The sequence below is a fragment of the Sciurus vulgaris genome (genome assembly GCF_902686455.1).
Source record: "Sciurus vulgaris genome assembly, chromosome: 11".
In the NCBI taxonomy this organism is placed as follows: domain Eukaryota; kingdom Metazoa; phylum Chordata; class Mammalia; order Rodentia; family Sciuridae; genus Sciurus; species Sciurus vulgaris.
In genome coordinates this window covers 86,876,715-87,020,893 of record NC_136472.1, presented here as the reverse complement: position 1 = coordinate 87,020,893, position 144,179 = coordinate 86,876,715, and the positions used below count along the sequence as shown (strand labels likewise).

General features: G+C 35.5%; 3 protein-coding genes and 1 long non-coding RNA gene across 6 annotated transcripts; 2 read left to right on the top strand and 2 right to left on the bottom strand.

Moving 5' to 3' along the window:
• The first annotated feature begins 45,306 nt into the window (after positions 1-45,306).
• CHORDC1 (cysteine and histidine rich domain containing 1) lies at positions 45,307-74,659 on the top strand. 2 transcript variants are annotated; one of them, XM_079105619.1, is made up of 11 exons: positions 45,307-45,511; positions 48,864-48,913; positions 51,064-51,120; positions 51,802-51,959; positions 54,095-54,198; positions 54,694-54,752; positions 57,704-57,774; positions 58,680-58,785; positions 60,893-61,012; positions 61,716-61,778; positions 74,509-74,659. In XM_079105619.1, exons 1-11 carry the CDS (start codon positions 45,448-45,450, stop codon positions 74,515-74,517), a joined length of 861 nt encoding a protein of 286 aa, XP_078961745.1. In that variant the 5' UTR covers positions 45,307-45,447; the 3' UTR covers positions 74,518-74,659. The 2 variants fall into 2 exon arrangements, with proteins under 2 accessions (XP_078961745.1, XP_078961744.1); XM_079105618.1 differs by lacking the exon at positions 74,509-74,659 and adding an exon at positions 61,981-65,753.
• On the bottom strand, positions 74,660-118,273 carry NAALAD2 (N-acetylated alpha-linked acidic dipeptidase 2; the record flags this gene model as incomplete). Of its 2 annotated transcripts, XM_079105572.1 has the most annotated exons (19): positions 118,026-118,273; positions 117,060-117,171; positions 111,955-112,141; positions 110,132-110,233; positions 108,963-109,088; positions 100,938-101,124; positions 95,976-96,069; positions 94,903-95,001; positions 92,110-92,195; positions 91,729-91,848; positions 91,540-91,622; positions 89,321-89,384; positions 88,361-88,428; positions 87,404-87,495; positions 84,678-84,768; positions 81,748-82,012; positions 78,453-78,534; positions 77,105-77,197; positions 74,660-74,849 (listed from the first exon to the last, which is right to left on the bottom strand). In XM_079105572.1, the coding sequence occupies exons 1-19, from the start codon at positions 118,105-118,107 to the stop codon at positions 74,660-74,662; spliced, it is 2,223 nt and encodes a 740-aa protein (XP_078961698.1). In that variant the 5' UTR covers positions 118,108-118,273. The 2 variants fall into 2 exon arrangements, 1 of the variants encoding a protein (XP_078961698.1); XR_013757935.1 differs by lacking the exon at positions 78,453-78,534 and having other exon boundaries at positions 74,715-74,849.
• On the top strand, positions 97,489-100,920 carry LOC306640913. The gene is made up of 3 exons (XR_013757958.1): positions 97,489-98,043; positions 98,181-100,192; positions 100,305-100,920. It is a non-coding gene; the product is annotated as an uncharacterized lncRNA (long non-coding RNA).
• A 6,754-nt stretch (positions 118,274-125,027) lies between the features above and the next one.
• Positions 125,028-132,973, bottom strand: LOC306639895 (tripartite motif-containing protein 64-like; the record flags this gene model as incomplete). Its single annotated transcript, XM_079103574.1, has 8 exons — positions 125,028-125,506; positions 126,557-126,654; positions 128,050-128,072; positions 128,782-129,012; positions 129,685-129,780; positions 130,565-130,979; positions 131,307-131,361; positions 132,883-132,973. 8 exons carry the CDS (start codon positions 132,971-132,973, stop codon positions 125,028-125,030), a joined length of 1,488 nt encoding a protein of 495 aa, XP_078959700.1.
• Between the last annotated feature and the right edge of the window lie 11,206 nt (positions 132,974-144,179).

Genomic DNA, 144,179 nt, shown 5'->3' with positions numbered 1-144,179 from the left:
TCTGCTGTCCAAGAACATAGGAGGCCTTTCCATATTCTAAGGTTTTTTTCCTTTTCTTTCCTCAGTGGTCTATAATTTTCATTGTAGAGGTCCTTCATCTCCAAAAGGATTTTTTTTTTTTGAGGTTTTTGTGAATGGGATAGTTTTTCTAATTTCTTTTTCAGCAGATTTATTATTGGAGTATAGGAAAGCAATTGATTATGTATATTGATTTTGTACTACTTTACTAAATTTGTGTGTCAGCTATAGAGTTCTTCTGGTGCATTTTTTTGCATTTTCTAAATATACAATCATGTCATGAGCAAATAGAGAAAATTTCACCTTTTCATTTCCAATTTGTACCCCTTTAATTTTCTTTTCTTGCCTGATTGCTCTGGCTAGTGTTTCAAGTATTAAGTGAAATATGAATGGTGAGAATAGCCATCCTTGTCTTCTTCCTGTTTTTAAAGGGAATGGTTTTCATTTTTCTCTGTTCACTATGATTTGACCTTGGGTTTGGCATGCATAGTTTTTACAATGTTGAAGTAAGTTCCTTCTATCCCTAGTTTCCCTAGTGTTTTAAACATGAATGGATGCTATACATTGTCAAATGTTTTTCTGCATCTATTGATATAATCAAGAAATTCTTGCCCTTAATTCTATTTATGTGGTGAATTACATTTATTGATTTGCATATGCTGAACCAGACTTGCATCCTGAGAAAAAACTCACTTGATCATGGTCCACTATCTTCTCATTTTGTTTTTGAATGTAGTTTATCAATAATTCATTAAGAATTTTTGCCTCTATATTTATTAGGACTATTGGTCTGAAGCTTCCTTTCTTTGAGTTTATTTGTCTGATTTTGGTAGCTGGGTGATACTAGCTTCATAGAATGAATTTGGCAATGTTCCCTCCATTCTTATTTCACAGAATGATTTGAGGGAATTGGCATGAGTTCTTCTTTAAAGGACTGGCAGAACTCAACTGAAAAATCCATCTGGCACTGAACTTTTTGTTAGAAGACTTTTAATTGCTGCTTCATCTTGTTGCTTGATATTGGTGTGTTTAGGTTTTCTGTATTCTTATGATTCAATTTTGGTAGGTCATATGTCTCTAGGAGTTTGTCAATATCTTCAAAATTTTTTGTATTTGAATATAAATTAGTGCATAAATTTTTGAAATAATTTCTAATGAGCCTCTGAATTTCAGTAGTGTCTGCAGTAATATCTCCCTTCTCAACTCTAATTTTGCTAATTTGAATCTTCTCTTTCTTTTAGTTTGGCTAACGATTTATCAATCATGTTTATCTTTTCAAGGAACCAACTGTTTCATTGTTCCTTGTATGTTTTTTAATTATCAATTTCATTAGTTTCAATGTGGATTTTAATTATTTTCTTTCTTCTACTGATTTTGGCATTAGTTCTTTTTTTCTAGAGCCTTGAGATAGAGCATTAATTTATTTATTTGGTATATTTCTATTTTTTTAATCTAGAAATTTAGTTCCAGATATATCGACAAATTTTCGAGTGCAGATTGCTCACTGACTGGTGCTTATCATCCACCATTTGCTTACATCTTGCCTGCCCATCACCTACCTATCTCCTACCCATCACCCACCACCTGAGGTCCACCTGCTGATCGTCCACCAGTAGCCAGCAAATCGAATACAGACCGCCAGTAGATTACCAGCTGCCGGCTGTTGCCTGAAAGTCCACTGTCACAATACCTGCAGGTTTGCTTACACATGGCTACTGCCATTTTGGGATAATATCCAGGACCTGTAGGACCCCCAGCCAGACTGAACAAGCCATTTCTCCAGGACCCCTCAACCAAATCGACTACACCTTGCCTCCAGGACTGCCACCCAACTATGTCCACACCCAGTGCTGCAGCTCCCTATTTGCCAACACATTTGGAAGTCAGAGTGGCCATTTTGGATTATCCTGGAAATGGTAGCTCCCATCTTTCAGTGGGACAAATACCATCCTGAGATACCTTCTGGAGACTGGAAGCTCACTGTCAGGTAGCTCTCATATATCAGGCTACTGAAGACTGGAAGATTTGAATACTATATGACTGTAATAGTGTACATTTTTTTATCCTTTTTGAAAAGTTTTAAGTTTTTATTTCTTTACTTTCTTTGCTTTCTTTTACTTTTGTTTAACTTTTTCCTCAGTCTCTTTCTCCCTTTTCTCATGATAATGATCAATTTCTTTTGATTACACTTTCACACTTTCTATGATCTAGAACTTCTACACACTCTTTTCTTATCCCAATAACAGCTACATCCTACACCCCTCCCAATCCTCTTTGTCCTGCATTAGAAACTGCAGACCTTATTGCAATTCTATTTGCTATACTACAGATAATAATTGGACTCATCCTCTCTATTATGACAATATTATTAACATCTTCATAGGGGCTCTTTGGTTTAGGGCTGCATATTGTCTGTACTGGGCACTGCTAATATTGATCTCCCCCTTAATAAAAAAGGTTTTGGAAACCTACAGGGTCACGATAAGCTTATAGGGGGAAAAACTACAATACTCAGATCTGCACTGCTAGAGTGGAAGATATGAACAACATGAAAAACCAAGGGAAGAAAATGTTCCAAACAAACCTAGATTCTATATTAATAGAATCCAATGACAGCGTGGTAGAAGAAATATCAGAAAATGAGTTCAGAATATACATAAGTAAAATGATTCATGAAGCAAAGGATGAGATAAGAGAGCAAAAGCAGGCAATGAATGAACACTCCAATAATCAGTTGAAAGAGCAAATGCAGGAAGAAAAAGATCATTTCAACAAAGAGATAGAGATTCTCTAAAAAATGAAATGGAAATCCTTGAAATGAAGAAAACAATAAACCAAACAAGAAATTCAATGGAAAGCATCACCCATAGACTAGATCACTTGGAAGACAGAACCTAAGACAATGAAGATAAAATATTTAATCTTGAAAATAAAGTTGACCAAACAGAGAAGACGGTAAGAAATCATGAACAGAAATTCCAAGAACTATGGGATATCATGAAAAGACCAAATTGAAGAATTGTTGGGATTGAGGAAGGCACAGAGATACAAACCAAAGGAATGAACAACCTATTCAATAAAATAATATCAGAAAATTTCCCAAAACTGAAGAGTGAAATGGAAATCAAATAAAGAGGCTTAAAGAACACCAAATGCACAAAATCAAAACACAACCACACCAAGATACATTATAATGAAAATGCCTAACATACAAAATAAAGATAGGATATTGAAGGCTGCTAGAGAAAAGCATCAGATTACATGTAGGGGAAAACCAATATGGATATCAGCATATTTCTCAGCCCAGACCCTAAAAGCAAGAAGGACCTAGAACAACATATTTAAAGCTCTGAAAAAAACATGGTTGCCAACCAAGAATCTTATGCCCAGAAAAACTAACCTTCGGATTTGAAGATGAAATAAAATTCTTCTATGACAAACAAAATTTGAAAGAATTTACAAATAGAAAATCTGTGCTACAGAACATTCTCAGCAAAATATTCCATGAGGAGGAAATGAAAAACAAAATGTAGATTAGCAAGGGGAAGAACTACCTTAAAGGAAAAACCAATGAAGGAGAAACAAAGTCAAGTTAAAAAGCAAAAATAAGCCAAAATGACTGGGAATACAAAGCATATCTCAATAATAACCCTGAATATTAATGGCCTAAACTCATCAATCAAAAGACATATACTGGCAGATTGGATGAAACAGAAAGACCCAAGAATATGCTGCCTTCAAGAAACTCATTTCACAGATTAGGACATCAACAGATTAAAGGTGAAAGGAAGAGAAAAAAACCTACCACCCACACAGACTCAGTAAAAAAGTGGGTTTTTTTTTTTTTCCTTATTTCAGGTAAAGTTGCCTTCAAGCAAAAGTTTGTCAGAAGGGATAAAGAAGGACATTTCATACTGCTTAAGGGAACCATAAATCAGGAAGACATAACAATCATAAATATGTATTCCAAAACAACAGTGCATTCATGTACATCAAACAAATCCTTCTCAATTCCAGGAATCGAATAGACCACAACACAATAATTCTCAGTGACTTTAACACACCTCTCTCACCACTGGATACATCTTCCAAGCAAAAACTAAACAAAGAAACCATAGAACTCAATAGCACAATCAATAACTTATTTAACAGACATATATAGAATATTCCATCCAACAGTGAGAGAATACACTTTCTTCTCAGCAGCACATGGAACCTTCTCTAAAATAGACCACGTGTTATGCCACAAAGCAGCCCTTAGTAAATGCAAAAAAAAGTAGAGACACTACCTTTATGATCTGTTCTATCAGATCATAATGGAATGAAATTAGAAATCAATGACAAAATAAAAAGCAGAAATTACTCCAACGCCTGGAAACTAAATAATATGCTATTGAATGAAGCATGGATAACAAAAAACATCAGGGAGGAGATTAAAAAATTCTTAGAGGGAAAGAAGAATGATGATATATCATATCAAAATCTCTGAGACACTATGAAAGCAGTACTAAGAGGAAAATTCATTGCATGGAGCACGTTCAAGAAAAGAATAGAAATTCAACAACTAAATGACCTAAGATTACAGCTCAAATCCCTAGAAAAGAAAGAACACCAAAATAATAGAAGACAGAAAATAATTAAAATCAGAACTCAAATCAATGAAATTGAAACAAAAGAAATAATTCAAAAAATTGACAAAACAAAAGATGGTTTTTTAAAAAAAGTGAACAAAATAGACAAACCCTTAGCCAGACTAACAAAGAGAATGAGAGGGAAAACAGGTGATCACAAATATATTAAAAGTGCTCATCATCACTAGTAATTAGAGAAATGCAAATGAAAACCACCTTAAGTTTCCACATCACCCCAATTAGAATGGCTATTATCAAGAATTCAAGCAATAAGTGTTGGCCTGGATGTGGGGAAAAAGGCACTATCATACACTGCTGGTGGAGCTGCAAATTGGTGCAGCCACTCTGGAAAGCAGTATGGAGATTTCTCAGAAAAGTTGGAATGGACCCACCATTTGACCCAGTTATCCCACTCCTTGGTTTACACCCAAAGGACTTAAAATTAGCATACTACAGTGATGCAGCCACATCAATGTTCATAGCAGCTCAATTCACAATAGCTAGATTGTGGAACCAACTGAGATGCCCTTCAATTGATGAATGGATAAACAAACTGTGAGATAGATAGATAAGTAGATAGATAGATAGATAGATAGATAGATAGATAGATAGATAGATAGATAGATAGATACACAATGGAATATTACTCGGCCATAACGAAGAATAAAATTATGGCATTTGCTGGTAAATGGATGGGGTTGGAAAATATCATGCTAAGTTAAATAGGCCAAACTCAAAAAACCGAAGGCCGATTTTTTCTCTGGTAAGTGCATGATAATATATAATGAGGGGGATGGCGGGGGGAAGAGAAGACTGAAGAAACTTTGGATGGTGTAGAGGAAAATGGAGTGGGAGTGGGTGGGGGATAGGAAGATAGTAGAATGAAACAGATGGTTATTACCCTATGTATATTTATGATTATATGAATGGTGTGAATCTTCATTGTGTACAAACATAGAAATGAAAAGTTGTACCCAATTTGTGTACAATGAATCAAAATGAAGTTCATAAAAATAAAAAAGATTTTTATTTAAAAAAAAAAGAAAGAAATTTAGTTCTATAAAATTTCCTCTTAGATATACATGTATACTATTCCAGGGAGTTTTTCTACATTCATCTACTTAGAGTTAAAAGGAATCAACCATTGCAATATGTTCAAAATTCAAAGTATACCAAAGATGTATAAAAGTTGCTTTAAAATCTCATCATTTTATATACTCAGTGAATTTGTTTTTCAGAAGGAGTGAAAATACTGATTTTGCTGTGTGGATTGCAATAATTGTTTTCTTAATACTGAGGTTGTATATTTTGCTAGATAATAAATATTTATGTGTTAATAGTATTAATGTCTTCTGTTGTGAGGTTTATTTAATTATTTACATGTTGTTTGGGGGTCAAATCCTGGACTTTGTGCATGCTAGGCAAACACCCTACCACTCAGCTACATCCCTAGCCCTATTGTGTGTTTGAATGCTATATTGACATCATTGTATCTTAAAGTTGGTTGCAAAGTGGGGCAAAGTCTAGATAAATTATAAACTTCCAAGACACTGTGAAATGTCTATTTGTTTTCTCATTCACTTCTAAAAGTATTTTATTTCTTCCCTGATTTATTCTGTGATCCATTCATCATTCAAAAGCATATTATTTAATTTCTAGGTATTAGAATGGTTTCTCTTTTTTTATCTTGTCAATTTCTAGTTTCATTCCATTATGATCTGATAGAATGAAAGGAATTGTCTTTTTCTTTTTGTATATGCTAAAATTTGCTTTGTGCACTAAAATATGGTCTAATTTATAGAAAGTTCCACATGCCACTGAGAAGTGAATTCAGTTGTCAATGGATGAAATACTCAACAGACATCTGTTAGGTCCATTTGATTAATAGTATTTTTTAGTTCTGATGGGTCTTAGTTTTTCTCAATGATCTATCTGTTGATGAGAGAGGTATGTTGAAATTACCTAGTTTTATCGTATTATGATCAGTCTGATTCTTCATATTGAAAAGGGTGTGCTTCATACACAATATAGATGCACAATTGTTTGGGGAATAAATATTTACAATCATTATATCTTGTTGGATGATTCATTTAACGAGTATGAAATGACCTTTTTTGGTCTCTTCTGGTTAACTTTGACTTGACTCTAGTTTATCTTATATGAGAAGAGATACTTCTGCTTCCTTTCAGTTTCCACCAGCTTTCTTTCAGTTTCCATTTGCATGGTATATCTGTTTTCATCCTTCACCTTCATCTTTTAATCTCTTTGTGAGTCTGTTTTAAGCAACATGTGGTTAGATCTTGTATTATAATTAGATCTCATAAATCCATGACTTTTGATTAAAGAGTTTAGACCATTTACATTCAATGTTATTAAAGATGATTTTATTATAGAGATGATTTTTATTTCTTGCTATTTTGATTTATTTCTAATGCTTAGTTCGAATTTAATTTTCCTTTGATTATTGTTCTAATGCAATTCATTGCTTTGCTGGTTTTCACACTTATTTTTTATTTTTTCTGCATGAAATATTTTATTGAGTATGTTCTGTGGTGTAAGTTTGATGATTATAAATTCTTTTAGTTTCTTCTATCATGGGAGGGTCTTATTTCATTAATTTGAGGTTTTATTTCATCTTCAATTCTGAAGGATAATTTTGTTTGATATAATAATCTTGGATTGCTTGCAATTTCTTTCCAATCTTTTAGGGTGTGGTTTGAGAAATCAGTTGAAATCTAAATTTATTTACCTCTAAAACTTGCTGCTTTTCTCTTGCAACTTTTAAACTCCTGACTTTATTCTGTATACTAGGCATTTTCATTATAATGTATCTGGAAAGGATCTTTTTAAATTAGTCTATTTGGAGTTCTACATGACACTTTTATTTGGATTTTAGTCTAATTCTTAAGTTTGGAAAATTTTCTAATATTATTTCATTGAAGAAATTGTGCATTTCTTTAGTTTGTATTTAAACCCTTTATCTACCCCAGTGATTCTTAGATTTGGTCTCTGAATGTCATCCCTGATTATTTAAATATTCTCATCATGATCTCTTGACATCTTTTCTTTTTTTTTTTTTTAATTTTCTGATTCATTGTACACATATGGGGTAAAACTTTTCATTTCTCTGGTTGTACCCAAAGTAGAGTCACACCATTTGTGTAATCATACATGTACATAGGGAAATGATGTTTGTCTCATTCCATTATCATTCCTTCCCTCCACTCCTCATTTCCCTCTATACAATCCATCTTTCCTCCATTTTTCCCTTACCCTGTCACCCCTGTTATGTATCATCATCCACTTATCAGAGAAAACATTCCATCTTTGGTTTTGAAGTATTGGCTTATTTCATTTAGCATAATATTCTCCAACTCCATCCATTTACCTGTAAATGCCATAATTTTATTATTCTTTATAGACAAATAATATTCCATTGTGTAGGTCCAAATCTTCATCATGTCGGCTTAGGACCGATCAGACTTCCTTAACAAGACTCCCAAAGCACAAGAAATAAAAGCAGGAATCAATAAATGAGATAGATTCAAACTAAAAAGTTTTTCTCAGCAAAGGAAACAATCAACAACATGAAGACAGAGCCTAAACAGTGGAAGAAAATCTTTACCACAGGCACTTCGAATAGAGCACTAAGCTTCAGAATTTATAATGAACTCAAAAAACTTTACGCCAATAATACAAATAACCCAATCAATAAATGGGCTAAGGAAATGAGCAGATACTTCACAGAAGATTTACAAGCAAATCAAGAGATATATGAAAAAAAATGTTCAACATCTCTAGTAATAAGATACATGCAAATCAAAACTACCCTAAGATTTCATCTCACCCCAATTAGAATGGCTACTATCAAGAACACAAGCAACAATAGGTGTTGGTGAGGATATGGGGTAAAGGTACACTCATACATTGCTGGTGGGGTTGCAAATCAGTGCAGTCACTCTGGAAAGCAGTGTGGAGATTCCTTTAAAAACTTGGAATGGAACCACAATTTGACCCAGCTCTCCCACTCCTTGGCCTACACCCAAAGGACTTAAAATCAGCATACTATAGTGACACAGCCATATAAATATTTATAGTAACTCAATTCACAGTAGTTAGATTGTAGAAACAACCTATATGCCCTTTAATAGATGAATGGACAAAGAAGCTATGGTATATATAAACATCTTTTCTCTTATTTTCAACTTTATTTTCAGAATTATTTACTTTGTCTTCAAGACCTGAAAATCTATCTTAAAAGTAATCTAATCTTGTAATTCTATCCACTGAAATTTTAATTTATTTTATTGAGTCTTTCATTTCCAGATTTGTTTAGTTCCTTTGCAGATTTTTCTTTATTCAAGTGATCTTTCACTTCCTGTATTTTCTTAGTTAATTCCTTACATCTTCTTTTAGCTCATTGACATTCTAACTATAAATTTCCAAATTTTTCCAGTATTTCATCTCACTGTGGTTTTAATAGGTTCAGTCATTAAAGTGTTGTGGTCTGTTTGGGATGGTTTTATCCCTTGCTTTTTTGTATTGTTTATATGTCCATACATCTATTGGGATTATTATCACTTTTTCTTTTATGCAAAGGACTATTTAGTGAGCTTTTTTGTATTAAGAGCTCCAGTCTGGGCAAGTATCCAGGTTTTGATTCTTTCACTCAGTGTGTGGTCTTTCTTGTTCCCAGTTCAGCACTACTTTGAAAGAAGACACTGAACCCAATTCACTACAACCACTTCATATATAAATAAAGTCATATATTATTATTATCTTATTATTAAAAGTGAAAAACTTCCTGATACTGTCCTTCATAGTTCTTCTAATTCAGGTGTAAACTTATAATAAAGTTGTGGAGTAGCTTTAAAATTTAGTTACTAAATATCACACAATTGTTATAGCATTATATAGGAGCTGAAAAAGGAGGAAGAAAAATTGTTCAAAAGAAGAAAAAAAAGAAAGAAAAAATAGAAAAGAGTAATATACATCAAGGTAAAATGAAGAAAAAGATGGATGGAGGATGGATGTGAGGTGGTAGCAGGTAATGTAAAGGGGAAAAGAATGGGTTAGAAGAGCAAGTGCCAACTCAAGCTAAGAAGACAAAGATAGAATGACTCCAAATAATTAATAATTAGAAGAAATTAATTAAAATGGTTGAGGTACAAGGTCAAACAGTAGAATAACAACTATCAAATCAAAATGATGTGTAATATATATATATGATCAAAGTTGACATTAGAGCTATTTTTATCAAAACACACTTAGGTAGGCTGGGGAGATAGCTCAGCTCATAAAGTGCTTGCCTTGTAAGCACAGGGCCCTGGGTTCGATTCCCCAGCACCACAAAGAAAAGAAAAAAAAACACACTTAGGTGAAGAAAATTCTTATTGAGATTTATTTTGTATTTCATCAGAATTTTGGAATTGTAGATGTCCTTAACCCTTCTTTGAATCCCCCCAGAGGCAATAGGGCATGGGAGTTACTCCATTAGTTGCAATGGATATTCCACCAGCTGGTTCTCCTTTGTCTGCCAAGGGACCTGAGGCTGGATTCTCAGAGAGTGCTGAATATTGTCTGTTGACTATTTCTTTTGTGTGCAGGTGCTCAGGATTCAGGTCTTTGTTCTGTCACTCTGACTGCTGTGAGTCACGATGCACTCATTCTACTCCACAGGGTCCTCTTCAAAGTGGCACAGAGCTTGATGACTGTCTGCAAGTATGGGACCTGTAGCTGTGAGTTCTTCATGGATGATCTGTGGTGCAAAAGCATTTCTCTTGACCGCATCTCTAGGTCACTGTCCATGCTACTGGGTAGGGACTCAGCTGGATCACCTGGGTTCTATTTACCACTGCACAAGATTGTGAACCATGGGTGCCATGCCCATCTGCCGACTGGGAAATAGACAACTTCATGCCTGTGTCCAAGCTCCAACTGGCTGCTGCCATGAATCACAGGCAATGTCCGCCTCTGGGACCAATAGAGCCATCCTACCCATGTATAATCTCCTGCTGGCTATATACATGAATCCAGCCACCATCTATCTTTGTTTCCCCAGAGATTACCTTCCTGCTTGGTTCTGAACTCTTGCTTCCTGTGGCCATGAATCACGGAATTCTTCTCCATCTCTGTTTGGACTCCTGTAAATGTTGTGTGAAGTGCTAGGTTTGGCTAGCACTTCCAAAGACAGGTCTGCTCCACCCCCCTACCCTCGTTCATGGTGAAGGCAAGAGGATTTTAGCAAATTCTGGCCAGTAGCAATCCTTCTACAAGTTCCTTCTAAAGGGACTATTGTGACATTCCACTACAGGGGTATTTCGTCTGGTTTAATTTGTTGCTATCTGGAGGCAGAGAGATGCTGTGTTGATTTAATTTCTTCTACAGCATCTGACCAACTATGGACTCTACAAAATGGTTCCATACACAGCATGGCTTTCTATCCAAATTTGGGCTAAACTGTTTGATCTTCAAAGACCCTACTGCTCCTGTCACATTTTAATTTGTTCTGCTTTTCTTTCTAGCTGTTAAGGGATGAGCTTATGTGCTTTCCTTTTCTTCTCTGTTGTGTATCTCCCTTTACCACAACCTGTTCTGCGTTTGGGGTTAAGGAATTCTGTCTTTATTTTCTGCTCCAGTAACCAAACTTCAAGTCTCTCCAGGTCTCAGACTGTCTAATATTAGAACATTTATTCTGTTATACACCTCTCTGGTGAGCTGTTCCTTCACTGCCTCCTTTTTGTGCTGTGAAGGGGTCAGGAATCATCACCTAGTTCTGCTCTGCCATCTTCTCAGTTTTTTAAATTTTATTTTAAATTCCTAAGTTCTTCTTCTTTAAGTATTGATTCTGATTTTGTTGTATTTTGTGTCTTGAATTACTTTGTTATTTTTTAGCCCATTTTAAGTATTAAGGTTTTATCTGTTTCTTTTTTTCCCCCCATTTCTTGAGTATATTTTATTCCCATTTCTCTATAGGCATTTTTTTTTTCTTACTCAAGTTGTATTTTCTTCATGGGATTTGATGTTAATAGTTTGAATGTCTCATTTTAATATAGAATTAGTATTCCTGAACTGTGAGCACTGACTTAGAAAATGTTTACAACTTTTTTGTTTAGTTTCTTCCATTTTTTTTTTTCTATTACTAAAAACTTGACAGTTTAGAATTTAGAATTCTCCACCTCTAACACTTTTATCTGGACCATCTTCTTCCCTCTGCTCTGTCATTCTGGTATTCACTTTTGATTCCACTCCAAACAGTTTTTCCTCAGATTTGTGCCATGACCTGGAAGGGAGATCTCTTGGTTCCATTTTGAAAATTAATAGAGAAAAAACAGCTTTAATTCCTTAAGGCCTTTCTATGTAGGTCCCTTGCACTCAGTCACCCATAAGTTGTAGTTCTACATTAGAATACCAGGTTTTACAACAAATTTATGCTGTCATTCTTGGGGTTCTCCCACTGCCTTATTTCAATGGGATGATTTGAAAAGACCTAAAATCCATCCGGACACTGATGCTACCATATTCTGCTAATCCCTATATTCTTCATTTTTGAGAGGTTTCCCCTTTCCTTTGACCACTTTAAAGATATCATTGTATTATTTTCTGAAAACTACACTGAATATCATATTGCAAAGAGTTAACTAGTGTAATGCAATCATGCATTTAGCAGGTTTAGGTATATATGTAGACAACTGACAAATGTTTCAAGAATAAATCTTGTTTTGTCTTTTTAGTTTGTTTTCATGACCTTTCTAGTAATAGGACTTTGAATCACAAGCATTGTGAGATTAAGGGAGCTCCTCCTTTCTAGGATAGTTCCAAGATTCGTATGTCTCCCTACCTTATGTGCCTCAGGAAAAACTGAATGTTTGTCTTTGTCTTCTCTCCATTCCAATTGTCATGTCAGACCATGCAGAAGCTTTTAAAAATTCTGCTTATTTATTGATTTTTTTATACCTAGTAAAGTCTCTCTGCTGTACCCAAAGAGAAAAGATTAATAGTTCAACAAGAAAGAGTTCTTCTGTCTTGAAATATCAATTTATACTGGCTCATTTGCTTCCACACTTTCCAATGTTTTTAAAAATATAATAATATTACTTGTTCCTTTTTATAGTTGTTGAAATAGAAGAAATGTCTTGCCACTATTATATCCTACTACAAAATAAGCAATTTTATGATTATCTTTTTGGAAGTGTTATATTTTTCTTATAAGTTTGTATTAATTGTACATACTAATGGGGCTCAATGTAACATTTCAAAGCATGCATATAAGATTCACTGATCAGCTTGCCTTTATTCAACATTTAACCACCCCACCCAGTCTGTAGTAGTCAGCATCCTACTATTTATTTATTTAACAGTACTGGAAATTGAACCCAGGGATTTTCTACCACTGACCTATATCCAGCACTTTTTATTTTGAGATATGGTCTTGCTAAGTTGCCCAGGATGGATTCAAACTTTAAATTCTCCTCTATCAGCCCTCCAGGGAGTTGGACTTTCAAGCATGTGCCACTACCTGAGGCACCATTCTACCTGCCCAGCAATGACACTTCCCACCAATGAGACACACACTCCAACCACAGCACTGATCTACAAAATAAACTTTGTATCCAAGTAACTTATGTAAATTTCTTTCCTTTTTCATTTTTTCTTTTTTTTTGGGGGGGGGGGGTGGGCCTTTGCCTAAACCTCCTTGAATACATTCATGGTTTACAATGACACATATCTTTCCACTGAAATGCTCTGTTATTCCTGAATAAATTTATTAATCACAGGAGATTCTCTCTGAATGTTATTTAGATTGACACATGGTTCTTATAGTCTTAATGTGGAATTAGGAGGGAAGCAAAGGAAGGGCAATGTACGTACTTATTTTTACTGCATATGGATTTCCAGTTTTCTCAGCACCATTTGTTGAAGAGGCTATCTTTTCTCCATGTTTTTGGCACCATTGTCTAGTATGAGATAACTGTATTTATATAGTTAACTGTATTTATATATATTTGTCTCTGGGTACCATTTGTTTTCCTGCCTATTTTGTTGCCAATACCACACCATTTTTGTTACTATTACTCTATAGTATAGTTGAAGGTCTGGTATTGTGATATCACATGCTTCACTCTTTCTGCTCAGGATTGCTTTGGCTATTCTGGGTCTCTTCTTCTTCCAGACGAATTTCATGATGTCTTCCATTCTTACAGTAAAAAAGTAAAGGCTTTTCATTTTCCTGTTTAACAAAGGAAGGGAGAAAAAACTGTCTCAAGAATCCCACCTTGGCAGACCCTAGAATTTTTCATTTTTTTCCTGCTCACTGTGAAAATTGAAGCTCTGGATCATCTCAACCAAAGATCATTCCCAGCTTGGGAGATGGGACTTTGTATTTTCACATAGTATTTGTCTTCTTGGTATTTCTGATCATCTTGTACTTAGGCATTTATAATGAGTTTTAAAGAATTTTATCTGGATTCCGCCTTTGGGTCCCTTTCTTCCACCTGGGAGAAGTCTGCTTTTACTTTTCTTTAATAAAGCTTACTTTCTACTCTACACTTGCTTCGGCATGTGTCCAGAGCCGGCAGGTCACGCCCCCTGCCTCACCTCATGTTGAGCTAAGATGGCACCTGCCAGATGCTGGCGGGGCGTGCCTCTCCCTGCACACATAACTGTCAGACAATACCAGGTGCATCAGACTAGATTGTGTGGTGCTTCACGACTGGCCAAGTACACTTCCTTATTCGAGTTCTGGTGCGCAGACTAGTCTTGCCTTCGCCCGCTTTCCCCTGATTGGTTTTTGTACTTTATATTAACTGGGTTTATTCCCCTAATAAACGAGACTTGATCAGGCTTTTGTCTTGTCTCCATTTCTCGTGTCTCTTGTCTCTCCCAATCCCCGCTCCCCCCTCCAGGTTCCCATTGAAGTCCTGTGGGTCGGGACAGGCGTGCTTCTCTGGCATTATACTTCAACACCTGAGGAAGCAGGACTCACCACTGGTAAACGGGTTTCAGATTTGGAGGTCCTATTGAGATCTACCCCAAGGTAAGTAAGCTTCTCTCTCCATGAATGCCACATCTCTCTAAGGTGCATCTTTCTGTCTCTTTTTTTCTGGATGGTAAAATGGGCACCTGTCAACTACTTAAATGCAGTTAGTGCAGCTGCCATCCTTCAAGACTTGGGTGAGAGGTTTCCTGGCCCAGACAAGTTTCCAATCACCTGCTCTTTGCAGACCAGGCATATTGGACTCTGCCAAAGCTGTTTCCTACTTTTCTGTCCAGACCTAGAGCGCAATTGCCATCAGTACACAGTGTCCCTAGTCCTGATCTACCCAGGATGCGTGGAGGTGGAAGAAAGGTTGGAACAACTGCAGGGTTCTCTGGCCTGGGCTACTCTTGGGTGGACCCCAAAGGTTCCTTCTCCAGACTCCCCCTCACAACCACCCTAAGGGGTATCCAAGGTGATCAGTTGATGAATGGCACTGAGGGAAAGTGCCAACTACTTTTGTCTTCATATGGGCCATACAGTCCTCCCCCCACATCCCTCCCTCCTGGATGTGTCCCCTTCCCTCGCCAATCAGACATTAAGCATTCAGATGGTAGGATCAGGAGAAAGACATGAGACAATAAGTAAGAAAATGCCCAGGTTACCTTTGTTTGCATATTTAGCCTTTGCTAGTTTGTTTAAAGTTTTCCTGTGCTTAAATGTGCTCAGTGTGTTCTAAGCTGCAAGGAGGATATATTTTAAATCAATTCCTCCCTTGAATCCCTCAGAGAACAGGGTATTGTATGTCTAACAATCAATAGGTGTTCGCTCGCCCTCTGGAGATTCCTTTAGTCTACAAAATAGGCAAAAAGATGTGCAATTTTTCTTTTGTTGTGGGTCTCTCTTAATTAGGAATTTATAATGGCAAGGAGAAAAGCAGTAATGCCCTTAAGTCTGAATCCTCCAGGGGTCTCTAGCACAGGGCAAACTGGGACCCTAGCACTTTGCCAAAGAAGCCAAAAATAACTTTGGCAAAACCAGGTGGTGAGAGATGGGTTTTCTGGACTGGATTGAAGCTCAAACTTAGGGAGACATCCCTAAAAATGATCTCTGGTGTGGGTGCCTGAGGTCTATTTTCCTTTTCTTCCACTCAGATGGGAGCTTCACTTGCAACAGTATTGCCAGGTTCACCACTAGCCTGCATACTGAAAAACTGGGACAAATTTGACCCACAGACACTCAAGAAAAAGTGCCTCATTTTCTTCTGCCTCCAGGCCTGGCCTCAATACAAACTCTCTGATGGAGAATTCTGGCCACCAGAAGGAAGTATAAATTTTGATACCATTCTACAACTTGTTAGATTTTGCAAAAGGGAAGGAAAATGGTGTGAGGTACCTTATGTTCAAACCTTCCTTACCCTAAGGGAAAACCCCAAATTATGCCAACAATGTAGACTTGGCCATAACCACAGCCATAAGGGAAGAAAACTTTAAAGAACCACCTATTGAGGGAAACGAATCATGGCCCACCCCCCAAGCTCCATTTTTCTGCTAATGCTCAACAGCAGGCCTCCTGTCCTCCATACTCTGGCCTTTCTCCATCTGCCCCAATGGACAGATCAAATATACTACCTCTCCAGGAGGTGCCAGGAGGAGAATTTGGACCAATCAAAGTATACAACCCTTTCTCCCTCTAAGACCTAGGACAGATAAAAACAGACCCAGGGAAGTTTTCAGAAGATCCAGATAAATATATTGAGGTATTTCAAAACCTATGCCAGATGTTTGACCTCACCTGGAAAGATATTATACTGTTACTTAACCAGACTTTAACCTCCAATGAAAAGGAAGCCACCCTAAAAGCAGTTGAACAATTTGGGAATGACCTACACCTTGCTCATGCCCCAGGAGCCCAAACTAGATCTAAACCCAATTATCCATCAGGAGGACAGGCAATTCCAGAAATGATCCTAACTGGGATTCAAATGATGAACAGGATGCTTGGAAGATCAGACATTTCCAAATGTTAGTCCTTGAGGCCCTTAAAAGAATCAAACAGTTCCAAGGTTTCTGAAATTATATAAGGTCCCCAGGAAAGCCCTGCTATTTTCATGGAGAAACTCAGGGAGGCAATGAGGAAACACACCACCGTGGATCCTGAATCCACAGAGGGTCACTTACTTTTAAAGGACAAATTTATCATTCAGTTGGCCCCAGATACTCAGAGGATATTACAGAAATTGGCATATGGCCCTGATCCATCCTTAGATGATATCCTCCAACTTGCAACTTCCATTTTTTATAATCAAGATGAAGAGGAAAAGAAGGAAAGAGTGTAGAGACAAAAAAAAAAAAAAAAAAAAAAAAAAAAAAAAAAAAAAAAAAAACAAGGCTAAAGCGCTGGTCTTAGCCCTAAGAGGAATTTGCTTTCCAGGTGAAAAAGGAGGAAAGTCTCAGGCCACAAAAGGGATTTGTTTCCATTGTAGAGAGGAGGGAAATTTCAAATGGGAATGTGCCCAAGCCAAACAGCCACCTCTTTAGCCCTGCCCTAAATGTCAAGGCAATCGCAGTAAAAGTAACTGTTCTCGGGGGCATAGGTCCTCAAGGCCAGACTCTTTCACACAGGCCTGATGGGGCCCAGGGGTGATTCTAGTGGCTCCTGTGACTCCTATCACTAAGCATGAGCCCTGGGTATGCTTTTCCATAGGGAGCCAAGAGGTCAACTTCCTCTTAGATACTGGCACCAGTTTTTCAGCGCTCACTTCTTATCCTGGACCTCTTTCCTCTAATACTATAACGGTGCAAGGGGTGTCTGGATGGCCTATTACCAGAAAGTTTACCCCATAGAGTTGTGAGTGTGAATTGTGAGTTGTGAGTTTTCTTATGCATTCCTGTTAGTCCAAGAATGCCCTACCCCTTTATTGGGAAGGGACTTACTTTCAAAACTTCAGACTTCCATTACAATAAATTTGGGACCATAAGGATCATTATGTTTACCTTTATTAGAATGTGATAAAAACCTTGAAGTATGAACCACTGAAGGCAAGATTGGTTGGGCAAAAAGTGCAATCCCAATTAAAATAGTGTTAAAGGATCCCTCTGTCTTTTAACATCAGAGACAATAGCTGCTACGCTCAGAAACAAAAAAGGGCTTATTAAAGATCATCCAGAACTTCAAACAGCAGAAACTTTTAGTACCTTGTAACAGCCCATGCAATACAATGATTTTGGGAGTTCAAAAATAATGGAGAATATCATTTAGTCCAAGACCTCAGAATAATTAATGAAGCAGTTGTTCTCCTCCACCCAGTAGTTCTTAATCCATATACTCTTGTTATCTGAGATTCCAGCAACTGCTGCTTGGTTTACTGTGTTAGATTTAAAGGATGCCTTCTTTTGCATACCTCTGGACTCTCAGTCTCAGTATCTGTTTGCCTTCAAGGAAGCAGATAGTGGATCTCAATTAACCTGGACAGGACTTCCCCAAGGATTTAGAGATAGCCCCCCACCTATTCGGACAAACTCTGGCTAAGGACTTAACAAAATTCAGAGATAAGACATCTGCAATTGTTCTCCAATTTGTGGATGATATCCACCCAGGAGGAATGTCAAAGGGCTACTACAGAACTCTTAAACTCCTTAGCCAACCAGGGTTATAAAGCCTCAAAAAAGAAAGCTCAATTATATCAACAACAGGTCCAATATTTAGGATTACAACTATCTCAAGGAATCCGCAAACTAGGACAGGAAAGAATAACTCCCATAGGATAATATCTTCTGCCTTAGACCATAAGGCAACTCAGAGGCTTCCTAGGAATAACTGGATACTGCAGACTTTGGATTCCTGGGCATGGGGAATTAGCTAAGCCTCTTTACAGCTTTCTGAAAGAAACTTTACACCAAGGAGCAACCACCCTAATATGGGAACCAGAACACATTAAAACCTTTAAGACATTAAAAGGGGCCCTACTCCAAGCCCCTGCCCTTAGTTTACCTACTGAAGAAAAATTTAATCTGTTTGTCACTGAAAGAGGAGGAATAGCCCCAGGAGTGGTAACACAAAATAATAGATCTATTCAACAGCCAGAAGCCTATCTCAGCAAGGAACTTGACATGGTGTCTCGGGGATGGCCCCACTGTGAGTAATTGCAGCTGTAGCCCTACTAGTCCCTGAGGCAATAAAAATCACCCTGGGAAGAGACCTTATTGTCTACACTTCCCATGAACTCTCAGGAATTTTAAACACGAAAGGAGGACTATGGCTTTCAGACAATCGCCTTCTAAAATATCAGGCTTTACTTTTGGAAGGACCCATAACTCAGATAGAGGCCATGTCCTCCCCAGACTTATCATGGGAAAAAAATTCTTAGCTCCTGGTTCTCTGGTACCTCCTGGTGGAAAACATTATTAGTTTGTGTCATCACCATCATATTCGTTGGGGTGTTCCTATGCTGTGGCATTTCCTGTTGCATTAATCTTATCCCAGTACTCCTAACTTCTTGTTTCTCTTATAGACCGCCCATCTCTCAAATGACCCTCCAGCCTATTATTTCTTAACCAGACTTTTACCGTGGATCCCTCGATCAACCCAATTTCTAAAAGGGTACTCCAAACTGCTTGCCCCATGCTGCCCCCTTCCAGTTCGAAGCAGCCAGAGCGGTCATTGCCCCCTTTTCTTACAGCAGTAAGGAGTTCCTAAAACTAGAGGAGGGAATGAAGCCAGGATTGGGGACAGGCAGTTAGTGTAGAATAGGGGATTGGTCAGATGGAGGAAATGGAGGCTATGAAAGCCATCTGCCTCTGGAAGTTGGAAACCGCCTGGGAGAATGGAATGTCAAGGACCTGCAGAGACCATTGATAACCAAATTTACCTGCCCTTGTCAGGGACTACAGACAAGGAGATGCTAATTAATGCCCCCTGGGCCCTTACCTGCCTGAATCACCTTGGCCCTCCCCCTGCCCCATCTCTTCTCACTTTATGCAAAACCAGTAGGCAGGAAGAAAAGAGATAAGGGGGAAAGAATGGGAGAATAAAACCTATAAAAGGACAAGATTTGCTCAATTCAATGGATTCCGCCTTTGTGTCCCTTCTTCCACCTGGGAGAAGTCTGTTTTTACTTTTCTTTAATAAAGCTTACTTTCTACTAAAAGGAAAATAATAATAATAATTTTATCCTATGTTTGTATTTGTTTTCCATGAGAAGTTTGTCAGCATACCTAATCCAAAAATGCTTAATCTAGGCAAGTTATTAACATCTCTAACATAATTATTTAGAAAAACTCTACATGCATTCAGAGAAGAAAAACAAACAAAAAAAATCAATAGAGAAACAAAAATTATTCTAGCTTCTTCTTCTCTTTTATAATAGCAAATACCAGAAAATAGTGGAGTTATAACTATGATAAAAACTTGGAAAAGGGTGTTTGACACTTAATACAGGTACACGCCTGTAATCTCAGTGATTTGGGTGAGGCGGGAGTTTGCAAGTTCAAAGCCAGCCTCATCATCTAAGCAAGGACCTCTGCAACTTAGTGAGACCCTGTCTCAAAATGAAAAGTAAAAATGGCTGGAGATGTAGCTCAGTGGTACAGTGCCCCTGGGTTCAATCCCTAATACCAAGAAAAAACAAAAAGAATTCAGAAAATACATTACTCTAAATAAAATTAAGAAGCTAAAATGAATAAAAGTCTGGTAAGATTATCAAAGTAAAGCATTCAAAATATTATATAGAAATAATGCAAATATGGTCACAAACTGAAAATAAATTTCACAAAATATAACTGCAAGAGATATATGACATGAAAAATAAAGGCTTTTAATTCTCTTATATTATTAATATCTGAGAAATAAAGAGATATCAGAGGAAATATGAATTTCTATTTATTAAGCTGTCACTGGCTGAAAATATCACATATATAAATCTAATTAATTCTTCATAACATTCCATTAAGTAGGTGAATTTTTTTTTCCTTACTCTAAGAAAGTACCTCAATCAAAGTGGTTTGAAACCACACAAATTTATTACCTTACTAGAGCTCCATGTTAGAATACTTGTCTAACACTCACCAATATTGATCTCAATGGGCTCAATTCAGTGTGTCAGAGGGACGAACTGTGAACACATTGTGTTCTTTTATAAAGTGTCTAGAGGAAAATGTGTCCCTTCCTTCTTAACTTACAGAACCTGCCCACAGTTCTCAGATTATAGACTCCTTCCTCCCTACTCAAAGTCAGCAATAGCAAGTCAAATTCTTCTCACATCACATCATTCTAATTTCTGATTCTTCTCGTTTTCATGAAATTTGGGATTACATTTAAGCTATCTTGATATCCCATGTAATCTCTATATTTATTTTTTATGCTTTTATTAGTGCATTAGTTATACATAATAGTTGAATACATTATGACATAATCGTACATTCATAGAATTTTACTCTATTTCAGTCCCCAGTGTCCCACTTTTACCTTTCCTCTCTGAGCTTCCTTTACCCTTACTCTACCCTACTGGTCTTCCTTTCACTCATTTATTTTTTACTTGTTCTTTATATATATACATAAAGGTAGAATTCATTGTGGTGTATTTATACACACACATAGTATAACTTCACCAAATTCATTCTGCATTTTCTTCCCTTACTTGTCCTCCCCCTTCCCTCTGAATTTTCTTCTAATATTTCACTGTTCTTCCCTATATCTTTATGGGCAATCTCTATTTTAGGGTCAGCTTATTAAATATTTGAAGTCCAGACAGCTCACAGAATGGGAAAAAAATCTTTGCCACATGCACCTCAGAGAGAGCATTAATCTCCAAGATATATAAAAAGCTCAAAATACTTAACACCAAAATAAAAATTGAAAAAAAAAAAAAAAACAAATAGCTCAATCAATAAAGGGGTAAAGGAACTGAATGGACACTTCACAAAAGAAGAATTATGAATGATCAACAAATATATGGAAAAAATATTCAACATCACCAGCAATTAGAGTAATACAAATTAAAACTACATTGAGATTTCATATCACTCTAGTCAGAATGGCAGTTAGCAAAAATACAAGTAACAATATATGTTTGTGAGGATGTGGGGGAAAAGGTACCTCATACATTGCTGGTGGAACTGCAAATTAGTGCAACTACTCTGGAAAGCAGAACAGAGATTCCTCAGAAAACTTGGAAGGAAATCACCATTTGCCAAGGAGTGATTCTGCTCCTTGACATATACCCATAGGATTTAAAATTGGCATACTATAGTGATGCAGCCACATCAATTCACAAGAATTAAGCTATGGAACCAACATAGGTGCCCTTCTATAAATGAATGGATAGAGAAAATGTGGTACATATACACAAAGATTATTGCTCAATCATAAAGAATAGTCAAATTAAGGAATTTGCCAGTAAATGGAAGGAACTGGGGAGCTATCATGCTAAGTGAAACTAAGCCAATCCCAAAAAACCAAAGGCCAAATATTCTCTCTAATATGCAGATGCTGACTCACAATAGGCAGGAGAGGGGAGTGGAAGTTCACCAGATTGGACAGTGGGGAATGGAGGGAAGGAAGGGGGATGGAAATACAAATGATAGTAGGATGAATTGAACATAACTTTCTTATGTTCATATATAAATATATAACCAGTATAACTCCATATCATGCATGACAAAAATGGGCAGTAATATTCCATGTATGAATGATATGTCAAAATCAATCTACTGTCATGTATAACAAAAAAGAATAAAAAAGAAAAAAGAGATTTTTAAGTTCACCTGCAAACTTAGCTCCAATTTACCATGTAACAAACATATTCATAGTTCTAGGAATTAAGATGTGAAAAACTTTGAGGGATGATTATTCTATCACAGACTATCCTCCATTCCCCTAAAATTCATGTCACTCAGTGTTCACCCCAACTCAAGGTCCTCAAAATTCAGAACCTGTTACAACATTAACTTAAAGTTCCAACTCTCATCTCAATCCTATCAGCTCAAAAGTTCCAAATCTCATATCTAAATCAACTAAATAAATATGGGTAAATTTCTGGATATGATTACTCAGTGGTACAATTTTCCCCATGTATGAACCCGTGAAACTTAAGATGACAATATTGTATCCATTTGACAAATGAAACCTACTAAGTTAAAGTAACTTTCCTAAATCCACAGTTATTAAGATTCATCACCAAAGTTCATGATATTCTTAACTAGTTAGCAAGCATGAATTTCCTCATTTTACAATTGAAAAGTTCAAAAGTACGTATTTCATAGGGAAATAAATATATTAGATAGAAAGAGGTGTTAAATATTTTTATTTACCTGATCCAGAGATAGAAGCCAAGAACAAATCTGGGTAAAAACATTCTGATGAGACACCATTTTCAACTGCATCAGACAAACATAACAATGACATTATAGTATGCTAAACAATGCTCTGCCTTTCCAAGATGCCCACATACTTAAATCTGTGAAGAATGTTTTCTTATTTGTTGAAGAATTTTGTTGATAGTGGTTTTCATTCATTACTTTGAAAGTGTTAAACTTTTGACTATTGGCCTCCATAGTTAAGTGTTACTCTTAAAGACTTCTTTGTACATGATGATTCATTTCACTCTTGGCTGTTTTCAAGATTTGATTTTTGCTTTTGACACTTTTATTTTGTATATCTGTTAATAACTAGAGTTCAATGAGTTTCTCAGATGTATAATATTTTCACCAGATCTGAGAAATTTTCAGACATGTATTTTCAAATATCCTTCCCCTTTTTGTCCTCTCTCCTCTTCCTCTGGAACTCTTGTTATATGTATGCTGGTGTAAGGAAAAATGCAGCTCAGCTTGGGACCCGCGGCAGTTCCAGCCCCTCCCGTGGAACTGCTGCTCCGCACACCCATCTCAGGTGCGGCTCCACAATAGCTCCCAGAAAAATCCACGGTGGACACAGGGCCTCATGCAAGAGACTTTATTATGCAAATGACTAGCGCGTCTGCTCCAGGGTGAAAAGAAAGGAAAAGAGAAAGATGGCCTGGATGCTTCTCCCAGATATTGGAATCTCCCGGGCTGGAAGGAACCAATAGCGGAGGAGAATACTTGCAAGCTGGCTGATGAACCAATAGCTAGCTAACATGTTAGGACATAACGTGGGAAGCAGGAAATGGCTGTAGCTTAGGCCAGAAACTCCTGTAATGTAAGAGGCGGGCAGACTGACAAGTGGTTGAGAAGCGGGGAGAAATGGCTGCACCTGAAAGGGAGGAGTATCGGTTTTGTATTACAGCTGGTATGTGTGAAAATGTTCTACACATTTGAGACTCTGGTTATTTTTCTTCATTTTTATTTCTTTTCCTATTCCACAGACTGGATACTGTCAACTGACCTATATTAAAATTAACTTATTCTTTTTGTACAAGGCCTACTCTGTTGTTAAACTTCTGTAGTAAATCTTTCACTTGTCATTGTTCTTCTCAATTCCATAAGTTTCACTTGGTTAAATGTCTTTTCAATGATAATGTATGTTGATATATTCGTCTCATATTTTCTTTTCTTTCTTTTTCTTTTTCTTTCTTTCTTTCTTTCTTTTCTTTTCTTTTTTTTTTTTTTTTTTTTCCTGTGGTATCAGGGATTGAACTCAGGGGCACTCAACCACTTAGCCACAACCCCAGCCCTGTTTTTATTCTATTAAGAGACAGGATCTAACTGAGTTGGTTAGCAACTTGCCATTGCTGAGGCTGGCTTTGAACTCAATCCTTCTGCTTTAGTCTCCAGAGCCAGTGGGACTACAGGTGTGTACCACCATGCCTGGCCCAGTCTCGAATTTTGTATTTATTGTTTAGACATAGTGTTATGGTTTGAATCTGTAATGTCCCCCAATGGATCATGTGTTGATTATGTGGTCCCCAACACAGCAAACTTCAGAGTTGGGCTCTTGGGAAGCGATTGAATCATGAAGTCTCTGACCTCATCAATGGATTAAACCACTAATAGGTTCATAACTTTTATGATTTGGATCTGGAATGTCCCCTCAAAAGTTCGTGTGTTGGAAGTAAGATTCCCAAAACACAAGGTTCAGAGGTGGAGCTTTTAGGAAATGATTGAATCATGAGGACTCTCATCTCATCAGTGGATTAATCCATTTGGTCGATTAATAATTTGAATAGATTTACTGGAAGATGATGAAAACTATGTGCAGGTAGGGAATGACTAAAGTAAGTAGATTACTGGAGGTATAGCCTTAGGGGCTACATCTGTTCCTTGGCCATCTCTCTTTATCCCCAGTATAAGCTGAACAGCTTTCCTCTACCACATCCTTCTACCATGGTGTTCTGCCTTACCTCAGGCCTGGAGAAATAAAGTCAGTTGACCACTAACTGAGACCTCTGCAACTCAGTCAAAATAAATATTTCCACTTCTAATTTGTCCTTGTCAGGTATTTTGGTCACAGTGATGAGGTAATGGTGATGAAAAGCTAACTAACACAATGGCTGATAGCATGATTGGGAAATGGTGGCAACTGTATGAAAGAGGGCCTTGTAGGCAGATTACTGAATACATGTCCTGGAACAGTATTCCTTATATCAGGAATTTTGTTGCAGTCACAAAAAATGATATGCGTAATACCCTTTTTATATTTGAAATACATTTATCATCATCAGTGTCTTTGTTGAATAAGTCCTAAGTCTTCCAAAGGGTCATTTTCTAACATACTACCCTCTGCCCAAATATGAGCCATTCTTCCTATATTGATCTCATAATTTTTGTACTGAAAACTGGGTATTTTATATTATATAATGTGTGAACTCTAAAAGTAAGAGTTTCCCCCCTTCCTAGGATTTCTTTTGTTGGTCATTTATGCTATTGTTTAATTTTTTTCCTAGACTAATTCTGCAGAGTTTTCTATCCCTATTATATGTGTCTCCTGCTCTGTCAGCTTTGTGATTAGCTACTGACAGAAGATTTTCATATATGCTTAAATGAATAAGGCTTGTATTCTCTCTTGAGATTCTCTGTCCTCCATACATTAATCTTCTCTTTCTACTTGCATCAGTTCTCAAGGTTGGGCAGTAGTGACAAATTGGAATCTTCTCTGCTTATTCTTCACATGCACACAATCCTGTCCATGCATGTAGCTTTTTTAGAGTTCTTCAGGAATTTCATGTTTTTGACTTTTAAGTAATCTCACAGTTCAAATCCTCTGTTAAAGTTTTTATTCTTATTTGCTTCAAATGGTAAAGCCTCCTCAGACAGCTGCCATATAACACCATCATTTCTATTTTCAGCAACCATTCTGAAGACAAGATTTTTCCCAACAAGCAACTTATGAGTAGGTCACATGATATGAAAATGGAGATTTTCAAGTTGTTTTCAGAAAGATCAGTGGTGCCATCAAACTGAGGATGGGGATTTTGAAGAATCTAAAATAATTCTATCCCCTGCAGTTTTAGACTGCTAGATTTCACAGCAACCATTTAGCCAGTGAGAATGAAAATAGAGTAAAAATGCCATATAGCTTGATGTTCTAGGCAACATTTAGCTCTTTAATAGAAAAACTTGTTATGGGGCGCAACTTAAGAACAGACCTATCACCACTGATAAGTTCAAATTTGAGAGTCTTTATTAAGCCAGCCAGCTTAATTTATTTATTATTAATTATTTATTAATTTGTCTCACAAAATGCCCCAAAAAAATGGCTATTGGGAGAACAGCCCTGACCATAGGGTTATAGGGGTTCGTATACCAAAAATCACATCAATCATAAGTGTCTGATGCTATGATTCAAAATTACAAACTTAAATCATGAGATCATCAACAGAAGGGGAAGTGGGTCAAAATGACCCTTACCTAGGTACAAACTAAAGAATGGTTACTAACGTCCAGACAATCACTGTTCACATAGTACATTGTTTAGGAGCAACAGGAATCAAGAGAGAGCAATTTCTCATTACATATGAATTGTTATTTTGTATTGCTTAACATGTCACGCTAAGTAACTGATGATGGGTACAGAAGCAGGGTGTTCCCACAGGAGAAGTTTATTTCCTATATAACATGGAATCTCAGAGCAAAATGGAGTCTGGAGTCTGTTTAGTCATTTCCCTTATAGTTTGGCCTATAACATTCTCATGGAGCCAGATCTGTCAGCCCATCACAAACTGCTTTCTGATTATCGCAAGGCTGGCTAATTTCAAGTGTATTTAAAAAGTTTTCTGGGTAAATTTTGCCATTGCTTTTATGGATGTGTAATGGTTAATTTGAATTGTCAACTTGATTGAATTAAGAGATGACTATGATTAAGAGGCTTCTAGGTGTGTCAATGAGGGCACGTCTAGGAATGATTGGGATGCGGGAGAGTGAACTGAGGTGAAGACTCTCCCTAAGTGTGGGTGGTACAGTCCAATAGGATGGTGGCTTGGATGAAATAAAAGTTGGAAGAATAAGCAAACAGATGTAGATGCAAGCTCGATTCTTCTTGAATGGATTCTTGATTGCTGCTTTGATCACCTGAAGATATGGGACTCTTGCATCTTCACTCTTCCAAAGCAGACTCTGCCAGTGATTCTCCAGGGAGTTTCCAGAAGCCTTGATCTCAGACTAGGGTAGCACTGTTGATCCTTCTTTTTCTGGGGCTTCCACCTCTTGGACTGTGCATGGATGTGTAATGGCTAATTTGAATTGTCAACTTGATTGAATTAAGAGATTAAGACCATCTGGTTCTTCCAGCTCTTTAGCCTGCAGACAGTCATTGTGGACTATTCAGCTTCTGATCATATAAACCAAACTAATAAATTCCCTTTTTATAATCATACTTCCTGTTGAGTCTGTTCCTCTAGAGAACCCTGACAAAGAAATTGGTAGCTTGAGTGGCTCTGGAGAAACAGAATTGTAAGGATGAATTTCCTTAGTTGGTTTTGTGGGTTTTGGAGTTGACGGTCTAAATTGGTTAGACCTAAAGTTACTAAAGTCTCTCCTATTTGTACTATGGAGAGCACTGATAATCCATGGTGTGGACTGTTCAAAGAGATTCACAAAGGAAATGTGTTGATGCTCCCATTTCACCATACAAAAATTAAGGCATTTAGTGACAGTTCTGGAAAATTAAGAAATATGATAATGTTGGTTGGTTGCTTCTGGCTTCACTGGACAAAGTAACAAACGAAAATGATGAGTTCAGAAATTCAGTTTCTCAGTTGCACATGTGCATAACTGATCTGAAAGCTGCTAAGTGTGTTATGAAGGAGACTCTTCTCTCTTGGAGTCACAGTGCTGAAGTTGCTGAAAACCAAACACAAACCCTTATGCTGCAGTTGACTGAATTAAGACAAAAGTTTAACTCTCAGCCTTGGAAAGTGTCTGCAGATAAAGTGACAGCACTGCTTGGAAAAAAATGGAATCTTGCAGGTTGGGATGGCAATATATGGGAGAAGTCTGAAGGGGCTGGGGACGTTGAACTCCCATAATTCTGATGAGTTTATTTTTCCAGAATTTGTTCAGTTCCCACCCTTAGCCAAGATTGAGACATCCCTACCCCCACCCTGTGGCATTGGCTTCTGTACCCTCCCTGGAGGAAACTAACTCTGCTTTGTTTATGGAAACAGTAAAAACCTTCTGTGATTCAGTTACTCAGTATGAAAATGTTGATACTTCTCAGGACCCTCACTACCCACTTTTGCCTCCAGGCCGATAACCAGATCCAAATCTAAGCAGGTCTCTACAGGTGAGGTACAGTGTGACCCATGGGGAGGCACACTACATTTTGAAGAACTTCTTGAGTTTTCTAATTCATACAAGCAGAGGTCTGGGGAACACATGTGGGAATGGATTTTAAAGGTGTGGGATAGTGATGGAAGGAACATAAACTTAGATCAGGCTGAATTTATTGATATTAGTCCACTAAGCAAAGATTCTAGATTTAATGTAATAGTTTGCAGTGTTAAAAAAGGTACTAATAATTTGTTTGCCTGATTGACTGAGGTATGGGTCCAGAGATGGCCCACTATGAGCTGGAAATGCCTGATATCACTCGATTTACTGTTGATAAGGGAATTCAGAGGCTCAGAGAGATTGGAATACTGGAGTGGATCTGTCATGTATGACCTTCTCCTCCATACATGGGAAGTCCAGAAGATGTGCACTTCACCAAAAGTATAAGAAACAAATTTGTGAGGGGAGCACCAGCATCCTTGAAGAGCTCTATCAACGCTCTTCTTCGTATGCCAGACCTTACAGTGGGAACTGTGGCAAATCAATTTGAAGACTTAAATGTGATGGAAATGATTGGATCTTGGGGAGAAAGAGGCTAAGTGGGAGTTGTCAATCACCAAAGACAGGGTGGTTGTGGTTACCATAATGGACAGCAACAGTGAAGAAATGGGCCCAATGTTCTGACTATGTAGATCTCTGGCATTGGCTAATTAATCATGGTGTTTCTAGAAGCCAAATAAATGGGAAACCCACACAATTCTGACTTGACTTATATAAGCTGAAACATTCCAGGGTCTTTTATCAGGGTAACTCTGCATTGGAGAAAAGGCAATGATCAGACCTTTCAGGGACTACTAGACAAAGACTCTGAACTGATATTGATTCTGGGAGACTCAAAACATCATTGTGGCCTTCCTGTAAAAGTAGGAGCTTATGGAGATCAGGTGATCAATGGAGTTTTGTCCAAAGTCTGACTTACAGTGGATCCAGTGTGCCCCCCCAAATCATTCTTTGGTTATTTGCCCAGTCCCGAAAAGCATAATCAGGATAGATATACTCAGCACTTGGCAAAACACCCAAATTAGTTCCCTAACCTGTGGAGTGAGGGCTATTACAATGGGAAAGGCCAAATGGAAGCCTCTGGAGTTGCCTATACCTAGGAAAATAGTGAATCAAAACCAATACTGCATTCCTGAAGGGATTTCAGAGACTAGTGCCACCATCAAGGACTTGAATGATGTGAGGGTGGTGATTCCCAAAACATCTCCATTTAACTCACCTGTTTGGCTTGTGCAGAAGACAGATGGGTCTTGGAGAATGAAAGTTGATTATCGTAAACTTAATCAGGTGGTGACTTCAATTGCAGCTGCTGTACCAGATGTGGTTTCTTTGCTTGAACAGATTAATACATCTCCTGGTACCTGGTATGCAGTTATTGATTTGGCAAATGCATTTTTCTCCATTCTGGTGCCTAATGACCACCAGAAACAATTTGCTTTCAGTGGGCAAGTTCAGCAATATACCTTCACCATCCTCCCTCAGGGGTATGTCATCTCTCCAGCACTGTGTCACAGCTTAATTTGCAGAGATCTTGTTCATCTTTCTCTTCCACAAGCTATTACACTGGTCCATTACATTGATGACATTATGTTAAATGGACAAACGGAGCAGGAGGTTGCAAGCACTTTGAACTTACTAGTGGAGCATCTGCATATTAGACGATGGGAAATCCCACTAATATTCAGGGACCTTCGACTTTAGTAAAGTTTCTATGCGTCCAGTGGTATAGGGCCTGCAGATATTCCTTCCAAGGTAAAGGATAAGTTGTTGCATCTGGTCCCTCCTACAAATAAGAAGCACAACACCTGCTGGGCCTATTTGGACTTTGGAGGTAGCACATTCTTCACTTGGGTGTGCTACTTCAGTCCATCTCCCAAGTGACTAGAAGAGCTTCTTATTTTGAGTAGGGTCCAGAACAGAAGAGTCTGCAACAGATCCAGGCTCTGCTCTGCTACTTGAGCCATATGACCTGGCAGACACAATGGTATTTGAAATGTCAGTGGTAGATAGCGACACTGTCTGGATCTTAGGCAGGTCCCCATAGTTGAATCACAGAAGAGGTCATTGGGTCATTGGGATGGAGTAAGGCCCTGCCATCATTCTCAGACAACTACTCTGTCTTTGAGAAACAGCTCTTGGCCTGTTAATGGGCCTTAGTGGAAACTGAACACTTGACCATGGGTTACTAGGTTACTATGACACCTGAGCTGCCCATCATGAACTGGTTATCTGACCCACCAAGCCATAAAGTTGGGCATGCACAACAGAACTCCATCACCAAGTGGAAGTGGTATACATGTGATCAGGCACAGGCAGGACCTGAAGGCACAAATAGGTTGCATGAAGAAGTAGCCCAAATGTCCATGATTACTACTCTAGCTATAGTACCTTCTATCCCTCAGCATGAACCTATGGCTTCATGGGGTGAACATTATGTCAATTGACAGAGGAAAATAAGACTAGGGCTTCACCGAAGGTTCTTCACGATACATAGGTACCACCCAGAAGAGGACAGCTGCAGCACTGCTGTCCCTTTCAACTCCAGACAGTGGTGAAGGGAAATCTTCACAATGGGCTGAACTTTGGGCAATACATTTGGTTGTGCATTTTGCCTGGAAGGAAAAATGGCCATATGACTGACTGTACGCTAACTCATGAGCTGTAGCCAATGGTTTGGCTAGATGGTCAGGGAACTGGTAAGGACATCATTGGAAAATTGGTGACAAGGACAACTGGGGAAGAGGTATGTGGATAGACCTCTCTGAATGGGAAAAGGATGTGAAGATATTTGTCTCATGTAAATGCCCACCAAAAGGAGAGCACAGCAGAGGATTTTAATAATCAGGTAGATAGGATGACCCAATCTGTGGATAGTAGTCAACCTCTTTCCCAGCCACCCCTTGTCATTACCAAATGGGCTCATGAACAAAGTGGTCATGGTGGCAGGGATGGTTGTTATGCATGGGCTCAGCAGCATGGATTTCCACTCACCAAGGCTGATTTGGTTACAGCTACTGCTCAGTGCCCAATTTGCCAGCAGCAGAGATCAACACTAAGCCCCTGATATGTCATCATTCCTTTAGGAGATAAACCAGCAACCTGGTGGCAGATTGATTATATAGGACCACTTCCTTCATGGAAGGGGCAGTCATTTGTCCTTACTGGAATAGACACTTATTCTGGGTATTGATTTGGCTCTGGTTCATGTAGTGCTTCAGCCAAAATGACCATCTGTGGGCTGATGAAATGACTTCTCCACCATCATGGTATTCTCCACAGCATTGCTTTGGACCAAGGAACTCACTTCACAGCCAAAGAAGTGAGGTAGTGGGCTCATGCTCATAGGATTCACTGATCTTACCATGTTCCCCACCATCCTGCAGCAGCTGGTTTGACAGAATGATGAAATGGGCTTTTGAAGATGTTATTACAACACCAGCTAGGTGGCAAAACCTTGCAGGACTAGGGCAAGGTTCTTCAGAAGGCTGTCTATTCTCTGAGTCAGTGTCCACTATATGGTACTGTCTCTCTTATTGCTAGAATTCATGGGTCCAGGAATCAAGGGGTGGAAACAGGAATGGTGCCACTGACCATTACCCCCAGTAACCCACTAGGAAAGTTTTTGCTTCTTGTCCCTGCAACCTTATGCTCAGGAGGCCCAGAAGTCTTAGTTTCAGAAAGAGGAATGCTTTGGTTGGGAGATACAATGATTTCATTAAACTGGAAGTTACGACTTTCCCCTGGCCATCATGGGCTCCTTATGCCTCTGAGTCAAGAGTTGATGAAGGAAGTTACAGTGCTGGCAGAGGTGACTGAACCAGATTACCAAGGGGACACTGGACTATTATTCCATAGTGAAAGTAAGGAAGTGTACTCCTGGAGTGCAGGAGATCCCTTAGGGCATCTGTTGGTATTACCCTGCTATTAAGGTTGATGGGAAACTACAATAACCCTATCCAGGCAGGACAACAAATTTCTCAGACCCTTCAGGAATGAAGGTGTGGGTCACACCTCCAGGTAAAGAGCCAAGACCTGCTGAGGTACTTGCTGAAGGTAGAGGGAATACAGAATGAGTAGTAGAAGAAGGCAGTCATAAATACCAACTACGGCCAAGTGACCAGTTATAGAAATGAGGATTGTAACTACCACGGATATTTCTTCCCTGTTCCACTATGAATATGTTTGTGCATACTTACACATGTATTAAGAGGAAATGTTTGGAGATCCAAGATGGCGGTCTAGAGGGAGGCTGCATTCCTTGTCACTCCGCAATGCCCGATTCAAGCAGAGGATATCTGTTTCTCGATGAGGCAGTTTTTGCTGCTTATCAATCCCCTGTTCTTTACCCCATTTGTCTGCTGTGATCACCTACAATCTGCCAGCTTATCGACGCCTTCTTTGAGAGCAGATTGCTCACTGTCAGGCGTCTATCATCCACCATTTGCCTGCCTCTCGCCTGTCCATCGCCTGCCTTACCCCTATCCATCACCCAACGCTGAGGTTCACCTCCTGATCGTCCGACAGCTGCCAGCAGACTGACCACAGACCGCCAGTGGAGAATCAGCTGCCTGCTGCTGCCTGGAAGTTCACTGTTACAGTACCTGCAGGTTTGAGTACACGTGGCTGCCACCATTTTGAGACACCAGCCAGGCCCTGTAGGACCCCTGGCCGGACTGAGTCCCGTCTCCAGGATCCCTCAGCCCGACCAATCACTCCCTGTCTCTGGGGCCCTCACATCAACTGACTGCTCCCTGCCGCCAAGACCCCCAGACCAACTGTGCACTATCACTGGGAACCCAGACCAACTGATTGCACCCGGCCTCCTGGATCCCACAACCACACCAAACACACCCGACCTCCAGGACCACTGCCGGACCAACCGCACAGGACCTCTAGCTGACCACGTCCACCACTGAGCTGCAGTTCCCCATTTGCCAACACATTTGGAAGCCAGAGCAGCCACCTTGGATAATCCTGGAAGCCGTAGCTCCGATCTCCCGATGGGGCAAATCCCATCCTGAGACGCCTGCTGGAGGCTTGAAGCTCATTGTCAGGTACCTCTCATACATCAGGCTACTGAACACTGGGAGGTTTCATTAGAATATGACTGTTATACAGATTTTCTTTTTTCTCCTTTTTACAAAAAAAAAAATTAGGTTTTTATTTCTTTACTTTTCTTGCTTTTTTTTCCTTCTGTTTACCTGTTCCCTCAGAGTTGCTTTCTCCTATATTTACATGTTAACATCTGATTTCTTTTGATTACACTCTCACCCTATTTTCTAGAACCTCTTTATATTCTTTTATTATCCCATTAACAGCCATATTCTTCATCCCTCTGCATCCTCTTTGTCCTCCATTAGAAACTGCAGACATTATTGTAAACCTGTTTGTTTTACCAAAGATAACATTTGAACACATTTTGTTTATTATGACAATTTTGTTATTGTCCCCATAGGTGCTATTTGGTCTAGGATTGCATAGTGTCTGATTTGGGCACTGCTAATATTGATCTCCCCTTAAAAAAAAGGATGTTGGAAACCTATAGGGCCACTATAAGCCAATAGGGGGAAATCTGCAATACCCCAGATCTGCAGCGCTAGAGGGGAAGATACATGAACAACATGAAAAAACAAGGGAAGAAAATGATTCAAACAAATCTAGATTCTATAGTAATAGAATGACAGTATGTTAGAAGAAATGTCAGAAAAGGACTTCGGATTATACATGATTAAGATGATTCATGAAGCAAAGGATGAGATAAGAGAGCAAATGCAGGCAATGAACAATAATACCAATAAGCTGAAAGAGCACCTGCAGGAAGCAAAAGATCATTTCAACAAAGAGATAGAGATTCTCAAAAAAAAAAAAAAAAAAAATCTTTGAAATGAAGGAGACAATAAACCAAATAAAAAACTCAATGGAAAGCATCACCAAAGACTAGACCACTTGGAAGACAGAACCTCAGACAATGAAGACAAAATATTTAATCTTGAAAATAAAGTCACCCAAACAGAGAAGATGGTAAGAAATCATGAACAGAATCTCCAAGAACTATGGGACATCATGAAAAGACCAAATTGAAGAATTATTGGGATTGAGGAAGGCACAGAGATACAAACCAAAGGAATGAACAACCTATTCAATGAAATAATATCAGAAAATTTCCCAAACCTGAAGAATGAAATGGAAAATCAAATACAAGAGGCTTACAGAACACCAAATGCACAAAATCACAACAGATCCACACCAAGGCACATTATAATGAAAATGCCTAACATTCAAAATAAAGATAGGATTTTGAAGGACGCGAGAGAAAAGCATCAGATTACATATAGGGGGAGACCAATACGGATAGCAGCCGACTTCTCAACCCAGACTCTAAAAGCTAGAAGGGCCTGGACCAACATAGTTCAAGCTCTGAAAGAACATGGTTGCCAACCAAGAATCCTATACCCAGCAAAACTAACCTTCAGATTTGAAGATGAAATAAAATCCTTCCATGATAAACAAAAGTTAAAAGAATTTACAAATAGAAAGCCTGCACTACAGAATGTTCTCAACAAAATATTCCATGAGGAGGAAATGAAAAACAACAATGGAGGTCAGCAAAGGGAGGAACTACCTTAGAGAAAAAGCACTCAAAGGAGAAACCAAGCCAACCTAAAAATAAAAAATAAGCCAAATGACTGGGAATACAAATCATTTCTCAATAATAACCCTGAACGTTAATGGCCTAAACTCATCAAGCAAAAGACATAGACTCGCAGAATGGATTAAAAAGAAAGACTCAACAATATGCTGCCTGCAAGAGGCTCATCTCATAAAAAAAGACATCCACAGACTAAAGGTGAAAGGATGGGAAAAAACCTACCACGCACATGGACTCAATAAACAAGCAGGGGTTTCCATCCTTATATCAGATAAAGTGGACATCAAGCCAAAGTTAGTCAGAAGGGATAAAGAAGGACATTTCATACTGCTTATGGGAACCATAAATCAGGAAGACATAATGATAGTAAATATTTATGCCCCAAACAATGATGCATCCCTGTACATCAAACAAATCCTTCTCAATTTCAAGAATCACATAGACCACAACACAATAATTCTGGGCGACTTTAACGCACTGCTGTCACCACTAGATAGATCTTCCAAACAAAATCCAACCAAAGAAACCATAGAACTCAATAACACAATCAATAACCTAGACTTAATAGACATATATAGAATATTCCATCCATCAACGAGTGGATACACTTTCTTCTCAGCAGCACATGGAACCTTTTCAAAAATAGACCATATGTTATGCCACAAAGCAGCCCTTAGGAAATGCAGAAAAATAGAGATACTGCCTTGTGTTCTATCAGATCATAATGGACTGAGAGTAGAAATCAATGACAAAGTAAAAAAAGGAAATTAGTCCAACACTTGGAGACTAAATAATATGCTATTGAATGAAACATGGATAACAAAAAACATCAGGGAGGAGATTAAAAAATTCTTAGAGGTCAATGAGAATGATGATACAACATATCAAAATCTCTGGGACACTATGAAAGCGGTACTAAGAGGAAAATTCATTGCATGGAGCACATTCCAGAAAAAAATGAAAGTCAAAAATTAAATGACATAGCGGAACTTCTGTGGACTGGCAGTTGGTGTCACCTCCTTCTTTCAGTGGTGCTGAAACCTGGGAGAGACGAGTGCCTCTCTGGCTCGGTCTCTCTTCTTTGCGACACTGCTGCCGCTCTGCCTTCGTCCATCTTTGCCGGCGCTGACTCTCTTCACTCACCACCAGCTCATCCTTTCGTGTTGGGGATTGAGCCCAGGGCCTTGTGCATGTGAGGCAAGCACTCTACCAACTGAGCTTTATCCCTAGTCCCAACATTCTTGCTTTTAAAAATGGAACCCGAGTCTAATCCTTGTAGACAGCACAAGAAAGACAAACTGGGAAACTGTACAACAAAGAAAACACCACAGCTCGGTATGTGTGACCGTCTACCCAGAAAATGAGTTTTTCAACAAATCAATGGCAAAGAAAACAACAAAGGAAGGACAGAAATAAAGACAGAAATAAGGAATAAAGAAGGACAGAGATAAGAGACACAACAAGCAATGAAATCTGTGACACTTGGGTCCCAACTGTAACAAACCAAATGCAGGATGGCACTGCTGAGACAAAAGTCTGGAAAACTAAATATGAACTAAGTATTAGATATTGTGTATAAACTATGATTAAAAGTTTTAGGTTTTATGAAGTAATGACTTCATGAGAAAAGCATCATTTCCAGAGATACATAAAGATATACTTCTAGAATAAATATGATGGTTGGTAGGAATTTGATTTTAAATAATTCCAGAAAAAGAAAAGCAGAGATATAAATTAAACAGAATTGGCAAATATGTCAGTAATTTTTGAAGCTGGTTGATAGGCACAAGGGGATTCTCCCTCCTTTTCTGTTTTGTTGTTGTTGTTGTTCTTAATCTTATATAATACAAATTAAAAAAAAAATTAAATTACCTAACATTACAGCTCAAAGCCCTAGAAAAAGAACAGAATAACAGCAAAAGTAGTAGAAGACAGGAAATCATTAAAATCAGAGCTGAAATCAATGAAATTGAACAAAAGAAACTATTCAAAAAATTGACATAACAAAAAGTTGGTTCTTTGAGAAAGTAAACAAAATTGATAAACCCTTAGCCACACTAACAAAGAGAAGGAGAGAGAAGACTCAAATTACTAAAATACATGACGCAAAAGGAAATATCACAACAGACACCACTGAGATACAGAACATAATGAGAAGCTACTTTGAAAATCTGTATTCTAACAAAATAGAAACTACCAAAGACATTGACAAATTTCTAGAGACATATGCTCCTCCCAAACTGAACCAGGAGGACATACACGATTTAAACAGATCAATATCAAGCAATGAAATAGAAGAAGCCATTAAAAATCTACCATCCAAGAAAAGCCCAGGACCAGACGGATTCTCAGCCAAGTTTTACAAGACCTTCAAAGAACTCATTCCAATACTTCTCAAAGTATTACAGGAAATAAAAAGGAGGGTACCCTACCAAACTCATTCTATGAAGCTAATATCACCCTCATACCCAAACCAGGAAAAGACACATCAAAGAAAGAAAATTTTAGACCAATATCCCTGATGAATATAGATGCTAAGATCCTTAACAAAATATTGGCAAAACGTATCCAAAAACATATTAAGAAAATTGTGCACCACGATCAAGTGGGATTCATTCCTGGAATGCAAGGATGGTTCAACATTCGTAAATCAATAAACGTAATCCATCATATCAATAGACTTAAGGATAAGAATCATATGGTTATTTCAATTGACGCAGAAAAAGCATTTGACAAAATACAACACCCCTTCATGCTGAAAACACTAGAAAAAATAGAGATAGTGGGAACATACCTGAACATTGTAAAGGCTATTTATGCTATTTATGCTAAGCCCATGGCCAACATCATTCTTAATGGAGAAAAACTTGTTCCCTTTAAAAACAGGAACAAGACAGAGATGTCCTCTTTCACCACTTCTATTCAACATTGTCCTCGAAACTCTAGCCAGAGCAATTAGGCAGACTAAAGAAATTAAAGGGATACAAATAGGAAAAGAGGAACTTAAGCTGTCACTATTTGTGGATGACATGATTCTATATTTAGAGGATCCAAAACCTCCTCCAGAAAACTTCTAGACCTCATCAATGAAGTAAGCAAAATAGCAGGCTATAAAATCAACACGCATAAATCTAGAGCATTTTTATATGCAAGCGATGAAACAGCTGAAAGGGAAATGAGGAAAACAATTCCATTTGCAATAGCCTCAAAAAAAATAAAGTACTTGGGTATCAATCTAACCAAAGAGGTAAAAGATCTCTACAATGAAAACTACAAAACACTGAAGAAAGAAATTGAGGAAGACCTTAGAAGATGGAAAGATCTCCCATGTTCTTGGATAGGCAGAATTAATATTGTCAAAATGGCCATACTACCAAAAGTGCTATACAGATTCAATGCAAATCCAATTAAAATCCCAATGACGTACCTCACAGAAATAGAGCAAGCAATCATGAAATTCATCTGGAAGAATAAGAAACCCAGAATAGCCAAAGCAATCCTTAGCAGGAAGAATGAAACAGGGGGTATCGCAATACCAGAACTTCAACTATACTACAAAGCAATAGTAACAAAGACAGCATGGTATTGGCACCAAAATAGACAGGTAGATCAATGGTACACAATAGAGGACACAGACACAAACCCAAATAAATACAATTTTCTCATACTAGACAAAGGTGCCAAAAATATGCAATGGAGAAAAGATAGCCTCTTCAACAAATGGTTCTGGGAAAACTGGAAATCCATATGCAACAGGATGAAATTAAACCCCTATCTCTCATCTGCACAAAAATCAACTCACAATGGATTAAGGACCTTGAAATCAGACCAGAGACCCTGCATCTTATAGAAGAAAAAGTAGGTCCAAATCTTCACCTTGTTGGCTTAGGATCAGACTTCCTTAACAGGACTCCCATAGAACAAGAAATAAAAGCAAGAATCAATAACTGGGATAGATTCAAACTAAAAAGCTTTCTCTCAGCAAAGGAAACTATCAGTAATGTGAAGAGAGAGCCTATAGAGTGGGAGAATATCTTTGCCACTCATACTTCAGATAGAGCACTAATTTCCAGAATATATAAAGAACTCAAAAAACTCTACACCAAGATTATAAATAACCCAATCAACAAATGGGCTAAGGAAATGAACAGACACTTCACAGAAGAAGCTGTTCAAGCAATCAACAGATATATGAAAAAATGTTCACCATCTTTAGTAATAAGAGAAATGCAAATCAAAACTACACTAAAATTCCATCTCACCCCAATCAGAATGGCAATTATCAAGAATACAAGCAACAATAGGTGTTGGAGAGGATGTGGGGAAAAAGGTACACTCATACATTGCTGGTGGGCCTGCAAATTAGTGCAGTCACTCTGGAAAGCAGTGTGGAGATTCCTTAGAAAACTTGGAATGGACCTACCATTTGACCCAGCTATCCCACTCCTCAGCCTATACCCAAAGGACTTACAATCAGCACACTACAGAGATACAGCCACATCAATGTTCATAGCGGCTCAATTCACAATAGCCAGACTATGGAACCAACCTAGATGCTCTTCAAATGATGAATGGATAAAGATACTGTGGTATATATATATATATATAATGGAATTACTCAGCTATAAAGAATAGTAAAATTATGGCATTTGCAGGCAAATGGATGAAATTGGAGAATATCATGTTAAGTGAGATAAGCCAATCTCAAAAATCCAAAAGAGGAATGATCTCACTGATAAGCGGATGATGATACTTAATGGGGGGTGGGAGGGGGACAAGAATGGAGGAAGGAGGGACTGTATAGAGGGAAAAGAGAGGTGGGAGGGGTGGGGGGGAAGGAAAAAAATAACAGAATGAATTCAAACATCATTACTCTATGTAAATATATGAATATGCAAATGGATGCTGTTACTCCATGTACAAACTGAAACAACATGTATCCCATTTGTTTAAAATAAACATAAATTTAAAAAAAAATAAATAAAATTAAAAAAAAAAAAGAGGAAATGTTTGTTAGTGTCCTGTTATTCATCATGTAGTATAGTATTGATTGACTTAACATCAATAATGTTTCTTTTTTTTCTTCTACTCTGGGGAGATAACTAGTATGTTTTCAGTTGTATGAAGGATAGTTAGGTGGAATTATGTGTTGATTTGGAAATTAAGTATGATGTAAAGAGTCATGTTTGGATATCAAGTTGACAAGGGGTGGACTTGTAATGGTTAATTTGAATTGTCAACTTGATTGGATTAAAAGATGCCTAAGATTAAGAGGCTTCTGGGTGTGTCAACAAGGAAGTGACTATGAATGATTTGAATGGCGGATAGTGAACTAAAGTGGAGACCCTCCCTAAGTGTGGGCAGCACCGTCCAACAGATGGTGACTTGGATGGAATGAAAGTTGGAAGAATAAGCAAGCAAATGCAAGCTCAATTGTTCTTCAACAGATTCTTCATTGCCGCTTCAATCATCTGAGGATATTCATTCAACCCCTGTGTTTTCCCTCTTCCAAAGCAGACTCTGTCAGTGATTCTCCTGGGAGTTTCCAGAAGCCTTGATCTCAGACTAGGGTAGCACTGTTGATCCTTCTTGTTCTGGTTCTTCCAGCTCTCCAACCTGCAAAAGGCCATTGTGGATTAACCAGCTTCTGGTCCTGTAGGTGATCTAATAAATCCCCTTTTTATAATCATACTTTCTGTTGAGTCTGTTCCTCTAGAGAACCCTAATACATGATGAGATCATCGTTTTTTTTTGTTTTTTTTTTTTTTTTTTTTTTGAGGTCCTTACTATACCCATTCTGGAGTCCTAACATACAGGGTAAAACATTTTGTTATTCCTCAATACTCTAAAGGTTGGGTTAAGGTTAAGGTTAAAATCTTTATTGGTCTCTAATGCTTCCTACATGGTTTGGCACAACTATACCTTACTTAGAAAACAATAAAAATAAGGAAGCAGTCACACAACCATACACATAAAAGGAAAGCATAACTGAGATAAAAGAGACTAAAAATCTTGATCATTTTTATTGCTAAACTTTCACATACTTATTACTCAGTGCTTACCCTATCCTGTTTTATGTGTGTTGTTTCAGTTAATCTTCACATTATAAATAATCAATATTTTATAGATAAGAAAACTGAGGACTATAGATGTTAAATAACTTATAAAGTAATATGTTCTGGGCCACTGTAAGTACTGAATTTTTTTCAATTACTAATCGGAAGGGAAAAGGTTAAACTTGTCTGCAAAATAAAAGATTCTTCGAGTGAAGAAAACAATCAAAAGAAGCAATCTATCTGCTGCTTACTAAAGACACAACCAAAACAAAATGACTAAGGTTAAATATGAACAGATGACCTGAGGTTTATTAGGCAAAAATGAAGAAAAGAGAATAACTGAAATCTACATCAAGGTAGATTTTAAGACAAAAATACTAAATGATACAAAGAAGCATTTCTTATATTAAAAGCATAAAATGAACTAGGTAACTATAAAAGACATGTACCTTTACAGGATAAATAAGGTGAAATGTACAAAATCCTCAAAATATAATCATAACAAGTGAAATTACACATCTTCCAGAGTATTAGATAGATCAAATAAAACGTCAAAGTTTTTGTTCTTCACAATGTTAGTTATTTCAAAGATAAACACATATACCATACTTTAAAAAACATTATCTATGACAAGTAAAAAGCAAAATATTATAAATCTGTCATCATAGCCACTGTTATCAAAGATCAATGTATACTATTTTTTTTAAAAGAAGTGTTTTAAATAATTATCCTCAATGAAAAATGAAAAAGCACCCTAACTTGAATAATCCTAAATGAAGGTATTATCTGTGTGGTACTTCCTGACAAGGTACAAGAAGGCAAACTCATGAAAAGGTTCATTTCAGGGCCTGCCTTTCTGTGATTTTTAATGTGTACTAAGTGCCACATTCAACAATGAAAAATGTAACCCTCTGGATTGTATTTGGCTAACATCAGATCAGTATTCAGCTAAGTTAATATTCTCATTAAAGGGAGGAAAAGGGGAAAAATGGGTTAATTGTGATGCTTTTATACTTCTTCCTTGATGAAACTGAAAGGACTATTAAGTAGGTGTGTGTGTGTATGTGTGTGTGAAAATTTCAGATTTCTTTTCTTAAAACAATGGTTTGCTCTATGAGCCATTTAACACTAAGCCTCCCGGACCCATTCCTTGTGGGATTTTCTCTGGGCCTGGCTAAGGTGAGTGGCCCAGGTAGGAGGTTGCTCAGTTAATCAAATATTCATTGTCTTTTCTACCTTCTGAGGCACTGTCTGCCCCTTTCATCTTCCAGTTGTGAACACAATGGGAGAGATGTTGATGGTGATGCTGTGCTGTCTGAAGGTTTCAAGAAAAAGCAATGCCAAACAAACAAGCAAACAGTTTCTACTTCCCAACTCTGCAGGATTAGGGGAGATCCCAAAGCTGTTCTGAATCAGACACATGCTGACATCGCTGTCACTATTTTGGGTGTAAGACTGGCAATGGGTGACTCAATTTTTGAGTATATGTTGAAATTATAATATTTTAGATATATTGGGATAAACATACTTGAAATTAATTTCAACTTTTTACTTTCTTTAGTGTGGCTATTAGAAAATGTAAAATTACATTATTAGAAAATGTAAAATAGCCTCACATTTGTGGCTATATTCTATTTCTATCGAGCAGTGCTGTTCTAGGGATAAACACACAAACATGAACAAGCATTTTATACTTCAAGGTGATTTTTAGTCTGGTTAATTAAAACAACAAACATAAAATCATATACATACACATACAGACACACATGAATATAATAACACATGAATATTGAATATAAACCCAGGGAAGAAAACTAGCATACATCATCACTCCAAAGTGATTATTTCCATACTGATGAAAACTTTGTTATAAAACAATGCCACAAAATTTAAATAATAAGGTTGAATTCATTTTTACAGATATATACAACTTTGCCCCTTACAAAAATTATTTGAGAAATATTTTAAAATGCAGAAAAGTAATCGAGTACTATAATAAACACCAATTTTCCACCAAAAAGAACTGATAGTAGTTTTATATTAACATATTTAAGTCTTTTGTTCATAATAAAATAGTCAAAGTAAAGGCATCTTTGGTTGTTTGAGACTGCGGAGAGAGGAAAGATGGATGGATATAAGAAGGGCTGTATAAATCATACATATAACTAACAGAAAGTTTCTTAGTTTGTGGTTAGCACTAGACTAGAAAAGGAGTTGAAAGGTGAAATAGAATGGAATGCACTGTTTATGGATTTTTTTTTTAATCGCAAGAAAAATTAAATTTTATCACATTAAAATACCCAGAGTAGAAGCACAAACTTTCCACATACTATGACTCCATTCCTTCTTTTATTCTTTTTTAAAACATCTATATTTATAAACGCCAGGGAGGCATAAATTTAACATAAATTGAACATAAATTTATGAAAGTTACTTTAGTAATTCAATATTGCTGAATGATGGAATTATTGTTGACTTAGTTATTTTATTCTTAATATGCTTCTGCATTGTCAAATTTTCTATTATAAGCAATCATTTTCTGATTATAAAATGCTGTAAGTAAAAAAAACATTAAAATTATTTAAGATGGAATATAGTAACAATCCTAGTAATGTGGCCATGCTATAGGATACTCAGACAATGACGGGTCAAGATGGAAAATTTTTTGAGTGTTTGATCTTTCCATTCCTAATTATGTATGATTCATTTCTATGGTCTATCATATCCATGGCTGGTGAAATTTAAAAAATGGTACTGACTTTGGAAACCAATTGAATATATATATTATCTTTAAAAATCTCAAAATTACTTAAAAGAGTTTTGCCCTTTACCCCAGTATTGCCACTTCTCAAAAATTATTCCAAGAGGGAAACTTTAAATAAAATATACATATAAAATAAATATATACAATTATAGGTATATAAAATTAATATAAATATATAATTTTGTATATGTAAAAAAATGTATAAATTCATCTTTGAATCTTGGGTACAATTGAGAAAGTTGGTGAGATCAAAGAAGAAAAAGTTAAATTACAGTGTATTATAAAAAGTACAGTAAGCCATTAATAGGTGCACACAAACAACACTAATTCCAACTTAAATATTTCCCAAACTTGGGATATTATTCAATACAACACCTCATCTTTGTAAACGGAACTTATGAAATAAAATAGAAAAGCATTCATGCTAGGTTAAGTGAAGGATAAATTTCGGGAGTTTCAGCCAGGATTATTACATAAAAGTTGTATATTGGTAGGTATAAGGAAAGGAAGAAAATATGTGAAAATGAATAGCCTTTTTAAACTGCGATGAGAGGATTGAACAGATTTCTCAGGAACTAACGTGGGATCCACGGAAGCATTACACAACTTTCTACTTTTACTTACTAGGTACTACCATTTTAAGATTATCTGGTGTTATCTGTCATCAAACGCATTTTCCTTCCAAACGTCCCATCTGGGAAATACAAATTACAAGTATTTGTAAGCACATATTACTGTCCTTTATACTTAAAAAAGCACTTTGCTATTTTTCCAGAATTTCCAGAATTGGAGAACTGAGTACTGGCAAAGAGGTAACCAGGGGCTAATTTGAAATACCAACCACTACCTTAGGGTCTCGGAGCAATCGTGGCTATTTCTAGCATTGTATTTAATCCCTAATTTTATGTTAATCTTAAATGCTTTCTATATGCAAAGTGATCTGACCGCATTGTTATTAATATTGCCCTAGATGCCTGCCCTTCCTCAGTGCTGCCGACAGCAGGTCAGTAGACGCGCACGGACGTGGACACCGACACGCACCCACATGGAGGGATTCGTCCTCTACTCCTCTTTCTCTCAGCTCCGCAGTCTGCGCGGGGGCGGCGGGGGTGGAAATACCCTAGGATTCTGCACGCACTTTGAAGCAGACCAGGGGTAAAGGGCGACACTGAGGTACAGCCCAAATGAAGGACGCGGGGACGTGGAGGAACGCAGAGGGGAGGCCAGCTCGGGGCAGCGGGGACCACAGCCAACGAGGCGCCACTCCTTCGCAGGCAGCCGCTCAGCCCCCGGACACTTTCAATTTCTGCTCCGTGAGCGTCTGTCTACACGTGCCCAGGCTCCACCTCCGACCCCCGCTGTCACCCACCGGAGCCCAACCTACCCCGGGCGCGCCAGCCACAAGGAACCCAGCCGCCTCCTCCGCCTCTTTCTTCTCTTCTGCGCCTGCGCGACCGGAAAATTCGCGAAGGTTCCTGAAGCGGAACCGGCGGGTTTCCGGAAGCCGACAGCCGCCTTAGGAGTCAGGCCGGTGGTTGGTAGAGCAGAGTGGGTCGCGCCGTGTTGCCGTTCCGGGTGTCTGGGCCTTGCCCGTAACGGTGGGAAGAGACAATGGCCCTGCTGTGCTACAATCGGGGCTGCGGCCAGCGCTTCGACCCCGAGAACAATTCCGATGGTAAGGAACCGCGCCGCCGGCGCGCCAGCCCTCTCGCCGCTCAGTCCTCTCTCGGGAGGCCTTGCGATCCTCCGCGAGCTGCGGTGGCGCCGCGCGGGCCGGCGCCCCTCCTGGGCCTGCGCAGCCGCCTGTGTTCCCCCGGCGCGGCGCCTAGCGAGCGCAGACACCGGGCAGCCTTCGGCGTCCGTGGGAGCCCCGCGCCCGAGCCCCGCGCCGGACCCACGTGCCTGCCGGGTCGACCCTCACTCTCCCTTTTCGCCTCCAGTTTTGAATAATCACCCTGAGCCTGCGTCCCCGCGGTCTCCTCGGGGGGTTAAAAGTCGAGGAGCCCTACCAGCTCGCCTCGCATTTCCCCAGCATTACCGGCTGCGATTTCTGCGGGGGCGTGCGGCATGGAGGGGAGGGATGGGCGTCCGGTCAGCCCCGCACTTTTTTGCCTCGTTTGGGTGTAGAAGTTTGTCTTGGAAGTCTGCGCCACCCGTTGTTACAGATTACTTTTAAAGAAGTTTTTCTTCGGCTAGAGAAATGGCTCGATCTTTTTCCGCTGAGTTTTCACACATCCGACCTGGTGGTACGTTTCATTACCCGTTGCAAAAGAATTTGAATATTCTTGGCGATGACCTCCGCATTTTAATAGCGTGGCATTTTCACAGTGCGCAAACGAATGAGCGCTGCAGCACCTAGGTGTAGATTTCCAAATGTGAAGTGAAAGCGATTACACTAGGTTAACGCTGGAAAGTGACCCCCCGATTTTGATTTTAGTTCTTAAAGGGGAGAAGGTAATAAGCTGTTTCTGTAAATGTCATAGGAAATGATCGCTCTTTTTAAAATTCAGTGTGTTTTTTAAATCCCATTCGTTGGTCTATCTCTTTACCACAGCAGCCCTGGTAAGTATGTAGTCATAGAACCATTTAATAGATCAACAGAGTTCAACATGGCAATAACGTGGTTCAGCCTTGTGAAAGAGATTAAGACGTTTGAAATATTTATCTCGGCGGACAGGTAAATTGGTGACGTCATTTAAAATAAGGTCGTTGGTGCAAGATTTTAAGGAAAAGATAAATTTATTTTATGTATATGCAAGTTACTGTCTTTGACATTTTCATGATATAAATGTGATATTACCCAAAGGGAATGTTAAGATGTTTCAGTCGGTAACAAAATTGAGAAAAGAGGGATTTTAAGATCATATGTTTGGTTATGTTTATCATGTGTAAAAAATGAATGGTGTATGCTTTGTTGCAGGGGACAGTGTTTTTAGGGAGTTACATTTGGGTCTACAGTTCAGGGGAGTTAAAGCTATTTGTTGAAAGTCAGTGTGTCCAGCTGAGTAATCATGCTATGCCTGGAAAAGAGAAGAGAGGCCAGGAAAGCCAACAGTGTTAACAGCCTCGAGGATTGGTGGTCAACAGTACCAGATGCAGTAGGAAATTCCAATAATATTGCTGAAAGTTTATTCACTTAAAGTGAGAATTATTTTTAGAGTCTTTGGATTAATTGATTAAGTGAATAGAAGGTCAAGGAAATGTTAATAAGGATTTAGAAGACAACTAAAAGCAAACTGTAGACTTGACTAGAAGTAAAGTTTTATAGAATATTAGAGGATTGACTTTGTACAGTAACTAAAATGGCATGTTAAAGGGGTAAAGCAAGTTCCAAGGTCTGTCTTGCATGGAGCTAGATGGCAGTTTCCATCATTCTTAAAAAAAAGTTAATCTACACTCAGTACTCTTTTTTTCTTGGTTGTGTGGCATAATTACCATGCTTATTAATTTCTTTTAATATTTTTTCCCTGTGAACAAAAATCAGACACTTTAGTTTGTAATACAAGTTAAACAGGTGTTCAAAATAGATATGATTGGTGGCTTGAATATGTTAAAATACTTAAGGGAAAAGCAAAACTTTACAAATAGTATTTTATTTAATCCTCATATATGAGGAAACTGAAGCAGCAATAAAATGAGAATTTCAGTCAGGGTTAGACCCAGTGTGAAAAGCCCTTGATACTAAACCACTACAGTGTTGTAGTTTCTTAACCTATAAAATGTTGATTTGAACAAAACTGGCAAGCCTGATAAAAGCTGGAGAAGAACATGTTCATCTGCTTGTTACTAGTTTTTGGAAACAGTGATTTTCTAATTTTGTCCATACTAGTTATAGGATTAAGATCTGAGTCATTTCTGCTGCCATTCTGCCAGAACTGACCACTGTTAAGAGTACTTTATGCCTCAGACTGTTTATATTATACATTGTAGACTTTATGTCTCTGTACATTAAATGTAATATTGGACAATACCATACCCCTTCTCTGCTTCTATTCCCCCTCAGCTTCCTGTCCTGCATATACATTTCAACTTCCAATCTCCTTTTTCAGTTCTTATTTTTTCTATTACATAGTCTCTTCCTAATCCATGGGCTTATTTGCTGTGCTAGGAAAATATCTAACACTTTCTTACCACATTAGTATAGTATTTACTTAACCCATGGTTACTGTTTAAGGAAGTAATATTTCTCTGGACACAAGGAATTAATCATTTTAAGGTAACACAGGAATCAAAAGTAGAGAAAGGGAAGAGAAACAGACTAAAGAGGTTGAGTGAGGTAGCCTTATAAGAAAATTAGAGGTGTGGAGTTGACCTGTTTTCTGTAAGTTCATTATACTATCTAGCCAGAGAATAAGTTTGTCTTTATTATCTAATTTTTTAACAAAATCCTCTACATTGCTAATTTTAATAAATTCATTTTCTTAAGAGAGTTAAGTAAAGATTGATGGTATAATGGGACTGAGAAACTGAAGCACTTAATAATGATCAGTGACAACCCCAGTGAATGTAGGATTTAAATCCACTTCTTTTTAATGAGGTTAAATTAGCAGCTAGATATTACAAGTTGTTTAAAATGTGAATCCTATTCTTCTAAAGTATGTTTTGAGGAAATCTCTTGAGCAACCTTTATGGATCTGTGCATATAGGTACATTTAAGGTCAATAGTATTTTTGTTAAAACAGAATAGACATGTTCAAAATCTTAAGTCTTTAAGTTTGATGCTAAACAACTTTCACTACAAAGATGAGAGGAATATAGAGTATATAATCTGTTGTTCTTAAACTGTTCTGTGTCCACCCCCCCCCCCCCGCATTTTTATCTATAAGCATCATGACTTTGAATTTAATCTTAACAGTTAACTATTGTACTTTGGTGTGCATTAACCACAAGCATTAGTGGATTTTTAAAAATCCACTAATACATACATTTGGACAAGGAATTAAATCTTAGCAACTGAAGGGAATAGTGACGTGTACATTTTTCTACATTGTAAAGAATGCCTTTTTTTCCTTTTCCTTTTTGACCAGATGCTTGCACGTATCACCCAGGTGTTCCAGTCTTTCATGATGCTTTAAAGGTAGGAACTAGATATGTTTTCAGTTTGTTCCTATTTGTGTAATAAATTTAGAAATGTAATATTAAATCTTTGGTCGTCTTTTTTGCTTGGCATATGAATTTCTGCTTTTTTAGTAACTACTGTGGGAGGCTTTATGCATGCATTACACTAAAAGCAAAGAAGACAGTGGATGGTGATGTTTTCCAGTTATAAAAATATTTATTTGTAGTCAAAATCATTTTCCTAATGATTTCTCTACTTTCTAATTTTGAAGGGAAATAGAAGCAGTTATAATGAATCTCAGTCTTTCTGTCTTATCACTGTTGCCCAATAAGAAAAGCTTTGAAGCTTTGAATTTTAGGAATGATTATTATAAACATGCTAAGTTTAGAACATGTTTACTGAAGAGAGACAGTACCCGTTTTTCAACTGTATTTCCTTAGTGTTCCGGAGAATTAGAGAAATAATAGAACGTTTTTTGACCAGATTTTTTATGATTTAAAAAAAAAAAAAAAAAAAAAAAAAACTCAAGATACATTAGAGGAGTTTCCTTTGTATATCTAAAAGAAAATGCTGCCATGTGGCTACCATGGTTTTAGATACTACTACTTATATGCTCAGGAATATAAACGGTCTTACATGTTTAAATGTTGTTGATTCCTTTTGAATTTTCGAATTATTCTTCTAAAGAGCCGTTGAACTCTTGGCATTTAATTGACACAGTCAAATTCAAAGTTGTGTAGTAAATAACAATTTTATGTTAGCTTAGTTCTGAGTGAGAATAACAGAACTTCATAGGGGCACTTTGAGATCTGACTCTTAAAAACTTTAGAAGATTGGAAACTGTGGTTCTCTGGGGATATTTATTTTGCCTGGGGATGGGGGGTTTCTCTTTCCTGGATTGCCATTTATTGTTCATTTTTCTTTCTTTTTTCTCCCCCTATACAATTTCCTCCTGTTTACTGACAATAGAAATACTTGACTTTGCAGTCTATAGCTTCCTATTTTCTCTCATTCAGTGCATTTGTTTGTTCTCCAGTGTCACCTCTGTGCCAATGATTTTTGCAGCATATCACCATGTATGTGTCTTTTTGCGAGTTTTCTAAAGTATTTTTTTGTTTCTCTCACTTCTTCAGGTATACTGTTTATTATTTCCGTTATATTAACACTTTTTCTAGACTTAGACTTTCCAAGACAATTGGATTTCACAACCCAGACTATTTGGATGAAATTTGTTTATCAGTATAAACTCACTAGTTTTCTATTTAAAAATTAAACAATTAAGCAATTTAACTTGTATTAGCAAAAGAAAGGACATCTTTTTTTTAATTCTTTTTATAAATTGTTCTGTTTAGTTATATATGACAGCAGAATGGCAAGAGTACATTTTAATTCATTTTATTCAAATGGAGTGTAACTTTTCATTTCTTTAGATGTGTACGATGTAGAGTCAGACCATTCGTGTAATCGTGTGTACATTAGGGTAATGATGTTTGTCTCATTTTATTGTCTAAAAAATGATGTCTTCATTCTAGAAGAATATAATACTCGAAGTCCTTCTCAAGAAAAGACAGTTAACAACTTTATACCCACATACTTAATATTGATTTTTTTCTTATTTTACTGAGGACTAGCATAAGACCCAGATAGGAATTTAAAGCAGCTAGCTTGTGTCATGTGTGCATCACAGTTTCTGATTTAATTCTGCATGTATGATAAAACAGTGACTCTAACTGGTTAATTGTTTCGAGATAACTATTATCAATGCTGTTAAGCCTTCCAATTAAGGTGGTGAGGATTGGTTTTCTGCATTTCAATTCAGAGTAAAAGAGAAAATGAAATTTTAAAGGAAAAAATGAATTATAGATACTTTTATACTTTCTTTTGCTTGTATTAAACATACTGTAGTATAGCATAAAATGTTTTTCTTCTGAAAATTAGGGACTATTCTTAAAAATAAGCAGTTTGTTTTACTATTTTAAGGTGCTGCTTTCTTTCATGATAGGCCATAATACAAATCATTTTTTTTATTTAATCAGACTGTAAAACACTTTAAAGCTATGAAATATGGAAGTTATTTCAGAATTCACAGAGATGAGTACAAGAAGAGAGTTTCAGTGAGTTGTGGTTTCTGTAGGAATAGTTTTCAAGGTTTTTCTTATGTTTCCTAGGGTTGGTCTTGCTGTAAGAGAAGAACAACTGATTTTTCTGATTTCTTAAGCATTGTGGTAAGTACTTTTTTCCCCCTAGATTATCTCCCTAAAAGTATATTTTATAGGAAGCTGCAGATTTGAGGACAGTGATTTCTGTTATCTATTAACTCTGAATCATCATCAACCATCAGATAGCAGTTTACTTTTAAAATGGAGTTCGCCTCTCTTCCACAGCCTCTATAATTATTTATCTGTCTGCTCAGGAGATTAAGATTTTAAGATATTAATTATTCATTGATCATATTGTGTTCTTGATGTTAGCAGTATTAAAAGAACATCACAGAAGAAAATAGTGGGCTACCATTTCAAGTATTTTGAATTAGGAAAAGTAAACTTATGAAATATTAAGGAACCATTGAGATATACCATTAATTTATATTCCAGTAAGAAAAAAACTCAGCATTATAGCCTGTATTTTACAAATAAGGAAAAAGATTTCAAAAGATTATCTTGCTCGAGGTCATATAGCTATTAAATAGAACTGGTACACAAATTGAGATCTTGAGTATGAGAACTTTGCCTATAAATGATTTGTAAAGTCTTTCTTAAAATGTTTTATTTAGAGGTACAAACTCATTTTCAAAGTTAACAAATGTAGCACATTTATTTCATTAAAATAAACTAATAAAAGTATTTCTATTGTGTCATATAAAGTAGATGACAAGATAACTCTTAATGAATGCCTTTTACTAACAGGGCTGTACAAAAGGTAGACATAATAGTGAGAAGCCACCTGAACCAGTCAAGCCTGAAGTCAAGACTACTGAAAAGAAAGAACTATCTGAATTGAAACCCAAATTTCAAGAGCACATAATTCAAGCCCCTAAACCAGTAGAAGCGATAAAAAGACCAAGGTATACTTTCTACAGTTGCTTATTTAGTGACATGAATAATAGCATTTGTTCATGGTATTTTCTTTTATCATTTTGCATGATAACATTTTTCTCTTAAATGAGCCTTTAATTTTATTCCCACTCAACATGAGGCATATACACAGTGAAACTTCATTGCAGATTTGTTTATCATACCATCATAATTACAGATTTATGTATATCAGGATAAGGAATTTACACTTTTTTTTTTTTCCCTTTCACTTGGTATGTGTCTTTATTGTGGCCTGGTGAAGTTCTGTGAGGTAGTTGTTTTTGTATGAAATCAGTTTGAATTGAAATGGAGCATAGAGACCTAAACGTTGATCTTTACTTTCAGATGCCTGAAAACTACTGTTATTAATACTGAGGAATATTTAATGCATTTGATTTAGAAGGCATATTTCTTGAAGTATCTTAAAATAGCTTTTGCTCATTTTTAACTAGTCAATTCTCAGGAATCATTTTCTGATCAAACAGACCCTGTATTGGGTTAACTTCTGTTAAGTTGGGTCTTCATAAGTACTGAATTTTTATTTTTTACAGACTGCATTTTGATTTATTGTACACAAATGGGGTGCATAATTTCTTTTCTATGATTGTACATGATGTAGATTCATACCATTCATGTAATCATACATGTAAATAGGGTTATGATCTCAGTCTCAGTTCACCATTTTTCATATCCCCCCTCCCTCTCATTTCCTTCTACGTAATCTAAAGTTCCTCCATTCTTTCACTCCCCATCCTCCCACCCCCATTATATATCATCTTTCATTTATCAGGGAAAACATTTGGCCTTTGGTTTGGGGATTGGCTTATTTCACTTAGCATGATATTCTCTAATTCCGTCCAGTTATTTGCAAACGCCAAAATATTCTTCTTTATGACTGAATATGTGGATGATCCTCAGAAAACTTGGAATGGATCCACCTTTTGACCCAGTTATCCCACTTCTCGGTTTATAACCAAAGGACTTGAAAGTAACATATTACAGTAACGCAGCCACATCAATGTTTATAGCAGCTCAATTCACAAAAGCTAGCTTGTGGAACCAACCTAGATGCCCATCGACAGATGAATGGATAAAGTACTGAATGTTTTAGAAGCAAACTACAGAACTTTGAGTAGATGGTAACTTAAAAAAAAAAAAAAAAACTGAGAAATAATTGACATCATCTATTGAAATTTGTGTTCATACCGTTGAACTTACAGTGTTCTCAATTTTTTCTCTATTGATCTTACTTGAATACACAAGAGTATTGAATAATATGGGACCAAGATAAGAACTCCAAGAGACTTTCAGTATGTTTGCTCATTAGTGTTCTTGAGTACAGATTATTATAAAGAAACTACTCAAATAATCTTACTCAATCTCCATTTATCCATAATTCTGGGAGACATCAAATTCCTTGCTAACCAATTTGAAAAATTATTGGAAAATGATAAGAAAACATCCTAATTCATTTGATGATACTATTTAGAGATGATGAGGAAAAAGATTTTTATATGCTTGTTAATGTCTCAGTCTTTTTCAAATTATAAATGTAGCATGAATAACCTAGAATTTCTATTTTTATTACTGTATTAATATTCTTGATATTTTTGAATAGACAAAGTGGAAATATGAAACTTATCCATTATGAAATGTTCAGAGGATTTTTTTTAACCTCTTGCCATACAATTGTATCTGAATTTACAGATCCCCAGTGTCCATATACAGTAAACATGTCCACTGGTAGAAATGAGTATGGATTCACAGCCTTTTACTTGGGCATAGAGTGTGCAAGTATTCCATAGCTCCTTCCTCAGTTACTCATCTTGACAAACGTGGATTCCTAGTCTTTACTCCTTTCCCATTAGCCCTAATGATTAATAATTGAATATGCCTTACAATAGCATAATTACTTGAGACTTAATACTTTAACATAAGAAGGACCTTTTCTGCTAAAATCTATAATTGTAAAATATAGCAACTATTTGTAGGATACTTCTTATTAACAATAACTGGATTACAAAGCATTTAACATCTCAAAAGGGGTTTTAAGGTTTTTCTTTAGTTTTATTACAAGGACATATTTGGTACATTAATAAGGTAACAAAGTTTCAAATTTCTCCAGCCCAGATGAACCAATGACAAATTTGGAATTAAAAATATCTGCCTCCCTAAAACAAGCACTTGATAAACTTAAACTATCATCTGGAAATGAAGAAGAAAAGAAAGGTAAAGTTTTGTTTTATTATAATTTTATTCTATCTAATAAGCTGTCAACCAGAGCTCACTAAATAATGATCATTTAGCACATTCTAGTAAAAAAACTTATTTTTTCCCAAATGCAAAATAACTCAGAATGAATGTGTAGTTTATTGTTTTTATTAAAAATGAGAATCTGCTCACTTAAGGTTTTTTCTTCTATGATTTATTAGTTTTAACAAATTTCTTTGCTAATTGAAAAGTTTGCATCTGATATAAAATATATTTCCTATTCTATAACCTATACCTAATACCATGGGACAAAATTACCCTTTCATAATTTCTCTTTTACATGGTTAAGATATTGGATAAAGTAGTATAGTATAGAATTAAAATACATCATATATCATTTTGAGGATCTAGAGAAAACTTAATTACAGTAGATGAATATTGTAAGACTATAGAAAATTTGCGTCTTAAGAATGGCACTTCAGTGAACTATTTGATTTTTTTTCTTCATTTCAGAAGATGACAGTGATGAAATTAAGATTGGGACATCATGTAAAAATGGAGGGTGTACAAAGGTATGTATTATAAATCTTGTGATGTTATGAAATAGAATTTTAATTTTGAAGAAAGAGGGTGCAATTCATTCACAATTTAGAAATTAGTCAGGTGCCTATTACATGTATGTGCCATACATTGTTGTAGGGATTGGAGATACTGGTTATTACTAAAAAAGTCTCTTTTATGGAACTGGTATTCTAGTATGGGCACAGGTACAAATAAAAATGGTAAATATGAATTCAAGTAGATATGAAACAAGTAAAAAAGAGGAAATTAGTGTTTTTGGTTCAGAGTTATCATTTAATAAGATTGTTAGTTATGTTCTTTTTAACATGGTGATGGAGTCAGAATTCTTCATAATACAGTGGATGAATTGTAAACCTGGGAGATGAATGCTATAGGTAGAGGAAGCAGCCTGAGTAGAGGCGTTAGAGCTTGATTATTTAAGGAATAACAAGATCAATGGAGCTTGGGCAGCAGTGTGGAAGTAGTGAATAAAGTAGACAAGATATGGAGGTCCTTATAAAATGATGAGGAATTTTGTCTTTATTCTGTGTTGGAAAATTACCTGTCTAGGAGTTTTAAAAGGATTTCTGTGACTAGCAAATATATGCTAGGAATAGCAGTGAAATTGGAAGAGAAACCCACTTGGATATATTATAGGCTGTGAGATTGAAGAGAAGTTTGTGGAGAAATGGTTAAGAATGGGATATGATGAAATATCTCAATGAGACCTTATCCTGCTTACTTTGTAAACATTTCCTCCCTTCATCTTTTTCTCTTCATGGTACTTAAAACTTTGAGTCATTTTGCTACCATCTAACCCATCCCACCACTCATGGAAGGTTTATAATAATATTTATTCTTTGTTATATCTTGATGCTTAGAACAGTGCCTGGCACATAGCAGATACAGTAGATTGAACAGTGTAATTCAGAAGTACTTGCAGGACTTGGCTAATGAATTGCATGTAAAAGAAACTTGGAACTTGAATATATGGGTGATTGGTGTTGCCATTAAATGAAAAAGGGAAAATGAGGTGGGGGGCAGGTCTTTATTTTTCTCTTCTGTTATGTTTAATAACATGTTGCTTATTAAGGGGTGGAAATAAAATTATTCACATGTATATGAGATGGAAAAAGTAGATAAAAGGAAATGATTAATACTTGGAGTAAGGAAGGCAGTACAAATGGTAAGAGTAATGGAATAGATCAAAGAGAAGGTGTTGCTGAGTTTTGAAAAAATGAATGACAATTCTGAAAATGTGAGGAAAAAGTATATTCCCAGTAGAGATACAGTAGTATAAATAGTACCCTATAGTATACTATAAATAGTATAGTAGTATAAAGAAACAGTAAATAATTAAGCATGGTATACATCCTTCTAGTGTGGAATTGAGATTAAAAGAGGTTAGTAATGGCCAAATCCTAATAGTCTTCAGTAGTACTGGGAAGTTAGACCTTACTTTATGGAACTCATTATAGAAATTTTTAATCTTTTTCACTGAGCTATAACATAGAAATTTATTAAATCATGTATAAATAAAGGTTTTAGCTGAGGGATTGTCAGAGGAAACACCAGCATAGTAGAGCACTCCTTAAGACTCTAAACCATTCATTCTTCCCTTCCCCAAAGGTGACCACATTTTCCTGTCAACATTAGTTTTTTGCCTGTTTTTAAATTTAATTTGAGTATAATCATAGAACATGTACTCTTTTCTTTTGTTTGTTGTCTTTTGCTTATTTTTGTTAGTTTCATATTTGTTGCATATAGCCATAGCTTTTGTTTTTTTATTTTGTTTCATTTGTTTAGATTTTTTTGTTCTTTTTCATGTTGCCATGAATATTTTCTCATACAGTTTTATACATTTAAATATGCAAAGCAGCTAGAGCTAATTGTATGAGGTGTGAGGTACAGAACTTTAAATTAAGAAAGTGATTGTAATTAGGTATTTTACTGAGGTAAAAAACAGAAATTAAAGGGTTAGGAATGAGGTAGTAGAAAATTTTGCATAGTGTAATTGCCTAAAATCTACTAGGTCATGAGTATGGCTAAGAAATTAAACTAGTAGATTTTTTTCAGTTCAAAGTGACAGGATTTCATGATAGACTACATGTAGGTAGGGGGAGTGGAGAAACTAAAGAGCACTTACAGATTTTCATTTGAGAGACTGGTTATGGTGCCATCATATAAGATGGGTAGAACAGACTTGGAGCTATTGTGATAATTTCAAAATCTGACTTACTGGAATTTGTGTGCTCATATAATATCTTTAAGAGATAATACTTAAGATTTATGAAAAGTAAACACTGAATTATATGTTCTGTCCTTGTAGATAGTTAATATAAATAACAATAGTAGAGAGAAAATAGGCTGCTGGCTGCTTCCATGTTTTATTAACTTAACTTACAAATTCATCTATAGAGCTTTCACCTACAGCAGCATTGGGGCCTAGATTGTCCAAGCCATGGTGGAGAGATACATATAGACAGACACAGGTACCCCTGCAGCTCATTTTACCATTTGCAAGAAGAGAAATAACCAACACTCTAGAATTAGGATTTTATTTCCCATGTTAATTGATAATGCCAACAGTTTGCTATACACCTAATCCTGCTGTACCTTTTTTTGATGAGGATTCTGATCTATTTTGAATGTTTCTGTGAATTTAAATACCTGAATATGATTGGATGTCAGGCTGAGGAAACACTTTATATGTTATCTGTTGCCTACCTTTCTATTTGCCTTTTCACAGGAACCTAAAATTTAACCATGTCTAAAATGGAATCATTTTTTATTCCTTATTGGAATGGCCTGGGATGGAGTTGTCATTGTTCTGGGTAACTTGTTATTTTTTTTCAGTGTTTGACAGAGTTCATAGAAATATGAACTACAGTAATAACAAATATGTATGAGATACAACTGAGAGCTAATGCAGCTAAATTTGTTCTTTTCTTTTCTCTTTTAGACATATCAGGGTCCACAGAGTCTAGAAGAAGTCTGTGTATATCATTCTGGAGTACCTATTTTCCATGAGGGGTAACTTATGCATGACTAATTAAAAAACCTTATGGTAGAGATTAGAAACTTAAACCTTCATGTTTTTAAACGGTACTTACCATGCAATGTTATTAAGTATTCTACTTACATTGATATTTAATTTTTATAGTAACCTGAAACTAGGGGATTTGTCTTTTAACAGAAGCAAAACGAATTAGTTACTGAGTGGCCATTATGATTCAAACACTATAATTTCCATTTTAATGTCATGCTGTTCCTATTTGGGCTAAATTCTTTTTTCTTTTTTTTAATGAAAGACTGTCTTGCTTGTTGCAGGACATTTAGAATTTTTGGCCCCAGGTCCATTAAGACCTCACTACCCAAGAAAACTCCTACTTTTCCAGTCTTCAGTTGAGAGTTTCTCTTTTATTTTGTTTTAAAAATCTTCCACTGTTTCCTTATGCTTCCAGGGTCAAACCTGAAGTTCTATTATAATTTTAGGTTCCTGTGTTAGATTTTTCTTGAAGAAGTGATTTTCTTCTGCTTTGGGATTAACTATCACAGGTTGTATAAACATTAATTGTAATTTGTTTCATGGTCTTTACTGGATTATTGAAATGTGATGATTATAAATTTTTCATTGCATCACTTTTTGGTAGTTTCATGAGGACACTGGGACTGCAGCCTACCAGTGAAAAGTTGATTGGATTTTGTGATGGCTTTTAGTCTTTGCTCAGGAGCTTCAAATTTATATAATAAGTGACATTCTCGTTTTTAAATTATTAGTCTTTCTCATGTGTATCCATTTTTACTGTTTAGTAACTTACACACTGGTAAGATACTAAAGTTGCCCTGACTTTTAAATCATACTTGTCACTATAATATTTCTATATTTAATTGATTGCAAAATTTTACTTCTGAAAAATTTTTATAATTATTTAAAGGATGAAATATTGGAGCTGTTGTAGAAGGAAAACCTCTGATTTTAATACATTCTTAGCCCAAGAAGGCTGTACAACAGGGAAACATGTGTGGACTAAAAAGGATGCTGTAAGTAAACTTTTTAAAATAAGGATGCTGAGTTGTGTTCCTCTTAGTCATTTTTCTTTATATTTAAAAAGAAAAATTCTTGCTCTCACACAGTAAATATTTTATTATTAAGTACACACACACACACACAAAATGGTCTGAATCAAACTCTCAGCATGGCCTGTTGAGCAAAATAGCTATTGTATATGTTGGTGTAGACGTGTGTGGGGGTTTTTGTGAAGTATTTGAGCCTGTCAAAATGAGGCTTATTGTGAAAATTAATTTCAAAGCCTGTTCCCAATTCGCTTTCTTTTTTTTGGCCACTTAAAACTTTTGCCATTTACAGATATACAGATGCCTCACCTAGTGGCCGAGGAGTAGATTGCAGACTTGTTTCAATGGAATTCTGAATTCCTCAGTTTGCTATGGGGAAATATCAAGAGAAAACTGAAGCATCAGTTCCTGCTTCCCTGGACAGCGTCTTAAAAAAACTTGGGACTATAAATATAATTCCCTAAAAGACCATAAAATTGTAAGAAGGAAAGCAGTTTATCATGAAATAAGTTAATGTATTTAATAATATGCTGAATAAATTATTCTTCTATGCTGTATTGGCACTAATAAACCTCAATTTATTACCCTTTTCAGTTCATAGATCTTGTGCCTTTTTGAGGCACGATCTCACTAAGTTGCTTAGGGCCTCCCTAAATTGCTGAGGCTGGCTTTGAACTTGGAGTCATTCTGCCTCAGCCTCCCAAACTTCTGGGATTACAAGTGTGTGCCACCATGCCCAGTAAAATTTGTGCCTTTTAACCTAGCAAGTAATTGTAAAGTTTCAGTGTTAGAAATTCAACATTTGAACTGTTGACTTTTTATTAACACATGGTGAGCTATTACAAATGTCCCTCCAAAATTAAAATAATTCCTTCACCATGAAACTTCCAGGAATGTGTTGTTAGTAGAAAGTAAGGTCTGCCTTTGTATTTTTCCCAAAGTTCAAAAATTTCAATATTTTAGTTCGAAAAAATAAAACATTGTTTTGTATAAAAAGTTTTCAGAATATAGTCCATGATGAATGGTCTGTTTTGTTGTATTAAATATACTAGATAATAGCTAAGGAAAAATTATGAGTGACATATATAATTTAAACTTAGTGTAATTGTATGAGAATATAAATGATGCCTTTTATAACAGTAGTGTCTTGGAGTTTACTGAATTAATTTGACTAAATTGTTGTTTATAAAACCATCATTTGCCTCTTTAAAAAATGAATTGATATGGCAATAAACCACTAATATATAATCATTATTACCATAATAGTATTTGAGTAATCAAGGATTACTTCTTTTTTCCTTTTTTTTTTTTTTTTTTTTTTCTCTATGTTAATATATAAGGACAAGAAGATTCAGTGACAATATCAGTTTTAAGTGGTCAGTGGACTTTTTTTTCCCCAAAAATTATTCTCTTTCTTTTTTTGGTTCTGGGGATTGAACTCAGGGGCACTTGATCACTGAGCCACATCCTCAGCCCCTACTTTGTATTTCATTTAGAGACAGGATCTCATTGAGTTGCTTAGTGCTTCACTTTTTCTGAGGCTGGCTTTGAACTCTTATCATCCTACCTCAGACTCCCAAGCCACTGGGATTACAGGCGTGCAACACCACACCTGGCCCCAAATTATTCTTGTAGAAAATAAATCGAAGGTTCCTATACATGAGGTTGTTGTTGTTTTGTTTATCCTACTGAAACAAAGGTCCTTCCTTATTTCAGTGTTCTAAGAATGTTCTTATGGCAGTACTTAATGGATAATAGAATTTTAAGATGAGATGAAGATTTCTTAAATTGTCCTTTTAAATGTTTAGTGATATTGTAGTCCTAAAAAGAAGATAAAGAAAACGAAATAGGAGGAATAAGGAGGTCTCAAATCATAAAACTCTCAAAGTACTTTGTATTGTGTTGTTTTATTATTTAAACCTCTTGGTGGAAACTTTGGAAGTTGATTATCCTAAAAACATTAAGTGCTTAGTTGTGCATAGTAATTTTCCTCAACTATAAATGAGTCAAATTCTTTTGAAGAAGGTAATTATATGGTGCTTTTTAAACTTATAAAGGTCTTCTTACATTACAGGGGAAAAAAGTTGTTCCATGTAGACATGACTGGCATCAGACTGGGGGTGAAGTCACCATTTCAGTATATGCTAAAAATTCACTTCCAGAACTTAGTCGAGTAGAAGCTAATAGTACATTGGTAAGTACACTGAACAACTGAATCTAACTTGTCTTGTTCACATTGTTTTTATATTACTGTATTATGAGGTACTGTTCTTATTTCAGTGGATTTTAAGATCTTAAAATCTTTCCCATCTGAGCTGAGAATGATGGCACCCTCTGTAATCCCAGCATTTGGAGAGACTGAGGCAGGAGAATTCAAAGTTCAAGGCCAATCTCAGCAACTTATTGGGACCCTGACTGAAAAAAATAGAAAGCTGGAAATGTAACTCAGTGGCAAGCATCCTGAGGGTTCAATCCCCAGTACCAAAAAAAAGACTCCCACATGAGAAAATAACTTTTTAAATTATGTTCATGGAAACTCTTTTAAATAAAAATCTAAAATCAGCAATAGGGTTTTTTCCTAAAGCATGTTGGAGATATAGTAGCTTATAAAACTTGCCAGATAATATGGTATTTTATCCTCTGTATGAAACTTCAAGTTAGTCTGTCTTTTCTGTTGGTGGTTTTCTTAAATGGGAAAAAAGAAAAAATAAAACACAATATTGGCAGCTTCTTAAAATAGCTTAATTTAAATCTGTGTCTCCATACAGTCAGTCGTACAAAGAGCCAGCCATGTGAATTTGATGGCTCAAGATAGAGCTCACGCTTAGAATCATCAAGGCCCTGGACCCCAGTACCACAAAAAGAAAGACGTTAATCAACTTTTTTATCTTTTTTAGTTGAACGTGCACATCGTATTTGAAGGAGAGAAGGAATTTCATCAAAATGTGAAATTATGGGGTGTAAGTATTATGAATCCATCAAAAATGCAAATACGTTAGTTAATGTAGATATGGAAATTTATTATCCTACAAGAAAATCTAAAGATTGGTATACAGACGCCCTTGGAGGCTTAAGTTTGGGGTTTTTAGCATAAACAAGACTTTTTTTCTGAGACTAAATAGACAACCCAAGTTTACTCTTACACTCCTTGATACATTACAGGTGATTGATGTAAAACGAAGCTATGTAACTATGACTGCAACAAAGATTGAGATCACCATGAGAAAAGCTGAACCTATGCAGTGGGCAAGCCTTGAACTACCTACAACCAAAAAGCAGGAAAAACAAAAAGAACATAAAGAAGATGTTACAGATTGAGGTGGAAGGGGAGGGCTGTTGCCTATTTCAGAATTCTGAATGTGTGGTGAAGTGATGGCTTGCTGCTGTAACTTTTTGTTATTGAATCAGGCATTTCAGGGTCACATTAGGTTTTTGTTTTTAAAAGCCAAAGTCAATTTATCTTTTTGTGTTCTGTAAGATTGATTATTCATATTTACTCATTGGTGGAACCATACTTGTGTCCCTTACTTGAAGAAGCTGGAAGACAGCTTGTAAATGTAATTGCAGTATTTCTTAGTGTATTATTATTATGTTAAACAAATAAATAATAAGGGACATTTGTTTTTTATATTTCTATTATTCCATAATTAGTAAAGCAAGATGAAAATGTCAAATTTTTAATTTTTTTTCTTTATGAACGTTTTGTTCTTATAATACTTGAAAATCTTCAAGGAAGAAGTAAAGCTCTGCATTTTGTTTTGTTTTGTTTTTTCATGTGGGACAGTTACTTTTTCTAGGAGGATTAATTCTGAGGTAATATACTAGGTTAAGGGGAATATATGCATTGGCCAACAAATTTGAATTGGTTCACAGTTAATTTTAAAATTGCATCATTACCTATGTTACTTTCAAAACAGTATGACCTAAGAGTATAGGAAACAAGCCTAGAGAGGTGTCAGTTTGGTTAAAATTCACCATTTTATAAGGTTAAGCAATAATGTTAAATATTTTTCCTGATTAAAGGTCTTTATATGGTGTTATGGCTAAATGGTACCTGATTTTCAGTCTAAATCTTCTGAAAACCTTCATTTACCTATAAAAAGAAATCATCTATATCTGGCCTTACTGATGGAAAAATATAAAAGTATCTTAAAAGTTTGTGGAATTACAATAGAATATAAGAAAACTAAATACATAAACTTTGCTTTATGCCAACTATTACCTGTTAAATAAAATAGCTTAATTCTTCCAGAGTTATTTTTTTAAGGCTTTCAAGTAGAGTTTGACAATTTTAGTGATAAAATGTTGATTATATATTGTACTTTATTTGTATTAAGTATTTGTAACTCATGATTTTGATTATTTATGCTTATCAAACCTATTAGTGAATAGATTGCTTTTTGAGGTAATACAGAGCTCAAGAAGAAAATTTAAGAAATGAAGTTATGAAGTTCAGACTCGCATAGCTTAATAAATTTGATTATTAATTAGGCTTATGTAGATTAGAAATGAAAGTCAAAAGGGCTTTCCAAACCCATTGAGTGTATTCTGGCTTAATAGAATTCTTGCAAAGAAGAATACGCAGAAGTACTATACTAGTTCATAAGGGGTTTGTATATATCATTCTATTACTCTTAGCAAATAACTATTAGATATATTAGTTATAATTATTTAAAAATCTAGCTCTGTCACAATTCACAAAGCCAATGTCTGGCAGCCAGGCCTTGTTGACATTAAAATAACATGGCAAGAAATTTTGGGCAATAAAAGTTTGATCCAGATAGAGAATATAATTATCTAGTACTGAGAGAAGTATTTAAAGTTTGACCGCTGTCTTTCTGGAATTAGAAACCTGTGGTCTTTGGAGACATGGTATCTTGATTGGAGAAAAGAGGTTGATTTGTAAATTTGATTCAAAGTAATTATTGTACCTTTTGTAATCCTTCCTTCTTGAGGCTGTTTTCTCCTGCAAAATATCTTAATCTTTTTGGATTTATATGTCGTTTAAAGTAGGTGAGATATTCTAACCTCAGATTTAGTTAAAAAGCACTGATTTTTAAAAATTTTTTTGATACAACTATATAGTCTAGTTACATTAGTGACTATATTATTTTGATTCTTATTCCCAAGAACCTCTAAATGTGTTGCCCAGTTAAAAATATAAGTGATATTTACATTAGACTCATAAAGGGACACACTTATAGTTAGGTAGAGTATGTTTTACTCTGAATTTTTCAAAAATTAATAAAAAAAATACTTGTTAACTTTAGTGAGTCATTTCTCTAGAATTATGCTATGTCTGTGTTTGCGTTCAAAGTATAACAAAGCAGTCAAAAGGTAGGTGTATTAAACACTTGGTAACTGACTTCATCACAGGAAACATGAAATGCCATTTTTATTGCCTAGCACATTTGCTAGTGTAAAGGAAGTAATGTTGAGCTTTCTTTTTTAACCTCTTATTTTGAGATAATTTTAGATTTACAAGAGTTGCAAAAAACAGTACAAGAGTTCTTTATATTAATCTTTCTCTTATGTTAAAATCGTGCATAATCACGGAACCTTTCTACAACTAAGAATTTAAACCTTGGTACAATAATGTTAACTAAAATAGAACATTTAATTTTAACCAGCTATTTTTGGTAGAAGTCTTGAAGATCTGTCCTGTTTTACTTTTAATAATTTAAGTAAGTAATATAAATAATTAAAAGTATGAATTGAAATTAACAAATGTTTACAGGTTGATGATGTAACTTCTTGGTGTACCTACACATGGCAAAGGACTGGGTTTACTTTATAGTTTGATTTTATGCTAGAAAGTTTAATTCTTACTAAATATAACTTGTTCAGTTTTCTTTAGACAGTTCTTCTGCTTCAAAAATGAAGAGAACTTTAAAGCATTCTTGCACATATTTTAAGGGGCCTTAAAGCTATTGCTAACCCAACTTCCACCTTAAAAAAAAAAAAAAAAAAAAAACAGTGGTTTTCAAACCTGTAAATGGATGTCTTAAATATACCTACAACGTGTAAACTTTGAACAATTCGTTTATGAATTCTAGTATCCTTTTTAGGGCTATTTGAATATTAAAAGATTATTTTTGTTTGTTTTCTTTCAAATTTTCCTGACTTGGCATTCATATATAGTATTTACTTTGTATTCTCTGCTAGTGTAATTTCATGGCCTTATTTTGGAAATGCAAGTCCAGCTTGTTTTAGATTTTATTGGTAGATTTTTGTTTTCTTTCTTTTGTGTGATAAGTGAGAAGTTGTTTTTGTTTTTTTGTTTGTTTTGTTTTGTTTTGTTTTGCAGCTCCTTCCCCACTGTTCTTAAAACTTAAATTCATCTAGTGTTGCCTGGCTTGCCTTTTTTAAATCAATTATAGATGACTATGGCCTTATGCATGTGACTTTATCCCTAAAATACAAGGCTTGCAAAGTTTTTTCTTCTGCATAGCATTGCTTAATTTTAAGTTTTCATCGCATTCGTTGATTAGAGTTTCTTCAAGAATAGTTTCCTAAAGACCATGTTTTCATTGCTTATTTATGACTTTTCTTAATTCTTCATTAGTAGAACACCTCACCTTTAATGTACAGTAAAGTGAAATAGAACCAACACTCTTAGACATTTTTAGGTTGCTTAAAGTTGCATGTCAAAATAGTTTGTCATTTCTTTTTCACTAAGCAGATATCCTGTTAAGATACTTTTAAAAAAAGATTTTGCTAATAGTGATTAGGCTTAAAAAAGACAAACCTCCCCAAATGTACTGCACTTCTCCAAAAGACATTAAATGACTGTATTAGTTTTATTTATTTGTATTAATTTGTTATCTGTTTCCCTTTGTAGACTGCATGTGACCTTAACTGTTCATAGTTTGACCATCGCTGCTCCTATTTTCTAGTAAAGTACTTGGCATATTGGTTGACTCTTTATACATACAGCAATAGTGGGCTACTCACTGTTCTAGAAAATTAAATGAGTATGAACGTAATCATCATGATATCTTATGAGGTAGTTTATATTCTTATATTACAATTGAGGAAACTGATTTATGGCACTGCTTAACATGCCCACAGTCGAAGAAACTAGTGAGTTGGGGAGTATACTCAGGAAACCTAGCCCTGTTCTGTGCTCTTAACCACTATTCTGTGCTGCTTTTATTTACTCATTGAATGAATAAGCTTCGTAAAACATTGACACATAGCATGGAAAATTAACAGCAGTATGTTGATAATCAGGAACAAATTTTTTGTTAGATGTGTTTGGTTAGAAAATAAATCTATAAAATAAAATATATAGTCCTTTGCCTGGGTGTTTTGGTTATAACAGCTATAACAGCCTATTAAAAGCTCATCACTTGTTATTTGACAACTTTTATAGTCAGTCTGTAGTTTAAAGTCTCAGAATCCTCAATGCAAAATATCTGCCATTTTGATAATGACAGTACATTGTGGGAATTCATATTTCTACATTAATAAAATGGCATCACTAATGAAGTATCAGATTCTTTGTTTAATTTGGAATATCTGGAACATAAAATAAGAATGACAGAAGATAGGATTCTAAAAATACATACTACATAGCAAAGGATCATTAGAATTTTATCTTCCATCTTCAGGCCAAGATTATCAGAATACCATTTCTAAACCAGCTCTATTAGTATTGGTAGAAATTTATTGGAAGTGCAAATTCTTGGATCCAAACCCAGACCTATCAAATCAGAATATGAGAACAATTTCCAGATTCCACTATACAGTAAAATGTTTTAAATTTTAAAGCCACTAGAAACATGGTACTCTCAGTAGACTTACATTATTTTTTTCTTTTACCAGCCTAATTTTTTAAATGAATTTTTTGCTTTAAGAAAATTTGGGATTTGTAGAAAAAAGGTGAAGATACTGCAGAGTTTCCATATACACAACCAGTTTTACCTATTATTAACATTAGTGTGATATGTCATTAGAATTCATTGAGCCACTATTGATTTATTATAATCTATAGCCCGTATTTTATTTGGATTTTCAGAGTTTTTACCCAGTGTCTTTTTTCCAACTATTCTATCTAGGAGACCACATTGTATTTATTTATTCCTCCTGTGTTTCCTCTTGTTCTTCAGTTTCTTAAAACACTGACAGTTTTTAGAATGTCCCTCAGTTGGGATTTGTATAGCTTCTTTTATGTGTTTGGGAAAGAAAGAACACGGAACTAAAGAGCCATTTTTATTCTTACGTCAAGGGTAAAGTGACTTGAGCAACTGACTTTTCAGTATTTTTCACTCTAAAGAACTTTTTAATCCCCCCGTCCATCTTTCTTCCCACTATATAGTTCACATTCATGAGGGAGTGGAGAATTAACTTTCTTCCATTTCCTTTAGGACAGAATATCTATACAAACCACTTGGAAATTTCTGCACAGATTTGTCTATTCCATGAATCATTCGTTTATATTAGTACAGACTCAGATATTTTATGTTTGGGGTTAAAATCCAATGCTACTTTATTTTCTTGCTTAAATTATTCCAAATTATAGCTTTTCAGTTGACTTCTATTTGGCATTGCTGTTTCACTGTTGGCTTTTGTGCGTGTTTATAATTTTTGTTTTAGTGTTAGTGCATTTCAAGATGTTCTAAGCTCATTTTGTGTATTTACTACCCAAATTCAAGAATCAACCATTTCTTTATTGGAGAATGGTTTAGAAACCAGTATCTATGTACTAGATGTGCTTATTGCTATTGGAATGTCTTTGCCCTAGGCAAGGAAATGTGTTTTTATGTGTGCGTGTATTTTGGTTTGTAATCATCTGTGTCTTTGTTAAGCTAATGAACTCCTTTGTCTCTTAATTCATTACTACATATCATTCCAACCTTCTCTCCTTGCTTATCTATAACTTCCTATTATAGTAAAAAACTTGGTTCCCAAATACACTGTATTCCTTTGCTTAATTCTTATAAAACGTATTGCAGGGTCAGTATCGTTAACCCAATTGCCCATGGGAAACAACTTTTACCAACTTCAATGTGTGTATGTAGCCTTTAGTCTTAAAACATTTCTAGAGACCTGCATACTCAAAAAGTTAGTTGAGCACCTTTTCCTTTCATCTCTTTAATACATTTGTAATACAGTCTGTATGTTATAGAAAGATCATTTTAATAAAAAGCATTGGGGGTTGTATAGAGACCAGTTAGGATTAGGCATGAAATACAGTAGGGGAAATAAGAAAGACTCAGGGTCTTGAAATGAAAGGAATTTGGTACTTCTAGGTTAGAGAACAGAAGAACAAGACAAGGAATATAGACAAGGTTTTGGAGGAACTGATTTTGTCAGTAGAACTATCAAGTCAAATCTTTACAAGCCCACAAAGTTACCTGGGATGACATTAAGGTCTGAAGCTTACAGTGAGGGATCTGGCTCAGGTTTTAGGAATCACAACTAAATAGGCATATATAAATACTTCACTTAGCATTTGGTGATGCAAAGTTGATGCACTGTAAACTTTGAGGGCATCTTATTTTCATTCAAACAATGATCCTGCCTTCAAATATGATTCAGTACACAGATGTGGAAATAAGTAAATCCAATAAAGGATTATGTAGGTGTACACACAACCTTGAGAGTATGCTACCCAAACCATCTGAAATGGGTCCCCATATGAAAGAAAGTACTGCTATTAGAATGAGAAAGGAAAGCTGAGTGAAGAGAAGTCCATTAGACTTTGGTCCTGTGTGTAGCAATGATAAAGCAACTTAGGTGTGATAGATTCTTAGAGGAAAGTGTGAAAGTTCTCTGCGTCAAAAGAAAAGCCACATTTTTAAAACTTTCATTACTTTAGGCTGTTTTCAATTAATGGGATCATTATAATTACAATTTTATGTAAAACTTCAGGTTTCCTACTAATGAAATCTGGGTATCAGTAACAGATCCTAGACTACCTACCTCACACTATAGACCAACTTTGTCCATTTTATTGATACCTTAAAGATTCCTTTAAGTCCCTTTTGTTCCCCAATAAAGCTACTTAAGTTTATCAGCAGGAAAAGGCTATTTAGTCTTAGGGGGCAGAGAGGGAAATTAAGTTTATAAAGCCAGCATGCCTGTGAACATGAATGATGGAAATTAAAATTGGAAGATAGTTCAAGGGAATTCTAGTCCCATTTTCTCAGGTAGGTATTAATGCTTTCAGGAAAAGTATGTGTCCAATCACAGAATTTACAGTGCACTTAAGTAGAGAACACTTCAAAAATTCTATTCCTGGTCTAGACTTAGGAATTTGGGAAGTATTCGTTACAAGAAGTAACTTGAAGCTACAGACCTAATTGCTGGCTCTAGAGTTTTCATTGCACAGTGTGTCAAGCGCTTTGGTAAGTATTTTATGACAGGTTTTGATTTACTCTTCACCCAGTGTTTATACTGTGTGCTGTTGTCTGCATTTATAGACAAAAGAAAGCTGTATAATTTGCCTCAGGTTACAGAAAATGGTGAAATTCTATTTCAAAATTAATGACTTACAGTTTAGACATATGAGGTTATCCCCCCAAAATAATTAACACAAGAAATTTTAGAGGCAAAAATGACTGGGAGGTTAGGAGGGCCTTAACCAAATCACTATCGATTAATTTAACTGAATGGTGACTCTAGATAGTAGGGTTGGTTGGAGGAGGAACCCTACTATCTAGGGATAGTATCCTGCTATCTAACTCTTTTGAAATTTGTCCCTTGTGAGTGGAGCATGCTCTGCTCTTTGGTAGCCACGTCCTGACCTATTCTCTTCCACCACATACTTTTGTCATGATTTTCTGCCTAACCTCAAGCCTCAAGGAATGGATTCTACCTTTTATGGACTGAGACCTCTGAATCCGTGAGCCCCCAAAATAATTTTTCTTCCTCTAAAATAATTCTTGTCAGATCTTTTGGTCACAGCAGTGAAAAAACTGACTAAAACTGACTTGACTCCAGAGGCCTTAAACTTCTGAAACAGTGAGACTGAAGACATCCCAGTCAACATGCAATACCAAGAAAGACTGCTATTTCTTAATAAAGTTTATTCCTGTTTTTTTAATATCAAATAACAATTATGAAGAGAATGTGCTGTCAGTTTTTGTAGTAGTCAGTTAAGCCATTCACTTTCTTAACTCTAAAGGGCCAATGAGCAGTTAACAAGAGTAAGAATGCATTCTGCAGGACTGAGTCAAAGTAAAAAGTTCATGGCCATGAATCTGCCCTGCAGGCATTTTGTTCTAATAACCTGTACCTGTGGTGTGATCATCTGGAGTCTAAATACATTTTTGTGTTATGTGTAGACAATTAGAAGGCAATGTATATAAACAATTCTCTTTGAATTCGGAAAAAAGAAGTTTGTTAAAGATAAGCATATGAGGCAAACAAAATGGACTCATTTCAATTGTGTGAAAACTAGGTTCTCTGTAGAAAGGTAGGGAAGATGTCCTATCACATTACAAGGGAAAGACATTTTCTTTAAAAAAAAAGGTTCCTGAACTCGGTGTTTTAATGAAGAATCACATTAAAATTGTTATAGAACACTTTCCCAAAGAACTCATGTACGTAGGTTATCCACTTTTCATATTTATGTTTTGTCAGAAAATCTTGAAGTTAGTTGAGGTTTCTTACTATTATTCTCTCAAAGGAACTTTTAATGAGTGAAATTTATAGATTTTAGATGTAAATCTGTAATAATGTAGTCATTCCTTTGCTTAATTATATTTCATTCAACAAATGATCTTTGGCATGCTGGGGACAACTGATCAAATAAATACACAGCCTCTGCTTTCAAGGAAGATTCCAAAAAGGAAAACAAGATCATTAAATAGAAGTATGTCAAGCCAGGTATGGTGACACATGTAATGCCAGCGGCTTGGGAGACTGAGACAGGAGGATCACAAGTTCAAAACCAGCCTAAGAAACTTAGCGAGACCCTAAGCAACTTAGCAAGACCCTGTCTCAAAATAAAAAGGGCTGGGAATGTGGCACAGTGGCTAAGCACCCCTGGGTTCAATCTCTGGTACCAAAAAGAAAAAAAAGTATGTCAAAGAGTTGCTGTGAAGCATATTTCATACGCTTCATGGAAGAATAGAAGCCAGAGTCCTAAAAATAAATGGGTACAAAAATAAATGGTAGCCAGGTAGAACAGAGGGGAGGGAAGTTTACAAAGACAAGAATGTGAAAGAGCCTGCAGTAGAGAGATGGCATGGCTACCTTTGCAACAGTTCCTAAGCAAACGTCATAGTATTGGATTGGGACTTCTCTTAATTCCAGTATATCATGATAGTAAATACAACCCTCAAAAATCTTCTAAAGTAAGTTGCTTCAGTCCATGCCAAGCCTGAACTTTAGCCTAATGCTTAGAATTGGAGAATGAACCCTGGAAAGAAAACAGTTGGTAGTCTCAGTTACCCAAGGACTCAGCGAGACCTTAAGCACCTCTGGTTTTCAGTGCTTCAATAGCTCTGTGGAATCTCTAAAAAATATTTTGAGGAAGTTTAAAATATAAAAATTTTGTTATCTTTAAAAATATTCAATCCAATTTTTCCTAGTTGTAACTGGAGCCATTGTCTACCAGTTATTACAACATCCTGGTAATGAAACTCCCTATCGAAGAAATCTTTTTTATCTTACTTTATTTAGTTATTTATTTTGTAGTTGTAGATGAACAGAGTGCTTTTGTCTTGTTATGTTGAGCTAAGGATCGAACCCAGTGCCTCAGAGGTGCTAGGCAAGCACTCTGCCCCTGAGCCACAACCCCATCCCTTGAAGAGATTTTAAATAGTGCACGCCATGATTACATGTAGGAAGATCATTCTGGCTAAGTATAGTTGTGATATAAAGAAGAAAGGGAAGTGGGATGATCTGAAGAGAAGTGGTATCATTTAAGTGAAAGACATGTGTCCTCCAAATTTAGAATAGATTGGCAATTAGAAGAAGTAGATAAATATAAGAACTATAGAAAAGGTAATGGTATAGGCATGGTGGTACGCCTGTAATTCCAGCTACTTTAGAGGCTGAAGCAGTACAGGACTCTCAAAGAAAAGAGAATATACAGCAAATGACTTCATAGTCATAAAGCAACAGCAAGGTAAAGGCTATCTTATCTAGCCTTTATCTATCTAGCACTATCATTAATTTGGAGGTTACTATTTTCCCCTAAACTCATTTCTGTACTTAAAAGCTCAAGAGCTAACTAATTGATGAAAGTCTAAACTTAGGGAAAATATTAAGATGGCCAATGTGTGCATAAGTATACAAGTAGTATTTGTCCTCAGAAGAACTGGTAAATTAGAAAAGTAGAAGAGGATTAATATTTGTGAACTGAATTATATCCCACAAATTTACACTTTTTTTCCTGTTCAAAATGAAAACAAAAGTTTTTACCAATTTCAAAAGATTTTTAAAGATTAAAATCTTTAAGCAATTCAGAAAAATACTAACTTCTCATCTAAAAAAGTCTGCCACCCTAAAGTAAGCACTGTTGACATTTTGTGTATTTAGATTTATCACCTTTTTTTTTTCCCCAACAAAAGTCATGGACAACTTACCATATAAATTAAAATATATATATCATTAGTTTTATAATTAGTATACAGTAAGTTAATCTGTTCATTGAAATTTTGTTCATTACTTATACATTTCACTATGATAAAGAATGCTGCAGTAAACAACCTTGTGTTATATACTAAATTCTGTTCAATTTAGTTATGGAACAAATTTCTAGAATTTCTGCATATATATGTATCTTTCACATGCCTATTGCTTACTGGTCTAATCGTATGTAACTTCTGACTGTATTACACACCATGCTTAATTCTTTTAGATGACCAAAGTAAATTACTGTATTGTAATAGGAATTTATGGCTTATTTAAAGTTGATTTTAAAAATCATTCTTAAAACAAGCAATACACACTCTGATGAGCAAAATATTATCATATCCCATATATCCTTAAGACAAACAATCCCAGGGCTGGGGAGGTAGCTCAGTCGGTAGAGTGCTTGCCTTGCAAGCACGAGGCCCTGGATTCGATCCCCAGCACCGAGAGAGAGAGAGAGAGAGAGAGAGAGAGAGAGAGATATTAACTCAACTGTTAATCAAATGCTCAGAAAAAATTCAAATATGTAATGAACATGGGATATCACATAGCCTACGTCCAATATCGTGGACTGATTATAGTGCTTACCACATAGTCTCTTGTTCTGATCAACTGTTGATGACAGATGAGAAAAACAAAATAACTGACCAATTAAAGGAACAGAAAGTTACAAAGATTACTATTTTGCCCCACATTCATATTTCAAATCATATATGCTGTCTTGGAAGCCCACATCTTTATTCAAAAAAGCTGCCAAAAGGAATACCACCCTTCAAGAGATTTCTAAACTTTTGTGATTTGTCTCCTTTAGAAATAATGTAGTAGAATTGGAAGAAACTGATGTCCAGTGACATATACTAATTCACTCACTTGGATAGTAGAAAGTGACTATTAGTAAATAGTGAAAATTGACTCTTGGGTGTTAACCCACTATCTTTTCTAAAACAGTGCTTCCAGGCAAAAGTTAAAATAGTTGCTTCCCTATGAACCTCAGGGTTGTTATGCTGAGGTAGTGTAATGTGATAGTGAAGTTAACCCTCTAGATTTGAGAAAACATTATTATTTCAAAAGTATAGTTTTACATACTTTTTGAAGTATGAAGGAATTTCATAAACAACATAGCTTGTGCTTTTTTAAAGCAGAAGAATTTGTGATATCTTTAAGCAGAATAAGTGGAACACAAGATTTATCTTGATGACTTGGGCATTGTTACACATGCCACTTATTATAGGGAATTGGTGAGACCTGTAGTAATGTTGTGATGTAGAAGTAATGTCTGTCTACAAATACTCGCACTCTTTTGTTATATTAAATCATATTGTTGGCCTTGTAACAAGAGTGGCAGAGGTAGTTTCTCCTTGCAAAGTTTCAGCTATCACTTACTTTAGTGTGCCTGCCAATAAATCTCTTCTAATTTGTCATTCTTAACTGTTTTTTGGTAAAAGAGTTGAACAAGCAAGCTTACTGAAATGTAATAATGTTTACCTGTAATTCTGTGATTTCATAAAAACTTGCAGATGCTGATATACCTTATAGAAGTTAGACTGTGGAACTTTTGGGCAGCTCTCTCTTCACCTATTAGATTTATGTTTTTTTCAGTCGAGTTGAATTTATCAAAAATATAGACACTATTGACTTTTTCTGACAATTTGCACTCCATGGTAATTTTACAAGAGAAGATGTGTTATCCCAGTTTCTCTACCAGACCTTTATTTATTTTTTGTAATTACATTTATCAGGGCATACTTTTCATACAGTAAAATGTACACATTTTTAGCATGATGGGGTATGGCAAATGTATACACCTCTGTAACAGCTCAAGATACAGAAAACTCATTTAGGCAAGAAATATTCCCCATACATCTTTGCTGTCATTCCTCCCCTCCTACCACTTGCACAATCACTGATTTCTATCTAGTTTAACACTTATTCATGTAATTAGTTTTGCCTTATGTACTTTTCTATGCCTAACTTCTGTCACTCAACAATGTCTACCAGTAATACTGCTTTTATTTTTATTGCTGAGTAGTATTCCCTTATGGATATACCACAATTGATCCATTCATCTGTTGATGGACATTTGGTTATTTCCATTTTCAGTTTCTCTGACCATGCATGAACAAGTCAAAATACCCTGATGTGAACATCAAGATTTGAGAACACTGCTTCATGAGTCATCAAACAGAAAGACTAATTCATCCTCAGACGTTCAGCAACATTTTTAATAATTGTTCACTTGACTGGTGCATTTCTATAACACTTCTTTCAGTGTTTCTGCTGCTGCTTGAATTGTGAAAGCTGCAATAGAAATATGTTTCTTTACTTCTGTCCAGGCCAAATGAGGGTCTGCTGTATTTTCAATATCAAACATAGCATCATAAATCCCAGGAAATGATTCTCCAGCATATTTGTTGTGGCTACTTGGAGCAAAGATAATGTGCCTAGAAGAAAAAATGCTTATTATTTAGAACAAATGGAAAATCCTAGGTAGCTAGAATTAGTACCATAGCCATATTCATCTCAGAAGTTATTTGGGTAAGTACAAGGGTACATGCAATACATTATATATTTACTTTATAAAATAATCTTTACAATCATATAGGGAAAACTATTTGTATATCACTGTGGTAGACTGAAACATGGCAATGCAACTGCTTTAGAATATACTCAATATTTAGTAAATAGTCCAAAATGTATTTTTAAAAATATAGTGTAGGCCAGGCACAATTGCATACACTTGTAATCCCAGTGACTCAGACGGCTGAGGCAGGAGGATCATACATTTGAGGCCAGCGTCAGCAACTTAATAAGAACCTCTCTCAAAATTAAAATAAAAAGGGTTGGGGAAGTAGCTCAATATTGAAGCATCCCTAAGTCTAATCTCCAGTACCAAAATATAAAATTAAAAATTCAGTGTAGTTTTTTGGGAGGATAGGTTGTAATACCCTCTTTTAAAATGTGTTGACTCAGACCCTGAAATCCCACGTCCTGATTATGAAGATATTAAATATTCAAATAGGATACAATGATGACTTATTTTCATACATATTTATTCTATAGTAATAGAAAATTGGAAGAAAAGACTCATTCAAATTTTAATAAAGGGTAGTTAAATTATAAATGTAAGCCATATAGTACAGCAGTAGGCTACAGATGAGAAGAGCAAAACTATATATATATATATATATATATATATATATATATATATATACATACACTAACAAAAAAAAGTTGAAAGAGAGCGTTAAGGGAAAAAAATTCTTGCAAAATACTATATGGTTCCATTTAGGTAATGATGAATGTTTATATTAAAATGTGTATATGTGTATTTATAAATGTATATATATATATTTGTATACAGACAATATGTGTATTACAATAAATATACATGAATATAATTCATGTTTACATATAAACAATATATACAAATGATAAAGATATACATTTTATATACTCACACAAATATATGTATATGTATGTGTGTGTGTAAAGAAATTCCCACTAAACACTGAATTTCCCTGAAAATAGCAGAACTGACTGAGAATGAAGTATAGAAGGGAATGATAAAAGTGCCTTGTCTCTTTTTTTCTATAGGCTTCTTAAAGTCTAATATTCTTATATTTTAAAATATAAATGTTCGATTATAATAGAAATTTTAAGAGACTAAAAACAAGAGAAGACTATAGATATTGTTTTTAACATTTTGTTTGATTTATATATTTACCTAATTGCCCTAGTGTATTTGCATGAGTAAAAATTTATGTTACTATTATAATTTACAAAAATAGCTGCCATGTACTGAGTGTGTGCTTCTTTAATTTTGCCTAGCTCACACTTATTTATGTGATAGAGCTGGGCTCTAAAAACCTGTTTGTAATTACTTAAATGTCAATAGTAATCACTGACATTTAGAAAAGTATTATATTTAACAACTTTTTGCATGTTATCTAGTGATAGACAGCCTTGTAAAGTAGCAATTAACATCATCTTAGTTGAACTGGGAAAGCCATGGAAGCCACTCAAACTAAATCTTATATCTGTAAGTGAACTTAGTCATGTATTTTCTGACTTAAACTTTAGGACCTTTCTAATTTCCACAAGGAACCATAATTTACAAAGGACCTTCAGAAAACATGACAGATATACAAAAAGAAAACCATATTACTTTAGAGGAACATGGCAACCATCTTAAAAAAAAACCTTAAATGTTATATGGAAATGTTACTTGGCTTTGGAGCAAAGATCTGGGTCAAAGAGAGAACATTAAAGGATAATAGATTTCAGATCTTATGAAGAAAGTTTTGTAATAATGAGTGCTTCTCTTACAGAAGGGACTTCCTCATGAAGTAAGCTTCCCATCCCTCAGGATCTAAACATCCTGCATATGTTAACTGAAACGATTCATGTAGATGGTTCACTGTGAGATGAGCTCTAAGGTCTCCTTTTAAATTCTGTGACTTGAAGATTTTGTTACAAGAGTTCTTTTTCAAGTCTCATTATTTGCATTAAAAACAATGGAAAATGGGTAATTGTTCAAATATATTATACTACTTTTGGATGCCCATGTTCCTTTCAGTATAACATAGTCACCCTCTATTCATCTAATAATATCAGTTTACAGCAGACTTTGGGTATGCTTTATTTGTCACCGTGAGATATTTGGTACTCTTTAGTGGGTTCCCTACTATTTCCTTACCTATAGAACTTTCTCCCTGGTAAACCAAGGGGATCAATGAATGCTCTTTCCAGAAACATCAATTGGTCATTCATAATTCTCACTGCAATGGGACTTTGAGAACAAGAAATACATAATTAAAACTTTTACTACAGAACCATGATTAAAATAATATTAAATAAAGACAAGGTAAGGGAAAATAATTAAAATCAAAAGATTTCTTCAACAAAAGTGCATATTAATCCAGTACTGCCTTTACATGATAAACTACATAGCAAGGTCATCTTTCTGGCATTTATAATAACAATTCTACTGGAAACAATTTGTTCTTCAAGGCCACACAATGATCAAAAAGAAGTCTTCCAGCCCTGGATAGGTACAGAGTGAACTGCCAACTTTTTCCTGACAAGTCATTCAGCCTACTGTGGAGCCAAATAAAGGCAGAATGACTAAATGTTTCAGGACTCCATAGAAGGGCAGGAAACCATGGGCTGGGAATTCCTTTTGCACTCTGAATTTTCCAACTGTCATCTTGGGGAGTGAACAAATTCCCGGGGCACTCCTAAATTCAAAGAAGAAAGTCTCCTTAAAATGACTGAGAAAGCCAGGCATGATAGTGCATGCCTGTAATCTCAGCAGCTGGGGATGATGAGACAGAAGGATTCCAAGTTCAAAGCCAGCCTCAGCAATTTAGTGAGGCCCTAAGTAACTTAGTGAGACTCTATCTCTAAATATAAATACAAAAAGGACCGAGGATGTGACTGAGTGGTAAAGAGCCCCTGGGTTCAATCCCAGGTACCAACAAGGAAAAAACAAAACAAAATAAAAACTGACCAACAAAGCTTTCTACTTTCTGATTAAGTCTGGAAAACATAAAGTCATGGACTTTAATATGGAGCAATTTATGCTTATTACATAATGTTTTACTTTGAAACTATTTTCAAGCTAAAAGTGGTAATGAGTCATATGAATTCAATAGAAAAAGAATTATAAACTGATGCACAGAAGTATTGGAACAGGACCATAATGAAATAGATTACAAATGCACTTAAACCCTTAAAGCTATGAATACCAGCTAAACCAAGTCTCTGGCCCTTGTATTGAAATGAGTGTTTAGTCTTTCATGTACAGCAGTATCTCCAACTTTAAATCACCTGAATGTCTTTTTAAAAAGTGAATTTTAATTCACTCTGCCTTGGGTGGGCTCTGATTTCTGCTTTTATAACAAACTTCCAGGTGATGGTGATGCTATTGGTTTGCAGACCATAATTTGAACAGCAGTGATTTAAAGCTAAATGTTTATGTGAATGAAAACAGTTCATTCTTGCAACCAGATTACTTTTCAAAACAGTAGGCATCTGAAACTTACTTATTAAGATCAACTTCTGTAAGTCTTCTATGAAAATCTAAAGCAGCCTCTGAGAAGTTTTTCACAGCAGAAAACATGGAGTCTTTTTTTTTTTAGTAGAAAAAAGAAATTAGTAAGCATTAATGATTCATATTTCAGTTTCACTTTTCTGCCCTCTCTATTCCAGACTGATGTGACTGAATAGGTGCAGAAACCATTTTCTTATTGAGCCTTCTTGTAAATTCATGAAAAGTATTAGAATATATCACCAAATGTATGAAATTTTTTAAATGACTAAAATGATTTTGAGAAAATTACCATTCAAAAATTTAGGATATAGATAATTCCTTGACTTATAATTTATCCAATCCTAGAATTCATGCATTTATATGGGTATTTAATACATATTTATTAGGACAATTACTCTACATAAAACACTGGATACATAGATATGAATAAATAATAATCCTTGTAATTATTACAGGATTAAAACAATATTATTTTTTTATTTTCAAACCACAGTACATTTAAGATCTTGCTCAAAAGGTAACCTGTGACAAACTGATATATCCAGACTCAATGATGAGGTTTGATTGGTTAAACTTTTCTCTAGTTCACAAATTAGGTTCTTGGGACATATTTTTTTATTGCTACAACCTATTTATTGTTTTTCATGTTTTCTAAGTAGGACTTGATTGGTTGGTTGATTGATACTGGGAATTGAACCCAGTGTTGCTTTGCCACTGAACTACATTCTCAGCCCTTTTAATTTTTAATTTTGAGACAGGTCTCACTTAGTTACTGAGGCTAGCCCCAAATATGTGATCCTCCTTTCTCAGCCTCCCAAGTCTCTGGGATTACAGGCATGCACCACTGCACCTGGCTTCTAAGCATACATCTCTTCATTTCTACATTATTGCTTTGATGCTTGCATTATTCTGTGATGTAACTAAGTGTAACATACAGTTTTCATTTTACACATAACAGCATTTATAGCTCAGACCACAGGATTTCTATTAGGTCACACTGCTAAGTGGTACCTTCAAAATAAACACAGTTAGTATAAAAAACAGGGTCTTTTCATTGTAGATTTTCTAAAATTTTACTTGTGTTTCAAACCATATTTAAATCAAATAACCTAATAATAGATGTGATAGGAGCTAAGTGAAGAGAATATCAAAAGTTTTTAATTTTAAATGTAATAAGAGAATTTGCTAGGCACAGTGGCACATGCCTGTAATTCCAGTGAGTCAGGAGTCTGAGGCAGGAAGATCTCAAGTTCAAGGCCAGTCTCAGCAACTTAGGCCCTGTCTCATAATAAAACATAAAAAGGACTGGAGATGTAATTCAGTGGTAAAAGCTCACTAGGCACGATCCCCCAAGTATTGCAAAAAATAAAATAAAATAAAAATGTACTGAAGTCAAGATAATAACTGAAGTATGTCCCTAGAATTTAGTGACACAGGTCAATGACAATTTTGGCAAAAGCCACTTTCAGTAGATAAGATAACAAAATGAATTAGTGGGACATGGAGAACTAGAGACAGGGAATGCAAATTATGTATTCATTCATTTTTTCTTTCATTGAACCTTCATTCTTCATTAAAAACATTTTCCAAGATAATGTATTTGCCTGACATGAAATGGAGAATTTCAGTAGTGAAAGAAGTAGGACAAGGACTGAGATTGTGGCTCAGTGGTAGAGCACTTGCCTCTCATGTGTGAGGCACTAGATTTAATTCTCAGCACTGCATATAAATGAATAAAGATCCATCAACAACTAAAAAAACAGCTTAAAAAAAAGAAGTAAAACACATCAAAAGAAGAAATACTGTTGAAAAAAGATAGGAAAATATTTCATCTGAAGGAAAGTCACCAATGAAGATGGAAATTAGTAAAATATGGCAGAGCAAGGCATTAACAGATCAGGCCAAGTCCCTAAGAAGGTAATCTGGTAGAGGAATGAACCCTGTTTAAAGGGAGCCCTTCTGTTGAGCTTGTGTAGTTTATTCCTCTTGACTGGATCCTGACTTACACAAATGGATAAGACATAATTCCACCAAAAGGAAATCTGGGCCTTTGTGAAGGCAATCTGGATGCTAAACAGCCATGGAAATATGAGGACCGTCTTCCTGTCAACTCTGCTCATTTTTCCTGTTCCATCTCTCTTCATTTCCTTCACCATACAGATACCCCAATCATTGCTGTAACCCCAATTCCCTGTATTTTCTTTGCTTTTTTTATTTTCATGTCAAAATACCTTGTTCTTTGTAACTTCATAAAGATTACTAACACTTAGATAATAAGACTCACAATAACACTTGACCACTCCATAACACTTTTCTGTGCTATAGTACTATGTACCACTCTAATGTCCTATGCATTTTGTCTTCTCCTTGCCCATGCAAGATTTTAATCTTTGAGGATTTGACTAAGTCTTATAATACAAATCTCCCAGGAATAACATAGCACTTTCTACAGAGTAAACAGTACATATTTGAGACAATTCTGGTATATATTAAGAATATGTCCCCCTGATAAATAAAATGATAATAAAACAGTAATAGTAGGCAATATTTATTAAGCACAGTGCTAGCCACCACTGATTCTATATGTTACTTAACAATCTCCACAATAATCTTTGACATGTATAGTCTTTCATTTTATTGTTTCACTTAATTAAAAAAAAAAAAAAAAAAAAAACCTGGGACATAGAGAAATTAAGTAACCTTACAAAGAACACACAGATTAAACAGTAGAGCCAGGATCTAATTCAGGCAGTCTTCCAGAACCAATACTATACACTACTATTCTACATTATATTTTCATCACTACTTTATAGGAGATTTATGAAGTTGAACCAAAACTGAGTGGCCAGTTTTAAAAGGAATAATGACTTGTAACTATGTAAAAAAAAAATCTTCATTTAGACAAACACTAGTGGGTATATGCAGTGATAAGAATGCTTAATACATACATGTAGTAAAACTACATATATGGTCTTCTCTACTTTTCTATATTTCTGCTTTTTCCTCATTTTGTTTTTATAAAAGTAAAAATGTTCTTAAAGGCAGTATAGTATAAGAAATATTTACAAATCCAATGCTTGTAGCACTAACTCAGCCATAATGTATTCATCCTAGACATATCAGATTAAATCAGATTCCTAAGTAGTTGTTTGTTTAGTTTTTGTTTAAAAGTCAGAATTAGTGAGGCAAAATAAGTAATTATGACTAATTCTAGAATGAAACAGTATGCATTGATCATAATAGATAATATTATAAAGCTCTACCTTAAAGATTATAAAATGTCTTACCAAATGATACTCCCTCATCTTTCAATTGCTGGTCATATTTCTTGGATAAATTGAAGATACTTGCTGCATAGTTTTCCAAAGCTGTTCCGTAGTCTTGAATATTGAAAGGAATGATTGTAGAGTCTGCAAGCTCATATACTAGTGCTCCTCGTAACTGAGCCACAGAAAGCTGTTTCTTAAATGTGGGGTCATAGAAATTCTCTACTAATTCAAATGTTTCATAAATTGTGTGATATACAGGGTAGCTGCTATATTTATCTGTTTTCTAAAAAAAAAAAGAGAAGGTGCAAGTGTAAAAAAATTGAATATTCAAATTAAAATATTTTATAGTCAGAGAAGTGACTAGAGAATAAATTCATATGACATCCTGAGTTTTATCACAATGAAGCAAAAAAGTTGAAATTTAATTAACTAAAACATTGCAACCAAAAAGTCACTGATTTAAAATTTTGCCTTTATTCATTTTATAATTCATGCAAACTTTATTTGAAATGCTGTTTCTTGAAAATTTTCTTTATTGTATTTCTAATAACTAAAATTAAAAATACATATTCAAACTGCACATTAGCAGTTTGAAATTATCTATCAATTGGAAATGTAGGTGCTTGGCAGTTAGGTATCTATTTAACTGAAGGATGATGTATTTAAGTTATCTTCTCTCCCTTCACAAGAAGTACATAACCAAATTTAACCTGTATTACACAATTAAGAGCTACTATAATAAATATAAATTATTATGTAGTGGGATCCTATAAAAATATTTTTCAGTTCTTAAGTCTGCCAATTCTAAGTTTAGTTTTTATCATCTGCTACCTTGTTATAGGGCTATCATTCTCATTATCATTCTTAGTTAGTGTCACTAGAAGGCAATTCCTGTCTTGGTTTCTCTCCTAATTATGTGCTTCTAATCTACAGTGGTCTTAGAAACTAGATAAATGCTCAAATTGATGACAGGGTAAAAAAGTGAACAGGCCTTGAAAAAGAATTAAAAGCTCATCTTTTATGTACAGTCGACCACTGAACAACTTTGGGGTTAGAGATGCTGATCCTGTCCCCACACATATTTCAAAATCCAAGGATAACATTTGGCTCTCCAAAAAGTGAACTACTAATAGCCTCTTGTTGACAGGAAGCCTTACTGATAACACCAACAATTAGTACATATTTTGTATGCTATATGTATTCCATATAGTGAAAAATATGTGAGAATCAGAAAAGATTACTTTTTTACTATGCTATGAAACTTACTGGAGAGACAACTGATAATGATGATTAGTGTCAACATGGCATTTTAAACATACTTGCAACACTTGAGCTCACCACAATACAACAGGATGCAGCTATGAATTTTTTATAGTAGTACAGTATGGGCTGTAATTAATTTTAAAACTGTATCTTTACGTGTTTACATTTCTCTCTACTGCAAGTAACACCAGGTATCTTTAAGTGTTTATCTGTATAGGTTTTGATAAATACTAACTTTTTTAGTAAATTTATTATATATATACATAAATATCATGGCAATAAATGATAAAACAGACTATTATGTAAAGATACTTTATGTATTCATGACATACCTAACCTTTGCACATTTTTTCAAATTGTATTGAATCTCCAGAAAAATATCTGCACATAAATGGATCCGTGCAGTTCAAACCCATGCTGTTCAAGGGTCTGTTATATTAAGTATTAGGAGTATTAGTACACAGAGTTTATGCATCTATTTTTGAATACTCTGGAATTTGTTTTAGCTTAATTTTTGTTCTCATTTGTATTTTGGATAGTCAACTTTACAATTGACATATATTATAAATATACAAGATGTTGGTGTGTTGCACTTTTCATTTAAATTGATCAAAAAGTGTGAAAAATCTGTTTACTGATATAATCTTCAATGTAATTAGTGGCTTAATTTATAACACAGACAAGGCAATATGGTATATTAACTATATCCAAGTATTTTCACATTATCCACATGCTTGGGTGATGACTAGACACTTCAGTACAGAAGAGGATCAAGTTAATAATTCAGAAAAACTTGCTATCCTTTATCCAGAAACCCTGGACTCATGATAGTCAGGAGTGGGAATATGAAGAGGGGCTACTGACAATAGATAATCCTAGTATACCTCTCAAACAAAATATGTCCTCCAACTACATTTTTCCTCAGGAAAAGACTATCAGAGCCTACAAGGCTAGGCTAGGAAAAAAAAAAAAAAAAAAAAAAAGACTAGGCTAGGAAATAAAATTTTTGCAACTAATCCTTCATCAAGAAAAGGTTATAAATTACTTAGTACTGATAACCATCTGACATTACTCTGTGAACTGCCATTTCAGTGAATAACCCTGGGAGTGAAATACTCACAAAATAACTCAAATTACTTCCTGGTTTATCTAAAGGAGCAGGCAATCTGTCTGCATCCCTGGAACTCTTCCCAAGTCACATGTCCATCTGGTGTCCAAGGCCAAACAACTCAGAAAACAGTTCCTCACCAAAGAAAGGTGGTTACAGTGCTGCTGTGGTTTAGCTCTGAAATGTTCCCCAAAGTACCATGAGTTAAAGGTTTAGTCCTCAGGTTTGCACTGCTACAAGATAGCAGAACCTTGAAGAAATAGGCCTGGTGAGAGGTCTTAGGCCTGTGGGGCCTGGTACCCTGGAAGGGATAGTGGCAATACAGCTTATTCCTATTTCCCTCTTTGCTTCCCAACTGCATATAGGTCAGCAGCTTTCCTGCACCATGTGTTCCCCACCACACGTGCTGCCTCAACCAGTCCCAAACGCAATGGGGCCACTGACTATGGACAGAAATTTCCCAAAGGCTGAGCCCACATAGCCTCTCTTTATGAATTGCTCACTGCACACATTTGTTACAGTAATGGAAAACTGACTAACATAAATGCTATGTATTCAAAATAATAAAATGGCTTACCCTATTCTTGGTGTAACGAGCTCTGCCTGAAGCAATTCCAAGCCTCTGAAAATAAGCTTCAAAATCACTTCCAGATCCCAACTTGTTGATTCTAGATGTAGAATATGGATAAGTAAATAAATAAGAACACACACATGCATGAATATATAGATAGATAACACAAAGTTAAATAGATGGGACTATGAATCTTGCTCCCAAAGTAGCATACATACATAATGTATGTACTACAAGGATTAGAACAAAGCTAATAGCCTTCAAGGCAATTTTTTCTACCATTCACTGGAAAGTTACTGTGATAAATTTATAAATCTACATTGAAGACAATCAGAGATAGGCAATGTCACCAGAACTTGCAGCCTAATTATGATGCTGTCTTCCATATTTTCAGCATTTAAGAAAAGTGGAAAGCAATGAAGCTATGGGCCCTACCTCAGAGAACTATAGTCTAATAAAGTGTACCACAAGAAAATCTATATTTAAGGTCATAAAAAATCTAAGTGTGCCTCATTTCATTCCAGAAACAAATCTATTTACAATACGTTTTTTTACATATAATTATAACCACTGTACATATACTTACGTAATGTAATGACATACAGTTTTTTTGTGAAATAATGGTGAGTCAATAAAGCAGAGTGTGATATTTGCATTAAGAACTGTGCCTAATAGAAGAAAAAGTAGGCCCAAATCTTCACTATTTCAGCTTAGGATCTGACTTCCTTAACAAGACTCCTGAAGTGCAAGAAATAAAATGAAGAATCAATATGTGGGATGGATTCGAACTAAAAAGCTTCTTCTCAGCAAAGGAAACAATAATGTGAAGAGAGAGCCTACAGATTGGGAGAAAATTTTTACCACTTGCACCTCAAATAGAAAATTAATCTCCAGGATATATAAAAAACTCAACAAACTTAACACCAAATAAACAAAAAACCCAGACAATATATGAGCTAAGAAACTGAACAGGCACTTCACAGAAGAAGAACTACCATTGATCAACAAAGATTTGTAAAAACATTCAACATCTCTAGCAATTAGAGAAATGCAAATCATAACTACTCTAAGATTTCATCTCACTCCTGTCAGAACGGCAATTATCAAGAATACAAGCAACAATTAGTGTTGGTGAGGATGTGGGAAGAAGGTGCACTCTTAAATTGCTGGTGGGCTTGCAAATTGGTGCAACCACTATGGAAAGCAGTATGGAGATTCCTCAGAAAACTTGAAATGGAACCACCATTTGACCCCACACATACACACACACACACACACACACACACACACTGGAATATTACTCAGTCTTAAAGAAGGAAATGATGGCATTTGCCAGTAAATTGATGGAGCTGGAGAAAATAATAATATAATATAACACTAAGTAAAATAAGCCAATGCCCAAAAACCAAAGACTGAATGTTTTCTCTGATATGTGGATGCTAATTCACACTAAGGTGGGGGCAGTTAGGGAATAATAGAGTTACACTGGTTTAGGCAGAGGGGAGTGAAGGGAGGGGAGGGGTTATGGAAATAGGAAGGAGTAGAATAACTCAGACATCATTACTCTGTATGCATACATGACTACACAAATGCTGTTATTCAACATCATGTACAACCAGAAGAATGAGAAGATATACTCCATTTATGTATGAGGTGTCAAAGTGCATTCTACTGTCATTATAACTAAATAGAACAAATTTTAAAATGCCAAACAAGAAAATAACTATGTACTTTCAAACTATTAAATTATTAGATGTGTTTTGAGATTGAAGACTTGGATGTTCTTAAAATATCTTTTGGCCAGGCACGGTGGCGCATGCCTGTAATCCCAGCAGTTTAGGAGGCTGAGGCAAGAGGATCATGAGTTCAAAGTGAGTCACAGCAATTTAGCGAGGCTTTTAGCAACTCAGTGAAACCCTGTCTCTAATAAAATATGAGAAAAAGGGCTAGGGATGTGGCTCAGTGGTTGAGCACCCCTAGGTTCAATCCCCAGGAACTATATATATATATTTATATTTATACATATGTGTGTGTGTATATATTTATACATACGTGTGTGTATATATTTATACATACGTGTGTGTGTGTATCTTTTGTATTCTACTCTTTGTGTTGAACAAACGTGAAACTTTTATGATAGAAACATATTTAAATTTTCACAAGACTGATTTGGAATATGAATGAGGCTATTAACTTCTCCCTTCATTTGCTAGTATTAGAAATAGCATTATAGAAATCAAATGAATATAAAATAAATTTAAAGAAGCTGCTGTTGCATGAATGAAAAGTGGAAAAATTAAAATCTAAATTGATTACAGGTCATCACATTTTGGTGGTTACTAACAATGCCTTTTAGTACATTTATAAGCAAATAGACCATTATTAGTTTTTCTTCCCTTCATCAATATTGTGGGAAGTTATAATTTTATTAGTATATCTTCTACCTATCTGAATGAAATTTTATATAGGAATACCAAATAGTGACTAATAAATAGAGCAAAAACAATTTGCCTAAAAATTTGCAAAAACTACATCCATTTGTGCTCTACTATAGGTTAAAAAACTTGATTGTGCTGGCTGATTAGCAGAACAAAACCTGGCAGAAGAATTCTTTATCAACTTCGCTATAATTATTGATGATACATCTAAGGATTACATGTTTGGGGTCACAAAGGGCAAAGGGGAATTCAAAATTTATTCTATGGTAGAAAGGATGCTTATAAGTGATTTACCTAGGAAAACCTTTATTTTCAAGTGAAGGATCTTTTTCCAACCAACTTTCATAAAGTGATTTATTCTCAAAACCATCATCTGGGCTAGAAATCTAGAAAGAAAATCAAATACTGGCAATTAGGAAGAGAAACAACTAAATTTATTCCATTATAAAACTATATATTTGCCAGGCATGGTGACACATGTCTGTAATCCCAGTGGCTTGGGAGGCTGAGGCAGAAGGATTGCACGTTCAAAGCTAAGCTCAGCAACTTAGCAGTATGCAACTCAGTGAGTCCCTGTCTCTAAATAAAATTTAAAAAGGGCTGGAAAAGTGACTCAATGGTTGAGTGCCCCTGGGGTTCAATCCCTAGTACAAAAGTCCTCAGCTAAGAAACAATCTGGGTGCCAGGTACAGAAATATTTCTGCAATTCCAGCTTCTGGAGAGGCTGAGGCAAGAAGACTCCTAAGCCCAGGAGTTTAAGACCAGCCTGGGCAAAATGGTGAGTCTGTGTCCTCTCTAGTTTTCAAAATCTTCAGATTTGGAGGTCTTGTACTTTTATCATTGCTGCTGCCAAACTTCATCTTATGAGACCTGACAGAGTAACCACCCAAAGAACATTTGTTGTATGAAAGGAGTTTCTGGGAAACACAATTTTTGAACCCAAGGTTTTTCTATTGCAGCTCAATGTTATTTTCACTGTAACAAAATGCCTTGTCAGATTAATATTGGACCCACTATACATTATAAGTATGTACATAATTAATAATAGGTACTATTATTAGAGCAAAGAGACTGAAAATACTATCTTCACATAGTAAATTTCATATTAAAAGTTTTGTTTTTATTTGTTATTTGTATAAGTTACCCAAATTCTGTCACCAGCTTAAAATTAAATGCCACTAAATTCAGGGAAAAAAAGTGTTAAGCATTTATCCATTCATCAGCAAACATAGTAAGACAGATCTTATATACCTCTTTTGTCAGTTTATACATCAACTGGTAAAGAAGGGGTGTACAGTCAACTCTGAGAGTATAATTGCCTGAAAAATAAGTAAAATTATTATTTCATGCTTCCAAATGAAATTCCAGTTGTGCTTAATTTTAACATTTTTTTTAATTTTCAAAAAAGATATAACAGTCTTTAAATCAAATACATCATTCCCATGGAATAAGATGGGGTGGAAATTTTTCTCCAGGAATGGAACAATCTGTCATACATATTTTGGGTTGAAAAGGAGCAGACGGCCTCAGGTGGCTGAGGCAATAGCTCACACTATGATAGCATCTCTCGGGGGCCTTAGGCAAAGGCAGTTTAAGACTACTGAATTCACTATGTATTCATTCATTTAATTCAAGAGTGTGTATCAAGATATCAGAGTATATATATATGCTCTGACTTTCATCTAGAAAAATTAAAATTCAACAAAAGCCTAGCAACATATATATATCAAATTCAAAAGGAAGTAGTTTGTTCATATTTCAATAAATATAGAAAATATTCCTTTATTTTTTAGTTTTCAATAAACTGTTTTAATATAGGAAATACATCTGTATGAAATATTATGTAAATATTAATAGAGGAATATTTCTATGTGAAATATTCTATAAAATAGTAAGCCAAATTTCTTTAATATTTCCATAGCAAAACATGGTTAATACTAGAGTTTTCAGTAGTAGCCCAAGATAGACAAAGAAATGAGGAGCAATAGCTTAGTTATGATTTCTAATAATTGATATGAATCATTATTTTCTCTATGGTAAAATTAGAAAATTAAGTTTTTACTGAGAAATCTCTTAGGAACAGAATATCTGAGATAGATAATAAGTTGGAATTTATAGACTTAAAGGATATATAGCGCATAATAACTATAAAGGAAAATTAAGTAAAATTTACTTTCTGAATGTTCTACTTCAAAATGGAATAAAATTTACCTTCTATAGATGAATCTGAGTTGATATAAGCAATACTTCTCTCCTGGAGTATTTTTGCATTCTCCTACAGTTGAAGCAAAGTTGTTAATTCACAGTATTTACTATTATGAAAAGAAAATATAAACAAAATAAGCAAGATAGTTTTGTGGAAGAGCAAGTTGCAAATATCTTTATGAACCAAATACTTACACCTGCCTGTGACCATAGATTCTGAGAAAATGTTGATAATTGGTTGTTTTAAAACATGAATGCAATTAAAACAAGAAAGAAGATTATTATGAATCAGTAGCTACGATATATAGTAAGAGCAGAGAGCCCCAAAGGAAAAAAACATTTTCAAAATGTGGTTCTTTGATTCCCTGAATCAATATATGCAGGGATGAGGCTCCCAGATTCTGGGGTCCCAGCCCAGATCTAACAAATCAGAAATGCTTGAAGCTAGGCCCAAAAATTTATATCATCAGGTATCACTAAGGATGGATCCTCACTCTCATTGAGATTCACGTAAAGTTACTATTTTAAAAGTGCAAACCAGAAAATTTCCATTGTGTTTATAAAAATATGAAGAAGTGAAAACCAAAAAAGGACACAGAAAAAAATAGGTCAAAAGAAGGAGACTCAGGTTAGAACAAAAATTAGACTGTCATACACATACATATACGCAGATCTCATAAAGCTGAAGTAGTCACACACAGATGGGAGCAGGCTAAGAGAGCCTTTACCTCCCTTTCTGTCTTGCTTCCTCATGAGAACAAGTTATAGTAAAAACATTTAAAGCTTGTGTATCTATGATGCAAATAACTGGCACCTCTTTGCTCTTACCTGCAAAGGAAAAATGATAGTTGTGTTTTCATTACAGAGAAATATAGTCAGAACTTCCATTTTAACAGATTTATAGTGTAAATAAAGAAGATTGCTGTATTTATAGAAATTAAGTATGCTGTTGAATAAAATAAAGAAGCTGGTGGAAAACTGGAACGAGTATTGTTTCTTAACTGCCATATATGAAAGTTAATGCAAAGCATATTTATCACATTATACATTAAATATCTTTTATCTTCACTTTGACCTTCTAAAATTAAAGGAACAGACACATGTATAAAATATATATATATATATATATATATATATATATATATATATCTCACAGGAAGTTCAAAAAATAAATTATCTTAATATTTGATTCATCTAAAGTAATGTTCTTTTTCCAACTTCCTTTCAGAATACTAATGTAAAAATTAAAATCTACAATATAAATATGACCAACAAAGGATATAAGACAAGTAACTATGAGCATGATTGTGTTCTTATATTTATTTGATTTGTATTATTCTTATAATTTTAAAATAATGTAAGAGGAAATGAGTCAAGAGGAAGGCATCTTTTAAACTAAACATAATAGCAAGACACATATGCATGCTTTATAAAACTATAAAATCTCGACTGACAAAAGACAAATACATGGTGGAAGGAAAGCAAGTACTTACAGAGTGCATCTAAATTGATAAAAATGAATGAGATTACCTTAAACATGCAAGAACTTAGAGATTACTCCATAGGGAGGCAGAGGGAAGAAATGAAAAAAAGGAACCTAAGACACTTGAAGAATTCAGAACCAGTAACAAATGAAAATGAACTATCTCTGAAGGAAAAAAATGTCCTGTGATTCTACACAGTATTAATTTACTACACTAATTCAATACAAAATTATCCTTTTATACATATATATATACACATATATATGTATATATGTTGTAAAAGGCAAAATGTAAGTATGGTTGTAATTTTATATGGCATTTGTAAATGTGAAATGATATCAGAGTATAATCATTTTAATAAAATAAACTTTCCCAGAAGACCTCCAATGACACTTTAAAAATTTGAAAATTAGTTCAAGGATATGTATCAGTTTTTAAATGATTGAATTCACATGTAAAAAAAATGCTTGCTAATGTTGAGTTTATTGATTTTATTTTCACAAAATAAATACAAATGGAAACTAAAATATTGACAATGAATAGAATTTGCAGACTAGGAGGCTATTCTGTTTTACCAAAATAGTAAGAAAGTAAAAACAAATTCTCTTTCTTGAATTCTATTGAATCATTTTCCAAATTAAAACCATATTAGGTAGTGGAATCTAGCTGTGCTCATCCTGAGATATATATTTGTTCTCTGTTGTTGAAAAAAATAACAAGAACCTTGGCCTTCATATTTACCTCAGCCCATTCTGTAGAACCCAGCAATCCAAATTCTTCTGCATCCCAACTGGCAAAAATGATAGTTCTCCTAGGTCTCCAGCCTGTAATCATTGTTAACATACAGAGTTAGGTACACCTGCCTAGGAATAAAAGAAATTGAAGGAAGTCACATTCTCTTAACACCTAGCATATTCTCTTATCACTTACCTCTACTTATCAGTTTTCCAAAACTCTGAGCAATTTCTTGCAAAACAGCAGTCCCAGTGGTTGGATCAATACCTCCAAAAACCCAAGAGTCACGGTGACCTCCCAGAATAACATACCTGTCTGGAAAAGAAAGTGTTCAAGAATAACTCTGAATACATTATAAATATTTGTAATGTATGTCTTTAAATTAAACTTCCTTCTGCTTGAGTTTTCCCCATAAAAAGTAATCAGCAAAAAGTTAACTTTTTATAGTTGTACACGTTTCCCCAAATTTAGTAGTTGCAAAAAAGGCAGAAAAATATCAATTGTTGACTGAAATTTATATTTTCTTACTCTTAGTCTTTGTAAAAACAAACGGCTTAAAAGAACTTGATGACTCACCAGGTTCTACAGATCCTCTGATAGTTCCAATTACATTGTAAATCCTTGTAATTTTGTTGGTATTATGAACATGCATTCTAACTTTCCTAGAATTTCAAAAGGAAAAATTACTTCATATAGAGTATTATATTTACAGTTTTCTTCTAACATTTTATTATGAAAAATCACAAAACTACAGAAAATTGTACAAGAGGACAATGAATTTTCATGTATATCTCACCTAAATTCAAGAATCATTAATATTGAATGCTTTGTAAGGAAGTTGCAGACATTGTGACAATTTACACCTAAGTATTTAAGCATGCAATTTGAAGTCAGTTTTTAAGAACTGGTAATGTCTATATTCTTCCTTCTCAGAGCTTTATTATGAACACTTGTTTACAATTCTAAGTAGTCTATTAAGTATCTTGAGCATTTATTCAAAAAGGTTTAAATACATCCTATTTTAATGAAGACAGCCCATTATTAATAAATGGAGGAAACATAAGCCAATTATTTGAACATTTGTCTTTATAATCTATGATGGTGGTCCCCAAAGATTATAACGGAGCTGAAAAATCCCTATCGTTTAGTAACATTATAGTTGCTGTAATGTCATAGCATTACATAGTAGTCATGTATTTGTGAAGATGCTGCTGTAAACCAACCTACTACATTGCCAGCCATATAAAAGTGTAGTATGTACAATTACGTATAGTATATAATACCATTTTCATCAGTAATTTATACTGTATACCTTCTATTTATTAAAAATAAATTTATTATAAAATAATATGCCATGTTACACTGGCAGAGCCTCATACATCTTATGTTTAATGCATCTTTTGATGGCATCAGAAGATGATGGCAGATGACTGATATATACCATCTAGGTTTCTGTAAGTACATTCTCTAATGTTCTAGCAATAATGAAATTGCTAATGATTCATTTTTCAGAGCATATCCCCATATTAAGTGATGTATGACTTTATTAATTATATTAACTCCTACTGTTCAATAACTTTCTTCAAGACTATGAAAGTAGTCTATAGGTACAGAGTTGAAGAACTACCTGAGTCCTGCCTGTGAGAACCATGATAAATTCTACTCTTGAATGACAACTTGTGAAGCTCCTGCTAAAATGCACAACTACATAATGAAACTTTTTCAGACTCTCACTGTTGATTTTAATTTGGGCCAGTCTTTTAAATAGTCATTCATGAATATAAACTAACCAAATTAGAAAACAAGGGAAAATACAATCAAGCTCAATCAGACAGGAAAAAAAAATGTTTCATAAATCAAGAATGACACAGGAAAATGTTGAGCCTCTTTTACACAAAAGAACAAAATAAGTCTTTACTTATTCTGGGAATGAAGGAACCCAGTTGTTTTTCCTTTGTGATTATTTTTAAATGGAAGAACAATGAAGCTGCTAAAACCTGTATGTTGTTAAGTGCAGATTCTGTCTCCCACCAAATTATAGTGTGTTTCAGAATGCACAATTAATCCACATGCAACATTCAACAAAAAAGTACCTTGGAGAGAAAACTATTGAATGGTTTTAACATTTAAGTCATTAAGTAAAATGTTTATTTTTGCTACTGAGAAATAAAAATTAATAACAGAGAGTTATGGTGTAGGTCAATGGTACAGCATGTGCTTAGTATGAGCAAGATCCTGGGTTCAATAACCACCACCAAAAATGATTGATGATGATGATGATGATGATGATGATGATGATGATGATAGAAATACAGAAACATTGCTTAGCTAAATGTTTCTGAAGTTCCTATTAAGGAAGGAAATTGAATTTCTAGTACTTTAACAGTTCTGAAATACAAAGAATTTTAAAAAACTAAAAAAACACACTATCACACCAGGTGTAGTGGATCATTCCTGTAATCCCAATGACTTCAAAACAAGCCTCAGCAATTTAGCAAGGCCCTAAGCAACTTACCCTGTCTCAAAAATCAAAAAAATTAAAACGGCTGGGGATGTGGCTCAGTGATTTAGTGCCCCTGGGTTGAATCCCTACCCCTGATAACAAACAAACAAACAAAAAGAGAGAAAACTTATCTTGCAGAGACATTCCACAAACTCTCTTCAAACTGACTCTCTAGCTAGCATTTTCTGCCTGCCTTGACCCATTGGGAAATTTTTATTCTTTCTGTAGACCTAACTCAGTAGATATATTCCTACAATCATTCCTCCTCTACAGTAATGCTTTCGTGTGTTAAAAACAATAAGTCTATTAATCTTTACAGTAGCTACATGATGTATTCATTTTAACTCATTTAACACACAGTATCCAACTAAGGATTGTTGGCTCCTTTCTCTGTTCTCCTATATTCTCTCCCTTAGCTTAAACTAATGTTTCACATACATATATAGCATTTTGAAAGTTATTGAAAAAATTGTTTCTAAAACTTTAAGTGAAAAGGAAAGTTTAAAAAATTATTACTTGAAATGTTAAGTCTAAAATTCAAATATAGTAATTTGATGAGACTCTGAAACTAATATTGGAATATCACTCCAAGAATTCAATGGTGGGGCTAGGGATGTGGCTCAGTCTTAGAGTACTTGTCTAGCATGTGTGAAGCCCTGGGTTCAATCCCTAGCTCTGCAGGGAGAAAAAAAAGAATTCAATGGTTCATTCTGTAAGTACTTTTTAAGTGATATAAAATGAGAAAATTTTCACTAGTCACAATGAGGAAAAGAGATAAGCAAAAAATGCCTGATGGTACACTTATCTTCACATGTTTCCACTGAAATATAAAACTTTTCCAAGTTATTAAAGTAATACAAAATTACCTGAAAGACTCATTCCCAGTAAAGCCAGGTCCAATATTGTAACCCACTTTGAGAGCTCCCTTCCAGTTCTCATCTGGTGGAGCAGTTCCTCCCAAGTGGCTATCAAGAGAGAATGAGATGACAGAAAAAGGCTGAGTATCACAGTTTCCAAGAAAAAATCGAATTCATGGTGAGATAATATTTCACTCTATAGCTAGGAACTCTTTATTGACCAGGTTGACAAAATCCCTTTCATTTTCTATCTGGGGAGCTTTTATTCTAGTGAGAGAGCTGTAACTTGTACGAATAAGTAAAATACATAATAATATTTTAGTGCTAAGAGCTGAGGAGGAAAAGCATAGAATATTGAAGGCACATGGGAAGTAAGAATCTCCTCACCCCTTATCTTATTTATGTGGGGAAACAGTAAGTCCAAGAAATTCAACATTAGAAAATTCATAAGTGTGCTAGGAAGAAATTAATTTGTAAAGAAGCTGTCAGCTATAGAGTGGGCACCATAAAGAGATCTTAAAGATGTTCTGGTAGAAACATTGAAACAATGGAAGTTGGGAGATATGTAAAGAAACTTCAGTATTCAGAATACAGTAGCCATAAACATGAATTGGCATTTACCATATTCTGAACACTGTGCTAACTAGTATAAATGAATGACAACCCCATCAGGGAGAAACATTACAGTCCTTGTTTTATAAATAAGAAAACTGAATCAGAGAATAAACAATTGGTGAAAGATCATGCATCTAGTAAGTGGTGAGCATGATCATATTTTTGAACTATAGGTCAGGTGTAAATAAATATTTATTGCAAATATAAAGAAACCCAAATACTTGAAAACAAATCTCAAACAAGTATTTATTTTTTACCTTTAAACACAGTTTTGCATTTAAGAATTTCATTTCTAGCAACCAGAGCAATGTTTTATTATTTTCTAGTCACTAAACTGACTGCTCCTGCTGCAGAATAGAAAGTTTCATCATTCCTACTTAAGGAGTTATTTTGATACAAGACTTTACTTTTAACATAATTGAGTTGGCAAAATATCTTCCTCTCATATACAACTAAAAAAACTATACCGTAATAATATTTCTGCATCATTATATCCAATAGGATGTACAGGTATTTTGGGGATTCCCACTCCGTCTTCAACATTTAATCTGAAGGTATACTCTGCAAAATCAAGTATGTAAATGAAAACAATTGAAGAATCTGAGCAAGAAATATGGAAAATCTTGTGTTATGATATGTCTTTGCTATACATTTTGTTTTTTCAGTACCAACTGGGGATTCATCCCAGGGCTTGACCCCTGCTAGGTCAGTGCTTTACCACTGAGGTATATCCCCAACATTTTTCTCATTTTATTTTGAGACAAGGTCTTGCTAAGTTTCCCAGGTTAGCCTCAAACTTTCAAACCTCCTGAGTAGCTGGGACTATAGCATGTACCACTATGACCAGCCAAATTTACTAGACATTTGCAATTAAGTAAAAATTAAAAGTCCACCCAAAATAAAAACAATTGTTTTCCTGTGGCCTATCAGGTCCAAAAGTAAGAATTAAGTTGTTAAGATCTTAAGGAAAAACTAACTACAGAGATTATAGATTCTCAATTTTACCTTTCACCTAATTCTCCTTAATTTTACAAGATTTTTTTTTATTTCCTCAATGATATTTTGAATCTTTCTTTGAGAAGTTTCAGTTAACCAGATGCCTAGAAAATGTCTCAGATTCTAAAACTAGAAATAATTGGGGAAAAATAGTATTTATATAAGGTCTTGGGAATTCATGATCAATATTTGATTCAAACAGTAATTCAAAATTCTCTTCAAAGGCAGATGGAAAAGTATTGCCAGCCTTAAAATCTCATAAGAATGTTTGACTTTCAGCCAAGAAAGAAGAAATATCTGAAATAATGTAAAAATGACAAAATAGATGAAATAATAGTTTTGCCAAACAACTATTTCTTATTATTTAGGTACCTTTATAATTGACTGTTGAAACAAAAAGTTTAACAAAACATTTAGAAAGTCTATAAATATATGAATTGAATAGCAGTATGTATTAACTTGACCAAATTAACATTTATATAATACTCCACTCCATTTTTTTTCAAGTGCATATAAAATATGTATTGGATGGACCATATTCTGGATCATAAAACATATCTCAGTACCCATAAAATCATACAAATTATGTTCTCTGACCACAGTGGAATTAGAAACCAACATTAGAAAGACACTTGGAAAACACCTGAATATTTGAAAATTAAATAACACAATTATAAATAATCTATAGGTCAAAGTAGAAATGCAAAGAGACATGATAAAGTATTTGGAACTGAATAAAAATAAAAATAATATAACAAAAATTGTAGAGGGCAGATAAAGCAGTGCTTTGTAGAATAATGGCACTAAAAGACTTATCTTTAGAAAAGGAATATTTTCAAACAAATGAAATCAGATTCCACCTTAAGAGCTAGAAAAAGAAGAAAAATGAAAGTTAAAACAACAGGATAAAAGAAAAAAGTCAGAATAGATCTAAAAACATAGGAATCAAACACAAAATAATGGAAATTGAAAATGAGACACAAAGCTGATTCTTTGAGAAGATCCAGAAAACTGAAAAATCTAACAAGAAAGATAATGAACAAAAGAGGCAAACATAAATTGCTAATGAAAAAATAAAGGAAAGAATATCATTATGAACTTGATAGACAAAATAATGAGTATTATGAGCAATTTTACACCCATATGTTTGATAATTCTGATGAACAAAATCCTTGAAATAAATTACCATGTCATTCAAGACTAAATAGATAACCTGAACAGTATATGTCTATTACAAAAATTCAACTAGTAGTTAAAATAGAAAAAATTTCTACATATGAAACTTCAGGCCCAAATGGATTACTTGGGAATTCTATCCTAACCTCTGTAGACAAAATTTAACCAGTTCTATATAAATCCATACAGAAAAATGAGAAAAATGTAATAGTTCCCCTATTCCAAAATGACAATATTACAAAAAAATTTACAGACCACTTTAGATTATGATCATAAACAAAATATTCTCAAGAAAAATTTAGCACACATGAAATAATATATAAAATCAAAATACATTGTGACCAAGTAGTTTATACCAGGATGGTACGGTTGGATTAACATTAAAAAAAAATAGTATACTTCAACAAAGGCAATACAACATAAGATTATCTCAATATACAAAGAAAAAGTATTTAACAAAATCCAATATAGGTTACTGACAAAAATGCTAAGTACAATAGAATAGAAGTGACCTCCTTCAGTTCAACAAAAATGTTCATAAAAAACCTAGAGCTATGATCATGTTAAACAGAGAGTTGGCCATGTTGGTGTATACCTGTAATTCCAGTCACTTGGGAAGCTGAGGAATAAGAATAGAAGTTCAAGGCCAGACTGGGCAATTTAGCAAAACCCTGCCTCAAATTAAAATTTTACAAAAGGGTTCAGCAAGCAGCTCAGTGGTAGAGTCACTGCCTAGCATGAGAGGTCCTCAGTTCAATTCCAGAAAATTCTGTTACCAGAGAAAGACTGAATGATTTCCCTGTTGGAACAAAAACAAAACAAGGAGGTCTACTCTAACTCTGTTCCACCTGGACTGAAGGTGCTTGCTGGTCAGTATAATAAGGCAAGAAAAATAAATGAAACACATACAGATTAGAAACAAAGAAAACTCTTTTTATTTGCAAAATTAATCATCTATGTAAAATGCTAATGGAATTTACAAAAATCTTAGAAATAACTGGTGAACTTAAGTTTAATGCATTTTAAAATGCATTAATGAGTTAATGCATTTTTTCAAGAAATACAATTTCATTACTATTTACTAGTTAGTAATGAGCAATAAGACTTGAGATTTAAAATGTAATTCATGATAGTACAAAACAATGAAATGCTTATGAACAAATCTACAAGATGTTCATGGTCCATACTACAATGGTTAATTTGAATTGTTAACTTGATTGGATTAAGAGATGCCAATGATTAAGAGGCTTCTGGGTGTGTCAATGAGGTGTGTCTAGGAATGATTGGAATATGGAATAGTGAACTGAAGTGGAGACCCTCCCTAAGTATGGGCAGCACCACCCAACAGATGGTGGATTGAATGGAATACAAGTTGGAAGAACAAAGAAGCAGATGTAGGTGCAAGCTTGACTCTTCTTGAATGGGTTCTTGATTGCTGCTTTGATCGTCTGAGGATATCAGACTCTTGCTTCTTCACTTTTCCAAAGTGGAATCTGCCAGTGATTCTTTAGGGAGTTTTCAGAAGCCTTTGTCTCAGACTATGGTAGCTGTTGATACTCTTGATCCTTTTATTTCTGGGGCCTCTAATTCTTGGATTGCGCAGTTACTGGTTCTTCCAACTCTCTAGCCTGCAGATGGCCATTGTAGACTATCCAGCTTCTAGTCATGTAAGCCAATCTAATAAATCCCCTTTTATAATCATACTCTCTATTGATTCTGTTCCTCTAGAGACCCTGACTAATATACATACAGTGAAACTATGAACCATTGCTGAGAGAAATTAAATAGTAAAGAGTTGTACCTTTTTCATGTACCAAAAGATTTAAAAGTTCTATACATTTTCCTCAATCTCAAACTTGCAGAAAAAAAAAAAAATCTTGCAAAATCTCTAATTTCTGGGAAATTAGAAACACAGCTCTAAAATTCACCCAGAAAGGACAAAGAATTGACAATACTTTAAAAAATAAGAGTTGTAACTTAGAGGACTTACATGCCTATTAAAATCCAGAACTAAAAGACATTGTCATATAACTGTTGGCAAGGATGTAGGAACTGTGTCATTTATTAGAATACAAAGTGGACCAACCCCTTTGGAAATTCAATTTGAAAATCTCTTAATAAGTTAAATATCCATTTACCATCTTATTCAATCATTCTACTTCCAAGTATTTACCCAAGAGAAATAAAAGTATACATACTTACAAATACTTATAAAATTGTTCATAGCACTTTTATGTGCCAAAGTTTCTAAATTAAAATAATTCATATGTCCATCAACAAGTAAATGAATAAACAAACTATGGTATAGGCAGTCAAGACAATAATAGTCAGAAACTATTGACAGAAATGCCAGCATGGACGGATCTCAAACTAATTATGCTGAGAAAAAACAGATCCATTGTTGCATAGGCATTGGTATTGAAAAGGATAGGAAGGGACTACACAGAGATGGCAGTTTTTGGGGTAATAGATTTGTGAAGATACCTTTTCAAAATTTACATTTAAAATGACAGTGATGGGCTGGGGATATAGCTCAGTTGGTAGAGTGCTTGCCTTGCAAGCACAAGGCCCTGGGTTCAATCCCCAGCACCCAAAGAAAAATAAATAAATAAATAAAATGACAGTGATAAAAAAACCCTTATTTTTATTTCTTGAAATTATAAGTGTGATCTAAAGTAGTATACAATCCTTAGAAAACTTAGGAAAGTCTAAATCCTAGTTAGTTAAGAGGAATATTACTTTTCGTCTAAGAAGCAACATTTCTGAAAATCTTCACTAGTATAGGTAGAAGAAGAAAACCAACTGAACGTCCCCTTCCCATACCTACACTTTATGAGAATTTAAACCTGAAAATAACACAAAGGCCATGTCGACTGGCACATTCCTGTAATTGCAGTAAGTCAGGAGGCTGAGGCAGTAGGGGTGCAAGTTTGAGGTCAGTATCAGTAACTTAGACCCTAACTAACTTATTCAGAATCTGTTTCAAAATAAAAAATAAAAACGTTTGGGGATGTAGCTCAGCAATTGAGTGTCCTGGGGTTCAATTCCTAGCACCAAATACATATATATACACACAAACATACATACTACAAGGGAAATTATTTTGATTTCTTAGTAGTAATAATTCAAATGATATAAATGCACACATTTTTAGTTTTAATATTATTCTACAAATGCAGACTTTTCTCCCATCTAAAACATGGAGGAATATTTTTGTAAAAATGGTAGACTGATAGGCTCATAGGCTCATCCATTACCTTTAGCTGGATAGCCTGGAGTAAGCGGGTCACCAGCACCATTCAAATTTAATACATTTCCTCTCTGGGCTATAGTTCCAGGAAGGTTCCATCCTTTGGGATATGGCTGTACCCCAGGAGCAAAGTAGTCGGCTGGATCTGAGTACAAGATGATTCCTATGGCTCCTGCTAACATGGCATTTTTAACCTGCAGGAGCAAGGTACAGAAGTGGCATATGACTATTTATATTAATAATGTAAGGAAAGGGGATGCAAGATAGCAGAGTAGAGGGAGGCTGCATTCCTTGTTGCTCCGTAACTTGGGTTTCAAGCAGAGTATATCTGTTTCTCTATGAGGAAGTCTTTGCTGCTCATCAATCCCCAGATGTTTATCCCATTTGTCCACTGCGACCACCTGCAGTCTACAGCATATTGACTACCTTTTGAGTGCAGATTGCACACTGACTGGTGCCTATCATCCTCCATTTGCCCGTTTGCCTGCCTCTTGCCTGCCCACCACCTGCCTCTCACCTACTCATCATCCACCGTCTGAAGTCCACCTACTGATTGTCCACCAGTATCCTGCAGACTGACTGCAGACCACCAGCAGATCACTAGCTGCCTGCTGTTGCCTGGAGGTCCACTGTCACAGTACCTGCATGTTTGATTACACATGGCTGCCACCATTTTGAGACAACAACCAGAACCTGCAAGACCCCCAGGCAGACTGACTGAGCCCATTCTCCAAGACCCCTCAGTCTGACTGACCACACTCTGTCTCCAGGAACTCTCAACCAGACTGACCACACCCCACCTCCAGGTCCCCTGGCTGACCACGCCCATGCCCCAAGCAGCAGCTCCCCATTTGACAACACATTTGGAAGTCAATGTGGACATCTTGGATTATCCTGTAAGCAGAAGCTCCCATCTTTAGGTGGGGCAAATCCCATCCTGAGATGGCTCCTGGAGTCTAGAAGGTCATTGTCAGGTACTTCACATGCATCAGGCTACTGAAGACTGGGAGATTTGAATACTATATGACTGTGATAGTGTAGTTTTTCTTTTTTTGTTTTTCTCCTTTTTGAAAAGTTTTAAGTTTTTACTTCTTTACTTTTCTTGTTCTATTTTCCTTTATTTACCTGTTTCCTCAGAGTCTCTTTCTTTTCTCATGCTAACAACCAACTTCTTTTGATTACACTTTTACTCTTTCTATGATCTAGAACTTCTATGTACTCTTTTCTTATCCGATTACCAGTTACATCCTACATCCCTCTGCATCCTTCTTGTACATTATACTGTAGATAATAATTGAACTCACCCTCTCTATTATGATAATATTGTTAAAGTCTTCATAGGGGCTATTTGGTTTAGGGTTGCATATTTTCTATACTGGATGCTACTAATATTTATCTTCCCCTTAAAGAAGGGGTCTTGGAAACCTATGGGATCACTATAAGTCTATAGGGGGAAAACCGCAATACCCCAGATCTGCACTGCTTGCTACAGAGGAAGATACATGAACAACATGAAAAAACAAGAGAAGAAAATATTCCAAAAAAAACCTAGAGTCTATATTAATAGAACCCAGGGACAGCATGGTAGAAGAAAGGTCAGAAAAAGAGTTCAGAATACACATAATTAAAATGATTTGTGAAGCAAAGGATGAGATAAGAGAACAAATGCAGGCAATGAATGATCTCTCCAATAAGCAGTTGAAAGAGCAACTGCAGGAAGCAAAAGATCATTTCAACAAAGAGATAGAGGCTCTCTAAAAAACCAAATGGAAATCCTTGAAATGAAGGAAACAATAAACCAATTAAAAAACTCGGTGGAAAGCATCACCAATATACTAGATCACATGGAAGACAGAACCTCAGACAATGAAGACAAAATATTTAATCTTGAAAATAAAGTTGCCCAAACAGAGAAGATGGTAAGAAATTATGAATGAAACCTCCAAGAACTATGGGACATCATGAAAAGAGCAAATTTAAGAATTATCAGGGTTGAGGAAGGCACAGAGATACAAACCAAAGGAATGAATAACTTATTCAATGAAATAATATCAGAAAATTTCCCAAACCTGAAGAATGAAATGGAAAATCAAATACAAGAGGCTTACAGAACACCAAATATACAAAATCACAACATATCCACACCAAGGCACATTACAATAAAAATGCCTAACATACAAAATAAAGATAGGATTTTGAAGACTGAGAGAGAAAAGCATCAGATTACATACAGGGGAAAACCAATAAGGATATCAACAGATGTCTCAGACCAGACTCTAAAATAAAAGAAGGGCCTGGAACAACATATTTCAATTTCTGAAAAACATGGTTGCCAACCAAGAATCCAATACCAGAAAAGTTAGCCTTCAGATTTGAAGCCAAAATAAAATCCATGATAAACAAAAGTTAAAAGAATTTACAAAAAGAAAGACTGTGCTACAGAACATTTTCAGCAAAATATTCCATGAAAAGGAAATGCAAAATAACAATGTAGATCAGCAAAGGGAGGAACTACCTTAAAGGAAAATCCATTCAAAGGAGAAACCAAGCCACATCGAAAACCCAAAAATAAGCCCAAATGACTGGGAATACAAATCATACCTCAATAATAACCCTGAATGTTAATGGCCTAAACTCATCAATCAAAAGACATAGTGGCAGATTGGAGTAAAAAGAAAGACCCAACAGTATGCTGCCTTCAAGAGACTCATCTCATAGAAAAATACATCCACAGACTAAAGGTGAAAGGATGGGAAAAAAATCTACCACGCACATGGACTCAATAAAAAAGACATAACAATTGTAAATATTTATACCCCAAACAACAGTGCATGCATGTACATCAAACAAATCCTTCTCAAATCCAGGAATGGAATAGACCACAACACAATAATTCTGGGTGAGTTTAGCACACTGCTGTCACCTCTGAATAGATCTTCCAAACAAAAACTAAACAAAGAAACCTCATAGAAGTCAATAACACAATCAATAACTTAGACTTAATAGACATATATAGAATATTTCATTCATCAATGAGCGAACAATCTTTCTTCTCAGCAGCACATAAATTTTCACTAAACTAGACCATATGTTATGCCACAAAGCAGCCCTTAGTAAATGCAAAAAAATAGATCAGATCAGAATAGAATAAAATTAGAAATCAATGAGAAAATAAAAAACAAATTACTCCAACACCTGGAAATTAAATACTATGCTATTGAATGAAGCATGGATAACAGAAAACATCAGGGAGGAGATAAAAAAAAATTCTTAGAGGAAATGAGATTGACAATATAACATATCAAAATCTCAGGGACACTATGAAAGCAATACTAAGAAGAAAATTTACTATATGGAGCACATTCAAGAAAAGAAGAAAAAGTCAACAATTAAATGACCTAACATTACATCTCAAAGTCCTAGGAAAAGGAAAACAGAACAACACCAAAAGTAGTAGATGACAGGAAATAATTAGAATTAGAGCTGAAATCATTGAAACTGACACAAAGAAACAATTCAAATAATTGACAAAACAAAGAGTTGGTTCTTTGAAAAAGTAAACAAAATAGACAAACCCTTAGTCACACTAACAAAGAGGAGAGAGAAAACACAAATTACTAAAATTTGTGATGAAAAAGGAAATATCACAACAGATACCATTGAAATACGTAACATGAGAAGCTACTATGAAAATCTATACTCCGAAAAAATAGAAAATATCAAAGACATCGACAAATTTCTAGAGACATATAATCCTCCCAAACTCAAACAGGAGGACATACACAATTTAAACAGAACAATTTCAAGCAAAATACAAGAAGCCATCAAAAGTCTACGAACCAAGAAAAGTTCAGAACCAGGTGGATTCTCAGTCGAGTTCCACAGACCTTCAAGGAAGAATTATACCAATACTCCTCAAAGTATTCCATGAAATAGAAAAGGAGGGAACCCTTCCAAACTCATTCTATGAAGTTAGCATCACTCTGATACCAAAACCAGACAGACATATCAAGTAAAGAAAATTTTAGACCAATATCTCTGATGAATATAGATGCAAAAATCTTTGGCAAAATTCTGGCAAATCACACACAAAACATATTAAGAAGATAGTGCACCACAATCAAGTGGGTTTCATCCCAGTGATGCAAGGTTGGTTCAATATTCGGAAATCAAAAAATGTAATTCGTCACATCAATAGATTTAAGGTTAAGAACCATATAAGTATTTCCATAGATGCAGAGAAAGCATTTGACAAAATACAACACCCTTCATGCTCAAAGCACTAGAAAAAATAGGAACAGTAGGAACATACTTCAACAGTGTAAAGGCTACTTATGCTAAGCTCACAGCCAACATCATTCTTAATGGAGAAAAACTGAAAGCATACCCTTTAAAAACTGGAACAAGACAGGGATATCCTCTTTCAACACTTCTATTCAACATAGTCCTTGATACTGTCCAGAGCAATAAGACAGACCAAAGAAAGTAAAGGGATATGAATAGGAAAAGAAGAACTCAAGGTGTCACTACTTGCCAATGACATGACTCTGTATTTAGAGAATTCAAAAAACTCCACCAGAAAACTTCTAGACCTAATAAATGAATTTAGCAATATAGTAGGATATAAAATCAACATGCATAAACCTTAAATATTTTTATTCATAAGTAATGACACATCTGAAGTGGAAATGAGGAAAACAACTCTGTTCACAATAGCCTCAAAGAAAATAAAATACTTGGGAATAAATCTAACTAAAGAGGTGGAAGATGTCTCCAATGAAAATCAGAGAACTTTAAAGAAAGAAATTGAAGAAGACCTTAGAAAATGGAAAGATCTCCCATGTTCTTGGAGAAGCAGAATTAATATTAACAAAATGGCCATACTTCCAAAGGTGCTATACAGATTTAATGTAATTCCAATTAAAATTCCAATGACATTTCTCATAGAAATAGAGAGAGCAATCATGAAATTTATCTGGAAGAACAAAAGACCCAGAATAGCCAAAGCAATCATGGGGCAGGAAGAGTGATGCAGGAGGTATCACAATACAGACCTTAAACTCTACTATAGAGTAAAAGTAACAAAAACAGCATAGTATAGGCACCAAAATAGACAGGCAGACCAATGGTACAGGATAGAAGACACAGAGACATACCCACATAAGAACAATGATTTCATACTAGACAAAGGTGCCAAAAACTTACAATGGAGAAAAGACATCCTCTTCAACAAATGGTGCTGGCAAAACTGGAAATCCATATGTAGTAAAATGAAACTAAACCCCTATCTCTCACCGTGCACGAAACTCAACTCAAAATGGATCAAGGATCTAAAAATCAGATGTGAGTCCCTTCACCAAATAGGAGAAAAAGTAGGCCTAAATCTCCATCACATTGGCTTAGGACCAGACTTCCTTAACAAGATCCCCATAGTACAAACAATAAAATAATGAATCAACAAATGGGATGAATTCAAACTAAAAAGGTTTTCTCTCAGCAAAGGAAACAATGAATAATGTCAAAAGAGAACCTACAGAGTGGGAGAAAATCTTTTGCACACACACTTCAGACACAGCACTAATCTCCCAAAGTTTATAAAGAACTTAAAAAAATTTACACCAAAAATACAAAGAACCCAATCAATAAATGGACTGAGTAACTGGGCAGACACTCCACAAAAGAAGACATAAAGGCGATCAACAAATATATGAAAAAATGCTTATCATCTCCTGTAATTAGAGAAATGCAAATCAAAACCACCCCAAGATTTTATCTAACTCCAATTAGAATGGCTATTATCAAGAACACAAGCAGTAAGTGTTGGCCTAGATGTGGGGAAAAAGGCACACTCACATTGCTGATGGAGTTGCAAATTGGTGCAGCCACTCTGGAAAGCAATATGAGATTCCTCAGAAAACTTGGAGTGGACCCACCATTTGACCCAGCTATCCCACTCCTTGGTTTATACCCAAAGGACTTAAAATCAGCATACTACAGTGATGCAGCCACATCAATGTTCAATTCACAATAGCTAGATTGTGGAACCAACCAAGATGCCCTTCAGTTAATCAATGGATAAAGAAACTGTGGTATATATACAGAATGGAATATTATTCAGCCATAAAGAAGAATAAAATTATGGCATTTGCTGGTAAATGGATGAAGTTGGAAAATATCATGCTAACTGAAATAGGCCAAACCCAAAAACCAAAGGCCAAATTTTTTCTCTGATAAGTGGATAATGATACAAAATGAGGCCAGTGTCAGTCAGGAAGAGAAGAATGAAGGAACTTTGGATGGTGTAGAGGAAAATGGGGTGAAAGAGGGTGGGGAAAGGAAAGATAGTAGAGTGAAACAGACAGTATTGCTCTATGTATATGTATGATTACATGAATGGTGTGAATCTACATTGTGTAAAACCACTGAAATGAAAAGTTGTACCCCATTTGTGTATAATGAATCAAAATGCAATCTGTAAAAATAAAAAAATAATAATGTAAGGAAATTTAGATACTTCTTTTGATTACTCCATTACCTATTCAGTTCTTTGCTTTAAAAATAGTTCCCCTCTTTGTAGGCCTAACAAATGTGAAATATTCGTATTGTTTCCAAACCTGAAAAATTAATGTTTCCTTTCTTCTTTGGATTTATTATTTGTATACATTTTCATTGTGGGACATATCATAGTATATTAAAATATCTTTCAAGTATCTGTCTTCCCTACTGGACTGAGAATATTGTTGAGAACAAATATCAAGCCTTACTTTTAAATAGCCACCTCCAAAATCTCACACATCATAAGTAATAACAATATTTGTTTAATTAAACTAAGGTAAAATTTTATGTGAAACAGTCATAGTGTGTGAAAAACTTCCCAGCCTGTTTTTGCAAAAATATTTCTAACAATCTAAACTGGCCAACAATATGAAACTCTACCCTGTGAGGTACTAAATCTTTCATTATCAAAAGTATTATAGCAAAAGATGCAATCATCAGTCTTGATTTACTAAAAGATATCCCAATATTCAGAAAACTTTGTTATATCAATGGAAATATAATCTGCCCCAACTTTTGGGAAGGGCAGTTATCATTATGCCTGTCAAAATGCTGTAAGAAGCGACACTATGATTTAGGCGTTCCATTCCCAAGAATCAAAACTATAAAAATCTTCACACAGATATTTTAAGCATATATGGACAAGAATGTTCACAATGGACTTTTTGTAGTGGTAACCAATTCAAGACAAGATAAGCACCCAGCAATAGGAAAATGGTTAAATAAATTGCTTTTCAATTCTATAAAATATTGTTACCACATAAATTAGTAAGATAGTTATTAAGTGGGATATAGAAATTACTAAAATCAGTTGCTACCCTAAGTGCTCAAAAACATAAAATTGGTTAGTCCTAGTAAGGACTCTGAGACTGTTGCAATTATTAGCATTCCCATTTTATATATGAGGAAATTTTGGCACAGAGAGGTTAAGGAACTTGCTCACAGTAAAAAAACAGGGACCCAGACCACAGCATACCAGGTGGTATGGTTCCGGGATACTATTAACGACCATGTTAAACAACTTTCAGTGTGGTGGCATGGAAGAATACCAAGTCATGGCTGAGAGAAATTTTAAATTATAAATTATACAGTTATACAATAAACAGTGTACTTTTGTTTAATGAATAATAATTACATATATATGTGTGTATAGTAAATATATAGATCTATGTTTATATTTCACAGAATTAGATTTGTAAAAAACTATTAAGATTGATTCTATCTAACCAATGCAGTTGAATAATGCAGGGGAGATTTTTAGTTTATACATTTCTTCAATTAAATTTTTTAAAAATATTCTTGTAATAAAAATATTTTCCTTTCTGGACATATGAGATGAATAAAAAATAAAATTTTTTGTGCACTCTTGGCAAGTAGAAAAAATTTTTAAGCAATTTTGGAAACCATAAAGCAAGTTGATCATTTATATTGACAGTATCTGTCCCTGCTCCCTCCCTCTAGAAAAGGTACACCATACTTTATTTCCTCTGAAGATCTTCCCATATCTTGCAATAACAATTTTTCCAGTGCAGTTTATGTTCATCTCTCTTTCTAATTTGAAAAAGTCTTCAGTACGAGCATAGTTCACATATATGAGATCTCCCTACAGGGAAAAGAAAAACATACATAATACTGCTAAAATTAAAAAGAAAATTTAAAAATAAGAGGTTTTCACAAAACTGCATTAACAGAAGTTTTCTTTCCTTTTTATGATTTTTTTCCCCTCTGGGAATTGAACCCAGGGCAGCCCTGCAGCACATGCAAAGCGAGCACTCTACCACTGAGGTACATCCCCAGTTCTTTTCTTTCCTTATTTGGGATTAATAAGGAGACCCATGATATTCCATAGAAGTCTTTAGAAAACCTGTCAAAATACTGAAAAGATTAGAGAATAGTTGCGATTCATAAGACATATTTTAAGTAGTGTGGTTTGTTTTGAAGAAATTATCAGTGTGTACAGAGTCATAAGAACTACAGTAAATGTCATTTAAAAAATCCCAACTACACTTAATTTCCAACCACAACATTTTTAAGTGCTTCTTTAGTATATAAATTCAGATTTAAAACAACAGAAAGCAATTTATAAAAACATTTATTAGCCTTGCTGAATTAAAATCATCTTTAGAAGTTTCTTATTTCAGAGTGGCCTCTGCCTCATTTGGGCCTGTTTTTATTGTATGTATTTTCTTTTTTGTTTCTGGTAGTCCTTTTTTTAATTATTTTTATTTTGAGGGGCATGCATAGTACTGAACATAAAACAATGGACAACTACGCCTAATCTCCATGTAAATCCCTTGATTTTGTTCTCTTTACAGTTTTTATACAATAAGGAAAGTCTTAATAACTTGAATTAAAAATAATAAAAATAGTCAGGTGTGGTGGCACACACCTGTAATCCCAGGGCCTCAGAAGGCTGAAGCAGGAGGAAGGAGAGTTCAAAGCCAGCCTCAGCAAGCAAGGTGCTAAGCAACTCAGTGAGACCCTGTCACTAAAGAAAAATACATAATAGGGCTGGAAGTGTGGCTCAATAGTTGAGTGCCCCTGAGTTCAATCCCCAGTACCCCAAAATAATAAAATAAAATAAAATAAAATAAAAATAATGAAAATAAATAAAACCTGAAAAAAAAAAAAAAAGTCTGTCTTTACCTCTGGCATGCCTTGGGCTGAGAAAGCATTATATGGTGGTACAATATTTGTAATGTTCTCATATCCATCTGGAGGTGGTTCAAGGTATGATGTTTTGAATATCTAGTAAGAAGTAAAGCATGTCAAGTTAGGGAGAATAATTCCAGGTTATTATTAATGTATAATTAATTTTTTCCAAGTGTATACTAAAGATTAAGCATCCTGGAACTAGATTCCATAATTAAATAGATAAATTCTACTGATGATGAGAAAGAGCTCTATTATTTTTTTTTTCAAAATAATAGAAACTATTGTAAGTGCATACAGTCCTGGACAATTAAAACCACTGTACAGTGTAAAATGTCATCAAACCTTGTTGTGGTGTCATGTGCCTATAATTCCAGCATTCAAGAGAATGAGGCAGAAGGACCACTTGAGTCCAAGAATTTGAGACCAGACTAGACAACATGGGAAGACCCCAAATCAACAAGAAAAAAACAGAAAAGAAGGCAGCACTCTTGGGTTGGGTATCTATCATGAATGAGGCGCTGGTTTCATCACAAACATGGAAAAAAAATGCTAACAAAGATGGAACACTTGCAATTTTCATTTCTTGGCTATGCCTTTCAGCTTCCATTGTGGTCCCCTTTTCTTTCATCTTCATCTAAATATTACATATATTTTGTCCCCAGCCCACCACTTGTCTTATTTTATATTCTCTCCCAGTGAGATTTCATAGATTATCAAAAATTTACCAACAGTCAATGTACTTATATTTTCCAGCTTTTCACACTCACACATTTAGAGCCCAATGGTCATTTAGCTTTGATGTCTAAATTCAACATGTTAAAATTTGGATTTATGTTCTCCCACCCCTACGCCTGGTTCTGCATTCTCTACCTCCATTAATGGCCTCACCAAGTTAGCCACCCACATCCTACAGTCTAGGAACATCCTGAACTCTCTCTTCACTTCTTTCCTCCCAGACACTAATCAAGTCCTACTGATTCGCTTCCTGTTTCTCAAGATCATCATTATTCCTCACCTGCTAATATGCTAATTCAGGACTTCATCATCTTTCATCTGAATGACTACCTTTAACTCGTAACTCTAACTCCTTGCCTAGCCTAGGTGTAATATGCAGACTCCCCCATCTATCTAAAATGCCTTTCTGGTCACATCCTTCTGCTGCCGAGAGCTCATCTTTGGTCCCATGAATTGAAGTTGAAATCTTAGCTCCTTAGGATAGCATATAATCCTCTCCATGAGCATCATCTGGTCTATCTCTTACTATAGCCCAGTTTGTATTTCACAGTCTTGAAATACATAAAGATTTAAATTCTACCAATAATACTAAGCTAGTATGTTTTCTAGCCTTTGCAGTATTTTCTTCCACCTAGAACTTTCTTACCTTGCTTCTTCTTATTGTTAATTCCTTGTGCTCTTACCTGACTTATATGTCAACTCATTCAAAAAGACTTCTCTAACTCCCAGTGTGGGTGTGGGAGGTGGTGTGAACAACCCATTTCTGTGTAGATAAACAGTCCTGATCATACCCTTCATGGCGCTTACCATACTGATTTGAAATCATGAATCCTATTGTCTGTCTCACCTTAGTTAAACAAAGGATTCATGTCCTAATCTTCATTCCAGCCTGAAGACCTAGCCAAGCTCCATGCCTAACACAAAACAGACACTGAATAGTTTAGAGTTTATTAACTTTTCTATATAATGTGAATTCTAAACACTACTAACAAATTTCTGGTTTTACTTGACCTTACATTCCATTCCATATAAAAGCGTGGCATTATAACATGTGAAAAGTACCAACAATTCTCTATCACCTCAGTTCCATGTTCATCCACAATCGATATGCAGTTAGCCTTTGCCTCGTTAGGGTAAGATAGGAGAACATCATAATGGACCAAATTGGCTGAATCAAGTCCAAATTTCTTCCACTGGGCTTGTATTTTTTTGGCAAGTAGTAAATTTTGTTCTGTTCCTGCTAGATGAGGAAGTTTTGTGAAAGAACTAAAATGAGAAAAAGAAACAATTGAACAAAGAAAAAAACAAGTATGAGTTAAAGAGTACATTCAGATTGCGTGCCTAAGAAATATTCTGGATGTTTTATACATCTTTTATGCATTACAATTATATATCAGAAATATTACAAGACACAGCTAGAAATATCAATTTCTATATATGCCAATTTTTAAATTATTTATGTACAGCTGCAGTTTCCATATTATTCTCCCTCAGAAAAGAATGCATTCCATAGTAAACACAATCAGCAAGGGCCTGATATGAGAAGACACCCTGAAGAATGTTATACTGCTATGCTAATGGTTCATCTTCTTGCTGTTTGCTGCTTATTCAATAGATAGAGGACACGTGGGAAGAAAAAAAATCTCAGTGTTTTCCAGGAACCTGTCAGGCATTTCGACACTTGACTTAGATATATCTAGTACTGATTCTATCATGTATATAGTTGCTTTTTTATCTCACTGAGGTCAAGGTCTCTGCATTTTGATTTTTATATTCCCCAATGCTTAAGCACTTGCCAGTTACCAAGGAAGTAAAGACTGGTTGGACTGAGTTTGGGAATGCCATCTTGGTTCTGGGTGCAAATGAGTTACAGCAATTAAATGACCTCACAAACATACCTCCTACTGAGATATATTTTCTTTTAGGTGAAAAGTATTTTAAAATCTTCTCAACCTTCTCACTTCCCACGGGTGTTAGTAAAAACAGTAGATTGTTTTATAAATTAGTTTTTAAGTTAAACAGAGGACAACAAAAAATATATGGCAGTAAAGATCAATTAATGTTTATTGAAAACTTACTGCATGCTAAGGACCCTACGGGCACTTTCACATGTGTTCTCTCATTTAAACCTCACAGACTTCTACCTTTGTCCCCATTTTACAAAAGGGTAACTGAAAGAGTGGTGAATAGCTTGTTTATAATTTCGTAGCTAATAAGTGCTGGGGAAAGAAGCTAAAATTATAGTTGTGTGATCTTGAGAAATTGTGATATTTCTCTATACATCATCTGATCTTATTACCCAACTGTTTAAACCTTTCTACTGCTCCTCATATTCTGTGTTATCAAGTTCATACTGCAATGTGGCATTTGAGGTCCGTTTATATCTGTCCTACATTTTCAGCTGCATTTCCTCCCACTTTCTTTATTAACTTCTCAGATGCATGTCATTGAGCACACCTATTTTCTCCCTGAAATGATTATGCTTTCTTCCTCATACCCTTCTGCCTTCACACAAGGTCTTCTGTGAGACATAAATACTGTCTAATCTGCTGAATCTCTCTCCATCACTTTTTCCCACCTGCAAACTATTAATAGTCCATGAGGATCCCTTATGACTGTCTTCTCTGTGAAGTTCATCCTCTCTACATCAGTAAATGAAAGCTGCAGGATACAGGTGCTTAATAGCTTAAATATTTGTTTTAAAAAGTATAAATTTGTTTAGACAGAAGTAATTCATAGAGGTAAAAATATGTCTAGGATATTTAATTTCTACTTTATATAATATACTACTATTTTATTTTCTTCAATGAACAGATATTATCTTACAATTAGGGAAAAATTAATGTATTTTCTGAAATTAAGATGTTGAATTAACCATAAATGTTTGCCTCTTATCTTATAGGGAATCCAATGAAATGAAATACAGAACGGAATAAAATAATTTTGAAAATGCAGCACTTAGATGAGTGTACACACTCCTTAAGCCTATGATCAACAATTCCCCAATATCCTCTGCCTCTTCATGGAATGTTTGTATGACTACTGGCCTTAACAGGTATCCTCTGAAGACTTTGCTTACCTGCAAGCTATTTCATTTCCATGCCTGCACCTGTCTTGGAGCTAGAAGGTCAGCTAGGACCCCTTCTTACTTTCCATTGGTTCTTCCTCAGACTTTTTCTTCCTTTCAAACTAATAGCTCTTTTGATGCTCATACCAAATAGGTGCTCTCATTTGCAAAACTGTGGGACAATCTTTTTCCTTCATTCAAGTCTTGGGCTCCTGGGTTGGGGATGTAGGTCAGTGGTGGAGTGCTTGCTAGCATGCACAAGGCCCTGGGTTCCATCCCCAGTGTGGAAAAAAAGTTTTTAAATGTAAGAAAGTTGTGGACTACTAATGCACTATATTTCTCTCTTTTCCTATTCTTGCCACCCTTCTTGTATGCATTTTTGTATTTAGTTATATGCAAAGGAAAGAAAAGTCAATCCCAATGATATACTTAATCATCATGAAAACTCTTAGTGCATTATTTACCACCATATATATATATATATAGATATATATATATATTAATATATACAAGGTAATATAGGGCAGTATTATATGGCATATTATGTTACTATACCATATTAAATAACTTTATAGATTAAAGCAAAGTACTAATAACATAATATAAATTTCAAGGTAAGTGCCAGCACCAAGGTTTACTTCTGATAACTCATGTAATTTTCTAGAAGTTTTCTTTCGGATACTTCATGACATGCTGCAGGTATCTACAATGTTAACATCTTAACTGATTTTTTAAATTTTACAAATTTAAACATAAGCATGTTGTCTCATTTTCTAAGACATTGTGCATTTTATAGCACTGAATGAGCAATGTAGACTTCAAGGGATAGTCATCCCATTGCCCACTCATTTTTTTGTATCTCCAAAAAGCATGTCGAAACAAACATTTAGAATTAGCTTCTTGATATCTGATGTGCCTCATTCATAAATTGGCTTAAATTTTCTAAGAACAGTATAGCTGTTTTCATTCCTCATTATAGCTAACTCTAATTCATCCATGAGAACTAATATGGAATTGTGTGATCTCATTAAACCACAGCATGGACAAAGAAGAAACAGTTCATAGAGTATGCACTTCACTCTGCATATTGATCTCTAGAAGTAAACTGGACTCTCAGAAAAAGAGAATAGAAGAATATGGAGGAAAATGACTTAACAAATAATAAACGAAACCTTCCTAAGAAAGAAAGAAAAGATTTTTCAAGAAATTTTGCAGGAATATTGAATATTTGCATTTAAGATTATCATCAATCCTTAGATCATGCCATACACAAAAATTAAATTGAAGTGGATCATTGACTTTAAATGTGCATACTAAAATTATAAAACTTCCAGAAGAAAACATGAAGACAATAGTCTCATAGGACAACATAGATAAGACACAAAAAGTAGGAAGAATGAAACAAAAATATGTAATTAAATGGACTTTGTTAAGATTAAAAATGTCTGATCTTCTAAGACTTCACCATGAAAACAAAAAGGCCAGCTGCAGGAGAAAATATTTGTAATACACGTGTCTGACAAAGGACTTAACTCCAGAATATGTATGGGAATATATATGGAAGGAAAGTTTATAAAAGAAGAAATACTAATGTCTAATAAGAACATCAGAAGATGTTTAATATCACTAGTCATGAGGAGATGCAAATTAAAACCACAATAAGATATCACTACTAGATAATTAGATTGGTTAAAATTGAAACAACTGACAATACCAAGCATTGCCCAGGATGTGGAGCAACTAGAATACTTAAACTGATGGGAAGAAATATGAACTGCTATGACCACTTTTGAAATCTCTTTAGCCTTTCCTTACAAAACTGTACAGGGCTTCATGTAAAGTTCAGTGGTAAAGCACTTGCCTAGAAGGTGCAAGGCCCTGGGTTTGATCCCTAGCAACACACACACACACACACACACACACACACACACACACAGAAAAGAAAAGAAAAACATATGCTTATCCTCCAACCCAATCATTCTAATAGAAATAACAATAAAAATCACACAAAGACTTGTAGACATATGTCTGTATAAGCTTCTTTTACAATAATAAAAAACTAAGAGCAATACAAATGTATGCATTATAGTATATCTGTACAATGGAATTCTACTCAGTGATACAAAAAATTAACTACTGACACATGCAACAATCTGGGTGAACCTTAAAATCATTAGTCTGAGTGAAAGAAGCCAGAAAAAACACAGTTCATGCTATGTACACCACATTGATGAAAAAATGTGCAAGGATGTGCAAATGAATCTAAAGTGATGTAAAACTGATCAGTGATTGTCTAGGGCCAGGATGAAGGGAAAATAAACTGCAGCAGGTATGATAGCAATATTTTGTATTACTGAGGAGTTGTTTTGTTGAGCATCACATATATTTGTAACAATTCTCAAGGTGTAAATTTTATAGGAATATAGCTTATATGATGTAAAATATTCTTCAATACAGCTGATTTTAAAAATAGCACTCCGTTGAAACAACCTAAACATGGAAATAAATGTTATGCTACTTGATTTCAAGAAGTTCACAAATATCACTGAATATCACCCTGAATATCACTCTTTTTCATGCTTAGAAGATGGAAGATTGACGCTGATCATTTTATGTTTTCATCTTGCCCTAATTTTGAACAACAAATTTATATTAGCAAGATGGGATCAAGGTTTAACCTGTGGCAGACAGAACCCAAAACGTTGATCTCCTTTCCACTAATTCACTGAGTGAACAACATCCTAACTGAATATGCTGTTTAAAAAATAAATAAATAAAATTGCTGATTAAATCCAGGCTACTGATTACATCCATGGTGAAGAACAAAGAATAGCATTCACTTGCCACCCAGAGCTGCATGAAGTTGAAACAGGCCCCAATAAGCCAACAGATACTTTTCTGGAGGATGAAATTAGGAAAGAAAGACCTACTTCTTAACATTTTATGGATTTCACATCAAGAGTGATTTAAAAAGACATTTTAAATAACCACAAATTAACTAGTAATGTATAATTTCACACAAAGATTGTTCAACTAAATATAACCAGTTTTAATACACGTTTGACTATATAATGCTTTAAACACTATTTTTAGGATAAAAATACAAAACAAACTTACCGAAGAAATGATTTAATGTTTTCAGCTTTCATTTCTGATAACAGTTTCTCTCGTATACTTTGATGATGGTGTGTTGCACTGGTTGTTTCTTTGAGAGGCTTAATAAACCAACCTATGGGGAAAATACACATATACACAATTACTTTTGACTTTTTTAAAGGTAGAAACTTGCTGGGGCACAATGGTGCACAGCTGTAAGCTGAGAGACTAGGGAAGCTGAGGCAGGAGGATCTCAAGTGTGAGGCCAGCCTGGGCAACTTAGCCAGGACCCCCTTCAAAATTCTGAAAATTTTTGAAAAAGATTAAATAAAGGAAAAGAAAGAAAACAGTAGAAACCAAAAAGGCAAAAAGAAAAAAAAATAACTGATGACCAACAAATAGATCCTAGTAAGCTTTTAAAAACGATTCATATAAAATGCAGAAAACTTCTACATTCCGATGTGTGATGCAATTTTGAGTGGGTTAAAACAAGTTTTACTTGAGAGATGTGCTTTCCTTTCTTACATGTTATGCATCACTGAGGCAAGGCCCTTCTTATTCTCCCCTGGGGATCTAGTTTGTAACAGTTCTTGACACACAGGAAGTATTCCAAAGTTTATGTATTTAAAGGATAAGGAAAAAGCAGTTCTTGGCAGTGCTTAGTCCATATTAGCTGATAATTTTGACTTACTACTATTACTTGGACATGAAAATAACTTTTTCAACCCTGTAAAACCCTAAATTGTTTTTTCAAATGCCCACAAAGAAACCTGAACTCAGTGAGTTTATTTATTTATTTTTTCATTTCGGTCACAAATACATTCTGTTTGGCTTCTAGTTTTGATGCAGTTCGTGGAATTCGCCATGTCGGGAGCCTAACTAGCCACCGCCTGGGAAGCCTAGGGCACAGCCCAGTCGCTCCAGCTTCAGGCTTTCTCCCTTTACCTCCGCAGAGAGGCAGTCCGAGAGAATGATTTGTACACTTACCCACCATAAAGCCCGCCAGAAAAGATGCCAGCACTGCAATCAAACAGATCCAAAGGTACAGACGGCCCCTGGACTTCGCCATGGCTTCTGCTGTGGGATCTGGGCGCAGCTGCCCTCGCCAGGATCCAGGCTGCAGAAGAGCAGAGAGCTCGCGCGCCCTGAAGGCGGTGACCGCCTAGGCAGCTTTCACCTTGCTGACGGCCTGCGACCTTCCCAAAGGCGCCTCAATCCTCCTTGTGGGTCCAGAGATTAAGGAAATGGAGCAAGTGCCCAGCTCTTCCTGGCCCCCAGGAGCGCCAGGAACCCTGGAGCGGAGAGAGGAAGCCCTGCAGAGGGAGGAGGCGCTCTTCCTGTTGGCCTGCAACTTCCATTCTGAGGACCCTGCACAGACCTGCCAAAGTGGGCTGCCTGAGCTGCTGGAAATGTTCCCGCCTCCTATAACACTGCCGCCTCTTTGCCAATCCCATCCCAAGAATTACCGAATCTTGGCGGCAAAATGCATTTGAGTGTTATTTTTCATTCCTCCGGTTCCAGATTCTCTTACCCAATTTCCAATTTGTCAGACTTGGGAATAGTTCAGGTCCTGACTGCTCCACTCACTAATATCTCAGTCATACATTAACACCACAAATGGAATCATGTTCTTTTACCCCCCACTCCCGCACCCCCGCCCCCCACACACAAAGTCTCCAAATTCGGGTAATTCCTCTCCACCTGAGGTTTTCACAGTCCTCGCTGGAATGTTATAGATTCAAATTAATATAATTAACCATTCATTCAGCATTGTTACTGACAATGGGTTTTGAACAAATGTCATTGCCCAGACCTCATCCTTCCAAGTATTTACATTTTCTTTAAAGGTGTTTAGAAGGTTTGCAAACAGAACTACTGCATCCATCCATCTCTCCACAAAGGAAAATTGTAGAAATATACAGCTGGTTAATCATATCTAATCAAAACCAGTTTCTTTTTCAGTCAAAGCAAAATTTTTGTGTGGGATTGGAAGGAGATGGCGCCTCCAGGGTTATGCCCTACCTTTGCTGCATTCTTCAGTCCTGATGGCCGTAGGCAGGGCATCTTCCCTTGCTTTTAACAAGTTATTGGAAGCAACTATCTTATTTCTCTTCAGTGTAATTGTCTGATATATCTAATGTGTTTCTTTTTTTTCCTTTTGGAACTTCTGTAAAATTCCTAAAAGTTAACTATAAAACAAACATCTTTATTGAACTAATTGATTTTTTAGGATATTTGCATATTATTTAAAGCCCAACTAACCTCAGATTCTTCAGTTATTGGTCCCTTACACATTCCTCAACTAATGCCTCTAGCATTTTCTGTTTCAGGGACAAACACCTTTCCATGAATATTTTCTTTAAAAAATAAGTTACCCCCTACCCTCACAGAGACACAGCAACATTTACAGCAAGTTAGAATAAAATTATTCAAAAGATGCAACAGCTGGTGAAATAACTATGCTCCTCAAACATGGAGCATCCAGACATATTTAATCTGTTTTATTAATGTAGGATACAGGCAGTGGTAGATTGCTTGCCTAGCACATGTGAGGCCCTGGGTTCGCTCCTCAGAACCACATAAAAATAAATAAAGAACTGGCATTGTGTTCAATTAAAAAATATTTTTTAAAAATATAGAATATATGGCTTTAAATAACTACATAGTGTCAAACATTGGGACAAGAGTGTCCTCAATGCACAAATAATATCTAATTTTATTTGTGATGCACATAAACATTTTGAGGATCGATTATGTAATTTATTATTTCTAGACTTTTTGGCTATTTTTTTAATCTGGTGCTCATGAAAACTTTGCTATTGCTACATAGCTCTCAAAAGACTTATCTAAATTACTTCTACATAAAGGTTTGTTGGAGAGAGAAGGTGGAAACTAATGATTAAAATAGCTTTTTGTATAATTTGCTTTTTTATACTCCTTTCTTAATTCTAATAATTAATTGAGTTTTAACTAATAGAAGAAATGGTTGTATTATTTAGCACAATTTTCCAAATTGATTAATCTTTCCATATAAATATTAGATTACTACTGAGCACAGTGGTGTATGCCTGTAATCCCATGATTTGGGAGACTGAGGCAGGAGAATCACCAGTTCAAGGTCAGACTCAGCAATTTAGTGATGTCCTAAGCACCTCATGAGACTCTGTCTCAAAATGAAAAATAAGAAAGGCTAGGGATGTTTGCTCAGTGTTAAAGTACCCCTGAGTTCAATTCCTGGTACAAAAAAAAATATTAGATTACTAACTCAATCAACATTTATTGAGGAGCTATAGCATGCCACTTATGGTGCTTAATCCTGAGAATATGATGCTTTCCCTTACAAAACCTACAATATATGAGAAGACAGATAATTAATAAGTAATTAAATATTACACTTCCAAGAAGGAACAGTATTTCCTCAAATGTGAATTTGCCAATGCCCTATTAGACATTGCAACCTCTATATTGACAATCCATTACAAAAAGTTCAAATTAGCTGGTTCAATAAGTCTTTGGCCTTTGTTAATAATAGAATTCAAAATCATTCAGAGTTCCATATTATTTAAGCTTATAACAGAAGGGGTCACTATTAAAAATGGTTTCTAAGTATTAATATCTCAACAAATATTTGTATCTTTCAAAGAACAATTAATAAAGCAACATTGTTGATTGATGGGAACACTTTTCAGTTTTTCCTTCAAAGCTGAAAAGTGGACAAGAAATGTTTTTTATTGGAAAAACAATCTCAATAAAAGTACTTGACCTGCTGGCAATACTTTTCCATCTTCCTTTGAAGAAAATATTGTATTACTGTTTGAATCAAATATTTGTCATTAATTCCAAGACCTTTTAAGTTTCATTTTTCTCAATTATTCCTAATTTTAGAGGCTGAGACACATTTTCCAGGCATCTGTTTAACTGAAACTTCTCTAAGAAGGATTCAAAATATTTTTGAGGAAATAAAAAAATTATAAAATTAAAGAGAATTATGAGAAAGGTCAAGACAAAATTGAGAATCTATAATCTCTATGATTACTTTTTCCTTTCAATGTAAACACACAACTTAATTCTTACTGTTAGATCTAACAGGTCATTGTAAAACAATTGTTTGATTTGGGGAGGACTTTTAATTTTTATGTAATTGCAAATGTCTGGCAAACGTGACTGGACCTGGTGATACACACCTGTAGTCCCAGCTACTCAGGAGGATTGGAAGGTTAGGGCTTGCCAAATTGACAAAATCATACTAGAAAGTTTATATAGTTCATTCTTTTACCTTTCCAATATTCATCCACACATTACTCTACCTATAGTTAAACTTTCACATACACAAAAAAAACATTGATATATGTCTGATTTTCACACTTAAGTCCACACTTATCCTTTCTCTAACCAGATAGAAAAAAATATATTAAATATCACGGGAAGTGGTTCCTGGCTCGAAGTCCCTAGATCAACAGCAATATTATCACTTGGCAATCTGTTAGCCAGGCAAGGTCTCAAGTCAATCCTAGAACTATTGAATCTGAAACTAAGCAATTTGTGTATAACAAGTACCACCGGTGGATTCTGATCATAGTAAAGATTCAGAAACTCTAAAATGAAGTGACAGCCTGTAATTCCAGCTACTGTGGAGGCTGAGGCAGGAAGACCACTTGAGTTCAGCCTTGAGCCAGGGAAGTTGTGACCAACCTGAGCAACACAGAGAGACTTCAGTTACAATCAAACAAAAATTTCAGAGATGTGTTTGTTTGTTTGTTTTTTAGTTATGTGAAGGTAATTCTGTCTTGTATTACTTTTCATCTCTTAACAGTTCTTGAGAGAATAAGAGAATAAAAGTTTCATAAGCTGCTTAATGGATAAATCTTTTTCTTTTTCTTTTTTAATTTATTTATTTTTTTTTGTACAGGGTATGAACCCAGGAATACTTTAACACTGAGGCATATTCCTGACTGTATATTTTTTTTTTTATTTTGAGACAGGATCTCACTAATTTGCTTAGGGCCTCACTAAATTGCAGAGATTGGCTTTGAATTTACAATCCTCCTACCTCAGGCTCCCAGCAGCTGGGATTAGAGCTGTGCCCCACCCTACCCAGCCTGGATGAGTCTCAAAGTTGCACAGGAAAGAATGAGGCTGGGGGCTCAGTGGTACAGTGCTTGCCGAACCTAGGGAGTTTGGGAGTCTGGTGGGCCCTGAGATTGAATTCGTTCCCAGCACAACTAAAAAAATAAAAGAAAAAAGTGTTATAATTTCCAATGTGGTTATAAGGCCTAACTATCCCAGTCCTAAGTTTATATTAGTGGAGGACCCAATGACAAAAATTAAATAAGGAAGGGCAAGCTTAAATACCCAATATAAAAATAAATTTCTAAAAAATTTTTTGCACATCATAGAATGTCTCCCTAAGGAAAAGTAAGGGTTTAATATACTTGGAAGCATGACATTTTCTTTCTTATATTTCTCAGCCATAGCTCTTCCATTCATAAATTGGAGTACAAAATTAAATAATTGATGAAGTTTATTTCATGTGCTTATAAAGCGCTTAAAGTGTAGACTTCATGTGTGTGACTTCTGAAAATCATGTCATTCACATAACCTTTCTGATCAGTTAAAAAGAGAATCCTGCATATATGTGATCCCAAAGAGCTAGAAATGAGCTCAGCATTTCCAAAGTCAAGGTCACCGGAGCTCCCTTGATTCGGTTTCTGCAACTGCCAAGGTTATTATTTCAAAATCTATATTCCATACTGAATTCTACAATCAGTCCCATTTGGACATATCACTACATCCATATCCATATTCTTGTCTTCATGTTTCTCATGAGAAAACACGATCATGAAAGAGATGTCAATGACCTACAAGTTAGCATAAAAATCTCCACACACCAAGCAAGATGTATCAGGTTGTTGATTTGAGGACACTCAGAAGCCTGGCCCTAATTATGTCTTAAGACTTCAGTTTCCTCTGGGAAGTCTTCAGGAGACCGTCAGTTTGGTTAGCCTTATAGTGCCAGATACCATTCACTGTGATGCCTGAGGTGTGCGTGCAAATCCATTTCCACCTGTACCCGACACTCAGACTCTTCAGGCCAACCCTCCAGACATGTTCCTGCTTGTCCACCTCTTGCCCCATATTTGGATGACCTGAGTGTTCTCTAGGTGGTCCTCTTGGAACAGCAGCTCAGATTCCTCCTCAGTCTTAACCATGTTTTTGCTTTTACCTCTATTCTTCGACTAAGGTGATGGTAGTTACTGGACAAAGGAAGGCGACGGGAGGGAGCAAAGTTGAGGCTTTGTTGCTTTCTCCTTTAAGCAATGGCAATCATGTTGAGTGGATGTGGATTTGCAAGGAAGTGCACAGATGCACCTAGGTGAGGGATCTGACTCACTTACTGCCAAGACAAAAATCCATGTCCCATCTTCAATGCTTCTACAGTGTCTGCAACTCAATTTCAACAGGTCTCACAGTGCTGGGTCATCCATCTGAAGAATCACTTTTCATCTTGCATACAGCAAAAATTTTAATACCTGGTGAACCAATAGCTCATCTCAGGAAGTAGCCTTTAAACACAGAGCCCTTTCAGGGACTTTCAGATCCAACCCACAGCAGATCATGAATCTGGAAATCAATCTATTACTTCTTTCATTGACATTATTCATTAGTATTTTCTGTCCTAATTAGTTAGCTGCATTTTGAGAAGCATTCTTAATGCTACTATAGTATTTATTAATACATTTTTCATTAGTCTGCCCTTTCACTATATTTGTATCATATACTATGTTCTAAACATTACATTTTGGATAATGAGACTATAGTAGTAAATATGATGAACACTGCCCTTCTTATCTTGGAATTTAGAATCTAATAGTAATAAGTAACTATCAATTTGATGAGTTTGTCAAATATTAGGAGATGCTGTTATACACTTGGAGTGTGTAATCAGAGGAACTATCCTGGTCTATGGAGGCAGGATGGCTTCCCTGAAACAACTTTGGGCTGAGATGTGCTGAATGAGTAGGATGTGGAGAAATGATGAAATGATAATCTCTCAGAAACTGGGATGTACCCAACTAGGTCAAACTTAAGAGAAATCTAAGCACCCTTAGATAGTTTCTTTTCTTTAGTAAGCTAAGATATAAGTCACTTCATTCTTCTGACACAGCTTTGCTCAAATATGTAGATCAAACACTTGGTTTGCAATGTGGATGAGCCTTGGAAGATTTATACTAAATGAGAGAAACAAGACACAAAATGCCACAAATATAATTTAATTTTTATGAAATTTCTAGAATATACAAATTCATAAAGACCTAAATAGTTAGGAGATTTCCAGGTGGGGGTGGTGGGGGATAATGGGGAGTTAATATTAGTAGGTATTGAATTTCTTTGAAGGGACTGAAAAATAACCTTAAATCACATAGTGGAGGTTTTACAAATCTTTAATAAAATAACCTTTACTAGGGGTTGTGGCTCAGCAGTTGAGCACTTCCTAGCATGTGTGAGGCACTGGTTTCAATTCTCAGCACTGCATATAAATAAATGAATAAATAAAGGTCAAAAAATCATTTAATAAACAAATGCATAAATTCAGTGTGGTTATAACAGTTTATGACCATGAAGTGATCATGCTTCCAGAAGTTATAATCAGCCCACAGACATAATGCATAGACTTTAATCTGACATAAGAAGGCCCAAGACTTGGGCATTCACCAATAAATTCTCTCTTTTTTTTTTCCTAATTTCATTTTCATCTTTTTTTTTTTTTTGACCATTTATTATTTTTTTTTCTAGTACTATAGAATGAACCCAGTGTCACCCACATACTAGGCAAGAGCTCTACTACTGGACTATAACCCCTTTCCTCCCCCCTTTTAAAACCTCCCTAAAATGCCCTTTCTAGCTTCAAAATATGAAATCTTCTTGTGTCACATCCCACGTACCTAAGGCTTTAGGCATGTGATACCAGGTCCAGTAAAACCTCACTATTTATGGGGAACTTAGGCAGAGAAACGGCTTCAGAGGGGAAGTGAAGGGGGAAGAAAAGAAAGTGCATATGAGGGAACCTCGGCAAACATCGTAGAAGCTCATAGTTGCATTGTCGTAATCCAGAAACACCCCAACCCGACCCTGAGGCCTTTGCACAAAATGAGTTACAGGTGGAGAGTTGGTGGAGAGACTACAGTGGTTGTTCTTCTTCAAGGAAAATAGGAGAAAAGCTCTCTCCCCTTCATAATTGCCACTTGTCATGGAATCTTTACAGACACCCAGCACCCAGTTGGAGGCCTTTGCCACATCCACCTCCCAGTAGTGTCTACCAGAAGTAAAGGCCTCAACACCCCATGCAGCATAACTCTCCACACTCTGCGGATCTTCAGTTGCACCATCATCTCCAAATATCATATTTCGAACTTCCTCAGAAAGGCTCATATAGCGATTGGCCCATCCTTGAATCGTTCCATTATTCACTGCACGAAAAAACAAACATCAGGTCAGCAAAAGGCATTTACCTGTCTTGGGGCAAAAGCTGTCTACCCAAGGAATCTCTTTATTTGTCCCTCCTCTAAGGAATGGTAGAGAACAGAGAGAGTTCAGATGCACTCAAGTATGAAGAAGGGTCACTATCATCTCTGTAACACCCAGAAATCTTCACACTGTAGTGCCAAGTGAAAGAAAACCAAAGGTATCCTGTGCTGTGTGAAGGGGTAATTTAATATCTACTTTTGCATGGTTCATTTCAGGACACACCCAAAAGTCTTTTTTCTTTAGTAAAAACTTTTCTTGAGTGTTTTTGATACCATTAATAGACATCACTTTCCAATTAATTTGCCTGCTGCATTATCAAACATCAATTAATTTGGTAGAAAGCAACATCCGCACACTTTACTGAAAAGAATCTTCTGATTTATCCCTATTTGTTGAGAGCATGGATTCACTCTAACTTGGGTTACATCCTTCTGCTCTCTAGACCTCCTCTCTAGTGGGGCAATAACATGGCTGGGTCATGTTCACAGACCACTCAACCTTCAGTTGATTGGAAATCCATCTGATGGTATTAAAATTGCTCTGTTTATGGCAAATTAAGTCATTTTTTGTTCATTAAAACTTGGATTTTATAATAATTTCTATGTGCTCAATGTGTATCCCAAATGTATATGGGATGTAGAATAGATTAAAAACCATCAGTACCATATTTAAAACTTCAAATTAGAATGAACTGAAATAACACAAAATATCCATTACTGCTCTGAGAAGTAAGTTTTGTATATCTTAATAACCACAATACTTGAATGCTTTTCCTCTCTTGTATTCCATATCAGAACTAAAATATATATCTGAGCTATAAGTTAACAAGTGTGGTCTTTATTATTGCATTATGACTAGGCAGGGAAGGAAGATAGAAATACTTTGGAAAACCACATACCATCTTCACGTGAGAAAACTAAAAATGGTAGGCAGCTGATTCTCAGGAACCCCCTAAAACAATTAAGCCTGACTGCCAGAGGACTCACTCTTACCTCTGAAGTGGTTCAGCATGTCCAGGATTCCAGTGATGTGCAATGAAGAGAGCTCTGGGTTCACTGGATGGGGTTTCTGTCCCTGCACCAACTCAATCCTGTAAAGAATGACATCAGTCTTAGGTTCAAAACCACAGGTAAACCACAAGATCATTACAAAAGTACCACTTTTTATTCCAAGATATTTCATCAGAATTCTCCCTTTTTGGTAAATTAGGTATATGTTTTATTCAACACTCTCAGGGACATATGCTATTTTTTCTAAATTTAATGTATTAAAATCCAATCCCACTCCTTGGTTTATACCCAAAGGACTTAAAATCAGCATACTACAGTCACTTAGTTACATCAATGTTTACAGCAGCTCAACTCACAATAGCTAAACTCTGGAACCAACTTAGATGCCCTTCAAAAGATGAATGGATAAAGAAAATGTGATGTATATACACAATGGAATTTTACTCAGCCTTAAAGAAGAATTAAATTGTGGCATTTGCAGGTAAATGGATGGAACTGGAGAATATCATGCTAAGTGAAATAAGCCAGTCCCAGAAAATCAAAGGCTGAATGTTTTCTCTCATGAGCAGATGCTGATCCATAGTGGGGGGTGTGTATAGAAGAATGAAGGAACTTTGGATGATGCAGAGGGGAATGAGGAGAGGGATGGGGCAGTGGGGATGGAAAGGATGGTAGAATGAGACAGACATTATTATCCTATATACATGTATGAGAAAAAAAATTAATAAAATCAAATCCCCTTCTTTTCAAACACTATTAACTTAAAAAATCATTGAGTGTCATTCCCTCCCTCTACTCCTCACTCCACCTTGAGTAATGAAAAGATCCTGATTATCTTACAAAAGCAAAAGTTCAGGCCAAGCCTTTGGGACTTCAGTTCACAGAAGTCACCAATGATAGAGTCACTGATTCCTAAAGAGGAATGTTCCTTGAACAAGCAGCTATGATCATTTCTGCCCATTGAGGGGATCTGTTACAGTATGGCAGCCCTGATCCTGCGGGTTCTCAGGCAGCCCTTCCCCTCTGAGATCTCCCCACACCTGTGGTGTGCTCTGATGGAACGGGATCTGGCATCTGGTCATTGCTACTCATGGGAATGAAGGCCCCTCCCCTTCCTATCCTTAGGAAATATTACTCTTTTCTGTCTTTTCTACCTTCTACCTTACTAGAACAGGATGCTTCTCTGTGATACCTTAGGAAAATCTCCTTATCAAGCTTTGTTGGGGCTTGGCTGGAGAAGAGAATGAATGGGTGAAATTAAGCCCAGAATGTCAAATCATTTCTAAGTATATTTGAATTCACCCACATAAGAAGAAAATTTCTGAGACAAAGAACATATTACCTCAGAGCCTCTTTTCAAACAAAATATTAAATAACCTCAGAAAAAGATGTTAATAATTGAAAACATAAACATTCATTTCTTCAATGAGAAAACAACTTTCTCATATATCAGAAATCATTATTATAAAACTCACCTTTCAAATACGTCCTCTAAGGCCTTAAAAGAAAACAGAAAAAGATAATGTTAATAATGAGAACACTATACTTCTCCATACCCTCTGGTTTTCTTTTTTTCTTTTCAGTAACTTTGTTTTTATTCCCTTCTGAGAAATCACCTGAAGCTATGTTAATAACAAAGCCCAAAGTAAACATGAAAGATGGTCTTGATGTACACTGAGAGGATGGAGCTTAGAAAGGGTCTGTGCGGTGGTGCAACAGGACTTAGGTTCCCATGTCCCTCATCTCCCAGTCTTATTCCCAACGAGAGATGTGACCACGTCTGACAATTAAAACTAAATGGTGAACTACTTGAAAAAATAGTGCATGAAATTGGATACCAAATTCTGTCCATCTTGCCTAGGAGAGGGGCAAAGCCTCAATTGCTTTTGTGCAGGATAAGAGAGTGGTGATGGATTTGAGAAATAAAATTGAGTATTTTCTCAACAAAGTTAACCTTCCTGTGACCACTGAGTTTTTGAATGATTTCTCTATGGGAATAATACTCTTGATAACACAAAAATTTTGTCTTGTGTTATCTTCTAAAAGGCTTTTAAAAACTCCCAATTTTACCAGAATATACAGAAACAAGTGATTGGACAATGACAGGAGTGAAGGAGCTCGTGTCACTTATCTGAGCATAGTGGTTCTGCAGGCAACACTACCCAGACAAGGACTTCCGTCTCTGAGGATGGACCCTCCCTGCTCACCTGGAGCAACTCCATGTCGGGCTTGTGGCACATCTCAGTCAGCTCCCTGTACATTTCCTTCAGCTTTTCTCTGTGTTGGGCCATTCTGATTTTGCTGTCCCTGAGTTCTTGCAAAATCTCCTCTGCTTGTCTACCTAGTGTCACCAGTTGAAATTGCTCCTCCTCAAAGAGAAACTGATGCATCATCTGATACTGGCCTTGAATCATGCTCTTCCTTAAAGTCACATATTCCTGCAGAGATATTCATTTAAAAGGATTAGATGTCCTTACTCTCAAAGAAAATGTAAAACTACAAATATTATTGTCTTACATCAAGCAAGTACATCATACACTTCTTGTCTCATGCCTGCAAAGTATCTTAAATATGTGCTAATGCTGTCTACTGCCCTTTCTGTTTCTTGCCACCCTCCTGCTTAAATCAAGACCTCTGAGCGGTCCCAGGGTTATCTCCCTGTGATGTTTCTCCAGAGTTCTTATGCATTATTTCCTCGTTTACTTGAATCTTCTCCCTTTTCTTTTATTCTTTGTCTGATTCTTCTAAATATTTTTAAATATTTACATAAACAAAATATTATACATTTTAGAAAACACTCCACTTTGCCCATAGTAGAATTCTGTTTCCCTTCTCTTCTTCACAACTAAGTAGTTCAGTACTGCCTTTCCTAAATGTCTGGGAAGATTTATGTAAATATTTAAATTCGGACTAGGAATACCAATCATAACTCATTGACCCTATATACTAGCATTGTTCACATTAGCATGTATTGGCCAGTACATTTGTAATACTACCAGAAACCACTGCTTTTTCTAATAGGAAAACACTATCACTCAGTGATAACTCAAATTTAGCTGAGAGCATCATTTCATTCTGCATAAAAAAAATTAAAACCTTTTTGTACTTACCAGAAAGGACGGTGATTTGCTAACTTCCTCATTTAGATTACCTTGCATCTCCTGAGTCATTTTCCATAAAGAATCCATTTTCCTCAGAAGTTTCTCCTGCAAAATAACCATAGGCTTTAGTGATAGGGAAGACAGTATTATTGGATTGATCCTTATGAGTATTGGAAAAAACAGTGGTTGGGAGAACAGTAATCTTGAGTTAGAAGAGAGTCACATTTTTACACATTAATCTAATTTGATTCTACAACTTGGGATATCAGAAGCAACAGAAACATGAGTGTTTGAATTGAATCTATAGATAATGCAGTCCATTTCCTGAGAAATCAGTGTTTACATAACCTCACTATGAAAGTGTCCAGCCTGCGGTAAAAGAAGCCCATGTTTTTAGTGCTGCCCATCTGCTCTACTGCTGCCACGATTTCACGTTTTTGGAAAATACATTTACTTTTACATTTTTTTTCTGGTATTGGAGATAGAATCCAAGATTTCACACATGGTAGGCAAGCATCTACCACTGAGCCATATTCCAGTCCCTTAAAAATAAAAAAATAAAAAAAATATACCACAGGGTCTTGCTAAACTGCCCATGTTGGCCTCAATCTTGGGATCCTCCTGCCTCAGTTTGCTGAATAGCAAGGATTATTGGCCTGGCCCCCATGCCCTGTTATTTGGACAATGATTCTAGGGGAACATTCAAGAGCATGCAACTTAGTAATGATTACAATGTTAAACTGTTGAACAATTAAAGGTACATATACATCTTTAGATTTACACTGAAACATCACCACCCCCACCGTCTGCATGCTCATCTGCCTCATTATGATGGGTCCTCATCTTTCTGATCCGGCAGCTTCTAAGTTACTTCTCAGCCATCACTCACCCTGCACTCCTCCGCCTCCCATGTCACGGGGCTGGGGCTGTGAACCGCCTGTTCGGGTGAGTCAGAGCAGGACGCACAGAGCAGGCTCTTGTGGGCATCGCAGAAGGTCCCCTGTGCCTCCCTGTGTGCGGTGCAGAGCTGCTCCCCAGAGCTGCTGTCAGAGCGAGGTGTGGCCTGTCTGGCGAGGGAAGCCAGCTTCTTGAGGACGATGTTGGTGCTGAAGACTGCCTTGTCTATTATTTCCCTGCACTCGGGGCAGCACCTTGGCGATTGGGCTTCATCCCAGCAGAGCCAGAGGCAGGGTCGACAAAAGCTGTGCCCACAGTCAATAGTGACAGGATCTAAGAAATAGTTCATGCAAATGGAGCATGTGAGTTCACTCTGGAATTCTTGGAAGGTATGTGAATCCATGTTTCTGTAAACAAAATATATAGAGGGTGGGGTGAGAGGAAAAAGGGAGAGAGGAGAAATTTATTTTTCCGTCTTCATAAAGGAATAAGAAATATGAAAGGGCTTTGGATAGTCCAGCTTGTTCCCTTGAGTTTTACCTAATCTTCCTATTAACTTCCTGCAGTACAAACCGAGATATGGACAATATAGACAAGATGAGTTTGTTCTATGACACAAATGACAAAATGAGATGAGCATGAGCTTTATTTTTAACACCAACTTTCTCAACCATTTGGGCAAGTTTAATACAGGAACAAAAAAGAAAGATTAGGATGAGAGCAGATTTACTTACAGTAGCTGATCACTCCGGTGCCCGTATAAAATATTTTTACTCTCTGACACAATAACTGTAACAAATATAGAGAAAGTTAGCATTCATTCCAAATTTCTATGCTCTCTGCTTCTCAATCAACAGATGCACTTTTCTTAAAGATAGTTAAAAGTTTTAAGTTTAATTCATTTGAAAATGACTTAATCAGTATTGTGTTCAACTTCCAAATCCTGAAACTACAAACTGTTGAATTCATGCTTCTCATCTTAATTGAACTATTTCTTTCAAAAAATATAATGCAAGCAGAGTATTTTGATGTATGCCTCTTATCCTACTTACTCAAGAGGCTGAAGCAGGAAGTTTAAAAGTATGAGGCCAACCTCAGCATTGAGATCCTGTCTCCAAATAAAAAATTAAAAAAGGCTGGGGATATAACTCAGCTGTAGAGCAACGCTGTGTTCATTCCTCAGTATAAATAATAAATAAGTAAATAAATAAGTAAAGTTTTAAAATTTTCAAAGTTAAAATAAAATGTAAGACTGAGGATGTAATCAGTGGTAGAGCATTTGCCTAGCATGTGTCAGGTCTTGAGTTTAGCCCCAGTACTGAAAAGGAAAAACAAAAGGTGAAAATTTTCTGTCACTTCTCATTAAAAAAAAATAATTTTCCCCAGGATCTGTTCTATCAGAATGCCTTCATATATTGAGATGATGGATACTCATGCTTCAGTAATAATCATCAACAATTGATCAATTGTCATTTTGAAGAAATCAACAGGTGAGCCCAGTGCTATAGCGAATGCCTACTATCCCAGCTACAGGGGAGTCTGAGGCAGGAGGAAACTAAGTTCATGGCCAGTGTGGGCACCTTACTGAGACCATTTCAAAATAAAAAGATTTGGGGTTATAGTTTAGTGGTAGATCACCCCAGGATCAATCCCCAGTACCCTCACCAAAAAAAAAAAAAAAAAAAAAAAAAAAAAAAAAAAAAACTAGAGAGAGAGAATATGTTAACAATGGTAACAATGGTGCTTTGCTCTCCATACTAGAGTTTAGAGACTATTCTTCAGTTTGGAGATGCAGTTAATGAAGTATGATCAAATTCATCTTAGCTTCTCGTATTTTTCTCTAGTGATCAAGTACCCACAACTTGGAAACTTCTACAAATTTATTGCATCTATTGGGATAGTTTTCAAATCCAGTTTGCAAACTGAAGCTTTTAAAGAGAGAGCAAATAGAACCTTTACATCAAGGTTTTACACTCAAATTTATATATTACACTTCTAGATTGATTTGCATAAAGACTATTACATGCATACAATACACGAAATGTTTTAAGCATTTTATGGTTTCCAAAATTGATAAAACTGCAGAAATATTTTATTTAAGACCTGCAAATCTAGTAAAATACAAGGTAATAGAATCAAAATTACTCAAATCACTTAATGGAAACCAATATTTTATAAATGCTCTGGTTAAACCAGGAAAAAAACAAGTAGGATTTTTACTTGGACAAAAGCCAAAAGTCAAAAAGTAAATTTAAACTTTTTATGAGAGATAGTAAGCTTGAAACCTTTTTCTCTAAATTCCCAACTCACCTGAGTCAACTAGGGAGATCTCACGTCTGGAAGTTCTGGAAGATTCCTCAGTTTCACTGTGAGCAGTAACTCTCACTTCTCCAAAGATCATCAACTGAAAATTCACTCTGCTCCTTGTAGGTAGAGAAATGCTCCAGACAAGAGTCCTCCTTAAATACCTGTGGCTCACCTAAGACCACACCCACTATGGCCTAACTCTTCTGAAAGTGGTGGAAATGATTTATTAGATCACATTGATTAGATTTATGAAGTATAGGAAACAGCTTTGATGAGGTGTGGTCAGATGGAATAAAGGTCACATGACTTGGGTTTTGCAAAGAGACATTTTAACTGAAACAATTATTTTATTAAATAATAGTTTGTTCTACAGCCAACACCCTCACTTTAAAAAAAAACTTGCTTTCTTCCTTTACTATTTTTAAATTTTTAAATCTCTGATTTGTTTTCTTTCTTTCTTTCTTTCTATCTTTCTTTCTTTCTTTCTTTCTTTCTTTCTTTCTTTCTTTCTTTCTTTCTTTCTTTCTTTCTTTCTTTCTTTCTTTCTTTCCTTGGTATAGAAGCCAGGTGTTCTTTACCACCAAGCTACATCCCCCAAACCTTTATTTATTAATTTATTTTTAAATTTTATTTTGAGACAGGGTTTTGCTAAGTTGCATAGGACCTTCTTCAATTTCTGAGATTGACATCAAATTTGTAATTATCCTGTCTCAGCCTCCCAAGTCACAAGCATTACAAGTGCATGCCACCACACCTGATTATTTTTCCACTACAGATATTTTACAAATGCTCTACTTATATACATTTTAACTAGGAAAAAAATAACAAGTAGTTTTTTACTTGGACAAAACTCAACTAAGCTGAAAAGTAAATTTGAACTGTTTTCATGAGATAAAGTAAGCTTGAAAGCCTTCACTCTAAATTCCCAGCTTACCAGTCAGCTATGGGAGACCTCAGGTCAAGAAGTTCTGGAAGATTCCTCAGTATCACTGTGAGCAGTAACTTTCAGTTCTCCAAAGCTCAGCAGCTGAAAATTCAGTCTGCTCCTTAGAGGTAGAGGAATGCCCAGACAAGTGTCCTCCCTAAATGCCTGGGGTTCCCCTAAGACCACACCCACTGTGGGCCCCCTCTTCTGAAAGTGGTGGAAATAATTTATTAGATCACACTGATTCCGTTTGTGAAGTGCAGTAAACAACTCTGATGAGATTTGGGGTCAGAAGCAAGAAAGGTCACATGACTTAGGTTTTGGAAAGAGACCCTTTTATTTATTTATTTATTTTTATTTTTCATTTTATTTTGAGACAGGGTCTTGCTAAGTTGCTTAGGGCCTTGCTAAACTGCTGAGATTGGCTTTGAATTTGTAATGCTCCTGCCTCAGTCTCCCAAATCACTAGGATTACAAGTGTGTGCCACCACACCTGGCTGTTTTTCTACTTTAGATCATTGCTCACTCAAAAAATGTTCACTGAAGGCATTTTTGCTTTTTGTTTTAACTGAGGACAATGTGCTAAGAATAGGGAATAAAATTATAGTGAATGAAATAGATAGTCCCAGTTCTGCCAGAAAATAAAGACCAGAGAATGAACTGCAGTGGTGGTTCATGCAACTTGGGAGACTGATGGAGGAGGGTTGCAAGTTTGAGTTCTGGCTGGGCAATTTAGGGAGACCCTGACTCAAGATAAAATGAAAAGTCTGCAGATGTAACTCAGTGGTAAAGAATTCTTGCTGAACATGAATTTAATACCCCGCATTTAACCCCAATAATGAAATTAAAAGAGAAAACAAAAAACAAAATGAATCTCCCCACTCAAAAGCATTTTAGAATCTCTTGCAATTACAGGTCACAGATTGACCACTACAATATTCTTTCTTTCATGATTTTCTACCTACTGAGATTGAAAAGGAGCTACTGGCAGATAAAGAAATTTCAGAGAAAGTATCTGGACAAATTTTAATTCCTTCAACAAGAATTGGATTTTAAAAAGAAAAAAGGATTTGGGTGTGGTTACCCCCTAACCCAGGAATGATTCCCAGCTACGTGGGAGGCTGAGGTAGGAGGATTCTAAGTTTGAGGCCAGCCTATGTAACCTGGTGAGATTCTCTCTCAAAATAATCATAAAATGAGGTCCCAAGCAAAACTTACAGGTAGAACACTTGCCTTTATTGTGCCAGGTCCTGGTTTTAATTCCCAGCAGTGGAAAAAAAAAATAATTGGGCATGGTGGTACCATGCATTTGACCTCAGCTATGGGAATGCAGCTCAGTAGTAAAGCTTCTGCAAAGTTTGCTGAAGATCCTGGGGTTTTTTTCCTAAGACCAAAAGTATTAAGGAATAGAGTTTCCTCAAACCTACAGAACAGTTTAGGTAAATTTTTTTCTACTCAACTTTTAACAAATGTTTAGTTTTAAAAAGACAGACCTGTCGCAGAATTCAGTTAAGGACTTTCTTTAAAAACTGGTATGGAGTTTGGCAGTGGGATAGTTGTAAACGTTACACCTTGCGTTTTGTTTTTTAGCATCTTCCAAAATTTTGTTTCTATAAAACCAAAGTGACATAGGAAATTTCAAAGAGAAAAATTAGCCCTTACTCAGATGGACAGATTTTTAAAAATTGCAGAAGGGGTAATAATAAGAATTTTATATATATATATATATATATATATATATATATATATATATACACACACACACACATATAATTATTTATGTATTTATACACATATATGTCCATAGTCATGTAGTAATAAGAATGATGAAGCATTATAAATTATGATGTTAGAAGTCTAGTGAATAATTCTACTTCAAATAGAGCAGTCTCAAGTACTCTTCAGTGTTTTTCTTGTTCTGAATTTTTTTCATGTTTTTTGTTGTTTGTTTGTTTGTTTGTGTTTGGGGTACTAGAAACTGAACCCAGGTTTGCTTTACCACTGAGCTATATCCCCAGTCTGTTAAAATTATTTATTTTGAGACCGGGTCTTATTAGATTGCTTGAAGCCTCACACAATTGCTGAGTCTGACTTCAAACTTGCAATCCTGTGGCCTCAGACTCTCCAGTGGCTGGAATTACAGGCATGCACCACCATGTCCACCTCTGGTTCTCAGTCTTAAGTAACATCTGGTTGTATGTTATCAGAGTTGGAAAGGATTAATGAGAAGCTTAGCGAAGTGCTTTTGTACTTGATTTTCTGAGATAATTCCACCAAGTAGTCACATTAGTAGGTAAACAATTTATTCTCTCCATGCTTAATTTCTTTTTTATTTTATTTTTCTTTTTTAAACTTAATTTCTTTTCTTTTTAAAGCTTAGTTTCTTTATTCATAAATTAGCACCTCAGAAATGTTCTGAGTATAATGAACCAGGATTATTATATTACCTGGAACATAGTAAGTGCCCTATAAATGTTTAGCTATCTTTAAGACAACAAAATCCTAAAAGATTTTAAAAGTCATTTATATACAGACACAAAATTTGTTATACTTTGTATAATCAGTTTATGACAAAGAATTAGAACAACAGTCCTTAGCTGATCCTGGCAACAGAGACCTCTGCAAGTGTGTTGTGAGGCTATTTATTGAATGTAGTCATCCTTTTATGGTTATGAATCTGAATCTGCTCATACTGAGAATCTGTGCTACAGTGAACTACTGTGTGCAGGTGCTGCTCATTACATCTTCTCCAGTGGGATAAAAGAGAATCAGAGGACCCAAGGGCAAATAATTCTAACCTGATGTAACAAAGAAGGTAGGGTCCTTGGACTCTGAGTGAGACACTGATCTCAGTATTGGTAGAGTTGGCCTTGGTGGAGAATGGATAGCTTTGATTGGCAGTTGCTTAGGTAACTTATGTCAAAGTACTGTACTAATGCTTACCTAGACCCACTGGCACTTTGTCAATGCATTTTGTCAATGCATGTGGAGGACAGAACATTGAGCACAGCATTCTTTCAATTAAGCTATTCTAAGAAGGTTGCATAGTGTGTGTCAGGGCAGCTGTGATACAGTAAAAACTTCTGTTTTTCTTCTCTAATTTTTGGCTTGGTATAATAGCCTCCTGCATTGATGATCATGATAATAGTTAGCCCTTTACCTGATCTAAAAAATGTGGTTTAAGATTATTTTGTCATTGTAAATATTTTGTCATTGTAAATATCTCTTCCTCTTACTTTTCACACAAAATCTAAGGTTTCCTTTGGTCTTGAGTCAGAATCATTTTGTTTCTCTTGAGTCATAGATTTATTTTTATCTTAAGGTTGATGTCTCATCTTCAAGAAAGTTATGAATAAAGAAAATGTAGACTATTTATACAATGGAATAGTATTCAGTCATAAAAGAAGGAGAAATCCTGTCACATATGATCTGATTCACCTGTGGAATCTATTAAAGTAGTTTCATATAACTAAAGGTGTGAATGGTGGTTATCAAGTGCTGGGACCTTGGAGAAGGAGATGGGAGTGTAGATGATGTTAATCAAAGTTTATACAATTCTATTTAAGAGGAATAAATTCAACAGGTCTAATGTTCAACATGGTAACTATATTTAATAACAATATATTGTGTGTTTGGAAAATACTATGTCAGTGAATGTCAAGTATTTTTATTTATTTGTCAAGTATTTTTTATTTATTTATTTGTTTTCACAGGCTGCATTTTGATTATTTGTACACAAATGGGATACAACTTTTCTGTTCTATGGTTGTGCACGGTGTAGATTAACACCATTCTTGTAATCATACATGTTCATAGGGTAATGATGTCTGTCTCATTCCACTTTCTTTCCTCCTCTCATACACTCTCCCCTCTCATTTATTTATTTATTAGTACCATGAATTGAACCAAGGGGTGCTTAACTGCTGAAACACATCCTCAGCCCTTTTATTTTTTATATTGACATGGTCTCCCTGAGTTGCTTAGGGCCTCACTAAATTGATGAGGCTGACTTTGATATTATGATCCTCTAGCCTCAGCCTCTTGAGTTGCTGGGGTTATATGCATGCACCACCTGGTGGATGTTAAGTATTCTTATCACAAAATGACTATTTGAGGTTATATATAGGTTAATTAGATAGATATAGGGACTCCACAATGTGTATGTACTTCAAAGTATGTTGTACATAAGCATATATATTTTATCTGTCAATTAAAAATATAAAAATACATTTTATAAAGGTTTGTGAAATGATGTACCTCTGTGCTGTATTCAGTTTTTTAAAAATATTTGAAAATGTCTCACTATGTTGCTTACACTACCTATAATTCCTGTGCTCAATTGAACCAGAACTACAGGCACGCACCATGGTGTCCACCCTATATGGCTCTTAAAATGTTAATGTTTAGGTGAGACAGCTCCTGTTTATAATGTAGCTCCTCAGAAGTTGAGAAAAGAGGATCACACACTTCAGGTCAGCCTTAGCAAATTAGTCAGGCTCTAAGTAATTTAAGAGACTCTGTCTCGAAAGAAAAAAGAAAAAGTTCTGGGAACATGGCTAGCTGGTTAAGTACCCCTGGATTTAATTGCAGAACCAAATAAAATTTTTAAATACATAAATAAATGCTGTGTTTGTTCCAAGAAGAGTATCACTCCCACAAATTACATGATTAAATTCATATCTACTAGATATTGATATTTTAATGTGGGCTGCTTGCACTGTAATTAGAGACATTTTGTTGGTTAGCCTGTATTTTGTTCAGTGACTAATAAATTGGAATGCATTCTTTCATTCCTTATTTATTAATAACATGTGCTAGCCATCGAGGACAGACCATGAAGAAAGAGGCTACTGTGTAGAAAGCTAACTGCTCTCATGAAAGTTAATGTCTAATTGTAGACCAAGACAATTAGACATTAACTTTCATTGAATAGACAGGTATAGGAATAATCACATACTTTCTAAAAGGTTGAGTGTTATGAAGGAAAATACTGGTCACTGTGGTCCTAAATACTGAGTAGTGTATCCAGAATATTGCAAGAAATATAAATCTGAACTTTGGAGATAAAACATGATTAGTGTGTGGTGGGGAGGGATAATTAAGTGGGAGAAAGTGTAAGTTAAAATGACTGTACAAAACCATTCAGTCTGGAGTGAGCCTGATACAAGAGTGGGATAAAATGAGTCTATAAAGTAGGCACTGGTCAGAATATTCAGGAAGTCTTTTGTGCTGGGGATCAAACCCAGGGCCTTGTGCTTGCAAGGCAAGTACTTTACCGACTGAGCTATCTCCCCAGCCCTTTGAAAGTCTTTTAATTGTGAATACAATTTCCTACCTCTTTCATCTATATAAAAATGATTTGTTGATATTTAAATACAACCTAGAAGACAACACAGCCTATTTATAGGCTGATGCTTTAATATTTAAAGAATTTGTACAAAGCAAAGAAAATTAACTTGGGCAATGGAAATGAAAAAAATGTCCAAACACATGCAAAGATACTCCATCTTATGCTTGAAAGGAATCAGAATTTTCAAACACACTGAACAGAGCAGAGTGGGAAGGAGGGTGCAACCGATAGGTTCGGGCCTCGAGGGGCGGGCAGAAGGCAGGCAGAACTGGGGCCCCTCTGGCGGACCTGGGATTTGGGGCACCTGCATTAGAACAGCTGTGGTGGCACCACAACCATGCCTCTGCGAGCCCAGGCGAGCCCGCGCGCTGTGTCAGGTGGGAGAACCCGGGAGAGTTGGCGGCAGGAACGCAGCGCAGCTGGACTGCTCTTCATGGTTAGAGCTGCAGAAGGAAATTCATTAAGGAGCAGCCCCAAGAGAGCACGCAGTGCTGTGTGAAAACATGCACGTAAAGTGGAAAAACGAAATTCACACACCTAATTATTGCCCATTGTGGGCTTCTACCGTCCACCCACCCACAACTTCCAACCAATCTTGGTTTCAGGTCTCTGGTTCTAAGATTTACTGGAAAAAACTAACAGATCAGGGCTTGACGAGAACATTGCCATATAACAGTCCTATTTTATTCTCATTTGTATGGTGGCAGTAGATACCAGTGAAGGTTCCAAGGACAGTGAAATAAATCTGAACTTTCCTCTCACTCCGATATCAGCTCTCAGGTCCACCTTGGAAGGGTCTTGAGTAGATTTTCTCAGGGAAAGGTGGTCCTTATTTCTCTAGGCAGAATTAAAAGTTAGCTTTAAAAGCCTTGAAAATTGTAAATGAACCTTCCATTGTTTAATCCCAAACAATGCAGAAACATATTTAGAAAATACTTTGCAATTACACAACAAGCAGAAACTAATCATCAGCATTTTGTAAAATACTGGAAAACAAAATAATAAAATTAAATAAATTTACTCTCATGACCCCTGCAGCAACTTTATAAATACTTTGGGAAAATATATAGTAGTTTGTTTTTTCCTTCTTCCTTTTTTGTTTTTTCTTCTTCATTTTTAACCTAGGGATGCTTCACCACTGAACTACATTCCCAGCTCTTTATTATTTCATTATTTTTAAAAATTCAATTTAATCTGGTTTTTAATTTTGTTTTTTTGGTAATGGGATTTGAACCCTGGGGCACTTAGGCATTGAGCCTCTTCACCAGCCTTTTATTATTATTATTATTATTCATTTATTTGTAAATATAAGACAGGGGCTAGCTAAAATTCCTGGGTTTTCACTCAATTGCTAAGGCTGGCTTAAAATTTGTCGTTCTCCTGCCTCAGGCTCCTGAGTGGCTGACACAGGCCACCATGCCTGGCCCAAGCAGTATTTTCTTAATAAATACAGATTTTTATACTTACTGAAGAAAGGATGGTGCTAGAAAAATTGATTAAGAACTGGAAATAAAGCCCTTGGGTTTAACAGTTATGGGCCCCCAGAGTGCAGCTGTGCTTTTTTAATCCAAGATCATTCTAGAAAGCCCTGTTCTCAATACATACGAGACTGTGAATTGTATATGTACATATACATATGTTGGAAGACTAAAAGATCAGGTGAGAATTCTCATTTCTTTAAAACCTTTATGTTGCCACAACTGGATCTTGGTGTGAAGTAGGCCAGGATAGAGAGGCACCCAGATTTAAAGATCAAGTTTGATAGAGTGGGAATATGAGCTATTCCTTTTAAAAACATTATTTCTCAAAATCAGTAAATAAAGAAACTATTTCTCATTTTTTTCCATTGTTGTTGCCCATTTGTTATAATGTTGCTAAAATTTGGTTCTTGTCCCTGATATCAATCCAATAACCAGGACATAGTTTTGAGAATAAGGAAAAAGGTCTATCACTTTGCTAGTAAAGGATAAACACAGGGACTCCTGTCCCAAAAGAGTTCTATCCATCAGTAGGAATGGGGGGCTTTTAAAGAGGTCAAAGGCTCTATTCCACATGTTTCCTGTTGGAGTTGTAATTCACTTGTTAATTTAGGAGATTGCCATTTCTGAGATCTTCTGATGCCATCCTCACAGAGTGAATCACTTCCTTCCTTTGGTGCGTGTGTACTCAGGGACAGATATCTCTGCCAAGGATGGGGAAGAAAGGCAGTACTATTTCCCCTGAGATTAGGGAAGACCAGGGGGAAAGGAAGAGAAAGAAAAGTATTTTAAAAATACTCTGCAGGGGCAGAACAACAAGGGTTATAGCCAAAGCATTAAGGGGACGACTGTTACAATAATAATCAAATTACAGCTATCTGTCACAATGGCATATGCCCACTCTGGAGATAAAGTCAGGAGTATCTCAAGTTCAAGATCAATCCAAAAAGTTGAGAGTGTATCAAAAAATTAAAAAAATAAAATTATTATCTCTTAATTAATTAAAATAAACAATTACCCTGAAAATTATAAATTAAGCTGCCCCAGAAAGTTTCCTGAGCTAGGATTTCTTGGCATGTGTTCCCTGTACCTCATAGATGGGTCAGGCAGTGCCAAGCAGAGCTCCTGCCTTTGCTGGATGCCTTGGGAAAACTGATCTGGAATATGTTTTTTTTTTTCTTTTTTCTTTTTTTTTATTGTAAACAAATGGGATACATGTTGTTTTTCTGATTCTACATGGAATAAAGGCATATCATTTGTGTAATCATTAATTTACATAGGGTAATGTTGTTTGATTCATTCTGTTATTTTCCCCTTCCCCCCCACCCCTCCCACCCCTCTTTTCCCTCTATACAGTCCTTCCTTCCTCCATTCTTGCCCCCCTCCCTAACCCTAACACTAACCCTAACACTAACCCCCCCACCCCCCATTATGTCTCATCATCCACTTATCAGAGAGATCATTCAACCTTTGATTTTTTGAGATTGGCTTATCTCACTTAGCATGATATTCTCCAATTTCATCCATTTGCCTGCAAATGCCATAATTTTATCATTCTTTATAGCTGAGTAATATATATATATCACAGTTTCTTTATTCATTCATCAATTGAAGGACATCTAGATTGGTTCCACAATCTGGCTATTGTGAATTGAGCAGCTATGAACATTGATGTGGCTACATCTCTGTAGTATGCTGATTTTAAGTCCTTTGGGTATAAACCAGGGAATGGGAGAGATGGGTCAAATGGTGGTTCCATTCCAAGTTTTCTAAGGAATCTCCACACTGCTTTCCAGAGTAGCTGCACTAATTTGCAACCCACCAGCAATGTATGAGTGTACCTTTTTCCCCACATCCTGGCCAACACCTGTTTTTGCTTGTATTCATGATAATCGCCATTCTAATTGGGATGAGATGGAATCTTAGGGTGGTTTTGATTTGCATTTCTCTTATTACTAGAGATGTGGAACAGTTTTTCATATGTTTGTTGATTGTTTGTAGATCTTCTTCTGTGAAGTGTCCATTTCCTTAGCCCATTTGTTGATTGGGTTATTTGTATTCTTGGTGTAGAGTTTTTTGAGTTCTTTATACATTCTGGAGATTAGTGCTCTATCTGAAGTATGATTGGCAAAGATTTTCTCCCACTCTGTAGGCTCTTTCTTCGCATTGCTGATAGTTTCCTTTGCTGAGAGAAAGCTTTTTAGTTTGAATCTATCCCAGTTATTGATTCTTGCTTTTATTTCTTGTGCTATGGGAGTCCTGTTAAGGAAGTCTGGTCCTAAGCTGACATGCTGAAGATCTGGACCTACTTTTTCTTCAATAATCTGCAGGGTCTCTGGTCTGATTCCGTGGTTCTTAATCCATTTTGAGTTGAGTTTTTTGCACTGTGAGAGATATGAGTTTAGTTTCATTCTGTTGCATATGGATTTCTGATTTTCCCAGCACCATTTGTTGAAGAGGTTATCTTTTCTCCATTGCATAATTTTGGCACCTTTGTCTACAATGAGAAAATTGTATTTATTTGGGTTTGTGTCCATGTCCTCTGTTCTGTACCATTGATCTACCTGTCTATTTTGGTGCCAATACCATGCCATTTTTGTTACTATTGCTTTGTGGTATTGTTGAAGTTCTGGTATTGCGATACCCCCAGCTTCATTTTTCCTGTGAAGGATTGCTTTAGCTATTCTGGGTTTCTTATTCTTCCAGATGAATTTCATGATTGCTTGCTCTATTTCTATGAAGTACGTCATTGGGATTTTAATTGGAATTGCATTGAATTTGTAAAGTACTTTTGGTAGTATGGCCATTTTGACAATATTAATTCTGCCTATCCAAGAACATGGGAGATCTTTCCATCTTCTAAGGTTTTCTTTAATTTCTTTCTTCAGTGTTCTATAGTTCTCATTGTAGAGGTCTTTCAACTCTTTTGTTAGATTGATTCCCAAGTATTTTTTTTTTTGAAGCTATTGTGAATGGGGTAGTTTTCCTAATATTTCTTTTCCAAAGATTCATCACTTATGTATAAAAATGCATTAGATTTATGAGCATTGATCTTATATTCTGCTACTTTACTGAATTCACTTATGAGTTCTAAAAGTTTTCTGGTGGAATTTCCTGGTTCCTCTAAATATATAATCATATCATCAGGAAATAGGGATAGTTTGAGTTCTTCTTTTCCTATTCATATCCCTTTAATTTCTTTGGTCTGACTAATCGCTCCGGCTAGAGTTTCAAGGACAATGTGGAATAGAAGTGGTGAAAGAAGGCATCCCTGCCTTGTTCCAGTTTTTAGGGGGAATGCTTTCAGTTTTTCACCATTTAGAATGATATTAGCCATGGGCTTAGCATAAATGGCCTTTACAATGTTAAGAAATGTTCCCACTATTCCTATTTTTTCTAGTGTTTTGAGCATGAAGCGGTGCTGTATTTTATCAAATGCTTTTTCTGCATCTATTGAAATAATCATGTGATTCTTAACTTTTAGTCTGTTGATATGGTGAATGACATTTATTGATTTCTGGATGTTGAACCAACCTTGCATCCCTGG

Coding starts and splice junctions, on each gene's coding strand:
- CHORDC1 (XM_079105618.1), top strand. CDS start 45,448: ATGGCCCTGCTGTGCTACAATCGGGGCTGCGGCCAGCGCTTCGACCCC. Junction 45,512..48,863: donor CCCCGAGAACAATTCCGATG/GTAAGGAACCGC, acceptor CTTTTTGACCAG/ATGCTTGCACGTATCACCCA. Junction 54,753..57,703: donor AAAATGGAGGGTGTACAAAG/GTATGTATTATA, acceptor TTTCTCTTTTAG/ACATATCAGGGTCCACAGAG.